The following is a 110604-nucleotide window of genomic DNA, read 5'->3' as shown; positions in this document are numbered from 1 at the left end:
TACGTGTCAGAGTAAGTGTCAATCTAGCTTTTTTTTTCTTGTTACACAAAATATGTCACTTTACAATTTTAATGCAAATTATACTTACTTTCAGTTAAAAATTAATTGTAAACTGCATTTGGTTTTATAAATAATTTTATTTATCTCAAATACTATTGGTGAGAAAGATGTAATTAATAACAACTTATATATATTTTCGCTAATTTCTTAGTCTGTGTGAAAAGTGTCAAACTGATACTTATTCAGAAACGGAGGGAGTATCTAGTTCTCATTTCTAAAAACACCTTACAAGATATCTAGTTCTCTCTGGTTTGCCAGAAAATCACTTCAGAAAAGTTTTTCCCGAAAGTGAAACACAAATTTGGAAAACAATTTTTCCTCCTAGACTGATTCAACCTCTCAAATTGAAACATGAGTAGCTCTCAGAATATACTTATATATTTAACAAAACTAGATGTACGTGAAATATGAGAGAGATATATCCAACGGCACCATGATCTCTTTCTGGATTGTTCTAGATCAATTAGCATCAGGCTCGTGTGGCATAACGGGATGTTTATAGAGATTCAGAAGTGCAGTTGAGGTTAAGTTCAACAGAAACAAGAACCTGAACAAAAAATTGCTGCAGCGCATCAGCGATCCAATTTCTGTGTCCACATTGTACTATATTTACTAAACTTTGTTCCATTCTCATGATTGGTTCACCAATTGAATGCATGCTTATATTCAAGTGAGTACGGCGAAGATATTGCAAAATTTCATTACTCTGGCTATATATATATATATATATATATACTTTGTAATTATTCAAAGTTTTGGTTTATTAGGTTAGCTAATTCTTAGATAGTTGTAAGTTATGCAATACATGCTTTAGAGTCTTGGCCGTGTTTTCAAGGGTGTTTTCAAGAATTACATGGAATCGAAAGCGGGTACGCGGAATCGAGCGGGTACGCGGAATCGAGTGGGTACGCGAAATCAGAATGTATGGAAGCTCAAAAGCGAATTTAAAAAAAAAAATTTAGGAAGGGGGTACGTGTTGGACGCGTACATTCATTCATCTATATATATATATATATATGTAAGGAAATTTTATTCAACTTATGATTAAAAGTTATATGATTAGATTTAAAAATAAGATGATTTTACAAAAATGATCCAAAATTGAAGTCAAATACAAAACTAACCCATTTTTATGTCAACAATATTTTACCACAACCTTCCTATGCCCTCCTTAACTTTTCTCAATATTTACAAAAATTCTATTATAATTTAATTCCTTTTATTTTCGAAAAAAACCCAAAAAACTCTAAACATTTCTTCTTATTTACAATAATGACACTCTTATCAATTTTTTCAACCACCATGAACAACCATATTTGAGGTCTTAAAGTTCAAGCATTCATTTTCTATCTACATTTTTCTCATTCTACGCCAACAAATCTTCATTTCCTCTCATATCCTCTCCACTTTCATCCAAAAACTCTCATAACATTCATTTTCATAGACACAAATTTCATATTTCGGGATTTTTCAGTAAAGAATGGTGAAAACAACTTCTTTTGATCAAATTTGGAGTTTGGACGGTGGAAAATGTTGGAAATGAGCTTACACCGAAAAGGGTAACTATTTAAACAGTTTTTCGTCAATATTCAGATCTCATGATAGTAGACTATTTTGCATGTCTACGTATATGTGTACTTATTATGCGATCTTATTTTCAACGAATATGTTAGTTTTGTAATTGACAAAATTTATATTGTTTGTGACGCAAGCTTCACTAGAAGTCTACGTCTTTATCTTTGAGAACAAAATTTGTTTTTGGCAGACTTACGAAAACTAAGAGGTCAGATTTGCATTTGACCGAACTTTTGACTTTTAATAGTTGACTTCAACGAAAGTCTGCATCAAGCAGGCTGCACTGGAAATCTGCAAGAGGTCAATCTTGCATTTAACCAAAACTTTGACTCTTTTATTAGACTTCTTATGAAGTCTACTCTACAAAAACATGTTTTGTTTTTGATTAAAATGTTAAAAATTTGACCAAAAATTAATAAATGTTTCTACTATTTTTAGGAAAACATGTAAACTGTATATGAAGTCTACTATTTTATTTTAGTCAAACACAAAAATAAGCCGTCAAATTGGAAAGTAAACTTGATAGACTTCCATTGAAATATACTCGTCGAAAGTCAAATTTGGTCAATTGCAAAACTGAATTTTTAAAAAAATTTAAAATGTAAACTGCATATGAAATCTACTATTGAAAGTCAAATACTGGGTGAATTCTAGCAATTGCAAAACTAACTGTTTTTAAAATGAAGACTGTCTATGAAGTAGACTGCCTATAAAATCTACTTGTATAAATCACAACTTTTTTTAAAATAACCCAAAGATTAGACGTTATTGCAAAAAACAATTCGCGAATTTTGTCATTGCAGAAACTAACCCAAAGATTAGATGTCTATAACAGTCTACACAAGTAGATTGAAACGAAAGTCTACTATGTTGTATACTTCATATGAACAGTCTCCGATTTCAAAGGAATTCCTCTTATTGTTTTCAGAAAACTCAATGTCATTACCATACGTTCATAATTGTTCTTTTACATTGTTATTAATTGTTTCATTGTTTAGTTAATTTAGCTAGTTAAAGAATTAGATTTGAAATGCATTGATAAGAATCATAATTGTGTAATAGTATTCATCTAAAAACTATTATAACTTTCATTTTCATAAACACAAACTTCAAATTTTCGAGTTTTTCCAATAAAGAACCGCCAAAGGTGCTTCTTTTTGTTAATATTTGGAGTTTCGACGGTGGAAAAGATTGAAAACAAGCTTTACACTGGAAAAAAAGTATTTACATGGTTTTCGTAATTTTTCAGATATGTGTCGCAATAGTAGACTGTTTGTATGTCTACGCATATGTATAGACTTACGATGTCGTCTACTTGTCACACACACATTAGTTTTCCAATAGACCAAACTTTTTCTATTGTAACGCAGACTTTCCTAGAAGTCTACGTCTTTATTTTTGAAAACAAAAAAAATAGGTAAACTTACTAAGAAGTCTACATAAAAGAGGTTAATTTTTCATTTGACCGAAATTTTGACTTTTTATAGTAGACTTTATCGGAAGTCTACATTATGTAAATTTTCCGGGAAGTCTACAAAATGCAAGATTTTCATTTGACCAAAACTTTGACTTCATTGAATAGGTTACTTTTGTGTTTGACTAAAATGTAAAAGACTGACTAAAAATAAATTAAATGTAGATTTCATATGCAGTCTACTAATCTTAGAAGAAAATAAGTAAACGGTACCAATTCATATAGGAACATTTGTAAAATAAATCCATTATCTTTGGTTTTAAAAAGACTTACAAATTTGGTAAGTCAAAAATCTGATTGCTAACATTTGTTTACTCGGTTAATCCAATATACTTATGAATGATCTAGAGGTGTATAGGAAAAAAAAAGAGTTTATAATTTAGCAAAAAAAAGAGTAAAACCCAATCAGAACTTCGTGCTAATCTGTGTTGGTTATTTATTTGTTTCATATAAGGTTTTTTAGTAATTAAACCCCTCAACTAAAGATGAATCGTAAAAAAAACCCTCAACTAAAAATCCTGTGAAATAAACCCTCAACTTTAGTTCCGTTAACATATGTTACCCTCCGTTTAAAAAACCGTGACGGAGGGTGACATATGTTAAAGGTTTATAAGTTGAGGGTTTAATTCACTGGATTTTTAGTTGAGGGTTTTTTTCACGATTCATCTTTAGTTGAGAGGTTTTATCATTAAAAGTCATTAAATGTTATTAAATTATTTATTATCATTTATACATTGTTTTAAGATTTATAAGCCTTTAAAACTAATTTATAAATTTTAATACATTAGTATATTTGTATATTATTTTATACATCTTAAATTAATAATTTTTAACACTACTTACAACTTATTATAACTTTGAAATATTAAATTATTTGATATTTGGAAATAGTGATATAAAAAAATTTGTGTGTTTATATCGTCATTGTCAAATATGAAATAATTGAAAGTTTCTAAGTTATATTAAGTCTTAAGTAGTGTCGAGATAATTCATCCATGAAGTCAATCTTTTTATTTTGAGTATGACGCACTTTTTCCTATTTTCATGATTTCTGTCATCCGGCTCATACTTCTCTCCCCTCCAAAATAATGCATGATTATTCTCATTGATTTCTGAATAACTACATTATATTTTTATTTTCTTGATCAATAATATATTTGAAACATAAAGTAATACAATAAATCAAGAACAATATAGGAAAATAGGAAAATATGAGCTTGATGACGAAAATCATGAAAATAAGAAAAAGTACGTCATACTCCAAATAGAAAGATTGACTTCATGGATGAATTATCCTTAACACTACGTAAGACTTAATATAACTTAGAAACTTTCAATTATTTGATATTTGAAAATGACGATATAAACACACAATTTTTTTTATCACTATTGCCAAATATCAAATAATTTAATATTTTGAAGTTATAATAAGTTGTAAATCGTGTTGAAAATTATTAATTTAAGATGTATAAATTAATTTTATAATAGATTAATGTATTAAAAATATACATTAGTTTTAAAGGCTTGCAAATCAATCTAAAACAATGGATAATAAATAACTTAAAAACCCTTTAATGACTTTTAGTGATAAAACCCCTCAACTATTTTTGAATCTTAAAAAAAACCCTCAACTAAGTTTTCAACATTATAAACCATTAACATATGTCACCCTCCGTCACGGTTTTTTAGACGGAGGGTAACATATGTTAACGGAACTAAAGTTGAGGGTTTATTTCACAGGATTTTTAGTTGAGGGTTTTTTGTACGATTCATCTTTAGTTGAGGGGTTTAATTACTAAAAACCCTTCATATAATTAGACTTTTAAAAATGTGCCATATTATATGAAACGCCTTACATACTTTTATTTTCATTCTTTGACTAATTCATTAGGATATTGTTTTGGGTAATTCTCCTAAATAGATAATTTTTAAGTTTTGATCACAAAAATAGACCACAAAGAGAAAATTGACCAAAATGTTTCATTTAATAGGTAAAATGATTATAATACCCTAGATATATTAAAAAATATTAAAAAAAAGTTTTAAAAAGTTAAAAAAAAAATATTTTTTTATAGTTTTAGATTATATGTTTTTAAATTCGAACTTTTTTATAAAAAGTTTTCGAAAATGTTTTTTTAATTTTTTCAATTTTTTTTTGTAATTCGAAAATATTTTTTGAAACAATTTTTTTTTTTTCCAAATTCCTACCCCTTAACTCTAAACCTTAAAATTTGGATTAGTTAACCCTAGGATATAAGTGTATATTTATCTCTTTAATAAAATATTTTGGTCATTTTGTTAATTAGAGTCTATATTTGTTTGTGACATAAATTTTTAGTGCTATTTTAGGGTATTTCCGTATTGTTTTTGTTTTCTCTCGTCTTTGTTCAATTTCTTTATTTTCCATGGAGGTGGAGTGATTGGGTCTATTATGTGTATACAGCTAGGGTTAAGGAAAATTATTTTTATTGATTCAAGTCTCTCCACAACGATAGGAATAAGTAGAAACCCGCACTATTTGAAAAATAAAATAAAGAACAAAAGCGAGTGAGAAAAGAAAATACTACGAAGCTAAGCTCAAACAAAACAAAACAAAAAAAAGAAACGAAATCTTAGTGATGGGGGTGGGGTGTGAAGGAATCGTGTAGCCACTTGATGAGACGGTCGAAAGGTGACAACTGCATCTTCTTCGGAACACTTTTGGATAGTGGTCGCACCACAACTCGAAGCTTAAGCCCAGCCTCACAATGACCAATCTTTGAGGTAATAAAATAGCGGATTCCTGGTTTCGTTAGCCTTATGAGATCTTGTCCCGCATTGTGCATGGCAACAGGAGAAGTAGTGTCGCAAGATTTGAACTCAAGATCACTGTTGATTTCTAGGACGTCATCGACTTGGTCGTTGTAGTAGAAAAGAAGATTGTCTCCCACATGAAACTGTTTCTCCTCACTCCACTTGGAATAGAAGTCACTCTCTTCAGGAACCCTCCATTCGTTGGAGTCACCGACCTTGTAATCTTTTCCAAATGGAAGGATCTTTCTCGGTGGTGGAGGAATCATAGGATGGTCATGGACGACAAAAACTACGAGTTTCTGTCCGGCTACGCATTGAGAACGATTTGAGGTGATGAAGAAGTGATAACCTTGTTCCGTGAGAGTCACGACATCGTGCCCTGTGTTGTAGACAGCTTTAGGAGAAAGGTAGTTGCAGAATTGGTATTCCAAACGAGTGGAAACTTGAGTGATGTCGTTGACGTTGCCATCGTATTCAAACATCAGAGAATCCCCCACTTGGAATTCCTTACGCTTCGCCCATTCATAATAGCTACCGTGCTTCGCTGTCGTCCATCCCTTAGAGTCTCCCACTTTGTAGATTTTTGCCGAGCAACAACATCCCATTAGAACCATCACGAGCACGAAGCAGAACATTCTTGTGGTTGTCGCCATTATTAATAGAATTATCAGAGAACTTTGATGATGAGTATTTGAGTAAGAAAAAACAAGACTCTAACTCTCTTTTTATAACACCTTTTACGGAACCTAATTCTTACAGCTTAAGGATTTTACTTACCACTTTATTTAATTATAATCCCGTTTGTGATATGATATGTATGTTTTCTTTTTCTTTTTTTTTCAAAGATCTCTCGGATCCTTTTCTAATTAGGCTTGTGTTTGATTTTCATTAAGCTGAATTTGTTATTTTTGAATATATTTCCTTTTTTAATTCCTTTTTCAACTTAGATTCACCTCTTTTGCAAATATAAATTTTAAACAACGAATAATTCAAAATGTTTAGTAAATATATAATTAATGTTAACGAATATTTCAAAATGTTTAGCTTACTTTAATTTAAGGTAATATTAGTTTTCAATGTGTATGTTTCGTTATTCTTATAATAGATTATGTTTATCTTAATATTGAAGAAATGTTTATGAATACATAATAGTTTTACATATTTATTTGTTTATTCTACTGTAGTAATAGTTTTGATAATAAGCAAAATAAGATTTTAGTACAAAAATATCGGATTAATTATGTGCCAAAATATTACTTTAGATTGATGTCAAATGTTCTGTTAGATTTTTAAAAAATTGATCAATTTTTTTTTGGATAATTATATATTTTATCTATAAATTTGGTTTAATGTGGAATACTTAATAAACTTTTACAAATTATAGTGTTAAATTTTTAGACAACTTCTCTTGATGAAATTTCCTCAGGAAAATAAAGGATTCAGCTTTATTAATAGTATAACATTATTTTTAGTATTTGTCATTAGATCTAATTGTTTATATACTAAATAAGAGGTGTGCTTGGAAGAATTTCTTTTCAAATGTGTCAACGCTCTGATTGTTTTTACTAGGCAAAGAGCCCGTGCGATATCGCACGGGAACTCATTTTATAAAGAATATATTATAATCTATAATTTATAATTTTATATGCCTGATAAAAAAATTAAATCATATAAATAATTAAATTTAATTTTGATGATTAAAATATGATTTACAAAGTATTCAAATATATATATATATATATATTTTATAAACCTTAATGTTCCCTTTAATTTTTTTATCAAAACACATATTGCATACAATTGTGTCTTCGTTCTTTTTAAGTTTTTCATACATTTTTCACATGATAGTTATCTTCAACCACTTTTTGAACAAAATGCAATTTTTTTTTGCATGATATATAATTTTTTTTCCTATTTAAGACATAATATTAAAATTATTAGTTTATAATTTTAAACAATTATAATTTATATGTTGGTAATTGTTATTTTGTATATTTATCTACCTGCTTTATTTATTGAAAATGAATATTCAGAAAATTGATTATTGTAATAAATATATGTTGATTTACGTTAATATAACCCGTCTCATTTATAATATTTTTTTAATTTTTGGGAGAGTTCTTATAAAATACCAACACTTATTATATAAACTAACACATTACTTAAATAAAACCAATATTTTTTAAATCAATCCCACTTTGAGATGAAAAGACACCTTGTTTAGATGAAAAGTTGCAACTTTGACATTATTTTTTTCACCATTTTATTATTAGTAGATTAGTGAAAATTTGATTTGAAAAATGCATGGGAGAGACTATTTATAGATTTTTTAAAGCCTATTTGAATAGTCATAACCCTTCAATATGAATAGTCGCATTCTTCTAATACTCACAACTTCTCACTTTTTAAAAGATACTAGTGAATAGTCACAACTTTTAGACTATTTTTAGAAGGACACAACCTTACAACATATAACTTTTAGAAAAGACACAACTCTCTATACATATTTTTCAAAAGACACAAATTGAAGTTCACAACCTTAGGAATTAATTGGAAAAGACACAACCTTACAACATAGAACTTTTAGAAAAGACACAACCCTTTACACTACTTTTTCAAAAGACACAACCTTTCAACATAAGTGGATTCACAACCTTAGAAATTAATTGGAAAATACACAACCTTCCAACATAGAACTTTTAGAAAAGACACAACCCTTTACACTTCTTTTTCAAAAGACACAACCTTTCAACATAAGTGGACTCACAACCTTTGGAATTAATTGGAATTGCTATTATTAGTAGATTAGGTTAGCACGTGTCATTTGTCGAGAAGATATGTTATGGAAAATGTTTTACGTTATGTGAGTTTTATCTGATATTATTTTAATGATTTGTAATTGTATCGTGTATTTCAGGTAAAGTAATTTATTTTGAAAGCCTTTCCTCTAAGCTCCCATTTTCCATTTTCTATGAACTCATACACCAAATAACCATATGCAGGACACATACGAAAGCGAAGAACCATGTGAGGATGTCTTGAGCATCATCTGGTTTCAAGACTAATGGCAGTAGGGTTGTGATCAAGTTTATCTTTTGTACCAGACATCGTTATGTACGAAAGAATTAAACAACCGTTTTTCTTGTGTGATTCCCTTCTTCTTTTTTCATTTCAGCTTGCTTCCTTCTAGTTCCACCATCATCTGCGCTTTCTCACTTGCTTCCATTGTAGCTCTAGACTTGGCCTTCTCCATCTTTGGAATATAGCCAGGACTGTGGCTTCAGCACTCCTAGCTTCCTCAAATATTCGAACTTCTTACATTCTCCACACCTTATGCTAATTTTTCAAGAGAAACATGGGAGTATAAAAGTTTTAGAAGGAGCAGCTTGCTCATCATCAACTATCCCTGCTTGACACCTATATTTCTAACCGCCCTTTTGTATTAAGTGCTTCTTTCGACGCTGAGCTGTACATGTCCATAGTTTGCCTAAGTTCAGGCCTTCATCTTCTCATCTCAGCTTCAATATCTATCGGTAAGTCAATGACTGGTGTTTATTTGACGGTGAAAACCTTCTTGTCAATGCGAATGGTCGTCTCCCTAACGTCTGGTCAGAGTCAAGTATTTTCAACTTCGTTGGTTACGGCGAAGCTCGTCAAGTAACACATACTGCCATCAAGATAAATCAATTTCAGCATTATAAAAAACATTTCTTGAAATATTATAGTATAAAAGGTGTGGCAGAAGTAACATACCACTACGACGGAGTTATCCTTTGGGGACTCTTCCTCTAACTCCTCAAAATAATGTTTTAAGACATATAAAGATCGCCAATTTCATCATCAACTATATTAAAAAAATCCGGGGAAGATTTTCTGATAATCAAGAAATAAACAAAGGATCCAACTTGAACTGAATGTTTGGATTAAAATCTTGATAATGAATTTACAAATTACAAATATAGCGAAACAGAATCAACAGACAAAACAATAATCATTGTCCAATTATTTTAAGATAACAGAAGCTTATGGAATTTGTTTTTTTGATAATGAAGACATGAACAAATGGATCTCCATTAAAAGAAAAGTTAGGTTTAAAAGTATAATAATCAATACATGAAACAGAATCAACAAACAAAACAATTATCATCTCCCAAATACATAATGATTTTGACGGTGGATTTACCTGAGCTTCAAGGAGGAGCATGTCAACCCCATCAGCTCGCCGCCGCACTTCACATTCCTGATTTCCCAAAAACTAAGGAGGCGGACATCAACGGTGGAGGGACAACCGCCGGCCTTCAATCGGCAAGGAGGACAGAGGAATTAGCCATTTTCAAAGGTATATTTCTTAAAAAGCTTATGAATGAGAAGAAAGAACGGATGAATTTCATGGGGCAAAACATACTTTTTTATAGCTGAAGATTATGATGATCGCAGTAAATGGGAAAGCAATGAATGATAGACCGCAATAGTTGATGCCTCAGTTGTAGACGACTCTTCGTTTGAGCGTAACCAGAAAATGTTTCCAGTTTCTCTCAATCCGGAAGATGAGCAGGATCGTGTATCTAACGGAATGATAAAGAAGAAGGTGAAACATCACAGTCGGAACAAGATCGAGCTTTCGTCTGCAACGGCGAATGTGAGATGGGTGTAACTCTAATAGCAAAAACGTTGCGTTTGGATATTCATACCTGTTCACCTTGTCGGACTGGGCTAATAGAATAAGATTACGGTCCGTTAACATGTAAAGCCCATACGATCACGCTCTGATTTAAATGAAATGGAGAGTTTAGAAAGAGGACACGTGTAGACTATAGGACTCGACTTTCTGACCTGGCGCTGACATGGCGTTTCCAGGAGAGAGAGTAAACCATCCTTTATATCTATAGATTTTTTTGATCCAGATTATGCGATTATGTTTAACGGTTTTCAAAAAAAACTTTATCAAACAGATAAATTTAAAAAAAGTTGAAATTTACATGTGATTGCCTTCTAGTTGAAAAGGGCAGGGTTTATAGGGTTTCCAGATTTGATGATTTTAAGAAAGGAAATATGAGTGGTTAAGGAAAATAAATGGGCTGGAAATCTCAAATATCAGGAACACTAAATGACTCGGCAGATTTCGGGAAAGGGGATAAAAGGTTAGGGCTCTAATTTTTAGTAATTAATTTAGTGATTTGAAAGGCTTAGAAGTTTTGTTAGTCTAATTTTTTTTTTTAAGTTGAATGATTGGATTTCATAACATGAAAGAACATAAAAATTAAATAAAAAAAGATATAACAACATATTAAAAATACAAATACAAATCGTAAACAAGAAAAAACTGATTAGTTGAAATCTTGATTTGTTCCAAAATTTTGCCATATATTCACAACCAAATTAACTTTCAATTGTTGATGTATTGTTTTATCACGAGCTCGTTTCTGAATGCTCAGCATATTGCCGAGATTTGAAGGCATATCTGTACGAAACGTGAAATTCACTTGTGAACTTTGGTTTGATTCCGGTTGTGCGAAAATTGTTTGTACTTGTATTTGAATCACAAGTGTCTTCTTGTGTAATCACATATGTAGACTTGTATTTGCATTACTGGAAGACTTGTATTTGCATTCATAATGATTAAGGTTCGAATATATACATTTATTTGTGTCTTCTTGTGTCACAAGTGTAATATAATGCAATCACAACTTACGATATACAGTTTTACAAAGGCGTTGTGCATGATTCGAATTTCAAACAAATCAGAGTACTGATCAGTAGTTACATGTCTTCTTGTGTCTACTCCCATATCTTCTTGTGTCTATTCTCATGTCTTCTTGTCTCACATGTATTCTTCTTCCACCTGCAAAAAAAAAAGATCAGACACAAAGACAACAAACCAAGACGACAACAAAGACTTCAAACACACATTTGCTTGCTTGCAGGGGCAGACCAAGACAACAACAGAAGCATTAACCATTAACCAATAACATCCAAACTCAACATTAAGCAATATAGAGACAGCAAAAACAGAAGCATTAACCATTAACCAATAACCTCCAAACTCAACATTAAGCAATATAGAGTTTCTGCAACCAAACAGCTAAAGTTAACAGAGAGAAGAAAACCCAGATCAGAAGAAAAGACTAAAAAATTCTAAAGAAAGTTATAAAACCACAATGTAATGAGTCTCACATGCTCTAAAATACTTATTTCTCTTACTGTCTTTTGAGTACAACAACAACAAACAGATACATAAGCTTCATAACATAAACCGAGTTCGAGATAAGTAATTAAGAATTTTATTCAGTTTTTGGATCTTAAGAACCCATTAGTGGCGCTTGTTCCCGGTTGCTTGTTCCCACGAGTTCATGACATGGTTGACAATTTCCTCGACCCCAAGACCATGCTTCACCTGGAAATATAGTTTAGTATTCAGACAAAAGGCTCCTTTTGTAAACACTTAGGTATGGGTGTGGGCCTTAACGTACAAACCGATCCAAGACTATTGGGCCGATGATTTTGAGCTAAGCCCATCTGGACTAAGTCCAAATAGAGACGGCATCGTTCTGTCAGTTATGAGATATATCTTCAGCTTGTTTAGCTCTGTGAGAGTTGTTCAGAAGAAGTTGAAGCAGAGCAGAAAAAGATCGTCTTCTCCGGTGAAATCTCTCTCGACTGTTGAAGATACAGAAGGTGTTCTTCGGAGATCCAGATTCAAGCATTCTTCATTGCGAGATCCAGTCGCATCCTGAAACAACAAGATTCAAGGTTATAGTTTGATAGAATCTTGTATAAGCTTGTAACTCTTACTTGATCATCGAACAGAAGATAAGTTCGGTGATCTCAAGCTTAGTGGATTAGGGAGCAAGAGCCTCCCCCCAGATGTAGCGCAAGCGAACTGGGCAAACAAAATTCTCTGTGCAATTAACTTTCATCGCTAAGTCAAACAATCGATAACTCATCTGTAATCAAGTTGATAAGTAGGCGAGTTCAATCCGTAACAAGTGGTATCAGAGCCATGTTCATGGTCGATATTCCTTATGCAAGTGTGGGAACCGAAATTCGCACTGTCGATTTCCGTTTAAATAAAGAAACTAGGAAAACCCTAATTTCCCAGAGGTCCCAGATATCTGCTAATACCACACGTCAAGCAATAAGAACACCAGAATAACAACGATAAAGTATAAGAAATCGAAAAGAGAGCAAAGTAGATCTTATTCCGAATTCGCGTTTAAGCGTTACAACAAGGTAAGAGCCTGGGCTAGAGAGCTGTCGGCAAGATTCCTAGTTCTAAAACCCTAAGACGGCAGTAACCTAATTGAGTCGCAGCTCGAATAACAAAAACGGAAATATGCTTAAATTGCTCTAAGTGCTAAGTTTTCTCTGAAAAAGTTCTCTACTCATGCCTCTCGCCTAGGACTCCTTATATACTCGCTCTAAGGTCGGTTTACGCTTTTACTTTTCTGCCCTTAAGCCGTCATAGCATAAAATGGAGATATTCTATTTTTCCGATCTTTGTAATTATCTTCAAAATTCCGTATTTATCCGCGGAAACTTGACATTTATCTTTCCTTGCGAATCAAGCGTAAATCATCCTACGGTTTACGGGCTTTTGGTTAAAAAATCGTAAGATAGGCCTCGAGTCGTGTCTTAGGTCCCTTTGGGCCGTCTTTCGACTCGAAACGTTTATTGCGACTTCTTTCGATAAAGAACAAACTTTCCGCGGTTTTTACCGCAAAGTTTGATCGATGATTTAGAATGGCGGAAAACATGAACTGAATTAGCTACGGTCTTCGGGAGATAGCATCGAAGGATAGACGAGAACGCATGGACTGGTGTTGTATTGACGTTCGGAAGAGCTCGGCCGCTATGTAGCGACCGAGCGGGATGGACGCTCGGTCGCTACGTAGCGACCGAGCTTGGCTCGAGCTCGGTTGTTATGTAGCGACCGAATAGCGTGCATGTGCGGTAGTTGCACAATGACCAAGCTTGGTTTGTCCGTGTTCCGATTGTCATACTCGAACTTATCCGTAATTGGTTTGGGTATGTTTCCGATGGCTTATGTTTGATCTAAATGGAATTCGAGATGAAACTTCATCTCGAAAAGCTATGTTGCGGAGAGTCATACTTATATATTGCGGAGATTTGGACGTTAACTTCGTCGTAACCGTTTTCGACCCCAACAACAAGCGCTGTTGGCAGTCTGATGTATGCTACGGTAGGAACACTTCCTGATATCGCTCATGTTGTTGGAGTTGTTAGCAGATTTATGGGAAATCCAGGAAGGGAGCACTCGGAAGCTGTGAAATGGATTTTGAGGTACGTAAAAGAAACTACTGACTACGGGTTGTGGTTTACTAAGAATACAGAGTTCAAGGTGGAGGGTTACTGCGATGCAGATTTTGCATCTGATCGAGATAGAAGTAGGTCAGTTACAGGGTATCTGTTTCAAGTAGGTGGCAACACTGTCAGTTGGAGATCTGGTCTCCAACTTATTGTGGCCTTATCAACTACTGAATCAGAATGCATGTCGTTGACAGAAGGAGCTAAAGAAGCGTTGTGGCTTAAGGGAGTGTGTGAAGATCTAAGCTACGATCAAGGAGCAGTAAAGATAAATTGCGAATCACAATCGGCTATATTTCTAGCTAAAAACGGTGGATATCATGAAAGAACAAAACACATTCACAGGAAATTCAATTTCATCACGGATGTTATTGAAGATGGAAGTGTATCAGTGGTGAAAGTAAACACTAGCCTAAATCTAGCCGATATCCTAACGAAGAGCGTACCTGGGAAGACTTTAGAGAAGGCTCTGGTGTCGGTCAAGGTCTGTAGGTGAAGCTAACATCTTTGTGGTCGTCGCTGAGGAGTTGTTGATTCTTTTTCTCACAGCAAAGACCAGGACACTTGGGTTAATCAAGGAGGTTTGGATTAATCTACGAAAATGAATCAGGAAAAGAAAGAGGAAGAATCTTTTACCTTGACTATGAGGATTGAAGTCTTCGGCATCTGGAAAGGTCAGAAGCAGGAACGGTGATAGTTTGAGTCGAGAACGACGGGTTAGTCGGCTCAGCAATTTCAAAACTAAGGTTGAAATTGAGAGAGGATAAGGTTACTTTCAGGGTGGAGTGATCTCAAGGTTTTGGTTCGGAGGTTGAGCTAATCGAAGAGTTAGAGAGAAGACAAAGCTTCTGGGGAAGAGAGAGGTGAAGACATTTCGGCAGAGCTTCGCTAGGGTTTCAAGCAGCTGTCTGAAAGAGAGTTGTGTCGGTTTATACAAGGTGGAGATTTGTGGGCCTTAATGTACAAACCGATCCAAGACTATTGGGCCGATGATTTTGAGCTAAGCCCATCTGGACTAAGTCCAAATGGAGACGGCGTCGTTCTTTCAGTTACGAGATATATCTTCAGCTTGTTTAGCTCTGTGAGAGTTGTTCAGAAGAAGTTGAAGCAGAGTAGAAAAAGATCGTCTTCTCCGGTGAAATCTCTCTCGACTGTTGAAGATACAGAAGGTGTTCTTCGGAGATCCAGATTCAAGCATTCTTCATTGCGAAATCCAGTCGCATCCTGAAACAACAAGATTCAAGGTTATAGTTTGATAGAATCTTGTATAAGCTTGTAACTCTTACTTAATCATCGAACAGAAGATAAGTTCGGTGATCTCAAGCTTAGTGGATTAGGGAGCAAGAGCCTCCCCCAGATGCAGCGCAAGCGAACGCGGCAAACAAACTTCTCTGTGCAATTTACTTTCATCGCTAAGTCAAACGATCGATAACTCATCTGTAATCAAGTTGATAAGTAGGCGAGTTCAATCCGTAACAATGGGTTATGTAAGTGATGTAAACATACTACCTGAGCAAACACGAATGGCCCTCCATCACGCATGCGTAGTGCATCCCTTTCCATGACAGATAAGTCAGCCCCAACAGCTGCTGCAAGTTCTGTCTTGTTTATCACCTGCAGTTTCAAAAATCCACAAGAGAGCTTATATCACTTTACTATATAGACTTCATCACTGCAAGCAAAGAGTCTAAACAGACATATGTTTACCAGAAGATCAGCTTGAGTGATGCCAGGACCACCTTTACGTGGTATTTTATCACCAGTAGATACATCGATGATGTAGATGATATAGTCAGCTAGCTCTCTGCTGAAATTAGCAGCTAAGTCATCGGCAACGCACAACACTAAATCCATTCAATCTCATTTGATCCTTCAGAAAACAGAAACCTATGGGATATAAATCTGAACCGCACCTCCACCCGATTCACAAAGAAGCAAATCAGTCTTGAATAAGTTTGATAACTCCTCAAGAGAACCTAGATTGATGCTGATGTCTTCACGTATGGCAGCGTGTGGACATCCACCGGTTTCAACAGCCCTGATCCTTTCCTCAGGAAGAGCCCCATGCTTCACCAGAAACTCACTGTCCTCTTTGGTGAATATATCATTTGTCAACTACATCGTTTACAAGACCAAAGTCACATGTCTCGAATGTGATACTCTCATATTCCAGAAAGCAATCCAGGTTTGAAAAAGAACTTGACCAAGAAGCTGGCTGATCCTCCAACAAAAACAGAGAATAGTATATCGATTTACCCAATAACAAACAAGAACAACAACAAAGAAGATGTTCTCATGTTAATTGCTCAATTCGATAAAGAAAAACGCGGCAGAGAAGCTAGAATTTGACAAGTTAAAAGAGCATTACACCAAGTTTACTCCATTCGATCACGTCCCAGCTTGCGGTACCTTCCATATTCTCTGACGATCGCCTAGCGGAATTTAACGGTGCCGTCATCGGAAAGAAACAGAGACGGTGACGAGGCTTCAAGGTGATTTCACGGACAGATTTGGAGAAGGAGAGCAACGATGACAACGAATTCTCAGACAGAAAAACAAAACCGACGAAGAGAGAGAGACGACCAATAGAAAGAGCGCATGTATGGGGTGCTTAGTGGTTCCAAAACCCCTTAGTTAGACACGGGTTCTCTTGATTTTTCCTTTTTTTTTATTTATTTATTTTGGTTTTTTGAAGAACCCCTTTAAGCCCCTACGTTGGAGGTGGTCTTAGGCTAATATAGTTTTGGTTATGTTCGGATGGGTTCGGTTATCGGGTAATAACATATCGGGTTTGGTTATCCAAAAATGGTAAAAATGATAACCGATCAGATATTTGTCACAACCCGAACCGAACCGCTTACTTCGGTTTGGGTTCGGGTTATAATGTCCACACCTAAATTCATGTATTCTGAGTAAGTTAACAAAAGAGAAATTGCAGTTCATATACAAATATAACTACATAATTTGCATGTATGTACTTTTGCTTTTTCTGCTTATGTGTTTTTTAATCACTCGTCTACCCCTATTCTTCGAATACTACAACCTAAAGCTTATCTCCCTTCTATCCCATCTCTCCTCCCTCCTCTTTCTTTTCTCCTCTCTTATCTCTTTCTACTATGTCCACAGATCCCACCTCTCTCATTTTATCTCTTTCTTTAAAGTTTCTTAAATTTTCTATGTCTCTTGATCTCACCTCTCTTTTTCTCTTCAAATTTTTCAAGTTCCCTTCTTTGCTATTGCCGTCACACCATCGCACCATCTCACCGTCACATCGTCACGCCATCACACCATTACATTTGCTCAAGCTCGCTGTCACAATATAATTTCCTCTCCTCTGCTCAGGCTCACCGTGACACCGTCACCTTGCGTTTGCAACAGCTCGCCTTCATTTCAGTCTGGTGAGGAATGATATAGGATGCTATATCGGAGGAAGAAGAAAAAGAGGAGAGAAAAAAAATAAAAAGATGAGAGAGGATGAAGAAGAAGAAGATAAGAAAGGAGGTTCCCGGAGACGACGACGGACGAATGGTCTGTTTGTTTACTATATCGAAAAACGTATGTGGACGGATAACTATAGTCGAGAAACTATATGTAGCCGAATAACTATAATCGGAAAAGTAATTAATTTTTTATTTGATATATGATTATAGCCGGATAACTATATTGCGCTAAATGTATTTTTTATTTGAGTGAAGCAATGAACACTAGCTAAGAGTATTGATATCCAGATAATTAGTATATACTACCTAACTTATTGGATATAAACAACATGATTCTGTGAAACATACATGTTATATCATTCAAGTATAATTTAATAGTGACCGTCCAATACGTATGTTATCTGAGATAACCGGATAATAACTAACAACCATTAGATAACTACAACCATTATAAATACACATGTGTCATATCAATAGAGATAAATACATGTTATATTACTACAAATAAAAGATAACTGACCACTAACTTAAATAACCATCAACTACTAGAATTAACCGACTACTAACTTTTTTTTTGTCATCAAGATACAGACTCATACTGACTCTGTGAACCAAACTGGGTGATCTGCATCTATGTGAACGACGAACCACGATTTATATCGAGCACTGCGTGCTAGACTATCCGCCTTTGAATTGTGCGTCTGTGGTACATAGATGAGCTCTGATAGGGTGAAGCTCTCCTTCAGGATATTGATATCTTCCAAATAATTTGCAAAAGCGGACCATTCCTCTGGTTCCGAAACCATCTTCACCAGTTGAAAACAATCCGTTGCAAACATAACTTGAAATTGACGCAAGTTCTTCATACATTCCATTGCCCATAATAATGCTTCCATTTCTGCATGGAGAGGCGAGAGAGTAGCCCTAACATTTCTAGCCCCCAACAAACCATCAAAACCTTCCAGAGTACTGAACCAACCTTGTCCTGAAAAATTAACACCCTCCTTCCACGAGCCATCCATGAAACACCATCTTCCTGGGATTGACGGCAGTACCGTAGCTATTGATGGTGATGGTGTCATCTGGTAATTCCTTACTTGTGCCTCAGCCCACAATGTAGATTCTGTTTCAGCCAATTTTAGCGTGTCCATAGGATCCATGTCCAAATTACTGAAAACCTTATTATTTCTACCTTTCCAAATGTACCAAAGTATCCATGCAAACTGATGATCTTCCATCTGCAGAAAAACTCTCCAGAATAGATGATCAATGTTTGTAAAGAGGGCGCTCGTTGGAAAAACATCGGGATTTGATGGTATCTTCGAAAGAGCCCAAACCTGAACAGCTGGAAGGCATTCAAAAAACACATGGTTTATAGATTCCTCGGGAGCTCCACATCGTACACAACCAATATCCCCTTGCATTCCCCTTGCATGTAATTTTTTCCGTACCGCTATGCACCATGTCACTAATTGCCATAAGAAATGTTTTAGCTTTGGTGGACACCTTATTTTCCAGCAGTAAGCCTTCAAGACATCAACTGTTGGCCCAATCAGTAAAGGTGGTCGTTCTCTGTCTGGATAAATCCGTTCCACTTGATATCCTGATTTAACCGAATATTTACCATTTTTCGTGAAGTGCCATCCATCTCTATCCACCTGCTGAGTCCTACTTAGTGGGATACTTTCTATTAGCTTTGCATCCTGAGAATCCACCAAAGTCAGAATTGCCTCTGAATTCCAGGTTCGCGAGGTAGAGTCAATGAGGGACTCTAATGTAAGGTTCAGGTATAAATTGTGTTGATTTTTATTAGCAGGTCTCGGGCGAGTGGTTGGGAGCCATGGATCATTCCATACAGATATAGAAGACCCTGATCCCACCCTTTTGATTAGTCCTTTGCTAACCAGAGATCTAGCAGAAACAATACTCCGCCAGCCGTATGACGGGGCATATGAACGACTCGGTTCCAAGGGTGAAGCATTCCTATAATACCGACCTTTGAAAACTCGAGAAAATAAGGTGTTTGGCTTCTCTATCAGACGCCATAACTGTTTATCAAGCATTGCTGTGTTGAAATCAGTGATATATTTAAAACCCAACCCTCCTTCTTCCTTATCGAGACATACCTTGTCCCATGATTTCCAGTGCATACCTCTCGTACTTCCCTCTGGACTCCACCAAAATTGTGATACCGCACTTGTCATCTTTTTCACCGTCGCTTCAGGCAAACGATAACATGACATCGTGTGATTTGGTAATGCCGTAACCACCGACTTAATAACCACTTCTTTTCCCCCCTTTTGTGAAAAACTTGAAAGTCCACCCATTGACTCTATTATTTAAACGCTCTTGTACAAAACTAAAAACCTGGATCTTGGATCCGCCCAGATTTTCTGGTAAGCCAAGGTATGATCTCATTCCTCCAAGATTCTGAATACCCAAGATATCCCTTAATTCTTGTCTAACGGATTCTTCAATCTTATATCCAAATTGGATAGAAGACTTATCAAAATTTATGAGTTGCCCTGAAACTGCCTCATATTCTTTCAGAATCCTAAGGATTGTTTGACACTCTTCTTTTTGACCTCTACAAAAGAAAAAACCGACTACTAACTTAAATAACCAGCAACTATTGGAAATAACCGAATAATTGTATGTTTATAGATATATCAATAGAGACACATATGTGTTATATTATTGGAGACAAAAGATAACCGACTACTAACTTAAATAACTAGCAATTACTTGAGATAACCGGTATACATTATAAGTTAGGTATACAATGTAGCCAAATAAATACATTGCATTTGGTATTATGATATTTCATGTGTGTTTTTGTAACCGGCTAAATATAACAAAAAATGATAAGTAAAATCCATTAACCAGTAATTTCACAAATTACATCATTAAAGAAAAGTGAAATTTTTTTCAGTAACTACGGTAACAACTAAGAAGAAGAACACGACTCGAGTACTTTACCCTTAACCAACTCTGTCTTCTGAACTGACCCACCGGAGATGGTACTTGGCCACGGTAATGCAGCGGAGGCGGAGATGGATGGTGATGGTTAGAAAGTAAGCATTTTTTGGAGCATGAAGTGAGAAAGAGCTTTGTTTTACTATAAACCTAAAAAAAAAATCTGATGGAGAGCAGTGGAAGAGACAACGGGAAAGCGATCCTTGATTGTTTCTTTTGGGAACAGCCCTTGCCTGTGGAAACAGAAATGGCTCACCCGCTTTTTCCAAATACGAGTTCACACACGTGCCGCCGTGCAACCACATTCAAAACTAACATGTCCTTCATGCATGTGATCCATAAGAAAAAAAACTAGTTTTCGTACTACGAATGTGGACACTTTGAGGAGAGACAAAAGTTTTTGGATTGAATTGAATTTTTTTTACAAAAAAAAAAGCTGAGAATTGAACATGCAAAGAAGAAAGAGATAAACAAGAATGTATTAAAGATAAAGAATAGAATGAGCGTGAGAGAGAGAGAGACTACACAAATTCAAACGGTTGTGTGTGTATAAAGACTCATGATTACATGAATGCCCTGTTCGGAAACTCGGTAGGCGCTATACGTACGCTCGGGTTGGACCTAGCGCCTAATGTAAAAATCGGGGATTAAGCAGGGATTACGCAGGGCCTAGTTTTAAGTCTATTTTATATTTTTAAATACTTATATATATAATATGTAGTTTATGTATTCATATCAGAGAAAGTTTTGGTGGCATAGTGGTAACGGTTCTACTTTAATGTCCCTCTAATCTGAGTTCAAACCCTCCCCTACGCCTTATTTTTGCTTTTTTACCAAAAAAATAAAACTGTGGCATTTTTGTAAATATCTTGTCGCCTTCCTCATTAAATCATTAGGGTTTTCTTGGTTCTGCAATTTTTCTTCCTCGCCGCCATTGATTTTCTTCTTCTAATCTTAACTATTGTTGCTGTTTAATCCCGATTTACACTTTAAAACTACATATTAGTTATCTATTAAACGATTTCAAGTATCAGAATGACGAAAACGAAGATTTTTTTGTACCAGCCGCCTAGTTCGCCGAGTTGGGATCAATCGCCACGGTCAGGGACCGCCGAGCGTTCAACCGCCGCAAATCCGGTCACGACGGCTGTGTTTTAGAACAGGGCATGAATGTAATCATTACGCAACCCCCACTTGTTAAAGAAAGAAGGTATAGGGGCATCAAAGTATTTTTTCACTGGCAGAAGCTGGACCTAGCGTTTGGGCCACCGGTTTTTCCATGCGCGCGAAGTATTGAATCTTTCTATATTTTAATTGCAAATCGCTCAATATAAATTTTGTTTAATTTGGTAAATAACATTGTATTCATAGAATGTGTAAGTTTTCTGGTTAGATTAAAAAGTTTGGTTTAAATTCGGTAGTTTAAAATTAACTTGGTTAAATCCGGTTAGGTTTAATTGCTACCAGTGCGTAGACTTCTTTGTAAGTCTACAATTATTTTTATTTTTTTTTGTTCTTTTTTCCTATATTGTTTTAATAATAATATATGATTCACTGATTTTATTTCTTTAATTTTTAATAGTTATAATATATGATTTCACATTTTTATTCATAAAGATCTAAATTTAATTTTAAAAAGAATGATATTTTTGTAATAATCAATTATAGTAGACTAAAAAACGTCTAAAATGAAGTAGACTTTCTTGTAAGTTTACTTTACCCTAAACCAAAAATATGAAACCCTAAATGTTTGATTGATAATCAAAAACTCTCAGTTATTGTATCAAATATTGAAATATACAAAATATAAACTACTCAATATTAAATGTGGTACTAGGAATGTGGCATTTTGGTAATTTACCAAAAAAAATATTTTTATATATTTTAAAAATTAAATTATTAGATCAAATTATGATGTAGAATACATAATAAGTCTACATACTTGTAAACTTCTTTCCGAAGGACATAATCATAAAATAACTTTCTGGGTTTTTTTGTTTGATCATAAAGGTTAAATAATAATTTTACCATCTTTTTAGGTTTTTTTTTGCATTTGATTAGATATGAAGTTCACCTTTATGTTTAAAAGGAATATATAATTTTTTATAGGAAATTACGTTTTTTGTGTTATTTACCTCATCATATACATGTGTTATGTGTTCTAGAGCACCAAACCTGTAGTACAATGACTATTTGTCACCACAGTTCACAAATTTTTATTCTCACAATTATTTAAAAATTGTGATTTTCACCAACCCAGACTAGTAAGTGCAAAATTACCAAATTAGGGTTGATATATGTATTAATTATATCTATAAGTAGAAGATATTATTTGAATTAAAAAATTATGTTAACTAGTTTCTAGAATTAAATTTCAGTTTCAAAATTTTGACTTTTATCAAACATACATGCTTTTTAAATGTGATTTTATAAATTTAAAATGGACCTAATATATTTTTCACTCAAAATAAAAATCTATTACTATAGTAAGTCTTCGTGGAAAAGTCAAAGCAATGTTATTCGCTACCTCCGAAAACAAAGAAAAAAGAGAACTGAAAAATATAACTACAAACTGAGAAAAATTTGCGTGGCCACACCAACACACGAATTTGCCGTTGCAAATTAATCCAAGTTAAACTATATATAACTACATTCATAAATAGTGCTTAATACAGTTTTGTTACTTTTGATTACGAAGACAACAAAATGGATGCTTCACATAGCCGTCGTCGAGGCTACATCTCGCTTCTAGTTATATCTTATTCCTATGTGTTTGGTTTAGCTTCCAATCTAAATATTTCTAATGATGCAAGAGGCAGCAAAATCGAAATTACCAATTCTCGATCTTCTTCCACTGACTATGGTACGGACATGGGCAAGCAATATATTATGTGTACAGAATCTAATCTCCAAGATCCATGGGTGCTTTCTTGTAAAGAATCTAAAGATGTTGTTACAAGAATCAATTTTGCTGATTATGGAAATCCTTCCGGTAAGTGTGAACACTATAGACACGGAAATTGTGGCGCAAAGGCTACCATGCATGTCGTAAAGGAGGTTAGCAAAATTAACTATATGTTTTGTGGATTACAGAACAATGAATATTTCAATGAATATTAATGTGAAGTATAATTTGTGCAGAATTGTCTTGGAAAACACAGGTGTGTGATTATAGATAATGACGAGATGTTTGGTTCGAGTCACTGCAATAAAGATATTAAGTTTATTGTTCAATACACTTGTACAAAAGCATAGGTTTCTTATTTGCTTCTTAATTAATAAGGTCTTTTTTTGTGCTAAAAATCAATAAGGTCTTTATAAAAAATGGTTGCATGGTTTGTTTTCTTGTAATGATCAAGTTCTTGTTATTTTGCAACAAGGATTGATGTTAATGCACACAGCTTAAACGATCTTAATGAAAGATTGAAGAAATAAGACAATGAAACTGCAATTTCTATTTCTTGCTTCTTAAGGTTTTACAATGAGAATGAGATTGCTTAAATACAGAAATGTGAAAGCCCTAGTTCCTATTACACTTGTCATCATCCTTCTTCTCCAAGAGATCCGAGGGCTGAGAAGGGGTTGTACAACTCTGGACCACACGGTGATGTCATGATCTGCTTTCCCTTCCTTTTCTCTTCTCTTGCTCTGTCTTTGTCGCAAAGTAATGTATCCGTTGGAGAGGATTGATGAGCTGGCTGTGTCTTGATGGAAATGGGCTTGAGTTGTTGTTGGGGTTGAAGTGTTGTGGGCTTGATTAGAATTGCTTCATTGAGTGTCTTGGGCTTGTCTGAACTGACCTTGTCAATATCCCCTCTCAAACGAGGCGTGGGAGGAACGTCAACGCCGAGTTTGTATCTGAGGCTACAAAAAGGAGCTGTTGGGAGAGATTTAGTGAAGATGTCGGCTAGCTGAAGCCTTGCTGGAATGTGCTTGACAACTAACGAGCCCAAAGCCACTCTTTCACGAACGTAGTGATAGTCTGTTTCAAAATGCTTTGTACGTCTGTGAAATGCCGGATTAGCTGTGAGGTAGATAGAAGATAGATTGTCACCAAAGAGTTCAGGAGTCACTGGGAGAGATATACCAAGTTCCCGTAGAAGAATGCTTATCCAGGCTAACTCAGATGCAGTTTCAGAAAGCGATCTGTACTCTGCTTCAGTGGAGCTCTTTGAGACTGTCGGTTGTTTCTTAGAGGACCAAGAGATGAGATTTTGGCCGAGAAACGTACAGAAACCTCCTGTAGATCTTCTTGTATCTTGACAACCGGCCCAGTCGCTGTCACTGTAGGCGCGGAGAGTACAGTCAGTGTCTTGGACAAGCGAGATACCCATTGTCACAGTTCCTTTGATGTAGCGTAGGATTCGCTTTAGGTTTGTGAAGTCTGAGACTGAAGGAGCATGCATCTTCTGGCAGACATAGTTTACTGCGAACTGGATATCAGGTCTTGTCAAGGTTAGATACTGAAGTTTCCCAGCTAGTTTTCTAAAGAACTGAGGATTGTAGAAAGGCTTATCCTGATCTGGAACGTTGTTGAGTTGCAGCGGCAGAGGAGTGTTGATTGGTGAGCAATTTTCCATACCAGCCACTCCAAGAAGGTCGATTGCGTATTGTTCTTGGGATAAGAATAAACCTTCATCATGAAATGTCGCCTGAATTCCCAGGAAGTAATGAAGCTTCCCAAGATCTTTCATTCTGAATTTTGCGTTGAGTTCATCAAGTAGCTTCGTTAGGATCACCGAGCTATTACCGGTGATAGCCATATCATCCACATACAAAAGGAGCATGATGATATTGCCGTCTTTGTTGTATATGAACAGAGATGGGTCCTTCACGCTACATATAAAACCAAACTCAATAAGAAAATCACTGAACTTGTTAAACCAAGCACGCGGGGACTGTTTGAGACCATAGAGAGATTTATGGAGGTGACAGACGTGATCTGGTTTGCTTTTGTCGACAAAACCAGCTGGTTGCTTCATGTGAACGGTTTCTAGAAGATCCCCGTGCAAGAAGGCGTTTTTAACATCCATCTGTTTCACTTCCCACTTCATGATTGTAGCTAGATGAAGGACAATGCGGACAGTCGCAGTTCTGACCACAGGACTGTATGTCTCTAGATAGTCTACACCTTCCTCTTGACTGTTCCCATGTGCCACTAAGCGAGCTCTGTGACTCTTGATTGTTCCGTCGGAGTTCAGTTTGTATCGGTAAATCCATTTGTTTCCCAACACATGCATCTCTGGCGTTCTTGGAACAAGAGACCATGTTTTTGTGACAGTGCAGTTCTCAAATTCTTCTCCCATGGCATTGCTCCAATTTGGATCTTTGAGAGCAGCAGCCACTGTAGTTGGGACTGGTTCAGTAGGTCTATGCGACAGGAGAGCGTACTTGGGGTTTGGCTTAACTATACCGGCTTTAGCTCTTGTTACCATAGAGTGCTGAGATGTTGAGATTGGAACTGTAGAACTGATGGTTACAGATCCGACGGTGCTTTCATCAGGAGTGTGTTGTCCACTGAGAATTCTTGAGGTGTTGACTGTAGTACTGCTTGAAGTTCGTTCCATGTTTCCAGAGAGAGGTGGAAAGTCTTCTTCAGAGAAAAGAGAGTTAGCGGTTTGAGTAACACCAGAGGGTTGTGTGATTTGAACATTTGATGTCAACACAGGTGGAACAGGTCTTGGTTGCTTGTCTGACTGAGCTGAATCATGACGTAAGAAGCTTTTCTGCCAAGCTATCAACGAAGGAGTAGTTGCTTGAGCGTGAAAGCTTTGGTATGTTGACTCAAAAGGGAAGTTTGTTTCTTCAAAGAGAACATGCCTAGAGATGTAGACACGTCCTGTTGGTGGATACAAACAACGATATCCTTTATATTTATCATTGTATCCAAGGAAGACGCAGTGAAGGGATCGAGGATCGAATTTGGTAACTGCATAGTCCCTCAACATGGGATAACATGAGCAACCGAAAGCTCGAAGGGAGGAGTAGTCAGGTACTTTGCCGTGTAACAACTCAAAAGGTGTTCGCTTGTCTTGCAAGGCTGACGAAGGCAGTAGGTTGCTCAAGAAGTTTGCTGTATAGAAGGCTTCTACCCAGTATCGTTGAGGTGTCTTGCTTTGAAACATCATCGTGAGTCCCAGTTCAGTAACGTGACGATGTTTTCTTTCAGCGAGACCGTTTTGTTGCGGAGTGTGTGGGCACGAGATGATCTGTTGAATGCCGTTGTCTTTGAGATGAGCCAGGAACTGATTGCTAATGAACTCACCACCCCCATCACATTGGAAGATTCCGATTTTCTGAGACAACTGATTCTCTACCAACTTCTGAAACCACACAAACGTTTTGAAGAAGTCGGATTTGGTCTTTAAAGGAAATAGCCAACAGAAGCGAGAGTAGTTGTCTATAAATATAACGTAAAAACGGAATCCTTGATTAGAAGTAACAGGAGAGGGACCCCAGAGATCACAATGAACTCTCTCTAAGGGTCTAGAAGCAACAAAAGAAGACGCAACAAACGGTAACCTACAACTCTTCCCTAGCTGACATGAATCACACATCTTCAAGGTACTTTTATTGACTAAAATAAACTTCTTCTGAACCAGATACTGGAGAGTCTGATCTTGCGGATGGCCCAGTCTCCTATGCCACACCTCATCACTAGCAGCTATCTGTCTGGTGGAGTAATAGGCTTGAGGCTTCGGAGAGTTGAGACTATAGAGACCTTCACGGGTGCTTCCTTGTTTCAGGAGGCTTTGTGTTTGCTTGTCCTTTACATATACTCGGTTAGAATCAAACTCAAATGAACAAGGGTAGTCATTTGTAAGTTTAGAAACAGACAACAATGACTTAGTGATTCCTGGACATACTAGCACGTCTCTAAGAGGGAGAGAAGTACCTGATGTAGAAGCGATGTCTGCAGAGCCAACGTGTGTTATTGGTAAGAAGTTTCCGTCCCCAATGATCACTGCATCATTGCCCTTGTAAGGCTGAGTGTAAGCAAGATGATGCGGAGAGTTGGTTATGTGTGATGTGGCACCAGAATCCGCAAACCATTCAGCACCAGCATTATCAGAGACGTCGGTTATACGCATAGCGGCCAAGGCTACAGGCAAGTCTTCCTCTTGATAGGTGTTATTAAACCGATGCCAACATCTTAGTGCACTGTGACCGTAGCGCCCACATATCTGACAAGAGGGTCTGTCATCAGATGAGACTGAGGATGCAGAAGAACCTGACTGAGACCTTGGAGACGACAGCTGTTGGTGAAAACCGCGGCCTCTTGTAGAGAAGGAACCTCGACCTCGGTTTGACCCAAAGCGCCTGTTAGACTGCCCTCTGCCTCCTTGGTTGTAGTAGCCAGTCTGATAGTTGGTTCTCTGAAGGTTGAAGGCTAGATGTGGAGAAGCCTCTGTTGAAACATTGTAGCGTTGGATGCGAGCATCGTAGCTGTGAAGACGAGGAATGAGATCGTCCAAGTTAGGGTTTGGCATTATATCCACAGATCCTTCAATGCTGGTTATCAGAGGCTCATAATCCTTGCCTAATCCTTGAAGAGCCGCAAAAATCTTCATCCTTTCTGGAACTGGACTGTCAATCGAAGCTAACTGGTCACAAATGAGCTTAATGTCTGTGAGATAATCTGTCATCGATCTGTCTTGCTTGGTCACTGTCTGAAGCTTGCGTTGGAGTTCGAACAGACGTGAAGAAGTTGGTCGGTTGTAGTGTTTTGCCAAAACATTCCAGATCTGGTGAGATGTCGAACAAGAGACAACCAAACTTTGTATGTCTTCAGAAAAAGACCCAAGCAACCACGATTTGATGACTTGATCTGTTTGGAACCAAGTGTGAAAATCAGGGTTTGTAACAGGAGTAGTTGAGCCGTTGATACCAGGTACATGGAGAGTCTCTGGTGGTTGAGGAGTAGCTCCGGTGACGAACCCTAGAAGCCGTTGTCCGTTGAGAAAAGCTTCGAATTGGTTCTTCCACAAAAGGTAGTTCCTTTCAGTGAGCTTGACTGTTACTGAGTTTACTATCTTCAGAGAAGGAGGGGTATAGAGTTCAATAGCTTCCATGGCTCTGATACCATGAAAAATTGAAGAAATAAGACAATGAAACTGCAATTTCTATTTCTTGCTTCTTAAGGTTTTACAATGAGAATGAGATTGCTTAAATACAGAAATGTGAAAGCTCTAGTTCCTATTACACTTGTCATCATCCTTCTTCTCCAAGAGATCCGAGGGCTGAGAAGGGGTTGTACAACTCTGGACCACACGGTGATGTCATGATCTGCTTTCCCTTCCTTTTCTCTTCTCTTGCTCTGTCTTTGTCGCAAAGTAATGTATCCGTTGGAGAGGATTGATGAGCTGGCTGTGTCTTGATGGAAATGGGCTTGAGTTGTTGTTGGGGTTGAAGTGTTGTGGGCTTGATTAGAATTGCTTCATTGAGTGTCTTGGGCTTGTCTGAACTGACCTTGTCAATACTTAACCACTTGAGTTGTTGAGAATTTTAGAATTGTATCTTAATTTTGACTGTTGTCCCAAAAAAAAAAATCTTAATTTTGACTTCAGGAGAATGAGTTAGTGAAAGAAAGAAGAAGTCAAAGGGATGTGTCACATCATAAAAAGAGCAATTAGAGCTAATTAACGCATAATAATTGTTGGAGTTGAAAGCAAGCTGTTTAATATATAAAAACAGAGTTGGATCAAAGTAAAAATGTGTGCAATGTTGTAATACGAATTGTAACGTCTATCACCCTAAGTGTAAGTGTTCACTTCTTTCTAGCAACTTAGCTTTCATTCAAAAATCATCTCAAGCATCAAGCAACCAATCACACAAACATCATTCATCACAGCAACATCATTATAACTTTATTTTCTATGATCGACCATGTTTGCGAGGATTGCACAGCTGCGAGCTACAAACTAATTACCGCCACATGGATTCACTTCAGTAACATTCCATCATATCGGGAACACAGCTAGCAAATATACTAATATTTTACCTGTTCATACATATGTATCAAGCACTCATAGTTTAGTGTTTACCTGTAAAATCAAATGATTGGCGTACATGCAAATGCATGAGGAACGAGCCAAAGAGGTAAGTTGATCCAAGTTTATAATAAGTTTCAAAGGCCAGAAGGAAACTAATAGTTAGAGTTCCATATTGTTAAATTTCAGTTCGATGGTTTCTTCCGAAGGAAACTAAAGGCCAGGTGCTGACCACTTATTGACCCCAAAACCGTAGGCGACACAAATAATCCAATGGTCATCAATGGGGTATGAAGCGTAAGGCATAGGTGATGAAGAGATCCAAGGCAATATAAAGGCAAAAGCTTCCGAGAAAGCTACCGTGAATATCCATGCGAAGATAAAACTCAAACAGGACAAGATCACCTTGTGATTTAGGGTTGCCCAAAATTTCAGAAAGAAGATCAAGGGTTCGTCGGATTTCTGGGACTCAAATTCTCTTCCCTTGTGAATCCAAGCTTTTGGTGGTAGATAAGGGTAAGAACATGATCAATTCTCGGCGAAATCGAATCAAAACAAGAGATTCGAAAATAGTGGAATCAAGAGATTTAGGGTTCATGACTCGGGAGGTGTGGGCGTTCGGATACCCGTTCGGGTTCGGTCGGGAATTTCAGATTTTCGTGTATTTCGGTATAGGGTAGAGAACTCGTTCGGGTATTTCTGTATTTCGGATCGGCTTCGGGTATTTTTAGTTCGGGTTCAGTTATTTTGAATTGGGTTCGGATATTTAGATTTAAAAAAAAATTAAATTTTTCATTTTGTAAGTTTCTTGTATTGAAAAATATAGATTTCACTTACCTGATTTTTTTAGAAATGAGTGATGTAAATTAGAAATATATTACCCGTTCGGGTTCGGATAACCAATCTCTAGATAAAAAATCCAAATTTGAAGAACCAAACCGATCCCAATCCGAAAGAGTAGTATCAAAACCGAACCGAAATTGATTAAATATCCAAATTATTCAAAATTTTAATATTTAGAGATTCGAAATCTGATCCGCACCGAAGTATTTTGGATACTCAAATGTATCGGAAAAAGGTTTATATACTTATACATATTAATTATTTTTAGATTTAATGTATATAAAGATATCCAGAATACATATGATACTTTTTAGTTGGTTTAAATACTTGACAATATCTACAAATAGTTAAACATAAATATCTAAAATATTTAAAGTATACTCAAAATACCAAAAATATTTAAAATAATTATTGATTCTCTATCCAAATATTTAAAGCAAACCAATTTATATGTTAAATTTAGGTATTCTAACATATGTTATTCAAATTTATATGTGAAATTTTATTTTGCTTATAGATTTTGAGAAATTTAAAGTATATAATGAATTAAAAAATTTAAAAATAATTTAAATAGGTTATCCGAACCCAAACCCGCAAAGATCTGAAAATAATTCGAACCAAAATTTAGAAATATCTGAATGGGTCTGAAATCTTTGACCCCAAAAATCTGAAATCCAAACAAATCCGAACCGAACCCGAATGGATACCCGAAAGCCCATCCCTAGTCACTATTATATATCATATATATGTCATCATATAATTAATCATATTTTATATGTACCATCATATAAGTAATCATATAATTAATAGTATTTTATATGTTTCATCATATAAATAATAATATATAATATTTTTAAAATTTAATGTGAAATATAAAAACCATAATTTAAGTTGGTATATGAAATTGGGCTTTTTATTGTATTTTTCTTATATATATTGAAAACATTATTTTAATAATGGTTATTGGAAAATATTTTAGTAAAATAAAATTTTGAATATATGTATATTTTAAATCAGTTTTTGATATAAATCAACTTTAAATGATTATTTTGATTTGAATATGTGTATAAAGTTTAAATTTTATTTAACTGATTTCAACACAACAATGCTTGGAAAGCAATTGTGGCGGCTAATTGAAAAGCCCAATACTCTTTTCTCTAGAGTTTTTAAAGGACGGTACTTCAGGAATGCTTCACCCCTGGAACCGATTCGCTCATATTCCTTGTCATATGGCTGGAGGAGTATTATTTCTGCTAGATCTCTAGTATGCAAAGGACTAATCAAAAGGGTTGGAACAGGTTCATCTATCTCAGTATGCAATGATCCTTGGATCCCATCCACTCGCCCGAGACCAGCTAATAAAAACTTTCATAATAACTATCTGGATCTCACAGTGGATTCTCTCATTAATCAAGAATCCCGAACATGGAATTTACAGGCTATCAGGACACTGGTGGAACCCCAAGATGTAAAAATGATCAAAAGTATTCTTTTGAGTAGGAATCAGATGGAAGATAGGAGTGGATGGCATTTCACTACTAATGGGAAATACACGGTCAAATCAGAGTATCAGGTAGAAAGGATATATCCTGATAAGGAAAAACCACCCGACTTTTATGGACCAAATGTGGATATACTTAAGGCATTTTGCTGGAAAGTGAAGTGTCCTCCAAAGTTACAACATTTCTTATGGCAGCTTTTGACAGGTTGTATCGCGGTAACAAAAAATCTAAAGGTGAGAGGAATACAAGGAGATACTCTTTGTGCAAAGTGTGGAGATCCGGAGGAATCAATTAATCATGTGTTCTTTGAATGTCCTCTGGCACGTCAAGTGTGGGCACTATCGAAGATTCCATCGAATCCAAATCTCTTCCCTATGGGATCTCTTTTTGCTAACATGGATCATCTTTTTTGAAGGGTGAATCCAAATATAGAAGACCATCAGTTTGCATGGATATTATGGTACATCTGGAAGGGCCGGAATAATAAGGTGTTCAGTAATCTTGACATTGATCCGAGGGACACACTAAACTTAGCAGAACTGGAATCTAGACTTTGGGCTGAGGCCCAGGTTATTACTCATCCCAGATTGGAACAAAATATACAGATAAGAACGGCTTATGGGACTACAGGAAGATGGTGTTTTACAGATGGTTCCTGAAAAGATAAGGACTTATTTTCAGGACAAGGATGGTATAGTACACTACTAGGGTTCGACGGGTTGTTAGGGGCTAGGAATGTAAGGGCATGTCTCTCTCCTCTTCATGCGGAGTTAGAGGCATTAATTTGGGCAATGGAATGTATGAAGAATTTAAGACAATTCTGGGTGACATTTGCAATGGATTGTTCCCAACTGGTGAAGATAGTTTCGGAACCAGAGGAATGGCCAGCATTTGAAAGCTACCTAGAAGACTTTATGCTTCTGAGAAGAAGCTTCACCAACTCAAGCATTGTTCATGTACCTAGGACGGAAAACACAAAGGCGAATCGCTTGGCACGCAGTGCTCGGATTCAGTCGTCTTTCGTCATACACATGGATGCAGAATTGCCACCTTGGTTTACAGAGTCTACATGAGTCTGTAAATGATTGCTGTAAAAAAAAGATTATTTTAGACAAAAAAATGCTTGTAGATAATTAGATTAGTCAATTTACGTATATTTTAAAGTTTGCTCAAATAGATAGTTTATCATAATACTAGTGTTACTCCCGTGCTAAAGCACAGATCAAATTTATTGTATTTTAAAATTAAAAAATGTGTGGTCTCTTTTATAATTAAATAGAGCAATCTTACTATATAAAAGAGACTAAATTCAAGACTTTTGGGACTATCCACCTCAGCCAAAATATTCTCATCCAAAAAAAAATAGAAATAGATGTCATTTAGAAGATAATTAACTAACATATAACTTTTGATATTTCTAAAAATTTCAAATTTGTAACTGCTAATTTATTAATAGAATCATATATCTATATTGAATTATGTTCTATTTTTAATCGTTAGACTTCAAAGGTAAAAAATTATTAATTTATAATATATATAGTTTTAAACTTTATATTGTAGTTATAAATAAAGAGAAAATAACAGGGGAGAGTGAAGAAGCTCATGTAAAATTATATAATTAAAATGGTAAATGGTGAGTATGATGAGGTGAATCTAAGAAAATTTGTTGTACAAATTATGGTGCTTTCTTCGTCCACTATAATGATTTAAAATAAAATATATATTCACATAAATAAGTCAATATTTGTTGTTTTTTTTTTGGTAAGATGTTAAGATAATCATTTTCTGAAAGGTTACACTGTTGTTTTTAAACAACTTATTACAGCAAGGAAGCAAAAACAACCAACAACAACTCAAGGTAAAAAAAACCTTGAGAAAGTCTTATACAAGAAAGATAAAAAGAAGTAGAGGAGAGGAGAAAGAAGAACTTTCCGGATAAGAGAGGAGACGGTCACGCATCATACGGTCGAGAGAGGCAAGGATGACTGATGAAGGTGAGGAGACAGCTGTGAACACACGAGCATTACGCTCTTTCCACAGCAGGTAGATGGCTGACTGAAAGTAGAGCTTGATGTTTGGAGTAGCATGCGCATCTGCGTTGATACGAGGTTGATTGATCCAGGCTGCAACAGAGTGTAGATCAACCGGAGGAGAAATCCAAACTTCAGCAGCAAAAGGCTCCCATATCAAGCGAGAGAAAGAGCACTCAAAGAAGAGATGATGGTGAGTCTCTATTTCCAGATTACAAAGGACGCACGTTCTTGAGACATTTAACTCCCAACGCCTCAAGCGATCCTTGGTTGGCAGTCTTCTCCGCAAAGCCAGCTATGATATAAACGCATTACGTGGAATATGTTCCTTGAACCAAATAGTCTTGTGCCAGTATTTGTTGTTGATAGTGTTTATATTTTTTTCTGACATTAGTACCCATATTTTTTACTAAACTGATCCAAAGAGATTAGTTTGTGGAGCTAACCAAACGAGGATTATAGTGTTTACTTTGGAAAAAGTAATAGGTTGAATGATAGATGGCTTTTTCACATGGAAATCTGCACATATATTAAAATTGTAAGATTTGAATCATAGAGAAAATATAGTGTATATGACTGAAGTTGGGCCATTCTGAAACTAAAGATGACTAAACCATCAAAGAAGAGATGATGGTGAGTCTCTATTTCCAGATTACAAAGGACGCACGTTCTTGAGACATTTAACTCCCAACGCCTCAAGCGATCCTTGGTTGGCAGTCTTCTCCGCAAAGCCAGCCATGATATAAACGCATTACGTGGAATATGTTCCTTGAACCAAATAGTCTTGTGCCAGTATTTCTTGTTGATAGTGTTTATATACTTTTCTGACATTAGTATCCATATTTTTTACTAAACTGATCCAAAGAGAGTAGTTTGTGGAGCTAACCAAACGAGGATTATAGTGTTTACTTTGGAAAAAGTAATAGGTTGAATGATAGATGGCTTTTTCACATGGAAATCTGCACATATATTAAAATTGTAAGATTTGAATCATAGAGAAAATATAGTGTATATGACTGAAGTTGGGCCATTCTGAAACTAAAGATGACTAAAATTCTTCTTTGTCAAAATGCATAGATGTGAATCTTATATGAATAGAGTTCTCCATTGCTTATAGCAGTGTAATAAACTCCGTGTGTAAAGGAGAAAAAATGTTATATAAGTGAAAACAAAAATTATGATTTTTTTTCTTGTGCCTATAGGCTCTTCGCAATTTGAAGAAAAAAGAACATATTGTGTGAAAATCTTTGGCTCGGTCAAATTTTATCCAGTTGTTTATAAAACTGTTGTTATCTGATTCATGTAATTTTTCAGTGTTGATTTATACTGACTTTTTGATATTTTTTTTGTGATTTGAATTTAAAAAGAGATAAAACTTTCGATAAGTTACGTAAACTCAGAACAAGTATTTAGCTTTAGAAATCATTTACATGTTTCAAACTTATAATATATACATATATAATGTTTAAAATTATGCATATAAAACATGTGTAAAATGTGTCTGAATATGTTTCTCTTCTTTAATGTGTTAATCGTACTATATATAACAATATTTTAAAATTTCAAAAAGTTTATGTCACATACAAAAAACCATCAATAAAAAATATAATTCTCCATCTACAACAAGAAAAATGAAAAATTATAAACATATAAATTTAAATTAAGAGAAACTAACATTGAAAAAATAAGAGATTAATGTAAAAGAAAAAAACCGACAAATAATATTATAAATAAAATAAATTTATAAGACACAATCCGCGCGAAGCGCGGAAAAAAATCTCTTGTTTATATAAAATGTTAACTTTCTGTAACATTCACCCTCTGTAACGTGAATATACTTTATCTTCTTTAAATTAAATTATTAATTGCAATAGTTTATAAGGGGTTAAAATCAGATATTTTTACTTCTAGTATTTCCAAGTACTCTATATTTTTCTCATTACCATTTTTTGTTGTGGCTGTTAATTTTCATCCAATCCAAAAGTTTTGAAATTTTTATTTGCCTCTTTTTCCCAAACATTATCAAAATCATCACTCATATATAATTTCCTACGAATATGGAGAAAACCCGAATGTATTAGTAAAAATTGACAATATGTTTATAATAGAATAAAAGTGCTTATTGTTACCTCATGTTTCTGACGTAAATTGCTCAATAGTATTCAAGATGCTTACTGAATTCTTTCTTTACATTTTCTTATTGGTTAGCAATGTTCTCTAGCTCCAAATTTTGTAGATGATTCTTGAAATCCTTTAAGAAGCAAGCATAGTAACAATTTCTTGTCAATTGCTTTCAAATACGTTTTCTGCTTTGGTAGCAAATAGATAAAAAAATTTCCTAAAGATAAGTCACAAAGCAGATATGAAAATCAGTTTATAGATAAAAGAAGTACAAAAATAATTTGTCACCTTCATTTACTGATAAACGGTGAGAAACTGGCGTCCCTGTTAATTAAAGGATTTCAAAAATCATCGTGAGAATGTAACAACTGTCACAAAAAGATGTTAGAAGCAATGAAAAAGTACAGTGGTAATTAAATCATTTCTAAAAAGATTATTTCAGAAAAGATAAGCAGAAAAACCATGAGAATATAGACAAAAAGGAATATCAATAAAAATATTGAGAAGTTCTTGTCTATTTTGATCGTTTAAAAAGTTGCAGAGCCACCATATGTGAACCTATGAGAACATAAAGAACAAGGAAGAGCAATCTGGTGGAGTTTGAGAATAACTTAGTCGATTGCTATATTTATTTTTTGACATCAGTCGATTGCTATTTATACAGAGAAAAAAACAGTTTCATAATGAAGAAGAAAATTGAAACGTGGGATGAAAATTCCGAAAGAATTGGAATTTAAGTAGTTAGAGTTGCAGAAAAAATAGGAAATGAAATAAAAGAATTTAATCGACAAATTTTTGTTAAACAATGCCATGTGTTAGAATTTTAGTGGTGAGGTGACTTGTGCTTTAGTATATAAGGAATAATGGACTTCCAATTTTTATTATTAACATAAGTTTATTAATTTCTTTTCTTAATATACTGTTATCCATGTTTCTAAACAATATTATATTTATCATGTTTCTAAATAAACTTTTTTTTTTTAAAACTGCTATCCATATTTTCAAACAAATTTCATTAACGCTACTATTCAAGTTTCCAAACAATCTGAATGTATACTTCAATTTTAATGATATAGATTAAACTCATTGATTGGGTATTTTAGTCTTTATATTACCTTCTATTTCTTTCTTAGTTTGTGTATGTTATTCTAGTCATTACACAAAAAATGTGTGTTATTATAGGTAATTTCTCTTAAAAATTTAGTGACCAATTAATATTAATTAAACTTATACAGCGAATGCATATATTTTATGGGTATATTGAAAGATTGTTTTAAGTAATGGTGTGAAACTTATGAACTATGACGCATAAAGGTTTTTCTTCTATTTCAATATATCCAAAAGTTACAAGATGATAAACCTAATTATGTACAAAGTAGAAAGCAATACTATCTTTATATAAATCATATACAATATAACTCCTCTCAAGATAAAACATGTAAATCACAAATGGCAATTTTGATTTTTTACATGTGAGTTCAGATTTTCATAACGGATTAATACCTTTGTCAAGATATGCCCCAGGAGTACATGTTTTGTAGCAATAAGGATGTGACTGGTGACCATTTGAAGAAAACTATGAACAAATAAAAAAAAAATGAAAATGAATAAAATAAAAAGAATGAGTGAGAATGATTATTCTTTCTCAAAAATAATGAATAATAATTTTGCTTTATTATTCTCTTCAAAAAAAAGAAATGATCAGGAACAGAAAGGAAAATTAATTCTTTATGTATAGTGTATTTTTATGGAAACCATAAAGAATTGAATGTTCATTTTCATTCCCTTGGTCACCCAATCACACCATAAATCTTTGCAAATATGATTTATCGTTAATAAACTTTTGACCAAAAGGAAAAATAAGTTATGATTTCAGTGAGTGATCCCAACTTTTGCGTCAACATACTATTTCATGGGGAGTTCTAATTTATCACAAACTAGTGGTCGCCCTTTTTTGATAGGTGTTTTGAACTATATTAATGATGATGAGAGTTTATATAAGTAATGGAAATGTGAGCGGAATCAGCTTTTGCTTTCTTCCCATGGCTTCTTTAGTATATTTGAAAATCATGAAACCACAACGTTTCTATAGGAGTTGAAAAATCCCTCTCTAGACAAGACATGATTGTTCAGACTTGGTCTATACAACTGAACATCCTATACTCCACGTTGTCGAAAATAGTAACGCGCATCTTAAAAATGACGTGGTTTTCAGTTGTAAGCACCACCGAGCCGTGCCAACTTAGATGCCCCAAGAGGCATTCCCCTTTTTCACATGGTTGACAGAATTGGTGTAATTTTTGACGGGAAACAAAGATCTGATAAAAAAATAAAAAAGAAACTATGAAAGGGGGAGAATTATTTCATCCTAGATAAGGTCTCTGGAAATATTAGACCGGACTTGCAAAGAGACAAACCACAGAAGTACACAGGGGGGAAATAACATGAAAGAGTTGGTAAAAGAAATCTAGAAATAGGTGGCTTGGACCGTCAAGCCATTTTGTAGGCAGTGAAACTAAGAGTAGCCTTATTGCTCAGAAACTCAAATGAATGTCTAAGACTGATATTCTAATAGTTAAAAAGTGTTGGATCATTTTAATAGTGGCATGTATTTTTTTTTTTTTATCAATTTGTTATTAGCTGAAAAGTGTGCTCATAGTTTTTCAAAAAAAAAAGATTTAAAAACTTTAATATGATTGATAGTTCTATTTTTTTCTACTATTTATTATTTAATTTTTATTTTTAATTTGAGAAATCCATTGAAAAACCATGGATATAATGATGATCTAGTGCAAACTCTCTTGGTAAAGTTTGTGACTTTGTCTATTCCAATGACACAGGTGAAAAACCTTTGAGTAGATAACGTTCATTGTAGACTTCTGGTGGCCTTTGCATTCACATGGTTCACGAATCCATACAAAATTGATAAAACTTGTGAAGTATTTCAAATCTTCTTTTCTGTTCGCCAAAAAAAAAGAATTGAACAAAATTTACAGCATAGTGTATCAATCAAATTACTATTTATTAAGTTATATGTAATAGGTTCAAGCAAGAGCGTATCTATTTTAATTGTTTTCATTTTTTTACAAGGGCCGTGTTTTATAAGAGCACTTCCAATGGGGAGTTCTACCCATTGGAGTTCTAAACATTTATACTTGTATATGTATATATTATATAAGTGTATGTAAGTGTGGAGACCATTTTTTTTTGGGAAGAACCTCATGCAAAAGTTCTAAAAAAATCATTTTAAATCTGAGAAATCCATGAACGTATAAAATCCATCTAGAAAACGCCTTTAGCATCTATTAGCCTGAGCACGACACTGATATTACCCTATGGAGTAAGGTTTAGAAACAAATTTTGTAGATAAATAGATGAACTTAGAAAGAGTGACTTACATTTATCAGAAAAAAAGAGCGACTTACACGTTAAGACATACTAGTATTATCTCCCGTGCTAAGCACGGGCATTACTTTTATAATCTATAATGGAAAGAATTTATTTTGAAAGTTATAATTTACAATGTAAAAAAATATTATTTTCAAGGTTATATTTATTGATAAAACTTTAAACAAAAAATAAATTTTGCTTTTTATATCCCACAATAGTCAAGTATAGACACAATATGAACGTAACATATTTCTTTTTTTTTAAACCCAAGAAATATTATTACATATGAAAAATCAGACTGAGGAAAAGCATATTCTTGCATAAGTTTTATTAAAGCAGAAACTTTATTTTTGTAGATAATTAACATTTATATTTACTGTACTCTTTCCCTATTGCTTTTATGTATACATTTATTTTCGTCCATGATATTCCTTTAAGTTCATTTGCATTGCTATACTTGCTCATTCATTTTTGTTTTTAACAAAATCTACAAATAAAAATTATACACGTAGAAGTATATTTTTTATCTTAAAGTAAACAAAATAATTTTACTAAATTTTCTATATAATTATAAACACACAAATAAAGAGTAAATTTTTTTTACCGTAGTTAGGTCTTGATTTAGATAGTAGACATGAATCTTTCATTTGATTACATTTGTTGCCTTCTGAGTATCTCCATGTTTTTCGTTTTTTTTTCTTCTTGTGGTGCTTCTCAAGTTCTTGGAGGCTCTGTACGTGTGTTCTAAGTTGAGACCATAATAATATTTTCGTGAACTATCACGACAACAAATAAACCTATTCCAGTAGATTGAGAATTGATTAGTCATTTTAAATACATTGTTGACATATTTTATTTACCTTTACCTTTTTAACATGCAGTATGTAGCTTTGGCCAATGTCTAGAAGTACATGAAAAAATTACGGAAGTTATAAATAGGTTAGAAGAGAAAATGGTTGATCAAAAAGATATTTGAGTATAAAGAGTTTAAGCATTTTTTTTAATAAGTTTTCACTTACATGGACTTGGAAGCTTTATCATCCAACTTGAATATCAATCCATAGCATATTGATGTTCGTCTTTTTCTCATTTCGTTAAAAGACAAAACTCTTTTGAAGACTATTACGCAACTGTTGGACCAGAAACAATTTGGATTTGGATCTTGAACTGCAAATGATTTCGTCGTTAGAAGTTGAAACTGTAGAGAGATCAATGGAGTCATTGCAAGAAATTTAATAATTTACTATTTCTGATTGCAAGTAGAGATGGAACTAATATATGACAATTATCTAAAAAAAGATTAGTGGTTTCTAAGTAGTGGGATCATGGTTGTCTTGTGAATATATTGGAAACTTTTATTTATATATAAAAAAATAAAAGGAAATCAGTTAATAGACTAAACATGTTTTATCTGTTAAATTTTTTTTGTATTTACATTTTTTTTAAACTGTTATTGTTTTTAAAATATTTTCCACATGTCAATTGATTTTATTTGGTTTTTAATTCTTTTCCATTTGGCATTTTTTGATTCGCCAGGCGACTTGCGCTTTAGTATATAAGGGATTTGATATGATTGTCCAAATTTACATTTAAACAATAATCATTTTCATAAATACTTGAGTTTGTGACAAAAAAATATTAAGTTAACCCTTTTAAATTATTTATACATGTTTAATAATTATTTATGAAAGTTTATAAATCCAGTCTCATACTCTACATATTAAACTCTAAACAATAATCACTAAACTTAAACTCAAAAACACATTGTATTTTTGAAAAGTTATATCCAACTTATGTTATTTTAAGTAAATTTTCTATTTACCATAATATTTTTGGTCCAAGTCTAGTTCACCAATTGAATGCATGTTATATTTAAACGAGTTCATAGAGGATGATTGAAAACTGTTATTAGTTTTGGCAACATATATTTATATATTTTAGTAATTATACAGAGTTTTAGTTTACTGGGTTGCCTAATTGATATTTGTCGATTACTCAAGCTGAATATCATTTGTGCCCTCTTGAGTATATATTGTCCTTCTTGTTGCCTCTCTTAACCATGATTTAAAATTGTCGTTAAAGGGTGTTCTTAAAATCTCAAGTGGTCAAGGTTGTATATCAGATGCATGCGTCAACCTTAGTTGCAAAATATCAATTAATTAGAACAAATAACTTTAAGAGAAATGACCTATAATAACACATATTTCTTGTGAACTGCATATTACTCGCCATAACGTACAAAAAGCACCCTATGATATAGAGTTAGTTTTGTTATTAATTTATAAGTCTGCTGCGAAGCATACTTATTCGAAAAGTTTGCTTTATAAACGAATAAAATATACATCTGCTACCTCGAAAACATAATAATCTGCCAAACTATAAAAGAGTCTGTGAGAAAAAAGTTGTTATTGTGCGAAAATGTTCTACATATTAAAAACATGTTATCAAACAATAAAAATCTGCCATATAAAAGCTTTCGGCTGAAAAAAAACCTACCAACGTAAATAAATTTACTGTAAGATATGGTGGAATTATTCCTGAAAGTCTTTAACGATTATAAGGTTTCGAATGGTAACTATCATCCCGTCCCGCCCTGCAGTTAACAGTAACAAAAATTTCTATATATACTATATATCTATATATTTTTATAATTGTTAAAACCGCACCGCAGTTGAACCGCTTGTCCCGCACCGCTCAAACCGCAGTCACCATTCGGAGCCTAAGTCTGTTTTGATAATTTTGCGGTAGGTAATAAATCTGTCAGAGGCTAGAAAAACTTTTATCTCGTATCGCAGATTTTATTCGGTAAACTTATTTATATAGGGAAGATTTTTGATGATATGACAAAAATTAATAATAGCATTTTTGGTAAATATGATTTTTGTTAACAAAGAAAGGGTATTATTGGTATGAAAAACAATCTAGTAATTAAATAAGTTTAAGCTAATCTAGTAATAAAAACATGATTTAGTTTATTATAGTAATCTTTCCCAATTTTTAATCGTTTATTTTTATACGATTCTCCTTCCGTTTCAAAAAGATAGATGTTTTAGAAAAAAAAAATTGTTTCACAAAGATATATATTTTGTGTTTTCTATGAAAAATTGTAAACTTTAGGAAAATTAATTGATTTTATTAAATTACTACTGGTTAAAAATATTGAAAATTGTAGAAAAATACATTTACTATAGTGATTTAATGTATTTTCTTAATATGTGTGAAAACATTAGAAAATCTATCTTTGTGAAACAGAGAAAGTATGTTTTAATCTCTTTAAAATAAATGGTTGTTAACTAAATTATTACTGATAATATTTATATTTAGTTTGTTTGATTAATACAATTTTATATGTTTTTAGACTGAATTTGTTTGCCAACTTATGTTTTTAGAATATTAATATGTTTTTTTTTGGCAAAACCATCATAGTGTTTAATTTTTTTTATCGCAAATATAACATAAAAGAGGTAAAATGACCAAAGTATGTTTCATTAGATAGATAATTTTTTTTATATACTCCTAATTTATAGATGGGATTTCTAACTGAAGGATAGAGTTTCGGGAGGGGGAGTGGAGTTTTAGAAATTTTAAAATAGATAACTACATTTTGAAGTAAGAATTTAAAAAATTGTTTTCAAAAATGAATTTTTGGATTTCAAAATAAAATTAAAAAGAAGAAAGTGAAAAAAAAAATCAAAAAAGTTTTGAACTGAAAAAAGTTTTTTTAAAATAAAAAACATATCTTTTCACTTTTTACTTTTATTATTTATTTAAACATTTATTTATTTTTATATATCTTTATGGCAGGTGTAATTGTCATTTATCACATTTTCAATGTTGATCATTTTCTTCAGTTTTTTTTTTTTGTAAAATAAATATTTTAAGGTTCTTTGCGGAGTGCACAAAACAAAAGTTTTTTGCGGAGATTTGTCTCTATTTTATTTGTATGATAACCAAGAAAAAAAAATTAGATTAACTAGTGGTTTTCCGCACTACGCGTCGGTTTTTCTAATATTATTATGGTTTTGTTTTGGTTTTAAAATTCAGAACATTTTTCAATATTATTTGAGAAAATAAAGTATGTATTGATGATATAGAAATCTATTAATTTATTATATTTGATTGTAATCTCTGCATAGTTGATTTTAAAGTTATTTTAAAATAAATTTAAGTTTAAATATATGCATATGACACTTTAAATCTAAATATATGCATGACAATCTAAGTTTAAATATATGCTTGACAATTTGAAAATGTAATAGCCGATTTGTTTATTGTTTGATTGAAAATAATTAATTTTAATTACGTATAAGATTAATTTTAAAATATGGACTTCATTCTTCATTTATTCTTTATTTAGCTTATTTTGCATCATCATTTGAAAATAGATGAACTCTTCTTTTTTTTCATTTTTCATACTTATCAGCTTTCATTGTTAGCCACAAATATTTTTCCGTATCCTCTTCTTTTTAATATCATAATTTTTTACAGCATATTAGTAACCTATTAGCCTTATGTGGTTACAAAATTTGTTGTGACGTGGATTAAAGATGTTCGTAAGCATGAAACAAACTATAATGCATCTTGTTGTGCAGATAAGTAACAGATATCGAACATTGTTCTTTTAAACTAATACGTTTTTCTACTTTTGGTTTGTTAATCCTAACTTTAAAAAACTTATTTCATTATTGTTAGTGCTGTATACAGGTCATCCAATCAGTTTTTGTTTTCTTTTTGAGAAACGGCCTTCATATCATCCAATCAGTTAATTTCTTTTATTTTTCACAACATTGACTTGCCTCTGTTCCAAAAAGAAAACATTTGCAAGTTAAATTGTTTTTAAAACTGATTAATATATGTGTGGGTGCTGGGTGTATTGGTCACTTTTTCAATGAAGACCAACACACCAGCCACATTTTAGTTTATAATTCATTATAACTTTGCATATATCTAGGTTTATAGATTTCTTGATGGGAAGTAATTGACCTGTAACAGAAACTTCTTGTAAGATAACGATATTCTAGCTTCAAATTCAATATATATGTACTGATAATGTAAAGAGGCATAAACATACAATGTAAAGAGCCATAGACATGCGTTTAGATGTTTTCATGTTGAGACGTACCCTTCTTCACAAGTATACTGTAAACTCAGTGCACTTTGGTCGGATCAATCTTCAACAGCATGTATGCATCCAACTTTTTCATCATATTCCCTTTGAATATCTCATTGTAGATCACTTGCTGCATTCTACAGACATTCTCCTGCAAAAACAAATAAACAACTCATCTTTCAGTTACAACACAAAACTCATCTCACATTTGTTCCACGTATTTAGTGTCTCAAACACTTACAACTGTGAGACAGCAGCTGCAACTCCATGAAATCTATCAGGTCCATATCATTCACATAGCTTGAAAAGGCTTGAGGTGTAGACCCCATTTCCCTTTGTTCTCTCGCTTCCTATTCTTCCCCATATACCTCTCTGCTTCAGCCATCGAACAACAATCTGCCACTTAAGCTCCATGCTCCACCCAATCCTATATCCTGTCACATCCAAACAACCAAACATATAGATAGTAGCAATGTATTTACCATGAAATACTTGAGCCGTTTGACCATGTAGTACACGCCCACAACACTTAGGAGTAGCTCATCATGGTCTTCTTTTGAATGACCAAAGACTTGCTAATTTTCTAGTACAACATCAGTGTGCAAACCATACGAAAGTAAGATCATTTAGTCACAAGCAAGTAAGCAAGAACGGCGTTTCTTACTTAAGCTTGATAAGCATACCCAATAATGAACAAACTCACTAATATGAATATCAAGAAGGTTTTGGTTTTAACAAAATGATGGAAAGACATAAATATGTTATCAAAATCCATCCAGTTATACCAATCAAAAGCATTAAAAAAACTAAGCTCACCATAAAGAGCTTATCCAGAAAAAGTTGAAAACTTTGGGTTTTTATAAAATATAACAAATAACTGATAATTGATATTCAAATCCATAAAAGAGACCTAAACCCATTGAATTAGCTAGAAAATAACACACACACACACGATGCAGGAGCTGAAAAGTTGGAACCTTTAAAGAGTGGAGATAGTAACTTACACGAACACGGTCAGCGAAAATAGGCTAGATCAATTTGAACATAAGGGCTTCAGACTGAAGTTTGTCGGTAGTTGCCTGATCGAAGACAAACTGTTGTTCACCTTTTAGTTTTGCTTTCCTTAGCTCCATCTATGTCGAATCAAGAAAAGAAAAGAGCAACGTAAGCAAAAAAAAATATGAATCAAAAGAAGATAAAATTTGATAGGAGGTTACCTTCTTCTGCGTTCCACCTCCGGATTTGGCAGGTATAGAGGATGGCAGTGGAACTTTTTCTTTCTTCAGTGCCTGCATCAGCAAGAGAAACCATTATCAGAAGACGAAGTGTCGGAGGAGAAAGGCCTCGGCATCTCGGCGTCTTAGTTTTAGGTTTGGGTCTTTGTGGTAGGTTTTTAGGTTAATTGATATTAGAGACCAAACACATACACACAGTCCAAACGTAAATTTAAGCCCAAAAAAACGAAATGTTGTTATTGGTTGATTATTTTAAGTGACGTGTCACACTCCTTGCTCACTATATGTTCTTTTTTTTTTTTTAACTCAACTTCAACTTGTCATTAACCAACCAAAGGGAATACATGATTTTCACCACAATAGTGATTCAACCACACTTACAACTGAGTAATCTAGTATCACCTAGAATCACTTCATTGGATCCTATGCTACCCGATGTAAATCTCAGTTGTATTTTCACCCCACTGAGAACATACTTCCCTTACGACTCAAGGAAAGCAGTCTCTTAGACCCCTACATTAGACCATACGAGACGACAACACTGAGAGCTCGAAGATGACAGACTATACAACCAGTTCCTTGAAACAGCCCGTTGCATTAAGCTCCGAATGATTGGAGTGACAAAACCGGCCTAATGCTTCTTCGCCTTGCGACGCTACAATGATGAACAATCCACACCTCCGAGATCAAATGTCCGCTCCTTAGCCAAAAGACGAGATAAACCCGTACTGAAAAGTCGGACCTTGACGACCGCAACGTAACCGGAACAGCAAGCACAGTTTCCAATGGTGTGAAACTCCACCGTCGACCCCGACACTTACATCGTCGCGACGCTGGGATATGGAGAGCCACCGCGTACCTGCTGCAGGTTTCACCCCTCCGGTAGACTCCTCCGATGAGGCTAAAACCCACGACGCGCTGTCCACGAAAACCGGGGACCAGACCATTTTCTACGGACCGACGCACCACTCCTCCGTTTGCCACACCGCCACTCCAGACGATAGATCCAAGGTGGAGGAGGTCTCCCACTGAGTCACGCGCCGCCGCCGTGAAGAGAGCACCGGAGATCTAGAAAAGGGAAAATTGATCCAGTGACTCACCTCAGCCCTAAAAGCCGACCTCCTTCGCTTCAGCCTCTCTAAGACTCACCGCTCCTCCAAGATCGCCGCAAGTTGATCCCTTTGACCGTTTAAGTCTCCGGAAATCCCCGACGAACCAGAGCAGCAAGTATTTCGCCTTAAGGAAAAGACTAAAGGAAGAAGGCAAAAAAGAAAAGAGGAGAAGGGTTAAAGAGGAGTCCTCCGGTACCGGGCAAGGAGCCGGACCGGAGACGGGAGATCTGAAGCTTTGGTTTTTTTAGAGATGGAAGAGAGCGAAAGGAGAGAAAAGGGGTTAGCACTACACTATATGTTCTTTTTAGTATTGTGATGATGGTAAGAAGGTAAAGAGAGATAGGAAGAGAAAAGACAAAGGAGGTGATTGGTTGAGCTTTATCTCTCTACTTTGGCTTTATTTATGTTTAAATCACTAAATTTTACCAATCATGTTTTAGCTTTACTTTTAAAAATTAAAGTCTACATCAAGTTTTTATTTAATTTTACCAATCATGCTTTAGCTTTACTTTTAAAGCTACAGCAAAAAAAATAAAGCAAAACTTTTTATTATGTATTTTAGGCAAAGATGCTACATCATATTTTTATAGGCTGTAGAATCTGTAAAATGTAAAAAAAAATATCTATAATATCAAATAAATTACATAATCATAATAAAAACTTTTATAAATATTTTAATTTTGAATTTGAGTGTTTTTTAATTATTAATATATTTAAATAATATAAATATTATTTACATATCACTTTTTAAATTACAATAAATTTTGATAATTTATAAAAAAATATTAATATAAATTATTTTAATTCATATAAAATAATAATTTTATATATACAACACATATTTCATATATTTTTATTTAAAATATCTACAGCCTATAACTAACAACTACAACAAATTTAACTACAGCAAAAGTCTCTGCAGAAAAAGTCTACAGTAACAACTTTACAGGTACAACCAATTTATCTACAGGTAAACATCTACATCTAAATTTTTTAAGCCACAGTCGAACCAATCATGACCAAAGTGAAATTTTGGTTAGTTATTAACTTCCCTATTTTAAGGAAGAATATTGATATTTTTGTCTGTAAGCTGACGTCATAAAAGAAGTGGCTCGAAGATTGATACGGAAGTCGCTTCGATCCTTAAAACGTCAATCCAAAGCCAATACGCATAAACGAAGACGACGACGAAGAAGATCGGAGAATCAAATTTTAGCCTCCAATGGACCTTAATCGGAAACACAAGGTACCTCCTCCTCCTCCTTCTTCTTCCGATCATCTTCTCTATTTTACAATTCGCTTCCGAATTGGTGCATAATGATGGATCCGTGTGTTTGTTCTCGTCAGGTCTCCCTCAGAGGCGCCAGCAGTGAGGAGATGTCAAGAGATGCTTTGCTTGCTAAAGTCTCACAAGCAAGGGAGCTCCGCAGTTACGCGAGACGTGCTAATGCTGCTGCTGTTTTCATTCAGGTTCTCTCAAGTTGGATGTTAATTGTGTGTTTAATGGGACGAAAGACATAATAAACTTTACATTTTCTTTATAACTGTTTCGTAGAGAGTTTGGAGGTCGTACATTGTGAGAAAGAAAGCAGCTTTTGTGATCCAGGAAGAGTGGGAGAGTTCGCTGAGTTGCCATTCTGATACACTCACTAAGAGTTGGGTGTCAAGCAGAGTGTTGAGACCTTTCCTCTTCTTTATCAGATCTTTGTGTGTCCAACATCAAAAGATAGAGCCAAGAGATGTACAGTGCATGCACACTTGCTTTAAAATTCTACTGGAAAGCATCAACTCTAATGGTATGGAAAATTAGAAATCTAGAATAGATATGTAAATGTTAAGTGGATGTTGCTATTTTCTGTTGCAGATCAAGGGTACAATTTTTGCTCACTAGCAGTTGGTTCTTCTGAAGAGAGTAGAACATGGGTCTGTCAAACACGAAGACTGGTGTCTCTCTGCTCTTTCCTTCTCACGAAGTGTAGTTACTCACAGGAGAGGATAAAAGATGTTCTTGGTGTCAGTGCCCTTTTGCTACGCATCCTTATTGTTCTGACTGATCCCAAAAGCTGGAAGATTGTCTCAAAACAAAACTTTGAAGATGCAGAAACAGCTGGGAAAATGATCGTTCCGTTTATAGGGAGCTCTAAAAGTGGATATTACACAGCAGTTAGAAGATATATCAAGTCATTAACCAAAAATTCAGATGAGAGACTATTGATTACTACAAGTGCAGTAACTTTGGCTCTACGACCATTCCATGCGAACCAGCCTGATTCTGATGGTGACAATCAACCAGACACAAATTTGGCTGTTGAAGAATATGTTTCTCTAATACTTACAATTCCTCGACTGGTTTGCTGCCTGCCAAGCGTTCTCATACGTGCACTGAAGCACAAAAGCATACTAATGCCAAGCTTTCATACTATATTGGTAAGTCTCATATCAAATTTTGTTATACCAAAAAATGTTAGAGAAAGGTTTTAGTTGTTTTAAGCTCTGTTGCCTTTTCAGAAGAGCCATTGCTTTTTGACCAAACAATCGAAGAACTTATTAAAGTGTGGCAGGTGACAACAGATTTTGAGGGACAAACTGCTGACCAGAATATCAGAAATAGAGTACTCGGAGAGGCAAAGCTGTACAACGGAGATTCCTTCTGTTGGATGGGCTATGGGGAACATCGTATCCCTGGCAACAGTTAGTGAAAACGATTTTATGGACACACAAGAATCTAATCTAGAAATGTTTTATGTCTTGTATGTTCATGTTATTGTGACCCTCGCCGAGAATCTCTTGTCTCAAGTTGAAAAGGTTGGAACTCAGGATATTCATCTTGACTTTGAGGCCACACCCGATGATACGGAGAAAGGAAAAAGCGCTGTGAAGATTTCGTTTGTTGAATTGCTTCGACCAGTATGTCAACAGTGGCATCTCGCAAAACTGTTGGCAGCTTCTGGGAAAGAAACTCGTATTATAGCAGATAAAGATGCATCAACCAATAGTAAAAAAGGATCAGAAACGCTAGAATTGTTTGACGTTGCACGATTCTATTCATGCATGTTGAGAATCTTCTGCGTGCTGAATCCTGTTGTAGGGCCATTGCCTGTCCTTAATATGTTATCCTTTTCTCCTGGATACATTGTCTCTTTGTGGAGCTCTCTAGAGAATGTCCTACTCTCTGAAGATGGTTGCATTCCTGACGAATCATCTCATAAACCTGCTAAAGCTTCATGGAATACAAGAAGTCCTTCTGAGAAGAAACTGAAGCATGTTAAGAATGACGGAGTCAACAAGTGGGTGAATGTGCTTAACAAGTTTTCTGGTAAATCACCGGGGCCGCGGGAACATGTGGAGAGTACTAGTGATCAGCCAGGATCAAGCCTGATTAATGATTCAACCGATGATGGTTGGGATGTGCAAACTCTGAGAGGTGGTCCTGTAGGTATCTCAAAAGATGTGTCATGCCTGCTTCATCTTTTTTGTGCAACCTATGCGCATTTACTCGTGGTTCTTGATGACATACAGTTCTATGAAAAGCAGGTAACATACACAATATAGTGTCCTTCAGCTTATATGTTACGACATTTACTAGAGATTTGTTTTGGCATGATGTAGGTCCCCTTTATGCTGGAGAAACAACGGAGAATTGCGTCAGTGCTTAACACTCTCGTGTACAATGGATTGTTGCGGGGCACAGGTCCTGAGAATAGACAACTTATGGATTCTGCTATCAGATGTTTGCATCTATTGTATGAAAGAGATTGCAGGCACCCTTTTTGTCCTTCTACCCTGTGGCTCTCACCTGGTAGAACTAGTAGACCTCCAATTGCATTTGCTGCAAGGACTCATGAGGTTTTACCAACCAGTGATGTTTTTACCTCTCCAAGCATGGGTTCTGTTATAACAATTACTCCCCATGTCTTTCCATTTGAAGAAAGGTACTATTACATTGCTAACCCTTTATAGCATTTTTATGTTGTTTTTGTGCTACAATGACTTCTAACTAACTATTACCTGTCTCATTTCTCACTATCATTTGAATGGTGTTTATTTAGATATTTTGTTGTCCATGCAGGGTCCATGTGTTTAGAGAGTTTATAAGCATGGATAAAGCTTCAAGGAAAATGGCTGGTGAAGTCGATGCACCTGGCGCGAGGTCAATAGAGATAGTCGTTCGTAGAGGTCATGTGGTCGAGGATGGATTTCGACAACTGAATTCCATTGGTAGCAGGCTAAAATCCTCCATTCATGTCTCGTTTGTGAATGAATCTGGCCTTCCTGAGGCTGGCCTAGACTATGGTGGGCTTTCAAAAGAATTTCTGACGGACATAACAAAAGCAGCTTTTGCTTCTGAGTAAGCTCTTCTGTGCATTACTTTATTCTAATCTATTTTGTTACTTTTCCAATGGGTTAACTTTTGTTTTTATTGGCATGTCCATTCTATTCTCTTTCACAAGGTATGGGTTATTCTCGCAAACCACTACTTCAGATAGGTTACTCGTTCCCAGCCCATCTGCTCGGTACCTTGAGAACGGGATTCAGATGATTGAGTTTCTTGGAAGAATTGTTGGAAAAGCTCTATATGAAGGAATACTTCTGGATTACTCCTTTTCACACGTTTTCATCCAGAAGCTATTGGGGCGTTATAGCTTTATTGATGAACTGTCAGGGCTTGATCCGGAGCTCTACAGGAACCTTATGTATATCAAGGTAAAAACCATCACAGGTGATAAATCTGTCACCTCATAGGAAAAAATAAATCTTGCGTTAAAAGTATAACAAGATAGGGTTTCTGAGATCAAGACTCTTTTTTGTTGTATGCAGCAATATGAGGGTGATTTACAGGAACTCTGTCTGGATTTCACAGTCACTGAAGAGTTTTGTGGGAAGATGAGCATAATTGAGCTCAAACCCGGTGGGAAGGATATCTCAGTAACGAATGAGAACAAAATGCAATATATTCATGCAATGGCCGACTATAAACTCAACCGGCAGGTCTAGTCTCTTTTTTTATCCGTTAAGGTCAATCATTATGCAAAATAAAAATTACTGAATGATGAGGAACTCATGTTGTCCTATGTCTTGAATGCAGATTGTGCCCTTTTCAAATGCATTTTACAGAGGATTAACCGACCTTATATCTCCTGCTTGGTTGAAACTATTTAACGCCCATGAATTTAATCAGGTATGTGGCTTTAGTGTAATCATTTCTAGGGTTTTTTTCTCATGTACAAAGCTATTTTCTTACGTAAATGACTTTGTGCAGTTACTCTCTGGAGGAAACCATGATATCGATGTCGATGATCTAAGAAGGAATACAAAGTACACTGGTGGTTACTCTGATAGCAGTCGAACAGTCAAAATCTTCTGGGAGGTAATGACTCAGATTCAGAAGCCCTGATCTTTTCTATTTTTTTTTATTCCCAATCTGTCTGCTGATGTGTGACATACGCAGAGAGTTTTTGCGTTGCTTGTTTAATTTCTTTCTGGGCACCCTGCCGCAGGTCATGAAAGGGTTTGAACCAAGTGAACGCTGCATGCTCCTAAAGTTTGTGACTAGTTGTTCTCGAGCACCACTCCTTGGTTTCAAATACTTGCAGCCAACCTTCATCATCCATAAAGTTTGTTTTTGAACTTTAGCTTCTTATAATTTCATGTGAAATTCTCTGGTTGGTAGTTTATTCTTTACATTTGTTCTTTTGCGTCTGAAGGTTTCTTGTGACACCTCTCTTTGGGCTGCTATTGGAGGACAAGATGTGGAACGGCTTCCATCTGCTTCTACTTGCTACAATACTCTTAAGGTGGAGTTTCAGTTGTCGTGTTGTCTACTTGCTAACATTCTTCTACCTGTTTTAAAAAAAAAAAAATTCTTTGTTAATTGTTTCAGCTTCCAACGTATAAACGAGCAAGCACTATGAGGGAGAAACTATTGTACGCAATTACATCAAATACAGGGTTTGAACTCTCCTAGAGACCTCTGACCAGGTAGGGCTGATGTAAATAGTTTGTTTAGTTTGTCTTAAGATATCGGGAACTTGGTGCTTCTTGGTAGTTGGTATATGATAATTAACCACGCAGATTTGTTTAACCGGACGTGAATGTTTTATGTTCACATTTGAGTAAACTTTACTGCTGTTATAAAATAATAAAAATGCTCTAGAGATAAATCAAGGAACACAAATTACCAAAGATCGTGATCGTCTTTGACAACGCTTGTATCTATTGACGCATCACACAAAACAAATTGGTAGTTTCAACATTCACACACACACACAGACACGCGCTCTCTCTTATTTTTTAGTTTATGAGAGTCAGATACTTCGTCCCAGACACATATCCCTAGAAAGAGAGAGAGGGAGAGACAAGGGTAGCTGTTTGTAGGTATACAGTTTGAATTCATCGAGATGGAATTTAATTCAAGAGATTAGAGAAATCCCTTGACTCAATAGTTGACCAGCCAAAAGCTCGTACACAGCCTCTGTGGGATGAAATCCATCCCAAAACACATATCCTGTGGCATTTGAACACGTTCCCAAGGATAGAGAATTGCAAAGGAACGATGTCTCTATTGTTCCCGTTCCACAGCATGCCCTTTTTGTTTCAAAGAATCCTGTAATTAGATGCAGTTTAGATAAATTAAAAATGTTAATGGTATCTTGTTAGTTGCTAACTAGATAAATTATCTGAGAATTTATTCTTGTACGGTATCATGGCTTTAAGTTTAATAAGTATTCTTCCTATGTATGCAGAGGCATACCATTGTCATATGGGTTGGTGATGATGTCCATGAGAGGTTGGTAGGCGTTAAAGGCGACAAGCTTGAGGCCTGAGTGTCGTTTCATCAATGTTTGGGTTGTGGATTCAAGTTTGGTGTTGAACATGACAGCATCATTGTTGAGCCTCTCGACACAACTCTTGTTTCCTGCACCGAAAAGAGTTATGGCTGCAGGCAGGCAACCCATTGGCGGTAACGATATCACTCCAATTCTCCTCGCTCCTAGTTCATACAGATTCTGTTACAAGCGACAGTATAGTTTTTGTTGACACACAAAAAATGGTAAATAACTGAAGCGAGTTGTTTGTTTCTTGTGAATTTTGCAAATTCATATGGCTGCCTTGTTAAGAATATTAGGTAAAACTTTTAAAGTTCGTTAGTAAACTTAGAAGTACCTGGATGAACTCTGAGTAAGATCGCATGAGAGTATCAGAGAACTGCTCAGGTGTATTTAGGATGTTGAGCAGAGGATTGATGTAATAGTTCTGAAGAAAGTCGCTAGATCCCGCACTCAAAATATGGATAGATTTAGAGAACATAGTGCGTGCTCTCTCCCTTCCGATCATGCTCCTCACTCTGTTTTGATACGTCCTGTAATAGCTCAGCTGTCGTGTTAAGGGGATGGCGCCCTGCAAAAGGAAGAGCAAAGCCTTATGGATCATATCATGGGTATGTGCGTGTTGATGTTTGAGTGCGTTAGTCTCCCTTACAAAGGGAACAGATGTGGCATCATAGTATCCGGAAGACGCTGATGCAAAGTTGGCGCCAATTAAGAAATCCTCGTTTCTTGCTTCTCGGTTTAAGAACGCAGGTGGGTATGAAGAAAAGCCAAGGTACTCAGCTACGCATAAGCAAGAAGATAAATCCAATGAGAGTAGGGAGAGAGTGTATCAGAGAGTGATGTGGTTTGGGAATATAAAGTTTACCTGAGAAATCTACAGCGAGTTTTCCATTGCAGAATCTTCCGGTGGGTGTTTGATTGGTGAAGTCTCTGCCATAAGGCGGGAAGTTTGATTTGACAATGCTGAGTAAGTTATTATTGTTGCCAACGTCAACAATGGAATCACCGAACATGATGAGTGCAGGAACAATGGCCCCTTTGGATTTGCAGAAGAAACAAGAAACCAATACAAGTACCCAAAACCTTGAAACTCTCATCTCTTGCATTCTTTCTCCTTGTCTAATGCAATCAGACCGTTAGGACAGAGAGACGAGAGAGAAGGAGATAGCTAGTTATTATTAGTGGAGAAGAAAATGGAGTTGAGAATATGATGATTGTCATACAAAGATAATCATTCCCATTTTAAGATAAAGAAAAAGCATATGTTAGTGCAATAGAGTAGGTAGAAACTGTATGAGGCCAATCTTTTTGGTCATTGATCTTGGACTATGTGCAACAATACTATGGGAAATGCAAGGAAGTCGCTGCTCTGTTCAATCTGAATCTCAAACTGGTCAGTTGTTCGGTTTGAACTTTGAAGGGTAGTTATATTTATAAGCAGAAGGGCATTGATAGATCATATAATTTTTGATTATTTGATTGCTCAGTTCTTGATTAGTATAAGTTGTTTCTTGTTTGAATCGTTGGAGGCATTAATAAATGTTCTTGGGGAGGGATGATGAAAACAAAGTTGAATATTGGCAAAAATAGCATTTTAACAAAGTGTGACCTCCACCAACTTTTTTGTTGTGGTTATGATGTCTTTGGTAATGTGGCATCCACTTTGCGCATCTCAAAGATTGTGTTTATCTATTTTTCTGGTATCCTTTAAAGATTGTGGTTAAGCAATGATAGTTCTTTTTCCGTTATACTGTGCTTTAGCAATCATAGCTATTTTCTTATTTCTTGTATGTTCTATGAGTTTTCTTTTCTACTTGACAGAAGGCCCAAATTGTGTTAATTTTGGCTACATTCGTGGCTATAAAACACGAATTATGGGCTTATTCTTTTGTAATTTAGAAAAGGAAAAAAATGTTTCTTCTAAAAACCGGCCTGAACATCTAATATCTTCACCAAACCATCAGTAATCAGTATCATGTCGCAGACCTGCTTCTACTGCATCAAAATTAGGAGTGTCAAAATGAATTATAAGCATGAGCTGGATCTCGATTTTTCGTGAGCACGAATTCTATTTTTAGATTCATTTAATAAATGAACTTAATGATTGAATTTAATTTAGATTACGAGTTATACAAACAATCTTTAATGAATATGAGCTAATTCATGATGTTGGTCTTTTTTTATATTTAATATATATGGATAACTTCCATTTCTAATGCAAAAAAGTAGTTTAGATAAATTTTTTATTTTTTTATTTTATGATTAGAACAAATGAAGACCTTAAACATGAATTATCTGAAGACTCTCAAGCGAAATAGATTTTTGGATCATCATTTATCTTTAATTTAATTGATTTTTAGGTGTTGACTTTATTTATTATTTAATATTAATGTTTCAGATTTTTAATATTTAAATTTTGAATTATATTATGGAAATTTTTCTAGTTTTATTTTACAATTATTTTAATTTTTCATTTTATTAGATCGTGAGTTAACTCATTTAACTCATGATCTAAATGATTCAAGTTCGATTTTACATATTGAAACTCATATAATAAATGAGCTGAATTAAGCTAGTTCATGAAGAACCCGAACTGACTATGAGCGATGAGTTGATCGAATTAACTTATTTTGACACTCTTAATTAAAATATATGGAACGAGAAGCAACTTCAACGTCATGTTCATCCTGAGGATATACTCTTAGTTAAAAGAGTGAGACCAAGCTTATTCTCTACACCAAATAAACCAGTTTGGATCTTCACAAAAGATGGAGAGTACTCAATCAAATCTGGATATCATCAACAAGTCAAACCTATCGCCTCAAACCGCGACAACAATAGCAAGCATCAGAAACTATGTAACAAATCTGGACACTCTCAACACCTCCTAAGATTCAACACTTTTGGTGGAGAGTTCTTCAAAATGTACTTCATACTGCAGAAACCCTGCAAAAAGGGAAGTTGAAAGTCGCTACCAGATTGTAATTTCCGTGGAGAATCCAAAGAGACAACTATTCATCTACTCTTTTAATGCAGGATATCCAAAGAGATCTAGGAGCTAGCCGCAATTGAAATCCCTTCAGGTCAGCAAGCTACCTCTAACTCTTTAATGGATTACCTTCAATTTTTAATGTCCAGATATAAAGATCATCATATTCCTACATTCCCCTTCATTGGCAGGAGAATATGGAAAACTCGGAATGATTTAATATAGAATGCAAAGAAATGGGCTATACCAGAGATTATCTGGAAAGCTTTTATGGATCATCAACTTTGGTCAGAAGCTAAAGTCTCACTTGACTCTAATGATCTAGACCAAATAGTCTGTTTTTCCCAAACTCAACCTGCTTATGCATCTGATCATATTCCAGAATATATGGTCTACTGTTATACAGATGCATCTTGGTTGGATGATAAACAAGAAGCATGAATAATATTGGTTTTACATGACTCCGAGCACAAACTATTAATCAGGGTTCATCATCTATTGAGCCAACAAATTCAGTTTTAGAAGCAGAAGCTCTGGGTCTAAAGGAAGCAATAGTTCAACTCAACCGTCTCAACTACAAGAAGGTAATCTTAGTTGAAGATAACTCAGAGTTATACAACAACTAGCCAGGATGAAACACGACCAGTCTGGATACAGCAGCATACAAAATATCACTTGCTCAAAAACTATGCAAGCTAATAACTTAGCTACTAAAGCTAGAGCAGCTTGACGGTGGTCTGTTTGATACCTGTACTTTATGTAATTATCTTTTACGTTCTATAATATAAATGTTTGACCAAAAAAACGTTCTAATTTGACCAAATTAGTTGAAAGTTGAATCAGACAAAAAATTGGGTTGGTTCAATTTTCCGTGACATTATGTTAAAACTACATATATACCTAAAATCCATTAAAACTATATAAGATATCATAACTATATGATCACATTTCAAAATATATGAATTATCTGAAACACAATATAAAAGTTATATAAAATTTCCAAAAATGTTCAAAAATTTTAAATTATGTAAATGAGTATAATTATTTTTAATTTTTGGATACATATTTTGATTTGTAAGAGTATCATTTAATACCCAAAATTCATGTCGAGTGACAAGATGGTTAGTGATCTAGTGTTAATTGCTTTACTTGTTTGATAGTTTGTGCATGTCTTATTGGCAATGTACAAGTGTATTTGTGATGAAATTCTTGCAAGCCTGTTATTACAAATTATTTGTATAAATATGATTCTTAGCAAATGTTATTTTGTTGTGTTGACAGAAATATATGCAAGATTCTAGTAGTACACTCAACTATTTAGAATAAAGAATTGAGACATGGAAAGCTGAAAAATATGATATTATATGATTATCTTAAAGATCGTATCAGGGAAATAATGAACAAAGATGTCGAAAACCCAGAAGTGTTGAGAACAACATTCTTTTTTGTAGCCTTCCAACATACCTTAGGCTGAAAGTCAAATGACATCTTACAAAATATGTTAAAGCATGTAAGTTCTACATTTTCTGATTTTATATCATTGTTTGCTTATATATATATATATATTTTTTTGAATAGAATGTTAAATTGAATTCAAAAAAAAAATAGACTGTTCTTTACAGCAAGTGTAACATATATTTGAATGAGCTAAAACTATTCTCCTATCATTTTGTCTTCATAACTTTACTTCAGAATATTTCTATCTTCAACTCTGTCTGGTTTCAAACCAGTAGACCATTGCACCCCCTAAATCTCTGCTCCCCTTCCTCTACAAAATAGTTATTTTGTTCCTCATATTTTTGTCAAGCCGCTTGATCAATAGAGTAGCCGGGCATGGAACTCCCCCATGTCTTCTTCTGTTTCGCTCCATCCAGATAGTATGAACCTTCGATTGCAGCATATACCTTGCAACAAATAGCTGCACCTTACTCCAATTTGCTTCACTAGTAACAAGATCTATAATTCTTTCCCAGCCAGTTACATACTTCTCCTTCAACACTCCTTTCATTAGAACTTCCCAGATTTGCAGTGAATAAGGATAGTCAAAGAACAAGTGATTTCTCGTCTCCAGCGGTTCTTGACATAGCACACAAGCAGCATCCACATTATCATTCCATCTCTTCATTCTTTCCCCTGTGGATAATCTCCCATGTATTGCTATCCAGTTTATAAATGAGTATTTTGGAGTAGCATGCTTAAACCACACTGCTTTATGCCAATGTCACACAAGATGATTCTCCCTTATGTTCAACCAAGTATCTCTTGTTGTGAATCTCCTCTTATAGTTCCCCTTTTCATTTCTCCACAGCGAGATGTCCTCCTCCTGAGTCAAATTTACTTTGTATCTCTCTATTTCATCTTCTACTCTATTGAGAAGCCGATTCCTATGCACTCTCCTTCTATGATTTCTACTATCTGCCATAGTCGCATGAATCTGAATCCCAGTCCCAATACAACTTCCATCACTTAGAACATCCTTCAAGCAACCCATAGGTGACCACACCTCATACCAAAAAGAAGTTTTTTCTCCATTTACCTCAACTTTATAAAACTTCTTTGCTATTTCTCTGTATTTAAGTAAATTTCTCCACATCTCTGAGCCTGATTGTGTGTTCTCATTCACCATCCAAAACGATCCCTTTCTGATCAGATAAGCTTTGACCCAGTTCACTCAAAGAGAAGTAGCTGATAAAATTCTCCAAATTAGCTTCAAACAACTCACCACATTTACCTCTCTCAAAGGTCTTATTCCCAGTCCACCTTCTTCCTTCAGTCTACAAACATCACTCCAAGCTACCTTGGCTTTCTTTCCATTTAGCTCTAGCCCTGACCAAAGGAACGCCGAACACATTCTTTCTATCTCCTTTATGCACCCACTCGGGAGCCTGAACGCTGCCATCCAGAAATTTGTTAAGCTCATAATCACTGAGTTTATTAGTTGAAGCCGGCCTGCGTATGAAAGAAATCTACCAGTCCATGTGCTGATTCTCTTTCTAATCTTCTCTATCAAAGGGAGAAAATCAGTTACTGTCATATTCTTGGTCATGAGAGGCAGACCCAAATATCAAACTGGCAAGTACCCCGTCGCAAAGCTGTATTGATCCCTTATCTCTTCTCGTTTCTGCTCTGTATTACCTGCCATAAAAAAAACAGACTTTTCCCTGCTGATCTTCAACCCACTCATCCTATCAAATTCTTCAAAAACCTTCAGTATCCCTTCAATGGATCTTCTCTCAGCATCCGCAAATATTAGATCATCTGCAAAGCAGAGATGAGTGAGTTTTATGTTTTTGCAACCGGGATGATTTCCAACAATTCCTTCTGCAGCCGCTCTGTCAATCATCTTCGATAACACGTTCATGCATTTGACAAAAATGTAAGGAGACAAAGAGCAGCCTTGCCTCAAACCCCTTTTACTTTGAAAGTACCCCGCCAATTCTCTGTTTACTTGAACTGAAAATGAAGCTGAGGTAACACAGAGTGCAATCCATCTCCTGAATTTCTCCTGCAAACCAAGAGCTTCTAATGTGTTTAGCAAGAAGGACCATTGAACTGAATCAAAAGCTTTAGATATGTCAATTTGCATAGCACATATAGGAGATATAGTTTCCTTATGGTAATCCTTCACCAGCTCAGTTGCAAGCAAAATGTTCTCCATAAGTAGACGTTCTTTAATGAAAGCCGATTGGTTCAGACTAATACATTGTTTGCTTATATATAATTATTTGTTTATTACTTTTGGGATTGGTAAAATTCTTTAACTTAACATTACAAATAATAACTGGCTAATAAACTCTTTGGGTGCCATGTATTCTATTCAACATGTAGTAAAATATTAAATCTTATATAAGAGAGCTTCTGATTGTTTTTAACAAACGTGTGGTTAGTTTGAACAAAGACTGTACAACCATATTTGTGACTGACATTGGTAACATCTGTGGAGAATTCATTTTCAAGAATTTTCAGCTTATCACCACAAAGGTATAAAGAAAAAAAAACTAGGACTGTTACGAATTCACTAACCATCATTATTATTTTCTTAAATCTTATTTATTATATTCAAAAGCTTGCAAAATTTCAGCAAAAAAGGAGGTTTGAGCCATAGCACCATTGAATTTTCTATTACATAAGGTCTAAATTGTGTGTATTAGGCTATATGTGTGACCTATAATCATGAATTAATGGGCTGATTCTTTTGTAATTTAGAAAAAAATATTTCTACTAAAATCGGTTTAAGCATTCTGATTAGGCCTACTGGTTTAAGGATGGATCGGTCAATGAAAAGAATTCAGTGAGTTTTGCGTCTTAACCGCTTTTTTGAAAAACAATTGTATCAAATTCATAAATATTTTGCAGATATTTTTCAGTTTCTAGGTCGGTTTAGCTAAAAAAAATAATATGTTCGGTTTACATTAGATTTTGTTTTATATTCATAACTATATTTTTTTTTTAAAAAAAAGTCAAACAAATTCTTTAAAAAATATTTGAAATTTTTTATTTGGAATCTAATAAAAACAACACAATATATATAAAAATAGTTGAATACATTATACATGCCAAAAATATCCAAAACACCATATGAAATTTACATAACATTTTTTCAAAATATTTAAATATCTAAATTATACAAAAATTAGATAAAAATAAACTAGGTAATTTTGAATTTTTTAGATACTAATTTAAATTTTGACTGTTACTTGATATCTAAAACTTACGTTTAATAACACAGTGGTTGATGATCTAGTTGTATTGACAGTTTAAAAGATTATTAGTTCAGTCTATTTGGTAGATGATAAATGTAGTATTATCAACACCTAGTTTCAAACATTAGAGGAGTTTATGAACCCAATGTTTGGTGAATTTTGAATAATGAAATAATCTAATATTAAAGGCTTCAGAATTATTTTCTGTGACTGAAACAGTTTAACTGAACAGTAAAATCAGTTAATTAAAAACATTAAAAGTCCGATTGTTTATAACTTTCAAAAATTTACTGTTAAAGGTTTTAAAATTTGACTGTTAAAACTTTATACTTTTAAATAGTGGAAGTGGTTTTAGAAATTTTTAGAAGTTAGGAAATAGTAAATTAAAAAATAAGGTAAAAAATGAAGTTAGTAATTTTGGTTTTGAGAATTTGAAAGAAAGTTTTCAGGACTTCGATAGTTTACAGCCTCCTTAAAAATAAATAGACTTCCGAAACTTTAGAATTAAATTAAGCTCCAAGCTAGTAAAGTCAAAACACAAATCAATCAGACCCTAAACCGGAATTAGTGATGGAAATTGGTAACCAAAATCAAACCGAATTGTAAAAGAAAAGGAAACTTTGGTTATTTCTCTTGTCAAAAAGGAAAACTCTCGAGAATTTATAGCAGCCCCGAGTGATCGTGCACCCACGAACATAACCCAATTTGCTCTGCTTCTTCTCCCTTGTCTCACTTGCGGATTCGCAGCCTACACAATGTCGGATACTGTAGAGAAAGTCTCCACCGCTGACGCATCTTCATCCTCAGTAGAAGCATCAATCACCGGCGAGAACACAGAGCCCACGACAACAACGGAGAAGACAAAGTGGGGCGATGTTGAGGATGACGACGAAGAGGAATCAGACGCAGTCTCGGAGCTCAAATATTTAAGTATAAAGGACGAAGAGAAACCTGAATCTATCCTTGACGAACCCGAAGACTCAAACATCAAAGCGGTATCTACTTCTATACCCCCTTGCTTGATTTCTTCTGTTTAGTGGAATTGTGAATTGTGGTTGTGTTGAATCTGCTTATCACTGGAAAAGTTTAGGTTTTTCTGGATGGGTTTGATGCAAAAGTAGTTCATGGATGATCCCAACATCAGTCTAGGGTTGTTTGGATGATTTTGATCTTGATCTGGGATGATGTGGACTCTTCCCAGTCGAGCTTAGATCTTGGTTTTACTGGAAAAGATTAGGTTTTTCTTGATGGGTTTTGATGCAAAACTAGTTCTTGGATGAGTTTGATTTTTAAGTCATTCTTTCTTTGTAGGTTACTTCAGGTGACACACCGTATACATCAGCGAGTAGGTTTGAAGATTTGAACTTGTCACCTGAGCTGATGAAAGGCTTGTACGTGGAGATGAAGTTCGAGAAACCTAGCAAGATCCAAGCTATTAGTTTGCCCATGATCATCACACCGCCTCACAAGCATCTCATTGCTCAGGCTCATAATGGATCTGGCAAGACCACCTGTTTCGTTCTTGGGATGTTGAGTCGTGTTGACCCCAGTCTGAGACAGCCTCAAGCTCTTTGCATTTGTCCCACCAGAGAATTAGCAAACCAGGTTTGTTTAGTTAGTTATTCCACTGGTTAATAATCTAAGAAAAGAAACATACTAAGAGTCTATGTATGATTGTTTAAAATGAATGACAGAATATGGAAGTTCTTCAGAAGATGGGGAAGTTTACTGGGATCACTGCTGAAGTTGCTGTTCCGGAGTCGAATCAAGGGGTAACAACTGCAAGAAGAGCACCTGTGTCTGCTCAAGTTGTGATTGGCACCCCTGGGACACTTAAAAAGTGGATGGCCTTCAAGAAACTTGGTCTGAATCATTTAAAGATTTTGGTTTTTGATGAGGCTGACCATATGCTTGCTACGGTATGCTCTTTAATTTTTGTTTTACTTGGCCTTAATGTCTTACTTTCTGTATAAGGTGACCATAAGTTTCTTTTCATATGTTGATATTTGAGGTTTCATTGTTGTTGCAGGATGGCTTTAGGGATGATTCCTTGAGGATAATGAAAGACATTGAGAGAGTTAATCCCAATTATCAGGTACGTTAAACTGGTTTAATTTAGTCATGAATCGTGAACTGTAAGTAGTGTGACTATTGATTTCTAGTGGCCATATCTACATTATATCTAGGGTCTAAAAGATATTCTACTTGACGCTCTTTAGTGAATAAAATCAGCTCAGCTGTGTTTTCTTTATTGAACAGAGTCCCTTATGTTAATAAGACATATCTACGTGTTAAAACGATGGTTGATATGTTGCTCACTGTTAGAAAGCTATTCTGGGCTATTTCATTTTCTACATGGCTGTTAGTCTCAGTTTAAAAGAAACTCTTTGCTTTTTATTTTCTTGTGCTAAAATTGATCATGTGTTTGTGTTCTTGACCTTTTTTTCTAACAGGTTCTCCTGTTCTCAGCAACGTTTAACGAAACCGTCAAAGATTTTGTTCAGAGGACAGTCAAGAGCCCCAACCAACTCTTTGTAAAAAGAGAGGATCTGGCTTTAGACTCTGTGAAACAGTATAAAGTGGTTTGCCCAAAGGAGCAAGACAAGATCGAAGTCATCAAGGATCAGATCATGGAGCTCGGGGATATTGGGCAGACCATAATATTCGTGAAAACGAAGGTATCAGCAAGCAAAGTGCACAAAGCACTTGCGGAAATGGGGTATGACGTCACCAGTGTTCACGGTAGTATGAGTCAAGAGGATAGGGATAAGATAGTGAAGGAGTTCAAAGACTGCCTTACTCAAGTCCTCATTGCAACTGATGTCCTTGCTAGAGGTTTTGACCAACAACGGGTAAATCATTCTTCAACCCTATTGCTTTCATCTTGTTGTTCCCCCTAAAATGCTTCGCTTCTTAGTTAATGACTCTTGCTCGGTTATGTAATACTTGCAGGTGAATTTGGTTGTGAATTATAACATGCCTACTAAATATGAAACTGGGGAGCCAGATTATGAAGTCTACCTTCACAGAGTTGGACGAGCTGGTCGGTTTGGTCGAAAAGGTGAGCTTCCTTTTTTGAATGTTACCATCAATTTAGACATTGATGATAATCAACTTATATAAACTGTGTATTTGTATGGCAGGGGCTGTGTTCAACCTCCTCCTCGAGAATGGGAACGATAAAGAGGTGATGGAGAAGATAGAGCGCTACTTTGGAGCGCAAGTTAAGGAGATCAAGTCTTGGAACTCAGAGGAAGAGTACAAGGGCGCACTCAAGGAAGCTGGCCTGCTTGATGAGTGAAAAAACTCACGGATGAAGAAGACATAAGTTGCTTAAACAACGTGAAGACTTTTGTTTTTTTTTTGTTTCCCGAGATTGTTGTAATTTATTATATATCAGATTGCAAAGATTTTTTATTCACGAAAAATTCAAATTTTGTTTCGATTGACAATCAATCATATGAACGTAATCAGCAAAATCATCTCTTTTACAACATCAGGTAAGTGATAAGCTTTTCTTAGTTTCAACCGATGGTTGAGGTTTTAGCAGCAAGATGAATCAATGCACGTCGGTGATAGATAGTACGCAGCTTCTTGTATTTCTGCACAAACGCTGCTGTATCAATCTCCTTCTCTAGGAACTTCTCTTGCAGAGCTTCAGATTCTTCATCCACCTCATTCATAGCCTCTGCAAAACCTCCCCACAAAAGTTGCGGTTTAGAAATGATGACACAAGAAACTGTACATATGAAGTATTGCACTTGTATAAGTTTTACCTTGAAGTTTATTCAGAAGAGAACCAGGGGAGTACAACCTGAGGATCTCTTCTTTTTGTCTTTCCAGCTCATTAAGCTTTTCTTGCGCAGCTGCAAGCTCAGTTGTACGGATGATTTTGCACTGTAAAACGAGGAACACAAGGTTCTTAAGAAGAGATATCTTGTTACACATTGTGAACTGAAAAAGGAAGTATGGTTGTTGATAACTCACTTGGTTTCTGAGCTCCATTATTTGTGGCTCCTTCTCCAAGTTTTCTCCTGTTACATTTTGACCATAATAACGTCAGATTACTAGATGAAACCGAAGCTACTCCTCAAATGACATGAAACAACAGAGAACTTACTAGCCAGCTGCAATGTTTCTCTGCGGAGCTCCTCTTTGATCTTATGGACAGAAACCAAAAACAATGAGCACCAGTGAATAATATCAATACATAACTAATAATGAAAGCTATAAACAACCGCCGTTATCCAGAAACAATTTAAGAGTGTTTTTAAGACTTACATTGTTCTGGACCTTGACCTGGTCAAGAGAGAGCAGAAACTGCTGATAAGCATCTTTGTCAGAGAGAAGCTTCCTCAGCTCGTCCACACTAGAGCAAAAGTATACAAAGATTCAAATAAGAAAGCATACAAAAAAAACCACAACACAGGAGAGAAGCATACAAAAAGAATAGAGAGCGAACCTTTTGTCTTTCAAGAAGGTGATAATGCCAGCTGCTTCACCTGGTGAAACATGTGCTGGAATCTGACCAGATGTTTGAGGGCGGGATGAGGAGCTTGGAGAGCTGACTAGAGAAGGAGAGTACCATGGCTGCTGCTGCTGCTGAGAAGAAGAAGAAACTTCCGGAGGAGGACGAGATTGCCCTTGTTGCTCTTTTGATCCCCTTTGATTAAAACCAAAGAAAGAAACATTAAACATGTCAGATGCAGAACATCAAATTAGAAACGAGACACAAACAGTAACAAGAGACTACAACATTCTAAATATAATAGCAGCAAACCCTGCCTAAATCAGCAACACAGTGCTCAATTCAACTGTAGATAACTACCTAACAACCAGATTTGCCTAATCAACGAACATACTTAATGTACTCAACACACGTATCTGATTATCATCAAATTGAAAATCTTGACAGCATACGAAACAGCTAGCTAGTCTCGAACAATCACGGAACACACAAAATTAAGAGTTGGGTATTACCAGAAATTGAACATCGTTTCTAGGATTCGGCGAATAACCAAACCAGAAGAAGCTTGTGTCTTGTCGGAAACAAAAAAATCACCTTTTACCGGATCGACCAAATTAAAGAACTTTCTATTAAGATCGAAGACTTGGGAACTTCGGTTAGAAAGCGTGTTTGTCGACGAAACTTTTTACTTTCGTATTTTCGGTTCCTAACACGATTTGGTTTTGGGTTTTCCCCTGACGGGCCGTATTGTTCTTAAGGCCCAATATGAACAATTTAAGAGTTTAAAATTTTAAGGCCCATATGAAGTTTTACTGTTGAAACAACCATTATATACAGTCAACGGCTCGCGTGAATAACTCATACGCTAAAATATTTGTACACCCTAAGCTTTGAAATGAGCTCATCAAGTACATGTTTTGTTACAAAATATATAATCAAGTATAACATTTTGCTATAGGATAAAAAAAAAAGGTTGATGATTTGTTTCCACCAGATTCGTACCGTTTAGTGGAGGGCTTAGAAAAATGCGTAGGCGATTTTGCATTCGTGGAGGCCATTATGTCACTCGCGGTCTATCTCCAGCGCCTAAACGTTGGGATGGTTCCTGATCAGACCATTAGCATTTGGAGCAACCATACACATTACTAATGAATGAAAATGTTTTCAAACTCCAAGATTATTCAGAGTTTCTGTTCTGCTTAGAAGGATTTCAATTTCTCTGAAGGTTCTTTTTTTATGTTACTGCTCGGATTGTTTATGAAGGTGAGCCAAATGTAAGCCACAATGTCGAAGATGAAGTTCTAATCTGTGTTTCATCTGTCTTTATGATATTTTTTTTTAATTTGTTACCATCATGATTCATTGTTGTTGATGGACTTTGTTGCGATCTTTTAATTTGTATTACTACTGAATCCTAAATTGAAGGGCTTAAATGGAAATGGAGAGTTTATGATGTGTAATTGTGTAAAATTCGTATCTAGCCCTTTTTAGTTTTTTTGTTTTCTTAAACAAAAGATACTCCGATCAATAGATCATGTTAAGAGGAATGTTGTTTATAACGTTTCTAACCTAATTCACCAAAACTTGATTCATACTAATAACATGGCCTCACTCATACAATAACAGTTTCATGATACCGAAACAATATGAATCACCCTCTTGGGTCATGAAATATAAGAACTACATTATTTTTGCTGCCAAAATAATGGACCAATAACATGCATTCCACAAGCCCCACACAAACGACAAAACATATAGGAAACCTGGAGTTAGGTAAAAACAACTCAATTATTCCATGTCTTGGGTCTAAATGCTAACAGCTGAATTGATGTTGGTTCGATTTGGATTAAGCATCCTAAGATCTATATGAAAACATGAAAGGAACTTATGTAGCAAAATCTATATGAAAACATGTGAATTTTTTTGTTGTTGAAAATTTGCTTCTATTTTATAATTATGATTGTGCACTTATCCTCCCTCATCATATATTTGTCCAATAAAATTTTACAATTTCTTAAATTTTTTGAGTGTATTATCTCTAAAACGGTATGCTAACAGTTCAGCCACAACTGCAAGTATATATATTTTTCCACTTGGAAAAGGAAAAAAAGGGTTTAGCAGTAAAATCAACCATTCTTAAATCTTAAATTCTTAACTAGTGAGTAGTGGCTTATATTAACGTTCTGCTACATTCTTCTGAATTCCTCAATCCAGCTAGCACCTCTTAGACCCTTATGTTGTACTCTGAGAACTTCTCAGTGAGAAGTGAGAAAATCCCAGTCTCGAAGTCGAAGATAACGAACAGAGATGTTATCTCACTATTTGCATACACTTGACATGTATACCCTTTTCTAAAAACTAATCATGTTTGAGAAGTGAGTAATAAGCCCTCTATCATCATTTTGGATTAAAAGTAATTGTCTCTATAAAATTATACGTAACATTTTTATGATATCTCAACGAGAAAATCTATATAAAAACAAAACTTCAACCAAATAATTCAATAGCTTACAGTTTGCGAATTGCTTTAGAATTCAAATCCAATTTTTTATTCTTCTATCATGTCCTTTTTTTTCATTCATTTACCCATATTTCTTTTATTCGTTTCATACCTTCTATATTCCATTATTATTACTATATAAACCTTTGTATTTACATGTGAGGATACAACTATACAATACCATTTGCTCCATTGCAATATATAACCATATCATTTATTTCTCAAAAAAAAACAGAACCATATCATTTACCTTAGCGGAGTCTCTCTCATTCACGTACCAAACAGAGAAAAATATGGAAAACGGAAGCTCCGAGAGTAGAAACAAAGCTCGTCTCGCCATCATGGAGCTCGCTAACATGATCAGCGTTCCAATGTCTCTTAACGCCGCCGTGAGGCTAGGCCTCGCCGACGCTATCTGGAACGACGGAGACAACTCTCCTCTCTCCGCCACTGAGATCCTCCCTCGTCTCCACCTCACGTACCAAAACGGTACCATCGGCGGCGATCCCGAGAATCTCCAGCGTATACTTCGTATGCTCACAAGCTACGGTGTCTTCTCCGAACACCTCACCAACGCCGGCAGGAAATACTCTATCACCGACGTTGGAAAGACGCTTGTCACCGACTCCGACGGTCTCTCCTACGCCGCTTACGTCCTCCAACACCACCAGGTTTCCCATATTTTATTTCTTTCATATTCTTTTTTTTTTACCGTATTCTAAAAATGCAATATAGATATAAATTTATATGTTCATTTACTTTAATATTTTTTAAAATGTATTTTTTTTTATATTTGAAACTATTTACATGTTTTAAACATTTATTGTAAGAATATTTTATTTTCAGTTTTCTAAAACTAATATATATATATATATATATAATATATATATATATATATACACATATTAATTTTGTCTACATAAACAATATTATTTGTAAGAAAAAATTCGTCTCCTGCCTAGCTAGTAAAGTCTAGCGTGTTTTACAACACTGATTTTTGTAACTTACTTCCTTAATATTCTCAAATTAATATTTTACGAAAGTGATGACGTTTACAGGAGGCGTTGATGCGAGCATGGCCACTTGTTCACACGGCGGTGGTGGAGCCGGAGACTGAGCCGTACGTGAAGGCAAACGGCGAGGCTGCGTACGCGCAGTATGGAAAGTGCGAGGAGATGAACGGTTTAATGCAGAAGGCCATGTCCGGCGTATCTGTTCCGTTCATGAAAGCCATATTGGACGGCTACGATGGGTTTAAGTACGTTGAGCATTTGGTTGATGTAGGAGGAAGCGCAGGAGATTGTCTCCGTATGATCATTAAGCAATTCCCTAACGTCCGTCAAGGGATTAACTTTGATTTGCCTGAAGTTGTTGCCAAAGCTCCCAAGATTCCTGGTCAGAATAAATATTTGGTTTTATTTTCATCAAGATTTATCTATTTTTGGAAAGTTTAATGCTATTTTTAGCTCTTTGATTGTAACTAGTGTTGATTGTGTATGAGTAATTAGGAGTGACTCACATGGGTGGAGATATGTTCCAATCAGTTCCGAGTGGTGACGCAATCTTCATGAAGGTTTGTGGTAACATTGTTGTCACGTGAATACTAAACTTTTGTTAGTTGGACGTATATTGATTCATATGTATTGTTTTTTGAGTTTATTGATAGCTAGCTGCTCACGAAAAATCTTAGTCTAGGTAGGTACATAACATAAGTTGATTGGTGCGGACAAATTATGTGTGGACCTGGCTGATATAAGCATAGATCATGTGACTGTCACTTTTATTTATTGAAGATATTTTAAATACTAGTACTAAATCTGTCAATATTTTTGTTTGTATATACACTTTATTCGGTGTTACAAAAAAAAAGTGTTACAAAAAAAAAATAAACACTTTATTCGAATGTTTATTTGGGTTGGTTTAATTGGTGGAGATGAATCACACATATTAGACTTTAGTGTATACATATCTCATACAGTCATATCGGTATACAACTTCAATTATTGAATTTATTTGCTGATAAATCTTCTTTTTTTTTATTAGGACCTGTATAGGATATCATTTTTATAGAACAACACAAATAAACACAAATCTTGAGCCAATGATGTAGTGAAAAATTTTAGGTTTGGGAATGCTCTTGTCGATACTTTATCAAAAGCTTCTTATGATTTAGAAATACTCTTTCTCATGCTGTAAAGATCGTTTAGAAAATTATTTATTATTAAACTATCAAAAACTGAATACAACTCTATGAATAAAAAATCTACTTATATGAAAGCCAGATAACTTCAAAATTATTTAAAAAAATATGATAATTCCAACTAATTAAGATCAATATCTAAATAAATAATAAAGTAGATAAACATGACTCTCAGCATTCTCTATCCCAATTAGTTAGCTTGTAATTAACCGTGTGTTGTTTGTGTGCACAGTGGGTGCTAACGACATGGACGGACGAAGAATGTAAGCAGATAATGAAGAATTGCTACAAAGCTTTACCGGTTGGCGGTAAACTAGTTGCGTGTGAGCCTGTTTTGCCTAAGGAAACCGATGATAGCCACCGTACTCGCGCTTTGCTAGAAGGCGACATCTTTGTTATGACAATCTATAGGACCAAAGGTAAGCATAGAACCGAAGAAGAGTTTAAAGAGCTTGGTCTCTCTGCTGGATTCTCTACTTTTCGACCTTTCTACATCGATTACTTCTACACCATCTTAGAGTTTCAGAAGTAATATTAAAGCAGTTATCTTCTTACTATCTAAAAGCTTCCAGATTGTCGTAGACCTCTTTGTTGATCTTATAATAAATACATTTTTCACTAAGATGTATTAACCTAATAGTTTATTTCTAATTGGAATCCTCAATGGGCATCGTTCATAAGTTTCATCTCTCGAGAAGTTGAAAAAATATAAAAATAAAGTAATGATTCAAGAATTTTTGAACATTACACATTAACAGACTAGGATAAGATTTCACGTTTTATCTACTTTCCTTTTTGTTTTATTTTTTTTCCTTTTTCATTTTTCTTTATCTATAAGAGACTATCTTATAAACCCTCGATGAAGATGACCTTTTATCTCACACAATCTAGAGATGGCAAGAGTAGGGATGGATGTCAATTGGGCATGATGACCATTGGTTACCCCATTCCAAATTAAAATGGTTTTGATTTGGTCATGCCTGAAACCGAAGTAGTTCGAATGGACAGAAACCCGTTAACCTAAATAGTCCCGTTAACCTAAATAGTGCAGATTTTTATTCATTAGTTAATCAACATTAATTTTTTGCTAATTATAAAATCAAAAATGAAAAATAACTGAATTTTGCATATGGTTAAACATTTGATTTAGTTTGTTTTACTAAAAAAAATATTTTAGTTTCAATCGGTGGAAAATTGTGTAGCTAGAAACATAATTCTCTTTTTTTTGTCACGAATCTAGAAACATAATTCAAAAAACATGTTTTTGTGAATAAAATAATAATTTAAACCAAAATAATAAAAAATATATTACATTATTGTCACTTAACTTTTCACTCAATGTAATTATTTTACTAAATTAAAAAACTCTTTTTATTTCACTTAGTTTAGCCAAACACATAAAAGATTTCTTTTTATTAGTTTATAAAATTAGTTAGGCATGAACATTGGCTATCATTTAAGTACGGGTTGCTTTTTTCGGGTATAATTTTTTTTTTTTTGAAATTAGGCCCAACTTAAATATTATAAATTTATATGTGAGAGTTGAGTCCTTCTGTGGGTCTGGATGAGTACAGTTCTGATGTATATGAACCTAAAAATATCTAAATAATAAATGTATCTGAAATAGGTTCGAATATTTGTACCAAAAATAACCATATTAACCGATTCTGTCCAGGTATTTTGAATACAGTTAGTTATATTACAACTCATCTAAAATATATAACACTAATTATAAAAAAGATAAATATTAATGTGCAAAAATGTAAGAACCAATACCTGTGTGGATGCGCGAATCAATCTCTAGTTATTAGTTAAGAGATGATAATGATAAATTATCATTTACGTTTTCTTTTGAAAGTTATAACGTATTATAATTTTTTTAAAAAATTTCTTTGTATACTATATTCATCACTAATAAATTAGTCTTAGAAATCACTCAATATTATCTTTTCAATTATATAAAAATAAGAATTTTACTTCGTTAATACTTTGTTTTGTGTTTTCTGTTTTTGATATTAAAATGTATATTTTAAATAACAACAACATATTTATAGGAATTCTCTTTTTATTTTAAAATATATTTTATATTTTTGATAGTTCTTATTATTAATTTTAACCACTTATATTATCAAAAAAAATTCAAATTCGTTATTATTTTAGCTAATTTATATATTTTATTCATTAATAGTATAAACAATATTAACCGATTTAACTTTTAACGTGAGAGCTCGAATGCGAAAAATCACTTCGTAAATAATAGTTCTGAAATATATGTTAGAAAATAAATATCTTACTTCTGAACATTTTCATGTAGTAATATTGCAACTTTTCTTGTTCTAAACAATATCAAGATGTCCTTTCGTTATTATATAATAACTTAGACTGTTCTATTCGAGACTTAATTGGTCTAAGACATCTTGGATTAAGGATGAAACATTACTACTCGAAGATCCTTTCAGTTCCACAGCCTTTCTCGCCATTACTGCAATTTCTTGAATACGTGTCCTACGTCTCAAGAATTCACTATCTTCAGTTGCATGTTGACAATCTTCGTCCATCAAAAGCTTTATAGCTTTCACAACATTATGTTTCTTGACCAACACTCCAAGTCTTTCCTCGTCTCCCCATCTCACCGGGATCTCCACCCCAACCCTAACCCCAACCTTTAATACCTCCACAACAAGTTTCTCATTGAGAAACTGTTCAGCAAACAATGGCCATGTGATCATTGGTACACCAAAACATATCTCTTCGATCGTTGAGTTCCAACCGCAATGCGTCAAGAACCCTCCAGTAGAGCCATGTGAAAGTATCATAGCCTGAGGACTCCAACCCTTTATCACTATCCCTCTTCCACTAACTCTCTCTTCGAACATTTCGCGTTTCATCCATTCATTTATCTCATTCATGTGTTTTTCCTCCGTCTTGACCACCCAAATAAAGGGCTTACCAGATTCTTCTAACCCTAACCCTAGCTCTATCAGTTGATTAGGAATTAGCCTACAGAGGCTACCTAGACAAACATATATTACTGACCTTGGTCTCATCGAATCAAGAAACTTCAAGCATTCTGTCTCGCTTATAGCTATGTTACAGTTGTTTCCTCTATCAAACAAGTCCACCATACGATCGTTACATAAAGAAACGGGTCCAACGAACCATACCTTCTTCTTGATGGCCTCAGCGTAAGCCTCTGCATAGCCAGGCTCCAGTTCTTGGAAGCTATTAACAATCACCCCAAAGGCTTCTGATTCAGCTTCACGCATCTTCTCTCTAACATCATCCATATTTGCTAACTTCTGAAAGGCACCAGGTAACTGAGCTCTAGCTATCTCGACCATATGTGGCATTCCTGGTATAGAAAAAGGCTCTAAGTCTGAAGTAACCGAGAGGTGTGGGCTATGAAGATGGACGTTGTGCGAACTCAATAGAGAGAAACAACACATTCCATGGAACACAATCCTGGGGATTTTGAACCTTTTAGCAGTTGTTGACGTCCAAAAAGCATTTATCGGAGATTATGCAACTTGGAGGGGTTTCTTGTCCCTCAAGAAACATTTCTAATGGCTCCTGAAGTTTATCCACAGCGTCATAGAATTTTCGTAGGAGGTCTTTGGAGGGCAAAGTGTCAAGAGTCTCACATTTTTTGGGAAGACCGAAGTCTTTGTAAGCAAAAGGAAATTTTACAACGTTGATCTCGAGACTTGACTCCGATCTCGCCCTATCAAGTGTCTTCTCAAACCTAGAAGCATTTTGAGGTGTTGAAATTATGGTAACGTCGCGCAAGAAGCTTGGAGATATCAACCATGGGAATCAGATGCCCTTGAGCCATGAGAGGGATCAGAACAAAGTGAAGTCTTTTGGCTTTTGAAACCATTTTGGTTTCCATTTTTTGGGTTTAGCAAAAGCTTATAAGTAAAGATACATATAGGGATGTAGAGAGGATAGACAACAAAAGTGTAATATGTATATATATATATTATATACGTAAATGTGTGAATGCATCTTGTGATAGATCTTATTTAATTGGTAAGTCTTCGAAAGCTGTATATTGACTTTGAATAAATCATAAGAAAACTTTTGCTTAGAGAACCAATTACGCATCATCATTGTTTTAAATTTTGATCGATGACGGTAGTGAACTAGTCATTATACCATGACAATGGTGAGCTACGTCACGTTATCAAGAAGTATATGAGGTAATTGAAGTTCTTATTAACCAACGAACGACGTATACGCATATACACTTTTAGTGTTAATTAATTTTTATTTTATAAATGGAAATTTCAGTATTTACGAAAAGGTGACTTAATAGAAACAAAATTTTCATTTTATATAATTGTTGTTTATAATATGGGTGTTAAAGAAAAGTACGCTTGTCTAAAGCATCTGGCTAAAATAAGAAGTCAATGAGCGTATCTGAAAAAATGAGATTACTTGTACATAAATCTAAAGGCTGTTGGGCCGTTAGATTTTGACCCTGCCTAAAGGCTAAAGGTAGATTTTGTATGATCATCACATCGTTTAATTTATATGTTTTTGTGATGTAGTTTATCAAAAGAGTGTTCAAGAGATATTCTTTAACAAAGATGAATTTCATTTAATCAACATATATATATATATATATATATATATATATATATATATATATATATATATATATATATATATATTTGTATCTTAGTTCATGCCGACTTAAAATTGAAGAGAAACGAAACAAAGTCTTAACTATTTTCTTGATCGAGTTTGTAGGATAATGTCATTTTAAACATTCGCAGTTACCAATCATTATTGCGATTTTGGCTTAGTTTGAAGTTAATGAATTGGTAAACGTTATTTCCAAAAAGATCTTATGATAGGAAGGTAAATAATCATCGGCTATCTCAAACTCAAGATGGAATGAAGGAGATTATCAAGACCATTTTCTCTTAACTCTTGTTTTTGAGTTTAATTATATGTCTCAGAAGTTTTTTTTTAAATTTGTCTCAGGCCCGACCCTGAAAATTGTAAAAAAAAAATTGGGCTGAAAGCTTAAAAAAATTTTAGGCCGGAACAAATTTTAAAAACAAGGAAAAAGGAAAAAAATTATAGTTACTACGAATTAAAACCAAAAATCGCAACTTACTTACTCTGCATGTTTTGCCGGTTGAACTAGTGAAACTTTCGAAAAAATAAAAGCTGATAATTTATGCATTTTAAAAACGGCCGGAAGCTGATGCTTCCTCCGCTTCCTCCCAGGGCCGCTACTGGTCTCATAAGTTGTTGCCTAAATATGTACAAATCATAGAACAGAGACTTTGTTTTTTCCTGGATGACCAGCAAGTAAAAACAAGATGATGAATGACCACATGGATATCTTTTTGATACTGATGTGTCAATATTTTAATTACATAATATTATGTATTGCTTTAACTTTTTGTTGGTCACTAAAAATTTAGAAAAAGCTTTAGGTCAAGGGATTTCTACAAACCAGTTAAGGAACTATATATACTGCTAGCCAGCTCATATCAAGAAATTTAGATAGTTAGTCAACTTGTAAATTTATAATTTATACTAATTAAATAAAATAATTCTCAAACATCACAGATATGTTGTTTTCGAAAATGTATGTTTTGAAGTTTTCTCACGTATTAAAAAGTATTTTAAATTATAAATATATTATTTTTTGATTAATTATTTTTCATAATTTTTATCCGATCGAAGTTCAATAAACACAACTAATTTTTCAAAGTTTACAATTTATCATTTTTACTAATAAAAAAAAATTGAAAGATTTTTTTTCTAAAACATAGATAAGTTTTGAAATGACGGAGTACTTGTTTGTAGGTTTTTTCTAGTGATCAGTTCCATTTGCTTTGAACCTTTTTTTTGTTTAAAAGAAAAATGTCACTTTGAAACGTTCAATCTTTGGAATAAGCCAGCGTAGAAGACTCGTTCAACCTTTGGAATAATAGATCATTGACGTAGATTTGCCTCTTGGTTAACCTTCCCTAGAATAATATCTCTAGAATAATACTGGAGATTTTTAGCCTGTTGTAGACTTATATCTCAGGGCCAGTAATCATTTTCATATATGGCGTCTCTATGAGTTTTTATTTGGGGTGGGGGGGGGGGGGGGGGGGGGGGGGGGGGGGGGGGGTAGCGGTTTTAAGTATGAGTGGTGTTTTAAGTTTCGCTCTGAAGTATACATATACACTGATACACATGTAAGTTTTTTTTTCTTTCATAAGAAAATACTGACAATACTCATGTATTTGCCTCCATTCATTGTTTACATGATCTTCATAAGTAAACTGACTTTTAATTAATAAAAAAAAAATTCCACATAGATTCGTAAACTGATACTATAGTATATATAGCCATTTTCGTATTAATGTAGTTTTGGGTGTCACATAGGTTTATTAGATAGTATTAGATTAAAACATTTAACTTCGCGATTATAATTCATGAAAGCCCAGTTCCTCAAACTGTACTTTCAAATGTCTAGTCTTCAAATGTGAGGGTAATATATTAGAATACATCCTACATTGAGATTTGAGAGATTTATGTATGTATATGAGTGTAAGTTAACTAGTTAAGTCCATTAATTAAATAATATTAGAGGTATCAAAGTTTTAGTTTCTTAATTGTGAATCATCCTATAATCTAAGAGTAGTAGAGTACCCAAGAAGCCAGAATATGGCTCATGGTGCTTACCAGTTAAAAAATTTCATTATGAGGCAGAAACAGAACCAAAAGATGAAGCCTTGGCATGGAAGCAAACGTCATTGAGCCTAGTGTAACTGTAAGCGATGTGATGAAAACCTTGAAGCAAGACGGTCTTGACATTTTTTGGGTTATAGATAATTTAGTAAAATTGTTTATAAAAATTAAATAGATTGGGAGCCTATAACTATATATATATATTAAATTTTAAAACTTGAAAGTTCGAAACCAATACTCCTTCCTTCCGTTTCATTTTAATTATCTTATAGAATAGTTTTTTGTTCAAAATAAATGTTTTTTTAGAATTTCAATGCAAAATTTATTAATTTTATATGATACATGATTTTTTATATTTTTCAATCTATTTTTATTGGTTTAAATGTGGTTATTTGTATAAGTAATGATGTTTTTTTCAAAAACAAAATATACAAAATTAAATGTTTAATTTATTAATTTGTGTGCACAAATCTAAAACGACAATTAAAATGGAACATAATGAGTATTTTACATGGTTATATCCACTTTTAAATATTTCTATTTAAGATCTTTTGAAATAAGAGTGGGCATTCGGGTTTGGTTCAAATCTATTCAGGTTTCGGGTTTTTGGGGTTAAAGATTTCAGTCACATTCATGTATTTATAAATTTCTCAAAATCTAAAAACAAAAATAATATTTAACATATAAATTTGAATAATGTATGCCAAAATATCTAGACTTAACATAAAGTTTTGCTTGAATATTTGGATGAAAAATCAATAGAAATTTCAAATACTTTTGGTGTTTTGAGTAATGCTTATCTATTTTGGATATTTAATTTTGACTAATTGTATATATTTTTAAGTATTTTGGACAACTTCAAAATATCTTATATATTTTGGATATTAATCTCAAAATAATTAATATATTTAAGTATATAAATATGATTTGGATTATTCAGATACCTAAAATATTTCGGTTCGAGTCGGGTTCGGATTTTTTAGATACCAAAATTTTGTATCCATTCGAATTTTAACCAGTTTCAATTCGGATTTAGTGCTATTTGTTGGATCAGATTTGGTTCGGTTTGGTTCTTATGATTCAGCTTTTTTTGCCAAGCCTTATTTTTTTTTTTAATTATACAAAGGTATCTTGGTCTCCATTGTATTGGATCAGTTTACTTATTGGCCTCCTGTTAGCAGTCTACTTATCGGTCAAGTCCTATTTTGAATTTTGTAACAATGAAGAAAAAGCACTGAAAAGAAAGGTTTCAAAACATCAGTTTAAACTGTAAAGATCATTTATCAGAATAAGCGTAAAAGTAAGCGACCACTTCACTCTGCCAAAAAAAAATAAAACCTCAAAATTCAAACGGTAACCTAACAGAATCCTGAACGTAATTGAGCCGGTTAACAAATCATGTCTATGTTAGAAATCAGATCGGTTAAAACCGGTTAAAGAATCAAATTGATTGGTGTGGTTAGTGGTAATAAGTAGACTTATGGTTAGAGTAGCTTCTGTAAAAGGATCAAAATTGCCAGTTCCGAAAGCAAAACAAAAAAAAACAAAAATGAGAAAGCAAGAACCGGAGGAAGCAAATCGTAACGTCAATATGGAAACCGCAACAAGCGACCAAAGTCTCATAACAATTCTGGACGACATCAAATCTTCAAAACTTCCGGTAATCATTACAGGCTACAACTATTACATTTTATACATGTTTAAGACCGACCCAAGCTTGACTCTTCGTAATCTAAATTAATCTTCTTGCTTTTTAATTTGCAGGCTGTTATTAACTACGGTGCTTCGTGGTATTGACTTGGTCTCTGTTTCATAATGCTTACAAACTGTTCGGTGAAATGCCTCAATGATAAATGTTTTTGTTGAGTAGGTGTGGAGTTTGTAGCCAGACGTTTCCTGCCTTCCAAGAGCTTAGCAGCAGTTTCAAAAGGATCAAGTTTGTTTATGCAGATATCGACGAGTGCCCTGAGACCACTCTTCGCATCCGTTACACTCCGACGTTTCAGTTCTACAGAGACGGTGAAAAGGTTGACGAGATGTTTGGAGCTGGTGAAGAGAGGCTACATGATCGTCTTTGGCTTCTTTCTTGAAATGTATTCTTGAAAAATCAAATTATTAACACCTATAAATGATAAAATAAAGATTTCTGCAACCCTGTGCTACATAATTGATAAGATTATTATAATAACATATGAATATTTAACTAAATAGTGACTATATATTTCTCTTTTTTAGTGATCTATCTATATATTTCTCATTTCACTATAAATGAACAATTGTCAGCCATATAACTATGGCCTTATTACATATCTGAAGCTGACAAGTAAATAGTTCGAGATTTTTAAGTACCGTATCTTTGAATCTTTTGCCGTGTTATAAAATGGGTCTACTCTGCTAGACCGAGCCAAGTATCTCCTCTCGTGGTGTTGACGTAGGAAGCAACCTCAAAATAGTCTTGTTTAAATACCCCCCGTAAACTTGGAGCGGGTGGACATCTGTTTCAAATTCGAAAGTGCAAATAGGATTAGAGAAATTGTCTAGATAGTTTTTTTTTAGTTTTTTTTCACAAAAATTAGTTATCAATGAGTAAAATGATCAAAAAATTATATTAAAGGGTAAAAATACATTTATACTTTAAAATTAACTAATTTAGACTTAGAATTTAGAGTTAAAGGGTGGAGTTTTGAGGATAGTTTCAAATTTTAAAAAATTGAAAATAACTTTTAAAAATTCTAAAATAAAAAATAATTATTTTGGTCATTTTTTTAGAATTATTTTTGTGACAAAAACTTAAAAACAGGTATTTGAGAGAATTGCCCAATAGATTAACTTTGAAGGAGCGTCAATAAACAATATAGAGATGGAAAATTAGTACCAGGTTGCTTAGTTTTTTTCGTTTGTTGCTTTATATTAAGAAAGCTATTTCTTGATATTTTTCGAGTTTAGTAGATTTAAAAAATATATATATATTGTGATATTTGTTTCTCACAGAAGTTCGGATTTTTATTTCTCACTTAACTAATCTATCTCATGACAAATGAGAATTGAGAATGCTCACACAACTACTAAAATCCTACTCACTTCCTACTAACTAACGAACTCTATGGTTTTTTTAATTCCTGATACATGGGCTTTGAGCTAAACCAATCTGTCTACTAATCTCGAAGAAATAAGACATTTGAATATTGCAAAAGAATAGATATTTTTGGGTTGAGTTTCCTTGACTTCAACTCTTGTGGGCTATGGCTCATGGGTTGTACAATTGGATAAGCTGCAGAAATAACAAAGAGTTTCCTAATTTTTGTCTCCTGGTAACCAAAGAATCCCTAGACAGTTTTCTTCGGTTGAAAAGCTTGTTTTAAGTTTTCAATCGAATACCAAACTCTTTTTTTTTTTAGATTTCTGCCGATCGATTTTTTCATTGAAACCGAATACACTAACTTTCGACGAGAATTTGACCAGATCAGCTGTAAAGGTACTAATTTTAACTACACGTAATCCATACTTTTTCTTTATGAAACTCACTTCTCATGAGTAGAGCCATTCATTCATCACACAAGCTTAGAACCACAACACTTCTCAAAAATGCATATATACTTCTCTGAAAACAAAAACAAAAACAAAAACCAAAAACTAAAGCAAAAACCACAAACAATCAACCTCTTAGTTTTTAGATTTTGGTTTTTGATTTTTAAGTTTTTGTTTTGGTTTTTAGTTTTTGGTTTTAGTTTCTAGTTTTTGGTTTTGGTTTTTAGTTTTGCAGTATTTTTAGTTTTTTAAAAGATGACTGATACATTCTTTAAACAAAAAAATACCAATAACATATATAGAAATTACAAATAAAACATGGAGAAATTTTATGTTTACCACTTTTATGGTTCCACTTTTCATCTTTACCACCACTAAAGAGACATCTTCAAAAATATTTTTTTCATTAAGTGGCAAAAGACTCTTATACCCTTGTTATCTATATATATATATATAATAAATTATTATTTAAATAAATAAAAAATAAAAATAAAATAAATTTTTTGTTTATGTTTTCGAATTATACTTTTCAAATTCGAGCTTTTTATAATTTTTTTTTGCGACATTCTTTTTGTTGTTTTTTTCCAAAATTTATTTTTGAAAATCAAAAAATTACGTTTGAAACTATTTTAAAAAAAATTTTATATATATTTTAAGTATTTATTTATATATTTATTGGAATCCTAAATTTTACAATATTCCAAAAATACATCATCCGTCAACTCTAAACTTTAAGTCTAGATTAGTTAACGCATGGTTATAAGTGTCTTTTACCCCACCCCTCAAATAATTATTTTACATTATCATTTAAATAATATTTTATGTACAAAAAAAATCAAATTCGTTTTTTCTTTAAAAACCCACAAAAGTTGTTTTTTTTATTTTTCTTCATAAAATTGGTTAAAACTTTGAAAAACTAGTTTTCCTAAATTTTAGGGAATTTATTTGTTAAAAAACTTGATTGGCAAATCTAATGATTTTTACAAAAACAAAAACTAAAAGCTAAAACTTGATTGGAGGAAAAATGGTTTTTTGAGAAAACAAAAACCAAAAACTAAAACAAAAGCTAGAAACATTCTAAGAGTTTTAGGAGGAGGAAACACTCTACCAATATATGCCGCCACCAGCTCCGGTGCATTTTGGTTTTTGGTTTTCAGCTTTTGGTTTTTGATTTTTAGTTTTTGGTTTTTGGTTTTTGGTTTTTAGATTTCGATTTTGGTTTTTGGTTTTGCTGTATTTTTTTTATTTTTCAAAAATTAATTAATACATTACTTTAAAATAATACAACAAAATAGCAATAAATATTTAGATTTTACAATTAAAAATATATTATAGTAAAACATAAATCATAAAATATATATAAATTACACAAAAAATATTAAATTTTGAAACTAAAGAAAAGAAACTCTTTGTTTTTTCTTTAAAAACCCACAAAAGTTGGTTTTTGGTTTTTCTTCATAAAATTGGTTAAAACTTTGAAAAACTAGTTTTCCTAAATTTTAGAGAATTTATTTGTTAAAAAACTTGATTGGCAAATCTAATGATTTTTACAAAAACAAAAACTAAAAGCTAAAACTTGATTGGAGGAAAAATGGTTTTTTGAGAAAACAAAAACCAAAAACCAAAAACTAAAACAAAAGCTAGAAACATTCTAAGAGTTTTAGGAGGAGGAAACACTCTACCAATATATGCCGCCACCAGCCCCGGTGCATTTTGGGTTTTGGTTTTCAGCTTTTGGTTTTTGATTTTCAGTTTTTGGTTTTTGGTTTTTAGATTTCGATTTTGGTTTTTGGTTTTGCTGTTTTTTTTTTATTTTTCAAAAATTAATCAATACATTACTTTAAAATAATACAACAAAATAGCAATAAATATTTAGATTTTACAATTAAAAATATATTATAGTAAAACATAAATCATAAAATATATATAAATTACACAAAAAATATTAAATTTTGAAACTACTTAGAAATTTTTCTTATGTAAATCATTTTTAATTTTTAAAACTTGAATAGCAATAGTTTTTCTTATATAAATATTATAAATTAAACAAAAATAAAAATACATAAAATTTTGAAACTAATTATAAATTTTCTTATATAAATTATTTATATTTTCTTAAAGTTGAATGGCAATTTTTATATTTCAGGATTAATACAATATATTGTATTAATAAAACATATTATGTTTTTATAATTTTCGTCATTTTTAATGTGATTATTAATTATTAAAATAATTCAATTATTTTATTTATAGAAACTAATAACTAAGTTTTAAAATTAAATAATATTATTTATAAAAAATTATTTACAGATATGAAACACAAATTAAAATATTTCACATTATCGTTTAAATGATATCTTATGTACCAAAAATTGTATGATAATTTTATTTTTATGAAAATATTATTTATTAATTATTAATTAATTAAAATGTTTGTAGTTTCTACAAAAAAAAAAATCAAAATTCGTTTTTCTTCATAAAAACTCACAAAAGTTGGTTTTTGGTTTTTCTTCATTAATTGGTTAAACTTTTTAAAAACTAGTTTCCCTAAATTTTAGGGAATCTATTTATAAAAATCTTGATTGGTAACTCACATAGTTTTTGCAAAAACTAAAACTAAAACCAAAAACTTGATTGGATGAAAAATTATTTTTTTTTTTGAATAAATGTTAAATTTATTTATCCAAAAATTTTGTACATTGTATGTAACATTGAGACTAAGATATAAAATATTTGACTAAATTGTTATAATGAGATCATTCTCTTGATCCAAACCATACGCTCAGCCCTGCATCCATTTTATGATCTCCTAGCCTCTTAATGGTAGATAATCTGTTCCTGACATTTTTGTCAATGGTTTTGATCAGAAGCGTATTCGGTAGCTCCTTTTCTCCATGTCTGCGTCTGTTTCTTTCCCTCCAAATAGAATGAGCAGATGCTTGAAAAGCGTATCTCAGCAAGAACAACTTAACACTGTCCAAATTGTTCTCCAATAGCAGCGCTACAATCTCCTCCCAATCTTCTGTGTATCTATATCGAAGCAGACCTCTCACCAAACTCTGCCAGATCCTACTTGAATATGAACACGAGAAAAACAAATGACTCCTTGTCTCCTCATGTTGCTGGCAAAGAACACATATGTGGTTAATGGATGGGCTCCACTTCCTGATTCTGTCACATGTTGATAGCCTGTTTCTCATTGCTGTCCACATATGGAAAGAATATTTTGGAGTAGCATGTTTGAACCATACTACTTTGCTCCAGCCCTGGGTCATATATTCTTTTCTTATCTCTATCCATGTGTTCCTTGATGAGAAAGCTGATTTGTAGGTCCCAGCCTTACTTTTCCATAACGCTATGTCTTCTGTCTGGTGATTCTCATTTTTTAACTTCTCTATCTCATCTTCCACTTTATTTAGAATCACTTGACGGTGACGTCTTCTTCTATGATTACGCATTGCTTCTGCCATAGTTGAAGTGGCTGATATTCCCAAATCAATGAAACCTCGTACTCCTAGTAGCTCCCATAAACATCCTATAGAGCTCCATTTATCATACCAAAAAGAGGTAGCTTCACCATTCATGAAAAATGGTTTTTGCAAAAACAAAAACCAAAAACTAAAGCAAAAACCACAAACAATCAACCTCTTAGTTTTTAGATTTTGGTTTTTGATTTTTAAGTTTTTGTTTTGGTTTTTAGTTTTTGGTTTTAGTTTCTAGCTTTTGGTTTTAGTTTTTAGTTTTGCAGTATTTTTAGTTTTTTAAAAGATGACTAATACATTCTTTAAACAAAAAAATACCAATAACATGTATAGAAATTACAAATAAAATATGGAGAAATTTTATGTTTACCACTTTCATGGTTCTACTTTTCATCTTTACCACCACTAAAGAGACATCTTCAAAAATATTTTCTTCATTAAGTGGCAAAAGACTCTTATACCCTTGTTATCTATATATATAATAAATTATTATTTAAATAAATAAAAAATAAAAATAAAATAAATTTTTTGTTTATGTTTTCGAATTATACTTTTTCAAATTCGAGCTTTTTATAATTTTTTTTTGCGACATTCTTTTTGTTATTTTTTTTCCAAAATTTATTTTTGAAAATCAAAAAATTATGTTCGAAACTATTTTTAAATTTTTTATATATATATTTTAAGTATTTATTTATATATTTATTAGAATCCTAAATTTTAGAATATTCCAAAAATACATCACCCGTCAACTCTAAACTTTAAGTCTAGATTAATTAACGCATGGGGTATAAGTGTCTTTTACCCCACCCCTCAAATAATTATTTTACATTATTATTTAAATAATATTTTATGTACAAAAAGAATCAAATTCGTTTTTTCTTTAAAAACCCACAAAAGTTGTTTTTTTTATTTTTCTTCATAAATTGGTTAAAACTTTGAAAAACTAGTTTTCCTAAATTTTAGGGAATCTATTTGTTAAAAACTTGATTGACAAATCTAATAGTTTTTACAAAAACAAAAACTAAAAACTAAAACTTAATCGGAGGAAAAATAGTTTTTTGAGAAAACAAAAACCAAAACCTAAAACAAAAGCTAGAAACAATCATCACCTTAAACGGAACAAAAACATTTGGGTTTAAATATAGCCCATATTTTTCTAGACCCATATCCTCCTAAACTGGTCGCAGTTTTGGCCAACATCGTTTCCATTCCCATCTCTTCTCCCTCTGTCTTTTCGACTTCGCCGTCATCACGTGGATTTCTTTAACTTATACGTTTATTTTTTTATTTGTCAAGGTTGAATTTATTTCAACGTTCAAGCTTCAAGGCTTGAAACAGAGTTCAAACAGAGTACAAACCAAAGTAGCACCAAAACCAACATCAGTAGATGCTAAATAAAAAGAGAACCTTCAGAAGAAGGATAACAATGAAACTAAAGAAAAGAAACTCCAAAGCCTGATCCTGAGATGGTGGAATTTCATCTTGCAGCAGGCGCACTGCACCTTCTGCAGTTTGAGAACGGATGATAGAGTTGAGCCACCGCGGACCACCACTAGCTATATAGGATTGATAACGGCCATCTTTGGTAACACTTATACATTTCTTTGTAGTTAAATTGGCTTCGCATCACAAAAACTCATTAAAGTCCCTTCTTTACATTTTAATCGCCATAGATGTCATGTCACCTTTACAAACTCTCTTTGTTTCTTGGCTTATATAAACACATACTCCAAATCTTTGATCCACACACTATCACGGCTATCAAAATGGCTAAGCGAAGCAGATCTTGAGGCTCAACCATTCTGACGACTTAGATATTATTATATTACTAATTTCATAAAGAGATTCAATACGAAGAAAAGAAGTAGGTTTAACCACTTATGATTTGATCTTCAATTCTTCAAAATCGTCATTCATTTTCATAAGTTTCATTGTAGGACTGGTTCCTGATACATTAATACATATGTGTGGATATCTCTCACATCAGTGTATCCTTTTCAATTTGTTTATAAAAATTAGCGCATAAAGTTCAACTTTAATAAACTTTAGGCAATGCTTGCCTCTAAGAGATCAATGTAAGAGAATCAATTTACCATGTAAGAGAAAACATTTTTTTTGTCCAAGATAGCCGTTCAGAAGTTGTTCATCCAGAATTTTTCTATTACATGTGAATCTAAGAAATCACAAACTTGAAAACTTGGTATAATATTTAACATTTTACCAAAAAAAAAAAAACATAGAATATAATATTGAAAATATATCAAAATTGTTTTAAACAAGAGTTGAACTGCTACATTTTCTTAAATATTATATAGACAAGTCCTAAAGAATCAATATCTCTGTTCGGCGTGTGAACGCTGCGGCAGCGACAGCGATCAAAAATACAGAAGGAATGGTGAATTTTTTTTGTTCGTGAAAGCCGCAGCGATCACTTTGACGTTAAGAAGAGGAGAAACCAAGAGCAATTGTGGAACGCCAGATAAAACAGCGTCAGACTCTGTAATTATTTGAGTCGCCAGCGGCAACTTCTGTTCCTATTCCACTCCCACCACCGTGATATTTTTTTATTAATTTCTTTGTTCTCCGTGTTTTTTCTGGTCGCTAGTCTCTACCGCTGTGTTTACGTAACGAACTGGGCATGCAACATCTACAGACTACAACTAAACTCTGACAAAGATTGTTTTTTCTCACACAACCCAAAACAGAGAGCACAACATTTAAGACATGGTTGCTTCTGTCCTATCTCATATAAAAACTATTGTTTGATGCATCAAATGAGAATTACACGAAATTTTCATATATATATATATATATATATATATATATTATACAAAGTGACACCATTGACATTACACTCAAATTTCAAACAAGCAAAAGCAACAAAACTGAAGCTGGACAAAACAGAACAGAGCATAACAGAGGAAGGCTCTCTTAACATATGGGAATGGGAGCTCCGTTCCATTCCTTGAGACAATCCATCAATGGATCAATAATCTTACCTTCACACATTGCAGTGAACACCTTATCAATTTGTTTATCCTTTTCAATTTGTTTATAAAAATTAGCGCATAAAGTTCAACTTTAATAAACTTTAGGCAATGCTTGCCTCTAAGAGATCAATGTAAGAGAATCAATTTACCATGTAAGAGAAAACATTTTTTTTGTCCAAAACATAAAACAAAACATAAAACATAAACCAAAAACTAAAACAAAAGCTAGAAACATTCTAAGAGTTTTAGGAGGAGAAAACACTCTACCAATATATGCCGCCACCAGCCCCGGTGCATATATTGGTAGAGTCTAGTAGGAGTCATAGGAGGAGGCGTCATAGAGTTCCAATTAAAGAGAATTGGTCACAAGAAGAAGACATATCGTTATGGAAGAATGAAAAAGGAAAATACAAGAAAAGGTTCTTGACAAGTGAGACGTGGAGTTGTATCAGAGAGAAGCACCTATTATGTTCTTGGTCTTCGGTTGTGTGGTTCAAACATGCTACCCCGAAGTACTCCTTTGTGACTTGGATGGCTATGCGGGGTAGACTATCGACGGGAGATTGGAACATTAATGTTGATGCATCATGTGTTCTGTGCCAAGAACCATTGGAGACTGCAGATCATTTGTTTTTCAAGTGCCCTTACTCAGCGCATATTTGGGAAGCCTTAATGAAAGGGGTGATGGAGAGTCAATTCACTATGGAGTGGGAAACGATAACTAGTCTTCTCATGGAGGGTTCAAACTGGAGTGAGGTTAAAATCTTTGTATCAAGATACATACTGCAGTCGACAGTTCATGCTATTTGGATGGAAAGGAACCGAAGGAAACACAATGAACTCCCGTCTCCAAGTGTGGTATTGACTAAGAGACTGGACAAGAACATGAGAAACAGATTCACCACTTTGCAAAGAAGAGGAGATAAGGAGTTGGCTGAAGGAATGACATTTTGGTTTGGCTCTAGATAGACTTGAAATTCTTTGAGTTCATAGATTAAAAAAGGAGGAGAGGTTTATAATCTTTAGCTTTGGTCACACATGATGTAAAACAGTCTTTTTTTCTTTGAATTAAATTTAACATTCAATTCAAAAAAAAAAGTGAAACCTCTATAAATTAATAATGTTTGGACAAAACCAAAATTATAATTTTTTATTAATTTAAAAAGATATTAATTTATCGATATACTAATTGAATCAAAAGCTCAATTTAGAACTATAAAATTATATTATTTTATAGAGATTTTTAGTGTATATTAATTTATAGAGCATTAGTTTAAAGAGGTTATACTGTATATAAGAATGCATCATCATAGCAAAATCAAAAGCAAAAGGAATAAAATTGAGAAAGCTGTTTTAAAAAGTCTAGAAGCACCATATTTTGTTCACTCTCTATATTGTAAGTATAGCAGAGTCCAATACATAATAAAAATCATTCAAACTTGAACACAAGGTGGCATGTATTAGAAGCCTTGAGCACACCATCCAATTTTTTGCGCGTCCTACATCTCTGTTTCAACTTGTCAAGCTGGCCCGGTTCAATGGGACCTGTAGAGAAAGTCGCGTTCTTCAACCCTCTTGCATTCTTTAGAAGATACGTAGCCACTTCTTCTTCCTTCTCTCCTTTCCAATCGTATCTTCTCCACACAAATGTCTCTAGATGTGACAACAAACATTCAGGGACAGACTTTGGCTTATTCCATTCCCAGCCGAGAACATGATAGTCAGGATTAATCCAATATTTCTGTAACCAACATGAAAAAGAGTAGTAGTCAATGTATATATCATCAGTATTAGACCATCAAAAATAGCTAGCTGAATAATAAAACAATAAAATTTCTTACACCAACGAGCTTCAGGACTTGTAGTTTCGGTGAATGTTCGAGCATCCACGTAAGTAGATCATACCAGCCTGGTTCATGCGTATATATCTGTAGATACACCAGTTGATAGAAGATACATCCAGTAGGAGGATATATAGTCTATCCATGAGACGAAATTAATAACTTATACAAATATTGAGATAACCAAAAAAAAAATGGAACATAAAAAAGTTACCATCGAAGTTGATACATTCAAGACAAGACGTCTGACTGAAACGAGAGATTCACTGATTACATTAGAAACTCTACCAATATATGCCGCCACCAGCCCCGGTGCATTCAGAGAAAACTGTGGACATCCTAAGTATCCAATCTCTAAGTATTTCAAAGAAGGAGTATCTATCACATATCCAACGAACTCGTCCTCATCATTGTCATCATAAATCCTTAATATCTGCAAAGAAGGGACTTTGATAGTGAAAAATTTCACACTGTGTTCACAAGATCGTTCCACAACGAGTTCTTCAAGTCTAGGACAGCCAGATAAAAGGTTACAGATAGATTCATCGTTTGTGTAGAACGCATGAATAAGATGCAGCGTTTTAAGAGACTTCATCGAACCCGGTGCAGGGATATCTACAAGAATAAGACTTCCGAGTTTCAAAGTCACTAGTGTATCACAAGTACACAAGCTACTCGTAAATATGAACTCGTCGACCTCGTATGGATAGATGAGAAATTCGAGTACCAATGTACGCAAATGTAGAGCAAACGCTGTTTTAATCCAATGTACAACATCTACTGCATCAGCTTTATCTGATCCAAAGCTGAGATGAAAACTATCTAGAACCTCAGGTTCATATGAAAGGAGAGACTTGTACACAGTCTCTGAAAATGTTTGGTGTTCACTCTGGTAGTCCTCAGAATTAAACTTCAGGTTTGGCACCGACTTCCAACGAGACTGCCATTCTTTAGACAAGACACTCGTTGACACGACAGTTTTTATTGGAACTAAAGAAAGGATTTTCAGAATCAAATTTTCATCCAGCTGACCGATATTCATCTCTTCAGCCATGACACTTCTCTTTGGAAAAAAAATTACTACAAAAAAAAATCAGAGAGAAAAATATATTGATTTAAGTGTTTCAGTTGGTATCAAAATTCAAAACTCTTTAAACAAAGAAATATACCTTTTTCAATGGTTGTTGCTAGTAAAATCCTTCAGATTAATGCACTGCTATTTGAAGATATTTTTACCCAAAAATTGGCTTGCACAAATCAAATCTAAACAAGTAAAAGACTCCAATTATTAAGATTTCATGTTGTCAATTACAGATTTTTTTTTCAGTTGGTGGTCTCTGGACATATAACATATTTAAGACGAACCATCGGTATCTAAGCAGAGAAAAAATTGGAAAAATCATTCATGGCTCTGATACCATAAAAAAAACTTAAAAAGGATGAAAAGATTTGAAGAAAATTATTTAGGATTTCTTTGTATTTATTTAGTTAGATTCGAGTAAATTGTTATATATATATATAAGTACAAAGAGGATATATGTCAATGCCAACTCAAGATTCATGATCCGAGAGTAAACCATATCTGTTTGCAATCTTCGTTTGATGACGTGTTTTACTCGTACTCGTTATACTAGTTTTGTGTGGATAAGATGTTATACTTTTGGTCAATGTAACCGTTGTAGATTTTAAAGAAAATAATCTAATTTTACATTCTTATTTATATAGTTAGATTCGAGTATATCGATTTATTTACAAAACAATATAGAAAGATGACATGTGTCAATTCCAATTCAAAGTTTATAAATTCAAGAGTAAACCATAAATATTTTGAAATATGTGTTTGATGAGGTGTTTTTGTCGTACTCGTTGTACTAGTTTTGTATGGATAAAATTGTACTTTTGGTCAATATAACCATTATTAATGTTTATTGGGCTTTTATTTTTTTGGTTAACCCACTTTGCATTTCTGATGTTGAATTAGAATTTCTTGATAAAGTGGAGGCTTTTGGTTATAGTGTTATTATAAAATTTCACATTCAAAGTGGGTGGATAATTCATCCCCAGTTTGAAGCATAAAGAGATAAACATGTGAGACTGTGTGGATTGTCCTTTTTAGACCATGAAATGATACGGAGCCAAGAAATATACATAAACCATCATCAATAGATCCCATTGCTTCCTACATCATGTCCAGTTATTATGGACTCCAAATGTTGAGTCTAAATCTGAAGAGAAGTAGAGTTTCATTTTCACCATACTTTTTATACAAAGAAGTACTTTTTCTAGAGAGAAAAGTCTTATATCAAAAGATGATGCATTTTATGACAAACAAAAATTGATGGAAACTTGTATATATCTTTGATGTGATATATTGAAGATTTCCTGCTTAGCTTCAAAAGTAGGTAGGATCCGAGAAGAGGTCATCCTTATTCTTAAGAATTACTTGATTGAGCTTTTGAACTTTTGATCAATGTAGTTGTTGTTGAGTTTGTGTGAGTCATTAACTTGTTCGAGTTTTGTTTTTTTTAGTTCTCCTTTTTATGTTGATTTAAATATTTTTGATTGACTAGAGGCCATTCTTTTTTTTGAATAAATGTTAAATTTTATTCATCCAAAAAACTGTTTTACATATGATGTAACTATGAGTTAGAATGATAAAGAAAGTATAAACTCCTCTTTACATATCATCTTGTTCCAAACCAAATTCTAAGGCCCTCCTCCATCTTTTGATCACCCTGGCGCCTAATGGTAGATAATCTGTTCGTCACAGTCTTATCAATTGTCTTTATCAACAGACTATATGGATGTTGCTGCTCTCCATGCCTTCTCTTATTTCTTTCCCGTTTAAACTAGATCACGTGCTGGTCAAACGTACCGATTTTCCGAAGAACATTTCTGCATGTCCATGTTTGATCTATATGGGAGAAAATACAACCTCTGGTTCTTGCTTTGAATCCGTCCAACCATTCCTACTTGGAGGAATATGAGTCAGGTTCACGGTCTCGAAGTCCTCCTGTAGTCTATGGAACAATTCAATTTTCGACGCGAATGCTGGCCAATCCATCGGGTTCGCAGTCATATCCAATAGATCTAATCAGTTTGTCTGGAACCGGATCGAGGTTATCCTCATGTCTCTCATGCATGGAGTTGCCCATAATAAACTTTCCATCTCTGAGAGGCTTCTGTTGCACACCCGTAATCCGAAAGATTCGAACCAATTTGATCTTTAAAACCCCACCCTAAGCCACTACATTGCTATTATCAATCAATGAAGTATCAATTTGGCAGGTACATATCGAAATATCCAAGGGGGCACTGTCTGAACCTCTGAAGTAGGAGGGTCCTCATGATCCTTGTCCTCTTCCTCTTTTTCGTTAGCTTTTCTCCAAGATTCCGCTTAAATGGATGCAAGTTGAAGAGTGTCAATTGGGAAAACATAGACTACATGTATTTTACTAATGGACTCGAACCAACCCGAACATGAAAGGGATCAAACCGAACTGAAAATTATTAAATACCTAGTCGGACTAGTTAGGAAGAACTGTCTAGGACTCGAAAGATCCGGACCCGATATGCACTAACCAAACCAGACCCCAAGATCCGAATGTCCAAATCTATCTACTTCTCCAAATTAAAGTTTAAAATAAATTATTTTTTGATTAATTTTGTTATTTGCATTTAGGTTGATTGTTGCATTAGATATGTAAACATATTTTATCAATATTATGTATAACTCAATACATATTGTTTTAAGAACAAAACAGAAAAGATCTAAAATGTTCTATTCAAATTAAAATAAATGATTATAAAGATAATAATCTGAACTCTTATGCATATATATATACAAGAACTAAATTGTAACATTAATTAATATTTTTTTTTGCTAATTAATATGTTTCGGGTCATCTCATAATTTATATATAGAAAAATAAATAAAATTTTATTATAAAATAGTATATTAATATTTTAGTTAGATCTTTGATTTTGGATATAAGAAACTGGATTAATTTAGTTACTAATTTTATGAGTATATTTAGTTATATATGTATATATATTCTTGCAATTTTGAATTAAAGTATAATTATTTTTTTATTTTAATTAAGACAAATCAAATTATTTTTATTTATCGTATTAGTTTTATTTATCGTATTAGTTTAGTTCTTCATTTATGTACAAGTATATTTTGTAATATTATAATAATTTGATATATGCTGTTTTTTAAAGAAATTATTAGAAAAAAATGATCTGTGATCAATATAACATTTCATAAATGAACATTACTGATAAAATTTTGAAATCTAATGAGCACATATCGGTATTTACAATAATGAAAATACATCATAATTCTAAGTAATTATATAAATTAGATTTATTAAAAGGTAAAGTGAAAATTAATTTAAAATAAGCTAAAACATGAGAATTCCGATTTGTGAGGTTAATTTTACAAGGTTATATTAGGTTCTACAAACATAAAGCAAAATAAATCAGACTAATATTAGGCTAAAAGGAAATTTAATATTTTATAATATTTTGTTCACTAAAGGTATCTATATTCTACAGTTGTGCTATTTTAAAATATTTATATAATTATTAGATAAAAATATGCTAATAGTAAAAAGTGTTTTAGTTTCCTTTTTTAACATTAAAAGAAATACCAAATTTTATTTTTGTGATTGTTTATACAAATCATATTATATACGTTAATTAAATTTTGTAGATACTATTTTATTTTGTTTAAATTATAATATATTTATAGTCAACTAAAAAGTATGCAAAAAATAAATAAAACATCTCCATATTACTATTTATAATTCATTTTTAGTCAATTAAAATATTTTAATTTTCTGTTATTTGATTATTTTATGTAATCTTGTAAGAAAATATATAGATATATAGAAAATATTTTTATTACTTTGAAAATATATTTTAAAATGCTTAAAAATATGTTTTAAAGGGAAGATATTTATTTTCTTAATATCAAGACTATTTTTATTTATCTTCTTTTTTTATGAAATCACTTATATAAAAATATATTCTCGTTTCATTTAAGAAAAAGAAAGATATAAACAAAATATTTTTATTACTTTGGAATATATATATATATATAATGTTGCTTAAAATTATTTTTAATATATCTTAATGTTTTTCTTAATATCAAGATTGTTTTTGTGAATTTTCCTTTTTATTAAATCAAATATATATATATATATATGTATTAAAATTTTTATAAATGATTCTGTCTTATTATATATGTTTTTTTTTAAAAAAAGAAAAGGAATGTAAATTTAAAATTTATGAAATAAATTTTTGTAGTGATGGTATTTAGATACAATATTTTTCAATCCATTAAGAGTATCTTTTCATCGTAATAATTTACGTGAGCACGACACATATGAAACTGTTTTCTCTAATAATATTATAGAGATATTTTGATAATGTTGTCAATCGTCAATATAATATACTCTCCGTTTCATTTAATTTGATGTTTAGAAAAAAAAATTATTTCAGATTAGATAATGTTTTCAATTATTTTGCAAGAAGTTAATGTGATTTGTTGTTTGTGATTAATCATAAAACATAAATATTCAATTTATTTCAAAAAGAATGGAATGAAAATATATAAGAATGCATCATCATAGCAAAATCAAAAGCAAAAGGAATAAAATTGAGAAAGCTGTTTTAAAAGTCTAAAACGATAACCGATTAAGCTAGAAGCGTCATATTTTGTTCACTCTCTATATTGTAAGTATAACAGAGTCCAATACATAATTAAAATCATTCAAACTTGAACACAAGGTGGCATGTATTAGAAGCCTTGAGCACACCATCCAATTTTTTGCGTGTCCTACGTCTCTGTTTCAACTTGTCAAGCTGGCCCGGTTCAATGGGACCTGTAGAGAAAGTCGCATTCTTCAACCCTCTTGCATTCTTTAGAAGATATATAGCCACTTCTTCTTCCTTTTCTCCTTTCCAATCGTATCTTCTCCACACAAATGTCTCTAGATGTGACAACAAACATTCAGGGACAGACTTTGGCTTATTCCATTCCCAGCCGAGAACATGATAGTCAGGATTAATCCTATATTTCTGTAACCAACGTGAAAAAGAGTAGTAGTCAATGTATATATCATCAGTATTAGACCATCAAAAATAGCTAGCTGAATAATAAAACAATAAAATTTCTTACACCAACGAGCTTCAGGACTTGTAGTTTCGGTGAATGTTCGAGCATCCACGTAAGTAGATCATACCAGCCTGGTTCATGCGTATATATCTGTAGATTGATAGAAGATACATCCAGTAGGAGGATATATAGTCTATCCATGAGACGAAATTAATAACTTATACAAATAATGAGATAACCAAAAAAAAAATGGAACATAAAAAAGTTACCATCGAAGTTGATACATTCAAGACAAGACGTCTGACTGAAACGAGAGATTCACTGATTACATTAGAAACTCTACCAATATATGCCGCCACCAGCCCCGGTGCATATATTGGTAGAGTTTTAATTAACCATGTAAGAGAAAACATTTTTTTTGTCCAAGATAGCCGTTCAGAAGTTGTTCATCCAGAATTTTTCTATTACATGTGAATCTAAAAAATCACAACATAGAATATAGTATTGAAAATATATCAAAAATGTTTTAAACAAGAGTTGAACTGCTACGTTTTCTTAAATATTATATAGACAAGTCCTAAAGAATTAATATCAACTAAACCTAATTAGTTTCACCAATAATACATCATCTTCATGCGAGAGTTGCTGCGGTAAGGTTTCCTGGGGATTCAAGAAAAAAAAATGAAGCCATACCTAAAGATGTTCTAAGAGGACATTTGGTAGTGTATGTAGCTGATGATTACAAGAGATTGTGATAAAGATGTATATGCTTAAACATCCAATCTTCAAGGCATTGCTTGATCAAGCTCAAGATGCTTATATATGATTTCAGTTCTGGCCTATTAAGATTATGGATTCAATGCGATGAGAACACTTTCCTTCGATGTTGTTTGTTGCAGGGCGCTCCTCAGCATCGAAGGAACTGCACTGGCATGCACTTGTAAGAATGGAGATATATTCTTTTGATTTTGATTCATATCTCTCTGAATCTATGTTTCCAGAGAAAATTAATGTTCATTTAGATAAAGTTGTACACTAATTAAGTAAAAATTTGTTCATAAGTATGATCCATAATATGATAAGTATAAGCAAGAGTCGCTGAACATGCAACATCTACAGACTACAACTAAACTCTGACAAAGATTGTTTTTTCTCTCACACAACTCAAGATAGAGAGCACAACATTTAAGACATGGTTGCTTCTGTTCTGTCTCATATAAAAACTATTGTTTGATGCATCAAATGAGAATTACACGTAATTTTCATATATATATATTATACAAAGTGACACCATTGACATTACACTCAAATTTCAAACAAGCAAAAGCAACAAAACTGAAGCTGGACAAAACAGAACAGAGCATAACAGAGGAAGGCTCTCTTAACATATGGGAATGGGAGCTCCGTTCCATTCCTTGAGACAATCCATCAATGGATCAATAATCTTACCTTCACACATTGCAGTGAACACCTTATCAAACTCCTCTCCCGGAGAGACAACCTTTTCTCCGGTCAGCAACTTCGTCCCGAGCTCTTCCCTCACAAACTTATATAATGGATAAGACCGACATTCCTTAATCCTGTTCGGAATCGCCGCCGTTCCATTACCGTAAGCCTCTCTAGTCGCATCCACTTCCTTAGGAAGCACCATCTTAAGCTCCTCCTCAAAAGCTCCAATCTTTTGAAAGATCGAAGTCACTGCGTTCTTCTCAGTCTCACCATTGGATAACGCGTGATCAACGATAACTTGTCTTAGCTTCTGCATCAATGGGTACGTAGCGCTACAAGGATCGTCAACGTATGTAAACACTTGTTCACGATCAACGACCTTAAGCAAGTCTTTCTCACAGAACCGCGATGGATGCAACTCCCCGTTGACTCCAGTAGTCAACACTTTCTTCGCCACTTGAGAAACCGTGTTCTTCACGGTCTGTCTCAGATTCTCCTCGAGATGTCTCAAATCAACAGCTTGACAAATCGCTACGAGGAACGTTGTAGACATGAGCTTGAGAATGTCAACAGCTTCTGACGTCTTACGAGACGAGATGAGTCCTAAAGAGTTAACATCTTGGTTATGCTGCTCAGCTGATTGAACATGGGTTGTAACCGGATTCGCAAGGTACTGAAGCTCAGAGCAGTAAGAAGCCATAGCGATCTCCGCTCCTTTGAATCCGTAATCCAAGCTTGGGTTGTTGGAAGCCGTTAGATTCGAAGGAAGACCGTTGTTGTAGAAGTCGTTAACAAGCTCCGAGAACTGAGCGAACATGAGCTTCCCAATAGCTGCAACCGCTAAACGTGTGTTGTCCATAGAGACTCCTATCGGAGTCCCCTGGAAGTTACCACCGTGAATCGCTTTGTTCCTCGAAACGTCGATTAACGGATTATCATTAACGGAGTTGATCTCACGCTCGATTGACTTCGTGGCGTGACGGATCACTTCGATCTGAGGGCCTAGCCACTGAGGAGACGTGCGGAGCGCGTAACGGTCTTGTTTCGGTTTTTGTAACGGATCCATCTCGTGGAGCTTTGCCGCTAGCTTCATGTACGAGCTTCCGTCGAGGATGTGCTCCATGATCGCCGCCGCCTCGATTTGTCCGGGGTGGTGTTTGAGTCGGTGAGTCAAATGATCGGTGAACTCCGGCTTCCCGCTCATCACCTCCGCGAAGATCGCGGATAAAACCTCGGCGAGGACCGATTGAACATTCGCTTCGAAGAGAACCATCGACGCCATGCCGGATCCAACCGCCGTGCCGTTGACGAGCGCTAAGCCTTCCTTAGGCTGTAGATCGAAGAATCCGGAAGTGATTCCCGCTTTCTTGAAGGCTTCCTCGGCGGTTAGGGATTCGCCGTTGGGACCGGTGGCTTTGGAGTTTGGACGGCCGGTGAGGAGACCGGCGATGTAGGAGAGGGGGACGAGATCGCCGGAGGCGGTTATGGTTCCACGGAGGGGGAGAGACGGAGAGATGTTGTGGTTGAGGAGGCTGGTGATCGCTTCGAGGATTTCGAATCGGATCCCGGAGTATCCTTGGAGGAGTGTGTTGACTCGGACGAGCATGGCGGCTCTCGTGGCGGATTCCGGTAGCGTGTGGCATGTCTCCTTCGTGTTCCCGAATATTCCGGCGTTCAAAAACCTGAAACGTAACGAACAATATTTCATTAAAAACTATATAATAAAATAAACTAAAGTCGGACCTCGACCCGACCCGATATACTGACCCGGGGTGTTTCCCATGCAACAAAAATCCTCGTGAGTATATTCAGTGACAATTAGACCGCACCAAACAATCACTGCCAATTTTCCACTTAATCCACTAAATTATAATATCTCTAATTCCAACCCCAAACTTTGAATTTTTAAAAAATTAGAAAATAAAATAATGTTTGATCACATTCCTTGCATGCTCTAGTCAATTTTACTCACAATCTTAAATTTTAATTAATTACCTGATGAGTTCGGTTTGCAAAGCGGTGCCGTTTTTTGTTCTCCGGTGAGAGGTAGCTCCAAACCCGGTGGTTACACCGTAACTGTCAGTACCTTTACCCATACTCTCCATGACCCAATCGCTGCTAGCTTTCACGCCGGCTCTTGAAGCCTCCGCTAGCTCAACCTTAACGCCACCGCCTACGTTCGAGATCGCAGCGACTTGTCCGATCGTCAGTGTTTCTCCGCCGAGATTCACCACCGGTTTACGGTAATCCTCAACCATCCTCTTCACCTCATCCAAATGACTCCCTTTCATCTGCTCCGCCGCAGCACCCCAATTCAACGGATCCGCCGCCACCGTCACTTTAGTCTTCTCTAGTCCGCCGCACAACAACATGGCTTCGGTTTTGCCGTTTTGGTGAACTGATCCGTTGATCTGATCCATTGGTTTTTGAGTTAGTGTTTGATAAATAGGAACAGATCTTTTGAATTGTTGGTGAAGGATGAAAGAGAGGAGAGCTTTTGAAATGTTGGTGAAGGAGTTTGGTTTTGTGTTCCTGAGGAAGAAGAGAATGAGGAGAGTGGTTTATATAAGGACACGATGTGGTGGTGTTTGATGTTAGGTAAGTACAAGAGAACAAGTTTTTTTTTTTTAATTATGTAATAATAATAAAAGCATAAACTGAAAATGAGAATTGAGGGGTGGGTGGAGAGTTTCCTGATGACCGTTGGATGGCTTGTGATCATCTAACGGTTAAGGATAGAGAACGTGATTTTGATTTGAGCCGCAAAAAGTCTATTTGGAAAAGGTGGTCGCGGCTGGTGGGTGAAGGGAAATAGCGTTTTGCGGTTGGTGAGAGTTTACGAGTGATTATGGTTTGGGAGTAGGTGTGTAAGAACGCAGTAGAGTCAATTTCAACGTCCATACCGTATAACAAACACTTCAAGGATAATAAGAGATTTTTAGTAGTTTTTTTACATTTTTCGTCCCATTTGATACATTTTGTTATGTCTCAGCATGTATTCATGACCAGTCTTTAGCACAGAGCAAAACATTCATTTCAGTTCCAGAAATTTAATTAATGTTTAAACCATTTAACTTCTAAAATTAATAAAGAAGAATTTACGTATAAATTATCAAATGTCAATCCATAATTGTTTTAGGACCTATAAATTTCGGTGTTGGCTATGCCCGTATATAGACATAGTCAACAAAATATAGACATAGTCAACAAATCATAATCGTATTGCGATACTGTTCATTAGATAACCATTTTACTAAACGTCAAATACATCTTACATTTTTTTTTGCAAAGAAAATACATTTTGCATTTGACATGATGATGACTTAAAAGAACCAAATCAAAATCAAAGCCACTTAAAAATTTCTCAAAAAAATATTATAATACCCCACTAAATAGTCAAAATCGACCCAAACCTGCATGAATTATTTTCTACTATATATTTTATTTTTACTATACTTTTTATGTAGGTTAGATACTAAACATTTTGACCTCATAACAAATATTTAAGTCGTTTGGGTTAAGTTAATGATATCACAAGATTTGTACAAGACGGCGTTTGACTTTAATTAAAATATCATATTCTTTTTTTGTCAGCATTAAAATATTTTATTCGTTATGATGATTTGTGAAGTGCTATGAGTACATATAACTCTGTAAGTGCTTTTTTTAACAAACTATATAAGTACTTTTTAATCCCGTTAGTTATATTGTTTTTTTGATAATTCAGTGCATGATAGAGATACAAACTAAATAAATTTTATAGAATAAATAAAGAAATAAGAAAATAAGTAATTGTATTGAATAAACGTGGATGAGTATATATATATACAAAATATACCGTTATTACTTTTTTGTATATTGCCGGGTTTTCCTTCGTTTATGTTGTTCAGTATGTAAAAGACGGTTTGGATCATGATGGTTTAGTTGTAGGTGATGACTGATGACTTATTTGTTAAACGATTTGCCAAATTTTCATGACTAATCCGACAATTAATACTGCTTTGTCATTAACGTGTCTGCAAAAGGAAAGCACTGCTTTGTCAAAAAATAAAAATAAAGTAAAACTCTGCAGATAATTGTGCACTAGCTGATTTTCCCCTAAATAGTAACAAATAAATATATTATAAAATTAAAATATTAATTTTAATTTTAATTATTTTGTAGTTTATACGTAGATTTATTTAAATAATATTATATTATTTTAGTTAGACATGAAATTTAGATATATAATTTCTTGTCAATTTGGTTATAACTTGGGATATATTGAATTGTAATTTTCTTGTAACACTTATTGAATTGTATTAATTCTCCAATTTTAACCATAACTAAATAAGACCTGTGCATTGCGCATGGTGAATTTATTTGTAAATATTATCTATAATTTTTTTATATATTTAATTATTTTATTTATACATATATAATATTTTTTTCTTGTTATTATATAATTTCTTTTCGATGGACGGACCTAGGGGTGTTCAATCCGGTAAAATCGAACCAATTAAAACCGAACCGAAATAGAGAATCTGGTTTGGACTTGGTAATACCAAATATACCGAATGTATGTTATTTTTGAAAACCACGGTATATGGATATGGTTTGGTATATAAACCGATCAAACCGAATAAACCGAATAAACCGATCATTTAAAATATAGTAGTACAATTATATGTAAAGTTTATAATATAACTAGATTTGGACCCGTGCGTTGCATCGGTTTTGTTTGATATTTTAATTAAATAAAGAATATTTTTAAAAATCATTTTGTTATAGTTTTAAGATTGTTTTTCCATATGTTATATAAGATTTATTTTATAATTAAGACTTGTTTTCACACATAAGTTTTAGTTAATATCTGTTTTTTATAATCATAGTGCATAGACGAATTGTTATCATTTTTTTATTTAGAGCTAGAAAAAACATTCATACCTAAAAAAGAATTGGAAGTTAAATAAGGCCAAGAAACAATGACAACATTATACACTTTTTTTATGTACTAATTTAATATTTTAATAAACTTATCCAATGTTAAATAATTTTTTTGATTCATTATTTATTAATGATATATTTTCACAATAACATTATAACTAAAATTAATTAGAAATACTACATAATAAAACTAAAAGTAATTAGAAATACTACATAATAAAACTAAAAAATAATCATAATCAATATTTATGAGCAAACATGTGTTTGATTTTTGTATGACCAAATACATAAATATTGACAACATCCTAATTGTTTTTATTTTTGTTAATTTAAAAGCTTTAGCATCATAATTGTCATCAAATTTCTTTTTCAAAAACTATTATTAAATAGGTAATTTTATTTTTGTTAGGATTTTTAAAAAACGTAAAACTTATATTTTAAAAATCTCTTTTTTTATTTACGATTAAAAAAATAAAAAAATATTAATAACATTTTTTACATTTTTTATAATTTTAGAAAAAGACAAGTATTATCATATAAACTTTTACAATTATCTTATATTTAGAATTTCAGAAAAATATATTGCTATCAAAGAATTATTTCTAGTTACTATAAAATAATTTTAAAATAATGATTCTTACATTTCATCAAAACTATTTTTACACTTCGTTTTTAATTAAATAATTTTTAATATCATGTTCATCATCAAATTCTCTCTTAAAATATACAATCAAATAACTTCTTAGAATTATCTTTTTGTTAGGACTTAAAAAATATGATACAAATTTCTTTTGCTTAGAATTTTTTTATAAAAGAAATTTAAAAATATTCTCTTACAGTTTTTTGAGTATAAGAAAAGAAAATTAAAATTACATAGTGTTTTTATAATTATATTTTGTCTAGGATTTAGAAAATAAAATTACTTTAAAATAAATATTTTCAGATAGTATTAACTATTTTTAAAAGTTGCTATTTTCCAAATTCGTTTTCTCAAAATCACTAATATTTTTAATTACATATTTTAGTATCATGTTTATCATTAAATTTTGGAAATAATAATTACTTTAATAATTCTCTTTGGTCAGGATTAAAAATAATATATCTATTATTTGGTTAAGATTAAAAATTGAAAAAGTGACTTTTCAAATTTCTTTTATTTAGGATTTTAGAAAAATAATTATTTTCACATAATGACAGATTTTTATTAACACATACGCAATCTAATTTTTTTATTGACACATGTCACAATCATATCGAGTGAAATATTTGAAGTAATTTTTGGTTTATATTCTTGACACAAAATCATATATTAAAATAAAAGTTAGTTATTTATGAGAAAAAAATTACTTTTAAAATTAATTTTTATTTTTACTTAAAAAAAGGAATTTTTCTAATTTAATAATTAGTTTTTATTTAATATTTTTCATAAAACAAATATTTGTATTTATAGACACTATAATTCGTTTTTGTTTAGGATTTTAATACAACTAACTTATTTTTAATAAAACATTATGTCTGGTTAATTATATATTGTGTCTTATACGTACAAACATATATTCATATATTCAAACACACTTATGTAAGAAAAAAAAACATCATAATTATTAAAAAAATCTTATGTTAGCATCATAAGATGTAATAAGGATAATAAAATATTGAGTTGCTTAAAGAAATTAAAAGAAAATACTCAGATAATATTTTTCTTGTAAATATAATTGTTTATTTGAAAATAATATTAGGAATCCTAAACCAAAATATAGATGTGAAAATAATAGTTATTTTTGTTTATATTTTCTTAGCATACAATTATCTGTTAAAAAAAAAAAGTTAGTTACTTATATGAATAAAATAAGAGTACTTTTACATTTTTATTTTTGTAGGCTTTTAAAAAAGGAATATCACTTATTTAATAGTTAGTTTTTCTATTTTATTTTTATTAAATAATTTCTTGTACTTGTAGAATTATATAATTCGTTTTTATTTAAGATTGTTTAAAAAAATAATATTACCCCTTCAAATCTCTTTCTTTAGAACTTATAAAAACGAAAAACTATACAAAATATTTTTTAAAACAAATTCTTTAAAATAGCTTTTTATAATTATTCTTTGTTTATATAATTTAAAATAATTAAAATTACTATCAAATATTTAAAAAAACTATAAAAGAACCATAATTGTAAAAGATTATGTAATAGTAATTTTCCTTTTTAAAACTCCTAAATAGAACAATAAAAGATATTTTGTAATAGTTTTCTTATCTAGTGTTCAAAAAAATGTAATAATAATTTTCTTTTCAATTAAAATATAATAATAATTTTCCTTTTTCTAAATATTATTTTAAATCCTAACCAAAAGATAATTGTAACTTATTTTAACACATGTCACAATCTTACAAATTTAATTGCTATGTGTCACGATCATGTTAATTAGCAACTTTGAAAAATCAAGCTTTATATAATAAGATATATTTTTAACCATTATATATTTAACCATTATATATTTAAACAATATTAGAAGGAAAATTATTATCAAATAATCTTTTGCAATTATCTTTTGGTTAGAATTTTAAAAAAGGAAAATTACTATTAAATAATATTTATAATTACTTTTTAATAAAATTGATTTTTGTTAATATGTTAGTATATATATTTTTAATTATGAGATAAATTAACACATGTCAAAATCTTAAAATATATAATTGTCATTAGTCGCGATCATGTTAATTAGCAACTTTGAAGAATCAAGCTTTATATAATAAGATTATGAATATATACATAATTTATTTTAGTTTAATTTTTATATTGAAACGTTGTTTTCAGTAATTAAATATTTTTTATTTTAAGTTAAAGTTATGTTTTATTTTTATTAAATTAAATAAAACATAACGTTTACCCTCTTGTTAACAAATATGAGTGTTTATATTTATAATATTATGGATTACTAATTTATATTATGTAAAAATTATTATAATTATTAACTTAATATGTTTACTAAATATTTTAAATAGTAAAAACCGAAATATCTTCATGTTATTTAAAAACTAATATCTAATAATATAAATAAAATTCATAAAATACTTTTAAAAAAAAACAAATTTATGGTATTTTGGTATATTGATATAAAACCGAATAAACCGAAAACCGAGGGTATATAAACCAAACTAAACCAAAGTAAATATGGTTTAAATATGGTAAATATTCTTCATAAACCAAAATATCGGAAAGCCGAAAAAAATCAAACCGAAACCGAACAAATATCCAGGTTGAACATCCCTAGATGAACCGGATGATTTTTTATAAAAATGGTGAAACTAAACTATGATTAATATATTATGGGTTGATCAGATTGGACATTAAACAAATTATGACACAAAAAAATTATTTTTTTCCACCGAACACATTTTTGAAAAAAATTGAACAATATTGTGTCCACAGTTGAATTATTTTGACATTTATCTTCCATATGGTTTTAAAAAGTTTCAGATCAACCATCAAATTGATACATCTTATTTTAATGCTTTTAGTTGTTTGGCTAAGAAAAACTTACATTTTTGTAATTTAAAGTCGTTTAAAAAAAATTCTAAATATAAAATATAAGAAAAAATCTAATATGTAAGAAAAATAAAATATATAAAGTTTCCTTATTTTTGTAATTTAAGTTGTTTAATTTTTTTTTAAATATAACATATAAAGTTTCCTCATTTATGTAATTTCAAAGTCATTTAAAAAAAATCAAACTATAACATATAAGAAAAAAAATATTTTTTTTTATTATATGGTTAATGTGATTGTTTAATCTTTTTAATAATATAAAATTAAACAAAACTGAAGAAGGATGCAAAAATTGTTATCAAATCTTTATTATTCATAGTCATTAATTGTCATATATATATTAATCATATTAGGTAATTCTGTATCTTTTATTTAAGGAAAGAATGCACATTTCTTATACTTTGGGTTATATAATGTTGTTAGTATATTTTTAAACTATACTTTATATTAGATGCTCTAGAATTCTTTGAAATGGAATTTAAAAGGCATTTAGAAGTGCCACCTAGGATTGTTTTTTTTAATTAATACAAAATTAAGGTTCTCATTTTTTAAATGCTTCTCAATTAATATATAGGGGATATTTTTTGTACTGAAAAACATATCAATAGTAGAAATTGTAAAATATTTTTAGCTCATAAATTTTATTTTAGTATATGTTATTTAACTTAATTTTTGTAATAATCTGAGAAAATAGACTAATATAAATAAATACTTTTCTTAAACATTAAAATATATTATGTTGTTTAATATTATGGTTTAAAAATATGATTATTTTTAACATCAAAACGGTTTTTTGTATGCATTCTTAGACATTCTTTCATAGTATGGTTGGCTCTAAAAGACAAATTATCTACAGGGATTTGTATGAGATAGTGGGTTATTATCCAAGGTTGTGTATTTTGTGAAGAGTGAGATGAGAGTAGAGATCACTTCTATTTGCTTGTCCCTACACTTACACAATATGAACGATTTTTGTGGCGAAGCTACTTAGGGCTACTCCAGATTGACTCCATCCTCCTCAAGCTGTTTTTCAGTGTTCGGTCTATCTAATCTGGAAAGAAAGAAACTCTAGAAGGCATCAAAGGGCATGTTTAAACACATGTACCTTAGTTCGTTCCATTGAAAAGATGATCTGTAAGAGAGTTGTTTCTCTGAATTATCATGGCACACATAGGCTGGAGGGGCTGTTGCGTAGATGGTTTGAAGTATATTCTACGTGAAGGAACTGCTTTTTTTCTTGTTTTCTATAGGATTTTAAAGTTATAACTTTATATTGTTTACCATAGGTAAATGCATATCATTCTTTTTATTAATAAATATAAAATTTAGAAATACTGTTTTTCGTAAATTTATTTTTATAAAATCACATCATATTTTTATAATACTATTTAAGAAGTCAGTTTTTTAGATGTCTTTCTCACGTTGATTGTTCAAAAATTTCAATACAATGACAACCCCTTAATGAATTAAATTAATTATTAAAATGTCATTATTAATATCTTTTATTTAACTTTATTTTGTTAATATTTATTTTGAGATCACTTAATTATCAAAAAGAAATTCAATATTAAAAGAAGTATATTTAAGATAAATATATGTGTATATATATATATATATAACTATTTTGAATTTCTTCTTATATAAACAGAATAGGAAATTAATAAAAAGTTAATATAGATAACACATTCAAACGTGAATGTTAGTGTCAAAGTGTTTTACTACCCGAATGATTGTGGTCAAGTGGTAGATGAGATTTGGATAAAACTATAACACTTTTTTTACAGGGTTTGAGTCTTCTTTGAAATAAAGTTATAATTATGTGGGAAGTTTTGGTTTAGCTTTGGCTGTTAACATGCGATCCAGCTACTCTCTAGCATTAGTCGAAAGATATTTTAAACTCGGATCAAACAGTGCGATAACTAGTCCACTTTATAAAAATAAGTGCGTTCTTTTCGGGACCAACATGATCAACCGATAAAACATATAAAATGAGCGATTTACTCCATCCGATATGGTCTCCGATATGGCCGGATCCTAATCCTAAAACGTTTGTTGGTCCTGTTATTGTACATAACTAAATTTAGTGTACTCAGTAAGCTACCTCAGAAAAAAACTCTGATGAAAAATACGAGAGATCATAGAACATACATATTTAAGTTAATTTTGATCTGACTTTTAGTTGCGTAGGAAAAAAATAAATTATTACGTAGACAGGTGGAAAAAGAAATTTTGATGCCATATAATAGCATTGTTTTTTTTTTAGAAAGAGCATTCAGTTTTTAAGAGAATTACAAGATGTGATTTGTTAGATCACATTGTTTGAGAAAGTTGGATACATAAAATAAGCAATGGAAGATCTATTAAACCAAGAACGCGGTAATACTCTTTAGTTTGACCAAAATAAGAAGGATACTTATGCAGTTGATTTAGGAATCTCGACCCCTTCGGCCTCGTTTCCCTCTTCCACGCACTGTCATCCATTCCATTCCTTGGAACTTTTGCGTAGGCTTGATCAACCTACCTTGTCTTGTCAGACTTCCAAATTCATCATTTGCTCAGCAATATGGAAATCACTATGCCACAACCTCTTGGTTGGACATGGTTGCTTGAAAGGTCATGGCATCCGGAGACGAATGACTGAAAATAGTATAGCTATCCTTTTGAGAAGTAGATATCTGAATACCCAAAGTAGCTTATAATGGAGGTAAAGTCTACTGAGAGTTTGAGCATGTAGCTATTGTTACCGGAAAGTGTTTGAAGCAGCTTGGTGGCGTTGAATGATCCTTCAGCTCAACACCATCTTGTGTTTCCGTTCCTGACTTTTCAACTTGGACCATCTCTTCTTGGTCTGATGCAACCGTGAACTGAGCATGTTCCTTTACAGTTTCAACCCTGGCGCTTCATTAAACTGATCCTCAGTGAAGCTTGTTTCCACACACTTTTGGGGGACAGGTAGGAGACATCTATTTTCTTTATGTCCTAGCTAGCCACATCTGCCACAAATACTCGAAATCCAAGTGTACTCAACATCCACTAAAAATATATTACCTTGTTTGTCATCCAAGGAAATTTGATTCGGGAAGGGCATCCAGTTCTACTTCAACTAGTAACTTCGCTTCTCCCAAAGTAGTCGTTTCAAGACGAGGTTTATGTGTTTGCATAAGCTCACCAAGTCCAGAAGCAACGTGACTGAGACCTAATCTTGAGTAGCAACAATCCAACATTTTTGAGGTTGGCCCAAACTGGTATAGTTTAAATTTTTGGGACTTTGAGTGAGCTCGTTGGTTTCCAAGGTGAAACGCACAACAAGAAGTCAGCAACATGCCATATACCTCTCTGAACTACCCATTGTCGAGTTGATTCATGGGGAATGTGAAACATGTAAGACAAATCAGTTTTCTCACGACAATCTATTCTACAGGATCTTCCCCACAACCTATTCACTACAGCATGAATTAAACCTCCAGGAGGAAGAGAGCAACGGTGAAGCTGACAAATAACATACTATTTTTTATTGTCCGGTCCTATGCTTAGTACTTGTGAAGGAATTGAAACCTGAGGTGTACCGTCGAGTCGGAATGTAGGCTTGGCAGCTTGACAAAGGTTCCTGGAGGAGGCCGGGTTCATTCTGGCAGCCCATGAAAATCTTAGCGTTCCATCTTCTTTGAGTTCCGAAACCGGTATCTTCTGAACCGGTGTAAAAGGAAACTCTCTAGTTGCTATTTGATGATCTTTTTTCTTCTTGTTTTGACTAAGTCCGTCAGTCGATGATGGTCAGAAGGAATCAAAAAGATTGTTGAGATGTAAGAAACGATCCTCATATAATAGCATTGTTACGTCCACAAATCTATACAATGGTTTCGTTGTAAGAAACGATCAACTAATCGCATACAATAGTACGGTATTTCTTTAGTTTATTTCTCAAATGAAAAATCAAATAGAAAAACTACTAGACAATAAAATATCTATGAAGCTAGAATTATTAGGTTAAGAAATTCCATACAATTTGCCATTTAATTTTGTCTATCTTGCTTGAAATTAAAGTAAATCGTAAAATCATCTTATAACAAATCAATCGATCAAATATTTTTAGTATTGTTATTATTTTTTGTTACAAAATATGTATGATGGTGATATCTAGCTACTATTTAGGTTAATTGCAGCTAATAGGTTGTCGAAGAGCAACATCTAACATTTTCTGAAGGTATAGCTCTAATACATTAAATAAATATAGCTAATGTAAATCAATTGAACACGAAAACTTATTTAAAGGGTCTCCAAATTAAAGCTACTACTAGATCTCGATCCGCGCAACCGCGCAGATTTTTTCATTTATTTTTATATAAATATTTTGTTTTTAATTTTAAATTGGTATATATTATAATATATATATATGTTTATCAATTTTTAAAACATAATAAGTTTACGGTATATTTTTTCAATGAATAGATTGTTTCAAACTTTCACATGTATTTCAGTATTTGTATCTTCTTATATATATATATTTTTTTTTTTTGGATTATGATTTCATTATTAAAATCGTAACTATATATATAAAGATTAGTAAAATATTTTTTTATTGTCATATTCAAAGATAATGTAACATTTCACAAATTTAGAAAGTTTTAAAAAATTAATTTTTTCGCTTCATAGATTTATATTATCTAGTAAATAATTAAAAATTTAGTTTTTGTTTAATTTTTAAAATAAACTATATAGTTTAAAATTGTTTTATTGGTTTAATGTAGCAAAGATTAATCATTGTTAGACAATATGATTTTTGTTATTTAAAAAAAATCTTTATAATTTTAAATTTTACATCGACAAATTTTTAACTTATGGAGGTATAGTATTACAACATTAAATTATATATATTTAATCTATAATATCTATAAATCTAGTGGAGCATCTATTATTTAAATCCAATTATTGATAGTGCAATAAAAAATTTCTGATAAGCCCAAAATTTAAATGATAAGATTAGATATTAAATGTAATATGACATTGTAAGAATAAGTCTATTAGGTCTTTTTTTTTTATAATCATACATGAATCAAAGTTGTGACTTTTGTTTTAATATATAAGATATAAGATATATAGCTCAAATAAGTAGTGGGTTGGTAAGATGGGTTTATTTCAAACACTTGCATGTGTACATGTTATTTCCCGCTATTGCAGTAGGCGATGACTGATATGAATTCAACGAATATAATCATAGGTTCTGCTCATTTTTATATTTTAAATAATATATTTGACTGGACGGTACCTATTTTTTACAGGACGATGTTGGTCTCTTAGTTATTGTTTTAAACAAAGTTTTAAAAATTGGTATAGTTTTTCTTTTT

At 33.2% G+C, this 110604-nt stretch overlaps 14 protein-coding genes and 1 pseudogene across 17 annotated transcripts; 7 read left to right on the top strand and 8 right to left on the bottom strand.

The window, feature by feature from the left end:
- Positions 1 to 5562: 5562 nt before the first annotated feature.
- Positions 5563 to 12917, bottom strand: LOC106398967. Its single transcript, XM_048778006.1, has one exon. The coding sequence runs from the start codon at positions 6553 to 6555 to the stop codon at positions 5722 to 5724; it is 834 nt and encodes a 277-aa protein (XP_048633963.1). The 5' UTR covers positions 6556 to 12917; the 3' UTR covers positions 5563 to 5721.
- A 1173-nt stretch (positions 12918 to 14090) lies between these two features.
- Positions 14091 to 14723, top strand: LOC125608128 (secreted RxLR effector protein 161-like). The gene has a single exon (XM_048778069.1). The coding sequence runs from the start codon at positions 14091 to 14093 to the stop codon at positions 14721 to 14723; it is 633 nt and encodes a 210-aa protein (XP_048634026.1).
- An 8493-nt stretch (positions 14724 to 23216) lies between these two features.
- On the top strand, positions 23217 to 23987 carry LOC111198912 (beta-galactosidase 14-like). The gene is made up of 2 exons (XM_048778005.1): positions 23217 to 23700; positions 23785 to 23987. The coding sequence occupies exons 1-2, from the start codon at positions 23350 to 23352 to the stop codon at positions 23896 to 23898; spliced, it is 465 nt and encodes a 154-aa protein (XP_048633962.1). The 5' UTR covers positions 23217 to 23349; the 3' UTR covers positions 23899 to 23987.
- A 24076-nt stretch (positions 23988 to 48063) lies between these two features.
- LOC106401335 (E3 ubiquitin-protein ligase UPL7) lies at positions 48064 to 54063 on the top strand. 3 transcript variants are annotated; one of them, XM_013841835.3, is made up of 15 exons: positions 48067 to 48222; positions 48324 to 48446; positions 48532 to 48772; positions 48841 to 49403; positions 49548 to 50510; positions 50586 to 50908; positions 51046 to 51324; positions 51428 to 51680; positions 51795 to 51965; positions 52063 to 52155; positions 52237 to 52344; positions 52475 to 52591; positions 52682 to 52771; positions 52858 to 52955; positions 53720 to 54063. In XM_013841835.3, the coding sequence occupies exons 1-14, from the start codon at positions 48199 to 48201 to the stop codon at positions 52939 to 52941; spliced, it is 3432 nt and encodes a 1143-aa protein (XP_013697289.2). In that variant the 5' UTR covers positions 48067 to 48198; the 3' UTR covers positions 52942 to 52955; positions 53720 to 54063. The 3 variants fall into 3 exon arrangements, 2 of the variants coding, with proteins under 2 accessions (XP_022543261.2, XP_013697289.2); XM_022687540.2 differs by lacking the exons at positions 52682 to 52771; positions 52858 to 52955; positions 53720 to 54063 and having other exon boundaries at positions 48066 to 48222; positions 52426 to 52586; XR_007339180.1 differs by lacking the exons at positions 52237 to 52344; positions 52475 to 52591; positions 52682 to 52771; positions 52858 to 52955; positions 53720 to 54063 and having other exon boundaries at positions 48064 to 48222; positions 51428 to 51696; positions 52063 to 52081.
- On the bottom strand, positions 53109 to 55307 carry LOC106401336 (GDSL esterase/lipase At3g53100). 2 transcript variants are annotated; one of them, XM_013841839.3, is made up of 5 exons: positions 54672 to 55307; positions 54456 to 54586; positions 54141 to 54374; positions 53728 to 53983; positions 53109 to 53580 (listed from the first exon to the last, which is right to left on the bottom strand). In XM_013841839.3, exons 1-5 carry the CDS (start codon positions 54910 to 54912, stop codon positions 53387 to 53389), a joined length of 1056 nt encoding a protein of 351 aa, XP_013697293.2. In that variant the 5' UTR covers positions 54913 to 55307; the 3' UTR covers positions 53109 to 53386. The 2 variants fall into 2 exon arrangements, with proteins under 2 accessions (XP_013697293.2, XP_013697292.2); XM_013841838.3 differs by having other exon boundaries at positions 54141 to 54586; positions 54672 to 55200.
- A 6820-nt stretch (positions 55308 to 62127) lies between these two features.
- On the top strand, positions 62128 to 64977 carry LOC106402035 (DEAD-box ATP-dependent RNA helicase 38). The gene is made up of 7 exons (XM_013842669.3): positions 62128 to 62493; positions 62810 to 63103; positions 63193 to 63417; positions 63528 to 63593; positions 63952 to 64350; positions 64451 to 64559; positions 64642 to 64977. Exons 1-7 carry the CDS (start codon positions 62254 to 62256, stop codon positions 64797 to 64799), a joined length of 1491 nt encoding a protein of 496 aa, XP_013698123.2. The 5' UTR covers positions 62128 to 62253; the 3' UTR covers positions 64800 to 64977.
- LOC106402036 (vacuolar protein-sorting-associated protein 37 homolog 1-like) lies at positions 64893 to 66662 on the bottom strand. The gene is made up of 7 exons (XM_013842670.3): positions 66479 to 66662; positions 65961 to 66161; positions 65780 to 65867; positions 65619 to 65658; positions 65486 to 65532; positions 65275 to 65395; positions 64893 to 65186 (listed from the first exon to the last, which is right to left on the bottom strand). Exons 1-7 carry the CDS (start codon positions 66490 to 66492, stop codon positions 65023 to 65025), a joined length of 675 nt encoding a protein of 224 aa, XP_013698124.2. The 5' UTR covers positions 66493 to 66662; the 3' UTR covers positions 64893 to 65022.
- Positions 66663 to 68648: 1986 nt separating this feature from the next.
- LOC106397656 (nicotinate N-methyltransferase 1) lies at positions 68649 to 71355 on the top strand. Its single transcript, XM_013838281.3, has 4 exons — positions 68649 to 69137; positions 69525 to 69861; positions 69975 to 70039; positions 70899 to 71355. The coding sequence occupies exons 1-4, from the start codon at positions 68760 to 68762 to the stop codon at positions 71196 to 71198; spliced, it is 1080 nt and encodes a 359-aa protein (XP_013693735.2). The 5' UTR covers positions 68649 to 68759; the 3' UTR covers positions 71199 to 71355.
- A 1625-nt stretch (positions 71356 to 72980) lies between these two features.
- LOC106400158 lies at positions 72981 to 75019 on the bottom strand (annotated as a pseudogene).
- Positions 75020 to 78267: 3248 nt separating this feature from the next.
- On the top strand, positions 78268 to 79576 carry LOC106370307 (thioredoxin-like 3-3). The gene is made up of 3 exons (XM_013810343.3): positions 78268 to 79028; positions 79133 to 79158; positions 79239 to 79576. Exons 1-3 carry the CDS (start codon positions 78849 to 78851, stop codon positions 79456 to 79458), a joined length of 426 nt encoding a protein of 141 aa, XP_013665797.3. The 5' UTR covers positions 78268 to 78848; the 3' UTR covers positions 79459 to 79576.
- Positions 79577 to 83652: 4076 nt separating this feature from the next.
- Positions 83653 to 84366, bottom strand: LOC125608127. The gene has a single exon (XM_048778067.1). It carries the CDS (start codon positions 84364 to 84366, stop codon positions 83653 to 83655), a length of 714 nt encoding a protein of 237 aa, XP_048634024.1.
- Positions 84367 to 87641: 3275 nt separating this feature from the next.
- Positions 87642 to 88337, top strand: LOC111212348. The gene has a single exon (XM_022713871.2). The coding sequence runs from the start codon at positions 87642 to 87644 to the stop codon at positions 88335 to 88337; it is 696 nt and encodes a 231-aa protein (XP_022569592.1).
- Positions 88338 to 88686: 349 nt separating this feature from the next.
- Positions 88687 to 93926, bottom strand: LOC106349841 (F-box/FBD/LRR-repeat protein At3g52680-like). Its single transcript, XM_013789809.3, has 4 exons — positions 90379 to 93926; positions 89424 to 90289; positions 89210 to 89347; positions 88687 to 89109 (listed from the first exon to the last, which is right to left on the bottom strand). Exons 2-4 carry the CDS (start codon positions 90261 to 90263, stop codon positions 88798 to 88800), a joined length of 1290 nt encoding a protein of 429 aa, XP_013645263.2. The 5' UTR covers positions 90264 to 90289; positions 90379 to 93926; the 3' UTR covers positions 88687 to 88797.
- Positions 93927 to 94485: 559 nt separating this feature from the next.
- Positions 94486 to 96576, bottom strand: LOC106447832 (F-box/FBD/LRR-repeat protein At4g00160-like). Its single transcript, XM_048778003.1, has 2 exons — positions 95397 to 96576; positions 94486 to 95296 (listed from the first exon to the last, which is right to left on the bottom strand). Exons 1-2 carry the CDS (start codon positions 95532 to 95534, stop codon positions 94985 to 94987), a joined length of 450 nt encoding a protein of 149 aa, XP_048633960.1. The 5' UTR covers positions 95535 to 96576; the 3' UTR covers positions 94486 to 94984.
- On the bottom strand, positions 96577 to 99316 carry LOC106371449 (phenylalanine ammonia-lyase 2-like). The gene is given in 2 exon segments (NM_001315970.1): positions 96577 to 98464; positions 98778 to 99316. Coding segments are annotated over 2 exon segments (2175 nt in total). The 5' UTR covers positions 99203 to 99316; the 3' UTR covers positions 96577 to 96714.
- Positions 99317 to 110604: the final 11288 nt, after the last annotated feature.

The sequence above is a fragment of the Brassica napus genome, chromosome A4 (genome assembly GCF_020379485.1).
Source record: "Brassica napus cultivar Da-Ae chromosome A4, Da-Ae, whole genome shotgun sequence".
NCBI classification, from domain to species: Eukaryota; Viridiplantae; Streptophyta; class Magnoliopsida; order Brassicales; family Brassicaceae; genus Brassica; species Brassica napus.
Note: the sequence above shows the minus strand (reverse complement) of the source record. Positions and strands in the feature narration are given on the sequence as shown.

What these genes read in the sequence shown, in the direction of transcription:
- LOC106398967 (XM_048778006.1), bottom strand. Translation starts at nt 6,555, where the DNA reads ATGGCGACAACCACAAGAATGTTCTGCTTCGTGCTCGTGATGGTTCTA.
- LOC125608128 (XM_048778069.1), top strand. Translation starts at nt 14,091, where the DNA reads ATGTATGCTACGGTAGGAACACTTCCTGATATCGCTCATGTTGTTGGA.
- LOC111198912 (XM_048778005.1), top strand. Translation starts at nt 23,350, where the DNA reads ATGGATGCTTCACATAGCCGTCGTCGAGGCTACATCTCGCTTCTAGTT. An exon ending in CCATGCATGTCGTAAAGGAG is followed by an intron (nt 23,701 to 23,784) that starts GTTAGCAAAATT and finishes TAATTTGTGCAG; the next exon opens with AATTGTCTTGGAAAACACAG.
- LOC106401335 (XM_013841835.3), top strand. Translation starts at nt 48,199, where the DNA reads ATGGACCTTAATCGGAAACACAAG. An exon ending in ACCTTAATCGGAAACACAAG is followed by an intron (nt 48,223 to 48,323) that starts GTACCTCCTCCT and finishes TGTTCTCGTCAG; the next exon opens with GTCTCCCTCAGAGGCGCCAG. An exon ending in ACTATAAACTCAACCGGCAG is followed by an intron (nt 51,966 to 52,062) that starts GTCTAGTCTCTT and finishes TCTTGAATGCAG; the next exon opens with ATTGTGCCCTTTTCAAATGC.
- LOC106401336 (XM_013841838.3), bottom strand. Translation starts at nt 54,912, where the DNA reads ATGCAAGAGATGAGAGTTTCAAGGTTTTGGGTACTTGTATTGGTTTCT. An exon ending in ACTCGCTGTAGATTTCTCAG is followed by an intron (nt 54,587 to 54,671) that starts GTAAACTTTATA and finishes GCTTATGCGTAG; the next exon opens with CTGAGTACCTTGGCTTTTCT. An exon ending in CACCAACCCATATGACAATG is followed by an intron (nt 53,581 to 53,727) that starts GTATGCCTCTGC and finishes ATCTAATTACAG; the next exon opens with GATTCTTTGAAACAAAAAGG.
- LOC106402035 (XM_013842669.3), top strand. Translation starts at nt 62,254, where the DNA reads ATGTCGGATACTGTAGAGAAAGTCTCCACCGCTGACGCATCTTCATCC. An exon ending in CCAGAGAATTAGCAAACCAG is followed by an intron (nt 63,104 to 63,192) that starts GTTTGTTTAGTT and finishes AATGAATGACAG; the next exon opens with AATATGGAAGTTCTTCAGAA. An exon ending in GAGGTTTTGACCAACAACGG is followed by an intron (nt 64,351 to 64,450) that starts GTAAATCATTCT and finishes TAATACTTGCAG; the next exon opens with GTGAATTTGGTTGTGAATTA.
- LOC106402036 (XM_013842670.3), bottom strand. An exon ending in AGAAACATTGCAGCTGGCTA is followed by an intron (nt 65,533 to 65,618) that starts GTAAGTTCTCTG and finishes AAAATGTAACAG; the next exon opens with GAGAAAACTTGGAGAAGGAG. An exon ending in TCTTCTGAATAAACTTCAAG is followed by an intron (nt 65,187 to 65,274) that starts GTAAAACTTATA and finishes GAGGTTTTGCAG; the next exon opens with AGGCTATGAATGAGGTGGAT.
- LOC106397656 (XM_013838281.3), top strand. Translation starts at nt 68,760, where the DNA reads ATGGAAAACGGAAGCTCCGAGAGTAGAAACAAAGCTCGTCTCGCCATC. An exon ending in CAAAGCTCCCAAGATTCCTG is followed by an intron (nt 69,862 to 69,974) that starts GTCAGAATAAAT and finishes ATGAGTAATTAG; the next exon opens with GAGTGACTCACATGGGTGGA. An exon ending in GTGACGCAATCTTCATGAAG is followed by an intron (nt 70,040 to 70,898) that starts GTTTGTGGTAAC and finishes TTGTGTGCACAG; the next exon opens with TGGGTGCTAACGACATGGAC.
- LOC106370307 (XM_013810343.3), top strand. Translation starts at nt 78,849, where the DNA reads ATGGTTAGAGTAGCTTCTGTAAAAGGATCAAAATTGCCAGTTCCGAAA. An exon ending in TCAAATCTTCAAAACTTCCG is followed by an intron (nt 79,029 to 79,132) that starts GTAATCATTACA and finishes TTTAATTTGCAG; the next exon opens with GCTGTTATTAACTACGGTGC. An exon ending in ATTAACTACGGTGCTTCGTG is followed by an intron (nt 79,159 to 79,238) that starts GTATTGACTTGG and finishes TTTGTTGAGTAG; the next exon opens with GTGTGGAGTTTGTAGCCAGA.
- LOC125608127 (XM_048778067.1), bottom strand. Translation starts at nt 84,366, where the DNA reads ATGGCAGAAGCAATGCGTAATCATAGAAGAAGACGTCACCGTCAAGTG.
- LOC111212348 (XM_022713871.2), top strand. Translation starts at nt 87,642, where the DNA reads ATGCCGCCACCAGCCCCGGTGCATATATTGGTAGAGTCTAGTAGGAGT.
- LOC106349841 (XM_013789809.3), bottom strand. Translation starts at nt 90,263, where the DNA reads ATGGCTGAAGAGATGAATATCGGTCAGCTGGATGAAAATTTGATTCTG. An exon ending in TGAATGTATCAACTTCGATG is followed by an intron (nt 89,348 to 89,423) that starts GTAACTTTTTTA and finishes TCTCATGGATAG; the next exon opens with ACTATATATCCTCCTACTGG. An exon ending in AAGTCCTGAAGCTCGTTGGT is followed by an intron (nt 89,110 to 89,209) that starts GTAAGAAATTTT and finishes TGTTGGTTACAG; the next exon opens with AAATATTGGATTAATCCTGA.
- LOC106447832 (XM_048778003.1), bottom strand. Translation starts at nt 95,534, where the DNA reads ATGGATAGACTATATATCCTCCTACTGGATGTATCTTCTATCAATCTA. An exon ending in AAGTCCTGAAGCTCGTTGGT is followed by an intron (nt 95,297 to 95,396) that starts GTAAGAAATTTT and finishes CGTTGGTTACAG; the next exon opens with AAATATAGGATTAATCCTGA.